Genomic DNA, 131,505 nt, shown 5'->3' on the forward strand with positions numbered 1-131,505 from the left:
ACAGTGTTCCAAGTTCTTCTTAATGTGCAAGCAAATGTTCAGTCTTGGGAAGACATGCTATGTATTACTTTTTATTATGCAAGGTTCTCTGTAGAGGGAACTGAGCAAGCAGCAGAAGACTTTGCTCTCTGCCTAGGTCTGACGGAAGTCAATTATTGAGGCAGAACTGCTTTCTGAGAACAGGGCTCTGGTGACAGGTTGAGATTTCTGAAAGAAAAGATTACCAGCATGTTGTTTGTAGCTACCGCTCTTCCAGGATTGGTGTATGTGTTTAAATAGAACAAGTCACATTTAGAATATACTCAGACTCCACATCAGTGGTTTCTCCTTCACTGGGATGCAGACCCAACAACAGCTTCCACAATAAGTAGTGGTATTCTCACAAGTACCACTCCTCATGGTGCCAGAATGAGATGTTATACACAGTAGATTGATAACACCATCCTTCCTCTACTCTCTTAGGTGCTTTATTCATCAGTGAACTAGTTAATGACATTTAAATTATCATTAGGCATTGGTGCTAACTTTCATTAAAACAAACAGGAACAGAGTCCCTTTTTTCAGAGCTATTGTTTCAGGCTCTCTACAAACTCCAGCATCACTACATTGGTTACACTTGGTTCATATTTTAAAGGTTTTCTTCACAACCACAAGGGCTAGAAATTTTTTTATTCAAGGTGCAAGCTTTAGATTGTAAGTTCTTTGAGGAACAGACCATCGTGTGGTTCATGTTTGTACAGCACCTCGCACAACGGGGTCCTTCTTCATGATTGGGGCTCCTAGGTGAACCACAGTATAAGCAATAATAAGATTACAGTTTAGATTCTAGGGCACAAGAAAGCATGTTGGGGGGAGTTGTGTATACTATACCTCCCCAACCTGAACCTTCAATGCAGTATCTAAAGTAAAACCCAAATATTAGGTTAGCTCTCTAGATGATGCTTACTACTGCATTTATTTAAAACTGATTTCAAGCTTTATTGAACAATATGAAAGTACTGTTTTTAAAATGTTGTATATTTTGTTGTTTTTACTCTAATGATAAAACACATTTTAATATACTATGCATCTGTGACTTTTTTGTAATCAAAATTAATTTGTCAACCTTAAACAACAATTTTAAAACCAAAACCACTTTACAAAGATTTTGCTATCACTGATTTTTATTATAGATACAAATATCTGAAAATCAGTGTCCTCTAATCAGAAAAATAAGACAACATTTTAATAAAATATTCTATAACAAAACGAAGTCTGAAAAACAAATCAAATATCAATTAAAGCTGAAATACCACCTCCGGCAAAACATTCTTTAACGTTACAGAAGCAATTCCAAGACTGCATCTTAAGTCCAATATTGACTGTATCACCATATGAAACTTCCGAGTCTTTCCCCAAAACAAGAAACACAACACTGTACATTCTTCAAATGGTAATGGCCTATTACAGAAATTCTGTTAAAAGTTCCCCTACACACACTAGTCTCCGGCCAAAACGCTGTCCAAGAGCAATATCACCAGTCAAGAGCAACACCCTGTGGCCAGATATATTCTTACAGGAATTATGTCTCTGGTCCTTTTTCTTTTCCATTGCTACTCCCTCCTTCCCATTTTGGTCTCCAAATATGCTACTGAATGAAAGAGTGACTCAGCAGTGGCTTCAATAAACATGCAGGTCAGGAGTGACTTCTTGCACCCCAGTAGTTATAAATAGACTTGTTCCAAATTTTGCATAATCCTTGGAGTTTTTATTCTTTTGTTCATTCAAACAACCCTCCCCTCCCCCCATGGTGAAAATCTGCAGTCTTCAAAATATATTTAGACAAACATTCAGAAATCTTATTTATGTTTGTCAGGGATCAAAACCTGAAAGATACTAAATGATTTCCTATAACCCCACCACCACCACCACCACCCCCACCCCACACACTTTTATAAACAGACAAGCAGGGTTTTCTTGCGATAACAAGGCATGGTATTTTATTTGGCCAGACAGGGGGCATGGTGGCACACGGCAAAGAGGAAACAGACACAGTATCCTTGGCCTTTTGCCAACTCAGTCAGAAGGGCTCAAACATACCTTGCTTGGACTCTGGGGAGGGAAAATAGGCTTGTTAGCTCTCTCCACTTAGTACATTCTGCTGACCAGTTCTCAAGGCACCACAGGTGGTTTTTGTCTTGGAGGCAGCTGCTGTTGGAATATCTGCCTGGCTATCTGACAAAACACATCACTGGCCACTCAGTAAGAGCAGCAGTCATCTATTTTACCAGGAACATCTTGGAAGGGAACAGAGCAAGAGCTGGGGAAAGAGGGAGAGGACAGCGGGCATGAAAAGGAGTCATGATTCCACACATCTGATCTCCTGGTATCTGGCTAACAGCTCTCCCACCAGTAAATAACATCTCCTTGAAAGGTCCTCAGAATGGTCAAAATGAAAAAGCAAAGCATTGACAAACTTAAGAGCATTTCTCCTTGCTACTGCCTCAATTAGCATCATCATGCTCTTAACTTCAAACAGTTCTTCAAACAGTTATTCAGAATCATACTTTTTTAAAAGAAATCCCAACGAAGGGACCACACCTGTAATTACACAAAAATGGTTATGCTTACCAAACCCTTTTATATTTTGAATATTTGAGCGTAGGACAACTACTTTCAGATCCCTTGTACGTTTTTCTTTTTTTTTAGAACTCAAACAAAATAAAAATAACTGAAGCAAATGGCTGGTGAGTCCTCTGGCCTACTGAGAAGGGTCTATCTCCTCATCGTCATCTGTCTTGTTGACAGAACTGATGATGTCCTCGCCTTTTTCCTCTGTCTTTTCACATTCAAGCTCTTCACCAGGTTCATTCTGTGGTGGAGCTGGGATCACATCAGGCAACAAGAAACACTCATCATTCAGCACTTGCTCAGCTGTCATTCTGTTACTGCAGATCAGATTCAAGAGTAGAGATTTAACCTTATCATCCTAAGAGAAAACAAAAGGGAAGAGGGAGGGGAAAGCGAGTGAAAAGAGTTTTACTTAGCAGGAGAAACACGCAGGCCTCCAACTCCATAAATGTCCATTAACAAGTCAAATATTTCCTCAATGCTTCTTCCAAGTATTGGAGCCCAGAAATATTACACATGCAAAAAAGAAGTGATGACCTAATATAATTCCAATACTGAGCACATTGAACAGAGGCGGTACTTGTTAACAACTTGACAAAAACAAGCACTGTTAATCTTTAAACGCTCGTGGATCTCACACTCAGGCAATTTCTTCAGTAACACGTCATGGTCCACAGTGCCAGTTCCCACAGCCATTATAAATGGATGACCAACTGTTTTTATTTGCCATCATCAGGGAAATCCTTAACATCAGTAGGACAATTAAAAGGTCAATTAAAACTGTCTTGTGCCCTCCACTACATTCATTTTAGTTACTGTAATTTTTGTAAGGCTCAAGATTTACTTTTCAACTTGTTAGTCCCAACTCTGACAGATAAAGAAAAAATGGAAAGTAAACCAACAGCGGCTAAATTCATCATCAGCCCTTCATTTATACCTTAGAATATTTGGACTCTACAGTCCAAAAGCTTAACACATTAAAAGTGCTGGAAAATAAAAAAAAAACAATACGTTGCTGAGGAATAGAAGAGAGTTCTCGGTTTGAGCAAGAGCTCTAAAAAACACAGATCCTTGTTAATTGATTTTGAGAACTAGATTCTGAAAATGCTCAGACACACTGTAAAAGAGAACCACTTCTATAAAGGGTAGTGTTTGACATTCTCCCCAAGTTAGCACCATCTTTAGCTAGCTTTAATAAAGGAGAGAATACTGAAACACTTGTGTCTCTCATTTCCCCCCACCTAGTACAGAGGACTTCTTTTTCTGTTGGATCTGCTTCACAGTTGCTGTGACAGATAGGAGCGCATGCCAGTGGTCAGACAAGGGGACTAAACCAAGGATCCTGGATTCAATTCCCATCTCTTCCACTGACTAGCAGGGTGAGATGGGAGAATTAACCTCTCTGTCTTACTTGTCAAATGGGCATAACAGTTGCTGACCTGAAAGGTTAAATAATGTTTACAAAGTGAGGTTAAATAATGTTTACAAAGTACTTGAAATCCTTGCATGAAAGTCTCTACAGAAGAGAAAAGTGTAAGTGCATTTATACATTTATTTGTTTTTCAATATGCTGCATGACTATGAAACTGTTTTTGTAAAATGAAAAATGAAAAAAAATAATATTAAAGGGTGATTTGACGATTAACTATTTAATAGCTTGGCGAATTATGTTTGGATATTTGAAATTCACAACACTAAGTGCCAATGAAGGAACACATGATCATTTTGAATTGGAAATGAAGGTTACTTACCTGTAACCAGAGTTCTTCGAGATGGCTCTGCATATTCACACTCATGGGTATTTGCCACCTTGTGGTGTCTTGCAGTAGAACCCTTTTCTAGCAGCTAGCAGTGTTTCTCAACCTAGGGACCAGCTTGCTGCCTTCCTAAGCTGTGTCAGAGAAATCTCAGGGACCAGCAAGGAGGCTGCCATGGACCAGTCGTTGAGAAACACTGAGCTAGAGCACTCTCGAACCCCGCCCCTCCCAACACACTGAGGGTGAGGCTCTGAAGGAGGCGGATTAATATGAAAATCAGATACCACCTTCCATAAGAACTGAGGATCAAGTCTAAGGACTACTTTACCCTCAGGAAAAGTAGTAAAACATGGATCACACCTGACATAATGGCTGTAACAAAGGCCATTTTGATATATAAATGATAAAATGAACACTTAGCCAATGGTTCAAACGGAGATTTTACCAATGTGATCAAAACCAAACTGAGGTTCCAAGAAAGGACAGGGTCTCTCTCTAACAAGAGGATACACATTTGATAAACCTTTCATAAACTTTTTAACTGAAGCATGAACAAACAATGATCTATCATCAACTAAAGCATGATATGGGGACATGGCTGCCAATGGACCTTTAAGGATGAGTTAGACAACCCTTGATTTTCTCCGTACAGTAAATATTCCAGGACACAAGGAATGGAAGCCAATATAGAATAATCAGCTACATCCATGTCTGAAACCTGGACCACTTTAGGCAGTAACAGTTTCCAGTGGATCATTTTCCAGCATTAACTAGTATGTTCTGTACACATGGGGAACACAACTGCTCAAGAGCAGACAGAGTCAAAGTCCAATTGCCCACACGATCAAGCGAAGGGACTGTGGGTCTCAGTGAAAAACCCTGCCCACTCCTGGGACAAGAGGTCTGGAGACAGAGGGAGGCATATGAAGACTCCAATGGACAGCTGAAGATGATCAGTCAACCACCACTGACATGGCCAAGCCAGGGCTAGGAGTATTATCTTTGCTTTCTCCTGACATATCTTCCTTATCAGCTAACCCTACACCTCGTCCCCCTTTACAGCCTTGCTCTCAGTGCATCGGGACGCTGACACTGCTAGAAGAGGGTTCTACAACAAGGTGGCACACTACCCATAAGTGAGAATATGTAAGGCCAGCTGAAGAAGAATATAGTGACACTCCTGGCAGCAAGGGAACTAAACATTAATCCCAGACAGATATTGCTTTAGGACACTCTTCAGACGCATTAAGCATTTTGTTTACAGTTTTAATATTTTTTCTAACTTGCTTGCCTATACTTTATTAAAAGTTTTTAGTGCTTATAAAACTGGAAGCTGAACTATATAAAATGGTTACTCACCTTTGTAACTGTTGTTCTTCTTCAAGATGTGTTGCTCAGATCCATTCCACTTTAGGTGTGCGCGTGCCATGTGCACGGCCGTCGGAGAATTTTTACCCTAGCAACACCCGGTGGGTTGGCTGTGGAGCCCCCTGGAGTGGCGCCTTCATGGCACTCAATATATACCCCAGCCGACCCAGCGCCTCCTCAGTTCATTCTTACCGCCCATGACGGTCGTTGGAACAGTGGAGTTCTGCTTCGCTGGTCTCCACTCTCCCTAGCACTTACAGTTTCGAGTTTATAATAGTTCATAGTTGATAGTTTATAGTAGTTCATAGTTAGTTAGTATTAGTGGGTTGGGGGGGTTTCCCCTCCTTCCCGATTTTCTATTGGGCTCATGCCCAAAGCTCCGGGATTCAAGCCCTGAGGTTCCTGCTCAAAGCCCATGCAAACGGGCGACCCCCACGACTTTTGCCTGTAGTGTCTGGGGGAGTCTCATCAAGCAGACGAGTGCAGGACCTGCAAGGGTTTTCGTCCCCGGACCAAGAAGGAGCGGGACTTTCATCTCAAACAGCTCCTTATGGAGGCGGCTCTTAGCCCTCAACCTCCTGCGGCGTGCCAAGATCCGGCACCGAGTGCCTCGGTGCGCAGCGCCCCAGCACCGCGGTTGGACTCTGACCGAGACCAGCAGCACCGACGCTCCCTGGCACCACAGCCGGCATCATTGACCTGGCACCGCTCCCACTCTCCTGGCCAGAAGTGGCACCGGAAGCCAGAAAAGGCTGGCCCACAGAGGCAAGCCTCCTTGGAACCGCCGCTGGAGGCAGGTCCCGCAGGGGAGCGCCTAGGGGCACAGTCTACGACCTTAGCACCATTGTCTCCAGCCCCGGGAGGAGAGCCGTTGAGTCCAGTGCCCCGAACTCCCCGGTACGCAGCGTGGTTGAGATCCAGTTGCCGTCCACTCCAGATACCATGACGGCATCGGCATCCCCTCAACCTCGTGCGGCACCTGCACGTGCGGCTCTGTCCCAAGGCAAGCTGGCCCTGATCTACCCGTCGGCACCGTCGGTCGAGCTACGGCACCGATCTCATTCTCGGCACCGCTCCCGCTCCCGACGCCACTCGCTGTCCCGGCATCGCTCTCCTTCGCAGCGGCGGTTGTACTCGCGGCACCGGTCCTGGTCGCGGCGCCGCTCTGCCCACCAGGCACCCTCAAGAAGCAGATTCCGGACCCGACGCCGCTCATCGTCTAGACCCAGGTCCAGATCCAGGCACCGTTCCAGGTCCCGGAACCACTCCCCAGCGTCACAGCACCGTTCACCATTGCCCCATCGGCGTGACCCAGTGCAGATCCACTCAGCACCTCCGTGGCCTTCCCATTCCGTTTCCCATTCTTTGGGATCGGAGGCAGAGTCGCGCTTCTCAGACCACCACTGTGTGGACCATAGCCACGTGCAGGAGCAGGGTCCCGCTCAAGGGCCCACCCAATGGCTGTTCTGGACACTCTGGGTGTACCAACAAGCCCAGGGTGCTCCGTCTGGGGCTTCTCGCTCAGCCCCATCCAAGCCATGAGTGCCAGAGGCTACCGCCACTCGGCCCACCCCGGGAGGCATGGAGACCGTGGTGGCTCCTCTTTCCACTACACAGCCTCCTCCAACACCGGTTCCTGCTTCGGGCCCTGAGGTCACTGGCACAGGACAGCTGGGCCCAGTTCAGCAAGAGGCCCTAGATAACCCTCTCCCCCCTGTGGCCTCCTCCTCCTCACCTGACGAGGTGGTGGCAGGCACTGCAGTCTCGGGTCCCCCTCCCATAGACCTCTGTGCCCACCAGGACCTCCTGCGCAGGGTGGCCCTCAATATGAACTTGCAAGTGGAGGAGGTGGTAGAGATGGAGGACCCAGTCATGGATATTCTGTCAGTGGAAGGATATCGGTTGAAGTCAAGTATAGTCAAATAAGTATCTATATAGTATCCCATCTCTAGCTTCTGCTTCCTTCTTATGGCCAGCTAAGAACATTCATCAATTACAATTTTTTTTATGGTAAGATAAGAAGTGATTTCACTCCTTTGGGTGAGACTGTGATGGTAAGGAAAGTATGAATCCTTCATGAGTCTGTGGATGGGCATATGAGACTATTCTGAATAAACTGATTATAGATAAGCCCTTAAAACCAAAATGGATTTTCCAGAGAACTGGGGCAAGGATTAACAACCAGAGGACTGAGAGAGTCTCCCAGAGTCAACCGACATACGAGAAATTTGTTTAAAAACGGATACTAACCTTCCATAACTGTTGTTCTTCAAGATGTGCTGCTCATGTCTAGTCCAATGTAGGTATGTGCGCGTCATCTCCACTGCTACTAGAAAGTTTTTCCCTCAGTGGTATCCGTCGAGTTGGCAATGGTGCCGCCTGGAGTCGCGCCCTCATAGCACCAGTATATAGAGTCCTGCTGCCCTCTCAGTTCTTTCTTGCCGGCCAACTCTGACAGAGGAGTAGGAGGGTGGGTTTTTTCCTTCTTCGAGTGCTTCTCGTGTCCATTCCTGTCAGGGTTCCCTCCCCACTCTGAACTTTAGGGTACAGACATGGGGACCCGTATGAAGACCCCCAAAGCTTATTTCTACCAGCTTAGGTTAAAAACTCCCCAAGGCACAAATCCTTCCTTGTACCTTGGATTAGGTAATGCTGCCACCACCAAGTGATTTAAACAAACATTTAGGGAAGGCCACTTGGAGCCCTACCTTCCCCAAATATCCCCCCAAGCCCCTACACCCCTTTTCCTGGGCAGGCTTGAGAATAATATCCTCGCCAATTGGTACAGGTGAACACAGACCCAAACCCTTGGATCTTAAAACAATGAAAAATCAATCAGGTTCTTAAAAGTAGAATTTTAATTAAAGAAAAGGTAAAAGAATTACCTCTGTAAAATCGGGATGTTAAGTACTTTACAAAATAACAAAAGACTCAAGAACACAGAGGATCTCCCCTCTAGGCAAAACCTTAAAGTTACAAAACCAGGTATAAACCTCCCTCTTAGACAAAGGAAATCACAAGCCAAAATAAAAGTAAGCTAACGCATTCCTTCGCTAGTACTTACTAATACTAATGGAGTTGGATTGCTTGCTTTCTTGATCTGACTCTGGCAAGCACACAGGACAGACAAAGGAAAGACAAAACAAAGCCTTTCCCCCCCCCCCAGATTTGAAAGTATTTTGGTCCCCTTATTGGTCCTTTTGGTCAGGTGCCAGCTAGGTTACCTGAGCTTCTTAACCCTTTACAGGTAAAAGGATTTTGTGCCTCTGGCCAGGAGGGATTTTATAGTACTATATACAGGAAGGTTGTTACCCTTCCCTTTATATTTATGACCATTACAATGTAGGTGACTCCCAAGCAGATGTAAAAGGAAGATTCGGAGTTCAACAACAAGCAGACTGTAGCACTGCTCTGTCGAATCCAGCATCGTCTCTGGCTTGCTGAGTGATGGCATAGTAAGCTGCAAAGGTGCAGACCAAAGACCATATTGTTACTCTACAGGTATCTTGGATGGGAACCTGTGCCACGAATGCAGCTGAAGACGCTTGGGACTTTGTGGAATGTGCCGTCAGGACCAGAGTAGGGACTTTCAGCAGGTCGTAGCACACGCAGATACAAGAAGTGATCCACAATTAAATTCTCTGGGTTGAGACTGGGAGGCCTTTCATCCCGTCTGCCTCCGCCATGAAAAATTGAGTAGTTTCCTAAATGATTTAGTCCTTTCTATGTAAAAGGCAAGTGCCACCTGACATCCAATGAATGGAGCCTCTGTTCCTGGCTGTTGGCATGCGGCTTTCGGTAGAAGACCGGGGAAAAAATGTCCTGATTGTTGTGGAATTGCAACACCACCTTTGGGAGAAGGGCTGGGTGAGGGCGCATTTGAACCTTACCCTTGATGGCTACCAGAGCACGTTGCCAAGGGCTCCAATGGGGATCATTGAGTCTTAACATCAGGTTAAGGTCCCAGGGCAGGATCAGCTGTCTCACCTGTGGGTACAACCTATCCAGCCCCTTGAGAAAGGAACTACCAGAGCGAGTTTGCAAAGATGGACCTGCTGTTCACCCATGGGTGAAAAGGCAAGATCGCTGCCAGGTGGACTCTATTGAAGATACCGATAGCCCTTGCTGCTTCAGGTGTAGCAAGTAGTCCAGAATACACAGTACTGATGATCGCATGGGCGAGACCTCTTTCTGAACTGACCAGACTGAGAACCTTTTCCACTTTACCAGGTATGTGACCCAAGGGGATGGTTTTCTGCTCCCTAGAAAAACTTCTTGAACTGGACCTGAGCATGCTACCTCCAAGGGGTTCAGCCATGGAGCTTCCAGGCCATGAGATGGAGGAACTCGAGGTTCGGATGATGTAAACATCCGTGATCCTGGGAGATGAGATCTGGAAAGAGATAGGCTGACTGGTGCTTCCACTGAAAGGTCCAGAAGGGTGGTAAACCAGTGCTGGTGAGGCTAGGCCGGGGCAATCAGGATCAGATTTGTGCCTTCCTCTCAGACCTTCAGTAGGCCCTTGTATATGAGAGGAAAGGGGAGGAATACATAGTAGAGATGGTCTCTCCAAGGGAGGAGAAACGCATCCATGAGAGGGCCCAAGCTGTGAAGCAGGTGAAGAGAGTGCTAAGCCACTGCCCTGGGGGCTGCTGTGGAGCCTGCAAGCTCGGAGTATGAACAGGGTGGAGATCGCTCTTCCCCTCCCCGCCTTAGCTGAGGGGCAGAGAGGATTCATGGTTCCAGCACTGTGTGGGGCTTTAGCACGTGCAGGGCTAGGCTCCTCCTGGCCAGTGCCCCAGGCCAGAGAGTCTTGGGCTTTCCTGGGGCACCGACCCAGCCAGAGGCAGTGGGGGGAGGAAGGAGCCTGCTGGCCAGGCTGCTGGTGAGCTGAGCGCTCTGACCGGAGGCTAGTTCTCCACACAGTGCTGGGAGCGAGACAGGTGAAGGGGCAAAGCAGGGAGAGGACAGCGAAAGAGGGAGCATATAAAGGGCCGATCGGTGGGCAGCAGAGGTGACACAGAACTGGCTGCCAGCTGGTGCCTGCCCGCACTCACCAGCCACCGCAGCTCACAGTGCACAGCAGCCAGTGCTGGCCAGAAACGGGACAGGGGCCAGGGCCCTGCTCGCCGAGAGCTGCACGCAGCAAGGGCTGCGCTGACGGACCGGCAGGAGGAACGGCCAGCCCTGCACACTGCATCTTCGCCCCGTCACCAGCCTTGCACACCCACCCCATCGTCAGCCACTGGACCCTCCACTTGCCACTGGTGGGTGGGCGGCTGGCAAGCAGGGATCCAGCCGGCAGCAAGACCCACCAGAACTGATGGAGGGTAGACAGAAAAATACAGGACAATTTGCCCGTTTTAATGAAAAAAATTGGGACACCCACAGGAGGGCTTAAATATGGGACTGTCCCTTTAAAAATGGGGTGTCTGGTCACCCAAAGCCTGCTTAGACCCCAACAATAGTCTGGCAGGGTCAGGCCCATGGGCCAACAAGGACTGAGAAGGAGGCCTCCTCTTATAGCTCCTACCCCGCCTCTTATGGAAATCCTGCCTCAATTGGGGCTGGTAGAAATAGGGCAATGGTTGGGGCTTAAAGTGTTTCCTCGATGGGGCCAGGGTGTGTAGTTCTAGAGACTTCAGTGTGGCCCTTGAATCCTTCCAAGTTATGAAGTTTAGAGAGTCAGCCTGTTTTGAAAAAAGAGAGACGTGTCTTGAAGATTGATGCCGGGCTCGGTACCGGGCCGTGGTTCCTGTACCAAGGGGAATGGCAGAGGGGCTGCACACTCTGACACAACAGAATATGATCTCCTCATCTGTGACCCCTGGACTGGTTGGAACACCCAGGGATTCCAGAAAGGTCACTGCACAGGCATCTGCCCCTGTGCTGGCCAGGCCACTAGCGGGAACCTTTGGCTCACGTTGGACCGGTGTCAGCTCACATGGAAAGTGTAAGATTCCACCTCAGAGTCCGACTGTGAGGAGTTGCTTCTTGGCAACCAGAATGCAATGGTATCAACTGGTGGTGGGAGGGAGGCGATCAGTGCTGTGTTATTACCAGTTTCCCCTTCGACAGCACCTGGGGCCTCGGCACCGTGGAGGTTCTCACCTCCGGTGCCCTATCACACTTGGTGGGGGAAAGCGATACTGGGAGAGATAATAGCTCCCTTGCTGCCTCGAACGCCTCTGGCATGGATGGAAGTGCCGGGGCTGTACTCTGATGGCTCTTCCTCGGTGGGGAGTCCAACAGTACCGGACTTGATGGGTCTCTTCCCTGGGCTGGAGTCAACGGTACTGAACTGGCAGCTGTTGAGTGCAAGTGGCCCGGCACAAGTTGCACTCTGCTGACTTCCCTGAGACTGGCGGACCTCAGAGTTGGGGAGCGCCCCTTTGTTCGTTTTCCTTTGCTTTTTCTTCCGCACCGGTGACTGGGAGTGGTGCCGGGCGTCCCCTTGAGGCATAAGCCTTTTCTGTGCTGGAGAACCCTGGTGGTGCCACAAGTCCCGGAACATGGATGAAGAGTTCTTCCTCGGTGCCGATAAGGCCAAGCTGTGCTACCTGTCTCTCAGAGAAACCAGTGCACTTGTCACCGAGGTAGAGGTGCTTAGTGCCAAGACGGCTTGGCTCAGCTCTGAGGGGTGGAGAACTGCCTCCATAATGAGGAATTTAAGTCTCTGGTCTTTGTCCTTTAAGATACGGGATTTGAACCCTTTACAAATCCTACAGCGCTCCCGTCGGTGGGCCTCTCCCAAGCACTTAGGGCAGCTAGAATGGGGATCACTAATGGGCATGGGCTTATGGTAAGATGCACATGGCTTAAACCCCAGGGACCGAGGCATGTCCCGGTACCGGGGTAACCATATTTACCAGGGTTCTAATCTAATAACTACCCTAAGTAACACTAAATTGTAAATTCTAGCTACTATAATTAACTATATACAGGGAGGGGAAAAAGGCAAAATCCACTGAGGAGAGTACTTGCGTGAATGCAAGGACAAGCAGAAGTTCCAGAGACCATCATGGGCGGTAAGAAGAAACTCGGGGGCAGAGGCTCGACAGGACGCTATATACCAGCACTATGAGAGTGCAACTCCAAGGGGCACCAGAGCCGACCCAATGGATACCACTGAGGGGAAAACTTTCCAGCAGCGGTGCACACGGTGAGAGAGGTGCACACCTTCATTGGAATGGACATGAGCAAGCACTCCAAGTTTTCTTACTGAAATTCTTGGAATCCAAGAGCAGCATGGATGGCTTTCCCCCTGGATTCAGACGCTTCATGTACAAAACATGGAAAGGATGAATCTCAAATTACCAATGATAATATACTGATTGGAACCATATTGCCTGGTGCATTCTAATTTATTCACTGATGAAAGGAAATCTTGCTCGCTAACAGCTAAAAAACTACAAAAGGAAATTATACATTACTATTCCCAACAAGGATTCTTCATTGTTTTTGGGTAGAAAAAGCATTTCTTCACAACTCCAAATGTATTTAAACTATTGGATCAGAGAAAACAAAGTTTGGCAAGCTGGAATCACCCATTTGAGTTTGGATGCAAGTAATTCAGAGTACTTTTGATAAAATTAGTATTTTAGTACAGCGGAAGTCATATGACAGCTACTGTTGACCCAGATGATGATGTTCATCTCCTGAGGATTTTGTTATTTCTGTTTTCCTGAAAAATTAAGGTTTTTCTGTATGCCTTAAGTAGCAAGGGGGAAGTTAATTTTTTTCAGTATTTAAGAATTAAACAATGTTACCTGTTTGAGAGGGGCTGGGATGATTCTCCACTGCCTTGCACTCTGGATAGTCATTTATATCTGTGCAAAGTGACTGCAGCATGATACAGAATCAGAATTCTCCACTCATACCTGTGACAGAGTTTTGCACACATGCAAGTGATTATGCAAGGTGCATGATAGTGGATAATCATGCCTGCTATGTGTTGAACTGCAGACAGATTTCTTTATCCTGCTATGTTAGCCTTCCTGACATTGGGTGTTAGGTGTTTCAGCAAACTCCCATCTGAGGCTATGGCTACACTGGCGCTTTACAGCGCTGCAACTTTCTCGCTCAGGGGTGTGAAAAAACACCTCCCTGAGCAGAGCAAGTTACAGCGCTGTAAAGCGCCAGTGTGAACAGTGCTGCAGCGCTGGGAACCGCACTCCCAGCGCTGTAAGCTAATCCCCTCGGGGAGGTAGAGCCCCTCTCCCAGCGCTGGCGCCGCAACCACACTCGCACTTCAAAGCGCTCCCGCGGCAGCTCTTTGGAGTTTTGAATGTAGCCATGCCCTCAAAGAGACTGTCTCCTCTAACATAACAATGTGCTGAAATATACACTGGGCAAATGGTCTGGGTAAACTTTGGGTTTTGTTTTGCTTTTTAACTCCTAGGGCAGTCAGAACTGATATTTTCATGTGAAATATTCAGTTTTGTTTTTGTCTTAAATATTGTTTTCACAACAGCCTAATCTTTAACTTTTAATAAATCTGCACAGCTTTCACACATGATATGCTAAACTTGTTAGTTTAAGGGATGGCTTCTCAGACAAAGTGAAGTTTTTATTATTATTACACGGTTAATGTTTCACATTTGTAATAAACGCTGTATTGCTAGATGATTGACACTTTTGTACATGTAATCATTGTATAAATACAGAGTGAATTTTTTTTTTTTTTTTTTTTTTTTACTTTTACTAAAGATGTGACAATGGCAAACAGGCTATTGTGAATTAGGCACAGGACTTTGCTGGGAGGTTGTTGAAGACTTCGGTAAAAACAAGTATATGGGGAAACAAATGCATAGGAAAGAGCGGAAACAGAGGGACAGAAGGAAGGAGATCAATAAAGCCTTAAATGGAACAGGGCCAGGCTATTTCATAGAACACCTCTTCAATTCTGGTTTGAAGTTTTTCAAATAGATAGTAACGGTTTGTTAAAATTGACATTACCAATAAAATAGTTGATTTCCTGTTTATGGCTAATATTAATGAAATATTAATTTAATATTAATATAAATTAGTGTGTGTTTGATAGTGACACCTAAATTACATGGTGAAGGGCACAGAATACATTTTTGTAATAGCAATGAACATTTGTAAAAGATTAGGCAGTTTCCATTAGAATTACGTGGTAATCTTTCAGCATTAACATGAGAACATAATTCTTAAAGCAGTCAGGAAGCACTAAGGCCAAAATTTTCAAATGTAGGTGTTCAGCACCTCTGAAAAAATCAGATCCTTATTTAGGTGCATAATTTAAGGCATCCACATTTGAAAGTTTTGCCCTAAACTTGTAAAATTGTATGCATGTAAACTAGCTTTATTAGATAAACACATTAGAGGCAAGTGGTTTATTTCTTGTGGAGAACAGGGTCAAATATTAAGAGAACTTCATCCTCTTCCACCTTTTCAATAATGATTCCATTTGTGTATGCTATTGAGAATTCTTACAGCCCAACTGTCAATTAAACATTTTATAAACATGGTATTTTAATCAAACATTTAATAAAACCAACTAAACAGCAATGGCCTATATTCTGTGTCTCTCACTTAGCTGCCAGATAAGGAAGTTCACATACCATATTAAGTTCATCCACTTCAGGGGTTCCATTTTCCTTAATTTTAAATTCTTGATCTCCAACAAACAGCTGCAAGTTAAAAATACAATCCCTGCATAACTTCAAATATGACTGTGTATGGTTCAGAGAAAAAAAATTAGAGTCTCATCTCTAAAGCATGCTAATATCTCACCTCTAGTTTTACAGAGGGGTAAAAACTGGTCAAGGAGATCTCTTTTTCCAAATGAAATGGGAATACTAGCTTTAGAATAAAAGTCTCCAAAAATCTTTAGTACAGACTCACAGTACTGGAAAACCCAAAAGGGGGCTTCCAGGCCACCTACATTATCCATACAGGTATAACCACCACTAGAAATTTTACTTTTAGTATCAAAAGTAGACAAAGCTATCAGAGGCTCCAAGGGAAGTGAGCAGAGCCTTTTAAAAATGAGATTCAAACTCCAGAGTCATGGATCTGGTTGTAGATGTACTACTAGAAGAAGCCCTACTAGTATATTGTAAGATGATTAGCCCTGTCTGCCACCCCTCAGTCACACCGTATCCTACCCATAAGAGCAATAAGGTTCTTGTTGTGACTGCCTTGCAAAAAATTCCTAACTATGACTAAAGGAAGCTTGTAGGAGAAACATCTTCAGACCAAGATGGAAACATATATATACCAGGCCTATGAGCCTTTATTGTATGGAACAGTGCTTGAGCCCACAACTCTAAAACCTCATGGACCAAACTGAGAATGGCAATGTCTCAGTTCTCAGTCATTGGCTGGTCCATGTCGCAAGAGGCCTAGAAATATTGACAATCTGACAATTTCTTTTAAAGTATGGAGTAAAGTGCACAATACTGACTAAACAGAGACTTACCTCACCTCTGATGGCAAATAGCAATCTACAGTACTGATCAATGAGAGATATTACATCTTTTCTGCAGAGTCTGGGACAAAACCGTGGCAGCTGTTTAATGCTGCACAGTATCACTGCATAAGAGTTTGTGCCAAACAATAAATACAACCTGTGATGCTGTATGATTGAATATGACCATTTATATAATTGATATAACCACTGGTTATACAACTGCAACAAAACTTGTACAAAGTGTGTCATGTAAGGTGTAAATGGAAAAGTTACAAGCTATCAAATATGATTATCCTGGTTAAATCCATGTATCATCTTTAGATCTAAAGTTCTGAATATTGGCTATTATTTAAATCTCAAATGTGTTTGTTCCTGGGTGACTCCTCTCAAATAGATTTACATCAAGGTTAGATACCTATGTGTTGATGGCCCATCAAGGACACTCAGGTCTCACAACGGGCTGTAGAAGAAACTCATCCCGCCCAGACAGCTCTCCCTGAAGATTCCTCAGATACCAAGGGGCCAATGACCAACCTCTGTGACTCAGCAAAACATGTGATATGCTCATGTTGCCCTGGAATCCATCTTGGGCCAGTAACTTTCCACAAAGGGGGCTATGGGCTTTGTTTGGGACAGTAAAAATTCCATGCACATGGCAGCGGATATAAAAGACCTCTGAAACATCTTAATTTTGTCTTCATTTCCTGCTTTATTTCTCTGCACTGGATTTCTAACAAGGAAGCTTTAAACAAGGACTGATGACCCCCAATCTGATTCTAGAGAGACTTCTGCAAGCCAGCAGTTTATTCCATTACTGCTGTGATCTTGATCTATGAACACTGAAAATCACTTTTATGTCTATAATCCTTTAACCATTCAATAACTCTTATTTTCCCTTTTTTATATTAAACCTTTAGTTTTAGCTACTAAAGGATTGGTATCAACGTGATTATTGAGTAAGATCGGAGTTATATATTGACCTGGCTATGTGGCTGATCCCTTGGGATTGGAAGGACTCTATATCTGATAAAATTGGTTTTCAGTAATCACTCATTGTAAAGTCCAGCGTCTGGGTGGTGAGCTAAGGGCTGGAATGCATAAGGAGATTGCATTTTTGACCTCTTGTGGTGTGACCAGTGTGGTGATACAGAAGTTCACTTTTGTTACTGGCTTGGTATAATCTAATGATAGAATAACCACCAGTTTGGAATGCGTCTGCCCTATTTCTCAGCAGTCTGTCCTGAATTTGACATTCTCAGCTGTGACCCAGTGAGGTACGGTGACGCCACTATACCAATTTGAATTACAAGGGGGCAATTATATGATTACATGTGTATTAATCAATCTGGAATTTGGGCTGGAAACAGACAGATGTACCTATGGAACTGATGAGATTTCAGAGGGCTGCGATTGTCACATCATATTACAAACCTTTCTTTAGGTAGAGCCAGCCTTCACCAGCCAATTCTGCACCTCTTTATTCACTTTTCCTCCTCCTCCCATATAGGCCACTTTTTCCTGCCTCTTTCCAGGACCACTGGTACAGCTGCAGCTGTTGACCATGTTCCAATCTGTGTGCCACTCCTCAGCCCCCTGCTTTCCCCCCCCCCCACACACACACATCTTTTTGCTTCACCCTGCCAGCCACCACTAACTCCCACACCCACTAGGAACTCCCTAGCTCATTTTTCCTACAGCTATGAACAACATTTTAAAGTGGTTAGGGAATAGAAGGGTTTCTTTTCTTGTGAAAAGTACCAGGCGATTTCCCTCTCCCATACACACTCCCAGTGGTTATGCAGGGCAACGACACAGAATTTTCAGTTTGCCAGGAAGAAACATCTCCAGTACCAAAGTGTTCTTTAGCAGCATTCCAGTGGCCACTGGCACTGCTTAGCAGTCAATGCTTGATAAAGGCACAGTAGATGTTACCACTCCATTCTTAACTCCATCAATGAACCTCTTTCCACAATACTGAGAAATAGGGGCAACACCTGCTTATGTCAGCACTGAATTTAGGATTGAACTTGTTTTGGCCTAAAGCTTGTGTTGCATTCTTTTTATTTCTTCTAAGAATGGTGTGTTTTGTATGTAAAATTCACATTACTCCCTACATGCAGGAATACATATACTTTAACCTATTTATTATGCCAAGCGCACCCGGCCCATGTATACTATGAAAACTCATTTTCAACCACCTTTAATGTGGCTTTAAACTACTGAAAACACACATGAGCCCTATTGCATTAATAAATTACAACTAGCTGCTATCATGCTGATTAAACATTTGTTTGTTTTGGATTTAAGAATTTCTTATTTTACTAGAAATAATCCCATTTACAAACACGGAGACTGCTTAATTTTTACCTGTCATTTCCTAAATAAATCATCAAGAAAATAAACAGCTAGCAACTATCTAATAACACATACATTAAATAAACCATCTAGTACATTTCCATAAACGCAACTACTTAGAGAGGAGAGGTTATCAGCACATCACTCTAGAGTGAGTCTTTACCACTCACTTTCCTCAAATACCCCTTCTTTGCACTTTAGCAAGTCTCTATGAGTCTTTCAGGACTTTAAAATCTGCCTCTGATTTTCTCTGTATCAGCCTTTCATTAGAGTCTGAAAAAAGAACAGGAGTACTTGTGGCACCTTAGAGACTCCTGTTCTTTTTGCGGATACAGACTAACACGGCTGCTACTCCGAAACCATTAGAGTCTGAGTCGTTCTCTTGCTGATTGCCAGTTTCTCCTTTATCTGTTGCTGATAAATGATCAGTAGGTTGGGAAATGCCAGAGTCCACATCTACTGTCCATGTTTTGGAACATTCTGGGATTACACTTAGATCCCTTTAATTACGCCAAAATGTGTCCCCTTGGTCTTTCTGGACTATGTAAAGCCTTGGATGCAGCTGTTCTTTCATGGTATCCCTTTGGCCCAAGTATTATAAGTGTGATTCCTCAGGCACACTATCACCTGGGTTAAGAGATAGGACATCATGGGTCCTTTTGCCAAAATAACATTTTTGCTTCCTCTTCTGATTTTCTTTCATCTTCTGCATGGTTTCATTGTTATGAGATTTCAGCAAGATATCAGTGCTTGTTAAATGAGATCTGATCATTCTTCCCATTCTCCAGAGGTGTACTTTGGTAAACCAATAAAGCTTTATACATATCATCCCCACTGTTAAAAGTCTTTCTTGTAAAGTTCTTTACCATCCATATACCTTTCCACAAGTCCACTCGACTGGAGGTAATTTGGATTTGATGTTTTGTGATGAAAATCCCAATCCATGGCAAATTGCCTAAAATCTGCACTGGAAAACTGCATCCCATTATCGCTAAAGACTTCATATGGAATTCCATGCCTGGAGAAGAGTCCCTTCATGGCAGCTATCACTGACTTACTATTAGTACTGAGCAGTGTGCAAATTTCTGGATACAGAAAATAACCTGTGACTATTAAATAATCCTTTGATTGCCAGCTGAATAAATCAGGGCCTACCTTCTCATAAGCCCTTAGTGAAATGGATTGAGGTCTTAGTGGCTCTGCCTGTTGGCATAACTTGTTTTTCAAGCATGAAAAGCTGTTTCCTACCACATTAGTAATGTTGTGATTGATCCACAGCCAACACATCACCTCTCTCGTGCTCATTGTTTACACTTCTCAATTCCTAAATGACCCTCAATGATCTTCTATAGCATTTCTTCCCAGAGGATCATTGGTATTGCAACCTTGCTGCTCTTGAAAATCACCCCATCTAATGTTTGCAGTTCCAATAGTCTCTTATACTTGGACAGCAACTTCTTATTTCTTCAGGCCAGGATGGATAAAAATCAATGATTTATTTTTATTTAAATCAGATTTTTTTGATAAAATACTTTTTGAGGAAAAAACCTATCTAAAGATAGTTTTAATTAAGATACATTATAGCTCAAAGATATCTCATCATGGAATAGGGATTATAAATTCTAATTCTATAGTATGAAAATATATGCATGTAATGTTTAAGAAAAATGTTGTAAACGAGCTCCAATAGTTCATGGATTAGGGACCCAATCTTATAGAGTTCCAGGGACTTCTGTATAGATTATTTAGGTTAATCTTTCTATGTACCCAATGGGACTCAGTGCTCAGTCTAGAAGATACCATCAAAGATGCTTAGTTTTGCAGTTCTCAAACTGTGGATTTGTGTCTCCAGAGATAACACGCTTCTTAACAGCAAAAATGTTTTATAAATAAATAAATAAATAGAAGTGAGAAATAACAGACCTCAACCCTACTGTCTCTCTGCAAATTTGTATACACAGAGTCAATCCCTTACCTCTCTCCAAAAGTGCAAAGTTTCAAAAAGTTCAATGAATAGAAGATTGTTGGGGGCGGAATAGATCTGGACAAGGAGAAGTCTGGAGATAAATGTGAGAAGGGAGGGACAGGCAGAAACAAAAGTGAAACTGTTTATGCAGCATATTCTTGAGGTCTTTCTGAGTGTAGCCTTCATTGATTTGAGATCTACCATACCATTCTCTCACTAGAAGGGAAAACCTATAATGGCAACAGGCCATAAAAAAGACCCAGTTTTGGAATATTTTAATGAAGTTCCTCTACCTGTGGGTAAGACAGGCATGCGTGCAAAATGCAAACAGTGCAACAAAGAAATGCAAGGCCTGGTTGCCTGAATGAAACAATATCATGAGAAGTGTTCCTTCTCAGGAGGAGGCTGTGTTGAAGATGATGAAAGGAACATGTCTGAACATTCAGGATCTTCAGGTTGGTAAACTTTTTTATTTCATACTTCTTTCTCAAGGACTGCCTGTCTTCCTTCTGGACTATTCTTGAATTCTCATGTTTGAGAAAAAATATATAGTTGTTACTCTATGGTACTATCATTTTAGATGCAGTTGTGATAAAAAATAAATAGCTGAAATAGACAGATCTTCCTTTTACAATTTCACCTTTAAAGTAGTACTGAGTGTCAGTGAATGCAATGAGTAATACTAAATGAGCAGTATGGTAATAATAATTAAATAACTGCATTGACTTATTTTGTTTAGGAGAATCCATCCTCAACATACAGGATTCTGAAGACTATCCACCTTCAAGATCATCATTTTCTGTAGTTTCAGAGGTATCTGCCAATGATAGTGTTTCAGTCACATCATGTATGTCACATAGCCACAGTATATCACCTGTAGCAAAAAGAAAAAAAATCTCCAACATCCAGAAACAACCATAGATAAGTTTGTGATAAGAACCAGTAGATTACAAAAAGAGGTAACTGATGAAAATATTGCCCGGTTTGTTTATGCAACAAACTCTCCTTTCCGTATGATTGAGAATCCACATTTCATTAACATGGTTCAGTCATTAAGACCAGGCTACAGTCCACCCAACAGAGCAGATGCTGAAGGCAAATTGCTGGATAAAGTGTATGAAAGAGAAATTGAGCAGTGTGCAAAAGGTCTAGAGGTTGAAATTGTTAACCTGAGTCTTGATGGGTGGAGCAATGTCCACAATGATCCTGTTGTATGTGCTTGTGTGACAACAGAAGAAGGGAATGTCTTCCTTACAGAAACAACTGATACATCAGGAAATCCACACACAGCAGAATACTTACAAGAAGTAGCAGTAAAAGCTATAACAAACTGTGACAAAAAATTCAAATGTCTAGTACGCAGCTTGGTCATAGACAATGCTGCAAATGTATCCAAGATGAGAAGAAATTATTTAGAAGAGTCCCAAGCTAATAATATATGGTTGCAGTGCTCATTTGATGCACCTCCTAGCCAAAGACTTCAGCGTTCCAGAAATAAAGGCTAATGTTGAAATTGCAAAATACTTCCCTAACAACCACTTTGCAGCAGCTGCTCTGAAAAAAGTCGGAGGAACCAAACTAACTCCCACAAGATGTGCGATGGAACTCAGTAGTGGACTGTTTTGAGCACTATATCAAGAACTGGCCTTATCTGATGACAGTTTGCGAACAAAATCGTGAAAAAATAGATGGCACTGTCACAGCCAAAGTTCTCAACATTGGGCTTAAGAGAAATGTTGAACACATGCCGAGTACCCTGAAGCCTACTTCTGTAGCCTTGAACAAAATGCAGGGAAATAGCTGTTTTATTACTGACGCTGTTGAAATTTGGAAGGAACTGAATGAGATCTTAAAAAGAGAAATGTGCAATGACAGAGTTAATTTACAAGCATTAAAAAAACCAATGGGACAAGCACTATCTCCAGCTCATTTTCTTGCAAATATTCTCAATACTCGGTACCAAGGTCAAACCTTAACTCCTGAAGAAGAGGAGTTGGCTATGACATGGACATCCAGCAATCATCCCTCCATAATGCCAACTATAATAAACTTTAGAGTTAAGGGTGAACCATTCAAGAAATATATGTTTGCTGATGATGTTTTAAGGAAAGTCACACCAGTGAACTGGTGGAAGTAATTTAAGCACTCAGATTCAGAGACTGTTGAAGTGATAATCTCACTTTTAACAGCAGTAGCTTCTTCTGCCGATGTAGAAAGAGTATTTTCTTCCTTTGGACTAATTCATTCCAAATTGAGAAATCGTTTGAGACCTGAAAAAGCAGGAAAGCTTGTGTTTCTTTTCCAGATTATGAACAAACAGGAAAATGAAGGTGAAGATGACTGAATTAGCTGCAGAAGCCAATATTTTAAGTTTCTCATGTTGACCTGGCTGACATAGTCGATTTAATTTTTCTTTTTTTTAAAAAAAATATTTCATTTAACTATTTTAGTTAAAAACAATTAACAAAAACAAACCTGATTTTAAAAAACTTGGATGTTTAACTTAACTCAAAAATTCATATGCTTGTTTTGTTAAAATATTATATGTTTGCTATTGAAGAAAAAAATCCAGAATACATAATATTATTGTTTTAGTTACATAAAACAATGTAAATGTCTGTCTGGTGATGTTCTCCTCCTAATACAGCATGGCAAGAAAATCCTCCAAATATTAATGATTAACCTGTTGAATTGGAAATAGTTCACCTCCCAACGACTTCATAAATATCTGCTTCAATTACCTTTGGTAAATGAAATAACCAATCATTCATTTTCTGATATAGCTGTAAAACTAATCTGAAAAGTTTTCAGAATAAATCACTTTAAAATGTATAGTGTGTACCTTCTAAAAATGAAACCTACATCTATCTCTGAGTTGTGAAGAATATGTATTAAGGTTATAACAACCAACAATAATGCACTTATGTAGAAATCCATTATTAAATCAAGTCTTCCTGACTAGTGATTTAAATCATGATTTAAATCAATTTGATTTAAATCAAATCCACCCTGCTTCAAGCCACCCTATAACTATGACTTTTTAAAGGATCCCCAATCAGGTTTGGGGGGAGGGATAGCTTAGTGGTTTGAGCATTGGCCTGCTAAACCCAGGGTTGTGAGTTCAATCCTTGAGGGGGCCATTTGGGGATTTAGTTGGGGATTGGTCCTGCTTTGAGCAGGGAGTTGGACTAGATGACCTCCTGAGGTCCCTTCCAACCCTGATATTCTATGACTTCTATGATTCATCTTTCTCCGTTTCCCCTCTTATCTGTTGCAGTTTCTTGTTACCTAAGGGAATTGACTTTACAAACCAAATCTACATAGGCTTGCATGTCTATCTCCAAGGCCCTCTCTGGTTTAGTAGTGGGAGTCACTGTCTGGAAAGTGCATCTGCAGTGAACATGAATTTACCAGGTGTGTAGGCTACAACCAAATCATACTTTTCGGCTTTATCATCGTTCTTTAAAACCTTAAGGTACAGCCATTTAGTCGTTTGCCAAATAATACTAATAGGGGTGAGTCCATTTCAACAACCACTGTCTAGCCATAAATATATTGATTGGCTCTTTCACAGGCAAACAATATTCCTAAAAGCTCCTTCTCAATCTGTACGTATCTTGTTTTTGCCTCAGTCAGTGATTTGGATGTCTATGCTACTGATTGCAAACAGTCCTCTTGTTTCTGTAAAATCATTGCATCTAACCCAGACTGTGAAGCATCTGCTGAAATTTTAATAGGCCTGCCTGGTGCATAGAATTTCATCACGGGCTCGTGCATCAGCTGTTGTTTCAAGCCTTCCCAGATTCCTCCTGTTCTGCACTCCAGTACCATTCTTGTTTTTCCAGGAGTTTCCTCAAAGCTGCTGCTTTTGTAGACAGATTAGGTATGAATTTTACAAGATAATTAATCATTCCCAGGAACTGTTGGACATCTTTCTTTGACTGGGGGATGAGGCATCCTTTCAATGGCTGAAATCTTATCAGGTTTTACACCTTCATTGGAAAAAATATCTACAACAAAAGTCAGTTCTGTAACTCCTAAACCCCTAAAACACATTTCTCCCTATTTAGTTTCAATTTAGCTGGTCTAGTTGCAACCAAGACTTCCTGAAGTCTACAATCATGATCCTCTTTAATTGAGTTCCAGATGATGACGCTATCTATTGAGGTGTCAACATCATTAATACATTCACAGATCATATGTATGGTTTTGTGGTACTCTTCTGGCACTGAAGCTATGCTGAAGAGTAAGTGTAAGAATCCGTATCTTCCAAATTGGGTATTAAATGTGCATAGCTTTGAGAGTTTTCTTCAGTTAATTTTAGTTGCCAAAATTCTGAGGATGCATCCAATTTATTGAAATATCATGCACTTGCAAACTGAAGCATAATCTCTTATCTGGTTGGTAGTTTGAAATCAGGGCCGTCCCTACCCATACACAAACTAGGCAGCTGCGTAAGGCACCAGGAAGTTTGGGGCACCAAATTGCCCCAAATTTCCTGGTGTCCTACGCAGCTGCTTGCTGCGTCCAGCTCCAGCGGCCAGCCCGATCCCCTGGACGACTGAGCCAGCCCCTCGTAGGCTGCACACAGCAGGGCCCAGGAAAGCTGCCCCCGCCCCTGCCCCACCCCTTCCCCTCAGCCCCCGCCCCTGCTCCTGTCCCGCCCCCACTTCGTCCCTTCCCCCTCAAACCCGATCCCCTGAGCTACGTGTCCTGGGGCACTGCAGCAGGGGTCAGGCCTGCCCAGCACTCACCGGGCGGTGGGAAGCAGAGCAACCCGGCCCCAGCCCGCTCCGATCCGTCGGCTCCCAGCAGTGCTGCTGGTGAGTGCTGGGGGGCGGTTCTCCCTCTTCCCCCAAACCTGGGAGCCAGGGGAGCAGAACGGAGCAGGCTGGGGCCGGGCCACTCCACTTCCCGTCGCCCCGTGAGTGCGGGGGCGGGCCCAACCCCTGCTGCCTTCCTGCACTGGCTGCTCCTGCCTCCCAAAGCCCTTGGGCGCAGTCTCCCCCCCCCCCCCCCCCCGCAGAGGCCTGGGGACACCCCCCTCGGAGGCCCGGGACAGGCCCCCACGCAGGGGGGCTGCGTAGGGCACCACAATCTCTAGGGATGGCCCTGTTTGAAATGTTCTCTTTTTATAGCTTTATTGAGGTCTCTTGAACTTAAGCATATGTGCAGCTTGCCATTATTTTTCTCCACAATAACTAAGGAGCTTACCCATTCCATTGGCTCCTCAATTTTTTGTATTACTTGCATTGCTTCCATCCTTGTGAGCTCAGCCCTGAGTTTATCACAGAGTGCAAATGGCACCTTTCCACATGGATGGAAAACTGGAGGGACCTGCTTGTTTATCTGGATTGAGTGTTCATCCTGCAATCAACCCAACCCTTGAAACAGATCATGATATTTCCAAATGAGTGCCTCATAGCCAGGTTCAGTATGATCTTGTAGTGAGAGCACCCATTATACCAGTTTGAGTTTTTCACAGGTGACAAGGCCTAAAATTGGTATCACCTCTTTTGGCACTGCAATGAACCGGAACCTGTATATGGGGTTTTTATAGTTGATACAGGTAGATTTGTTCCAGAATAACCAGTTACTTTTATTTTTGTTGATCCAAGTTTTAGTCTTATTTTCAGTCTCAATCTTGTTCAGATAGAATATTAACCTGAGCGCCTATGTCAAGTTTGAGTGGAATAATTGTTAAATTCACTTTCATAGGCAGTATCCAGTCTCTCTCATTAGGTCTGTTTGATCCCAGCACCTCTATGTAAAACTGCTCAACCAGGTTGTCATCAACTGAATGCACTTGACTTTTCTGCATTTGGGATGTGCAGCATTTTGCAAAATGATTATTTTTCCCACATTTATGAAAGTTTTCCCCAAAGGCAATACACTGTTTGGGGCCATGCTGTGATCCACACATTCCTCATAACCGTGTGTTCCAAGTCTCTCCCCAGCAGTGATTTTCATAGCGAGTGGTTCCACTTTTTGATTTGACCTTTTCTGGCTATATTCTTTTGTACTTAGTTTGTGGATAATCCCTTCTTGTGAATTCAGTTCTTTGGTTTGCATTTTCATAGTTTCTGCTACTCTACACATCTGGAGAGCTTTTCCTAAAGTTATATCTCCTTCACGGAGCTCTCGAGCTCTCTCTCAACACACTGTCTTGAATGCCACAAATTATTTTATCTCTGACCAGAAACTCCGTCAGCTCACCAAAGTCACAGGTCTTACTGAGTCTCCTTAATTCTGTCACATATTGCTCTATGATATTACCAGTTTTTTGCATGCATGTAAAAAATTCGTCTCTCTCAAAGATCTCATTCCTTTCTGGCATGCAATGTTCCTCAAATTTAGTCAAAATTTTACTTAATCTCATGCTTTCATCTTCTTCAAACTTAAAGTTGTTACAAATATCCAAAGCATCCTCACCAACATCATTAAAAAGACTGATGATTTTGCTTTATAATTTTTCTCCTCTGCCTCTATGGCTGCTTAAGCACAATTCAAATCTCTGTCGGAATTTTTTTCAGTTCTCTGAAGCATTGCCCATCAACTGCAGATTGGATGGAGGTTGCAACACATCCATTTTTGGCATTCTTCTCTTCTTAAGCTAGTCGAGCTACTTTTGTGCTCATAAAATACATAAAATAGCCTTTGTTCTTCTCTGTTTGCTGCTCTACGTGTTCCCCTTTCTGTTTCAAACACAAGAGTAAACCTCATAATTACTACAGTCTCCTTTTCATACGGCACTTCTGACACCATGTAATGATCTTGGGGTTCTTATTAAACAGCAAATCAGTGAAAGAGACAGGAATAATTTTTTTATTAAAAACAAACTAGAGAGCTTCTGTGGTGGACTGCTGGGCACAGCCACACTGTTCTCCACCCCTGCTTCCTGGGCATTTCTCCGAATTCCTATATTCATAATACTAACCCTTACGACGGAGCCTCTCTAAATTAGAATTTTGCACAAACATATGTCTGTGTAACGGGGATAAAAGGAGTGAGAGCAGCTGAGGGAGGCTGGCTGGGGAGCTGGCCACAGGTGGCCCTGATAAGAGGGCTGTGAGTAAGGAGCCGTGAGAGTCTTGCTCCAGCAGTGGAGCAAGAAGGACCTAGCTGCCTGGTAGAGACTCTTGCTCCAGCTGGAGAGCAAAGAGGACCAGGCTGCCCGGGAGAGCAAGCAGGGTACCTGAGGCAGAGAGGGCTGGGGAAAGAGGCAGGCAGAGCTGAGGAGCTCTGGCCTGCTGAGTCCCCAGGCTGAAGCCTTGCTAAAGGCCAGGGGAGGTACTAGGGCTTCAAGGAGGCAGCTGGGGCTAGAAAGGCAGTAGGTCCAACCCCCTTGCCAGTGATGAGTGGCCATTACAGACTGCAGTTTGCCCCTAAGAGAAGGGCAGTAGAAGTAGCCACTGAGGCAAGGTGGGTATAGGGGGGTTGGGATTCCCCTGAGGAGGGGAGACCCAGAGTGTGGGGACACTGCCGGGGAGGCAGTATCCCAAGGTAAGGGGCACCGTGGTCTGGGAGGGATGCAGAGCCTGAACTGGAGGAGATAAAGGGACTGCAGAGGAGCAGGTAAGGGCAGGGGAGAAACCGGCCAGAGGAGGGCGCTCCTGAGCTGGATGAGCTAATTCCCAGACTGACCAACAGGAGGTGCCGCGCCGGTGAGTTGGCGGCTTGCTACACTCTACAACAGCCATATTTATGTTCTTAGAATCCTCAGAACCCTAAGCAAAGGGGCACAGAAGTAAAGCAACAGAAAACCAGGATAAATGAGGGCAGCATGAGTTACGGCAGAGCATATTACCTAATATGATCCAGTAACTAACTGAAAATGGGGCATTTTCTCTTCCTTGACTTGATACCACAGGTGGAATGGAAATCCAAGTGATACTGCAGGAAAAAGAGCACCCAACAATCCCATTCTTGACTCAGATCACGGGAGGGATGGAAAATGAAGGCAACTATCTACTGACCTGCAGATGAAGCTAGAGAAAGCAGCTTACACAGAAAGGATAAGAAATATAGTAGTACTAACAAGCTGCAGTGTACAGAACAAAAGCCTCATTTTATTAAGTGCTGCTGTTTAGGGAGACAAGCCACACTGTAAATTGTATTGAAAAATGCATTCTTCTGCTCACAGACTTAATTCCCATTCCCTCTGCTCACAGCACTCAATATAAAATATGAGCATTCATTACAATAGGACAGGTTAAAACAGAAGAGGGACATAACATTTATTGCTATTTATAACGCGTATTATATATATTTTCATGATATTAACCAAACGTCATTTTCATAAGCAATAACATACCCAGAATAGAAGGCAGCCATAGGCGTACATGTCAGAGGATGGAGATGCCAGGTGTCCCATTCTTAATTCAGGGGAAATTAAGTTCAAGTTGCCCACTACCATAGAGTTCGCAGAGGCACGTTGATCCTAGAAGGGACAACATTACAATCAGCAATTTTAAGCCAAACTGGCAATACAGTAAAATGAGCATTCCTTCCCATTCCTCATGATCTCACATGAACAGCTTTGCCTTACATTTTTTCTTTCAATGACAGTCCAAACAGGGGATTGAAAAGGTCTCCTACCACCCAAAAATGGAGCACAGGGGGAATAAAGGCAATGAAGTATCACTCTTAAAACACAGGACTAGCTAGTTCTTGCTCACACATCATGAAAAATAACAATTCTAATACCAAACATTACACATGAAAAGATACTCCAGTACCAGGAGAAACACAGACTGCGATGTTATGGTTGAAATAAAAGAAATTTGAGAAGTTACTGTTCTCCAATGTTTCTCTAAGCCATTCTAGACACAGACAGAACTTTGATAGTAACATACAACTCTAGAACAAAGGGTAGGTAACCACAAAGCAGATTAACAGACTACAGCACACAGGACCCACTTATCAAACATGTAATCTGCAGATATTTGAAGAGGTATGTAAAGATATCCAGCTGGCTGCCTTATTGTACATAACTCTAGAGGGGAAGCATTCCTTCTCAGTCCAGAGAAGGAAGGTGGGCCTTGCAGTAAAGCACTGGACTAGGACTCAGAAGAACTAGGCTCTAGTCCAGTGGTGCAAGTAGAAATCTTTTCTTGCCGGTACTGCACTCATGGGAGGGACAGAAGGGAGGGCACGTGACCTCCCCATGTGACCCTCCATGTGACTCCTCCCTGCCCAGCCTGGGGCCCCCACACACTCCCTGTCCCCTCCGACATCACCCTTACCTGTCTAAAATTTTACAACTGCATCTGCTAAACAGATGCAGTTGTAAAATGATGCTTTGGGCCCCTGGTGTCACCTGTACTTCCAGGTATCATCGAGGATCTAGCAGCACCCCAAATTGAAAACATCTTAAATGAAAGAAGGCTAAGAAGGACAATCACTCCACTTTCCCTTAAGGGAGGCACTGATAGTGTGCTTTGTCCAAACTAAGCTTCTGCCAGCTTGCCTTTATCTAAGTATTGCTCTCTGCCAGGCACTAGGAAAGCGAAGATGCTGCGCCATCTGGGTTTGATAGAAAAGAGGCATAGACCTGTGTGTGCCATGTACATCTTGATAGAACTGCAGCCCAAATTATTTTATTATTTTCCTCAGCATGACATACAGGAGGGGCAATCAAAATCAGCCTGGCAGAACGTGCATGAGAACTGTCTCTAGACAGATAAGTAATTGATCAAAATCACTGATCTCTTGGGGCCAAATCCTGTTCCCTTTGAGATTAAAAGGAGTTTTGCTATTGAGTTCAATGGGAACAGGCTTTGACATTTGGAGAGGAAAGAACAAAACCACTCAAGCAAGGACTATGTTGCTTACACCACAGGTATCAAAGACTGCTGACTCATGTGAGAAAGTCAGCAGACATCTGATCTTTGTCCATTGCAAGGGAGAAATCAGCAATCAATGAGGCTAGAACAGTCTTTGTACCATATCCAACTCATAAGTCCATCTACAAAGGATCAAGGAAATATGAAGGCTCCAGATTACCTTAAAGTCCTCAGTCCCTTGGTTAGAATGCTCCCATTAGTATATGTTCAGAGTCCAGAGGCTGGAGCAGGAAAGAAGCAAAATTGATGTATGTTTCCAGACAGGGCCTTTTGAGCTTCTGCCAAGTGCCAAGTAAAGGGAAATCTGTTCTTACTGTGAAAGATGGTGTTTGGAGTCATATGGGCAAGTTACATATCTATCCCCCCCACCCATATTCTAGTTAGAACATTCACAAAAAGTCCATTAAGTGTAGACGGGCGTTTTCCTGGGGTCCATTGTGAATTAAATGTTCCTTAATGGGCCATTCAACTTGACTTGTCCCTTCATGTGTTGGCTAAATACCTTGTGGGCATTACCACAGGAGCAAGCATGTAGTAAACACAACTAATATTCACAACTTCAGATACCAAGATGAATATACGTGCATAGAAATAGCATAATCATAAGTACCAGCTATTTCACCTACATGACTATTCCCAAAAGAGATTCTGAAAAATCACACCACGTACCTGAGACCTTATGTGCCAGCACCATGCCCCACTGGAGCTTTGTTATCTGTTATGTAACAACAGAGATGGAGCCAGTGACATGACTCTGTTTAGCTTAAAAGGGTCAGGTTAATTTTTAGCTGTTCAGGTGTGACTGCACCTTTAGTCAGTGAGGGCATACTGGCTGACACACTTTCAGGTTAGCGGGCTTCAGTGTTCCTTTGCAGTTAACTTTTTAATGTTCATAAACCTGGTATGTGCTGAGGTGGTTTAAAGCATAACACGTTTTTAGGTTTGCAAATCTGTGAACTATGCCTCTGAGATTTTATTTATTTATTTATTTTGCTGGTCATAATGTGGGAGGGTATCCTCTCCACCCTCTGCTCATGAGGTTACATATGTATGTGTCTTGTAGCACCTTCTGAACACCAGTTGGAAGGGAAAAAAATTTCAGTAAGTATGGATTGATTCTTTTCTCTTAGGCCTGGTCTACACTAGGAGTTTATGTCGAATTTAGCGCCGTTACATCGAATTAACCCTGCACCCGTCCACACCACGAAGCTATTTAGTTCGACATAGAGCTCTCTTAAATTCGACTTCTGTACTCCTCGAAAACGAGAGGAGTAGCGCTAAATTCGAAATGGCAATATCGAATTAGGCTAGGTGTGGATGGAAATCGACGGTAATAGCTCCGGGAGCTATCCCACAGTGCACCACTCTGACGCTCTGGACAGCAGTTCGAGCTCGGATGCTCTGACCAGCCACACAGGAAAAGCCCCGGGAAAATTTGAATTCCTTTTCCTGTCTGGGCAGTTTGAATCTCATTTTCTGTTTGAAATAACAGGAGTACTTGTGGCACCTTAGAGACTAACAAATTTATTAGAGCATAAGCTTTCGTGGGCGCGTGGCGAGCTCAGCAGCACTGGCAACGATGCAGAGCTCTCCAGCAGAGATGGCCGTGCAATCCAATAGAAAGAGGGCCCCAGCATGGACTGATCGGGAAGTCTTGGATCTCATCGCTGTGTGGGGCGATGAGTCCGTGCTTTCAGAGCTGCGCTCCAAAAGAAGGAATGCAAAGATCTACGAGAAGATCTCTAAAGCCATGGCAGAGAGAGGATACAGCCGGGATGCAACGCAGTGCCGCGTGAAAATCAAGGAGCTGAGACAAGGCTACCAAAAAACCAAAGAGGCAAACGGACGCTCCGGATCCCAGCCCCACACATCCCGTTTCTACGAGGCACTGCATTCCATCCTAGGTGCGGCCGCCACCACTACCCCACCACTGACCGTGGACTCGGAGGATGGGATATTGTCCACGGCCGGTTCCTCGTCGGAAATGTTAGCGGACGGGGAAGATGAGGAAGGAGATGAGGAGGACGAGGCAGTCGACAGTGCTTGCACCGCTGATTTCCCCGACAGCCAGGAGCTCTTCATCACCCTTACCGAGATCCCCTACCAAACGTCCCCATCCGTTACCCCGGACACCGAATCAGGGGAAGGATCAAGCAGTGAGTGCTTTAAGCATCTAAACATTTATTTTTAACATAACTGGAATATTTATATTGTTAACAATGGGGTTTTCATTCACTCATTTAAACATAGAAACTTTTATTTATAAGACAACAGGAATATTAATAATATCAGCAATTGGGTGTTCATGATTTCTTTGCCTTAGGCAACTATTTAGTCCCAACTATGTAAAAAAAATCAAATAATGTCCGGATTTTCATGATTAGGCAACCACAGGACGCTCCACTCTGTAGTCCCTTCCAGTGCAGTTACACCAAAATATGGTCTATATGTCCGGGAATTGACACAAAGTCCTCCTGGAAGAGCTCAGCATAGCTCTCCTGGAGGTACTGCTCAAGCCTGCGCATCAGGTTCCTTGGCAGGGCGATCTTGTTAGGTCCACCGTGGTCGGACACGTTCCCACGCCATGACTCTATCAAGTAGTCCGGGATCATAGCACGGCAGAGCATGGCGGCATACGGCCCTGGCTTCTGCATGCTCTCCCGAAGCATCCGTCCCCTGTCGCTCTCCGAGATCCTCATCAGCGTGATGTCGCACATGACGCCCTGCTTTGAATTAGGGAGGGGAATGTTAGTATTGGGACTGCTTTACAGCCACGCGGTGGAGGCGGCAGAGGGGCAGCATACAGGGACCTTTCCCTGGGACAGCTGCGAGGTGGTGGGACAGGGGCAGAGCTCATGCTTCCCTGATTGCTGCCAGCAGAGAGTGGCATTGCTTTCAGTGCGAAAGGAGCCCAGTGCTACTATTAAAGTTTTAAGCTGCCACAAGTCTACGGCTTACCATGTTTTCCTGCTACAAAAGTACAGGTGTCCTGCCACGCTTCTCAGATCGCAACTGCAAGACCCCAGGCACTGAAGGCGAGGGCCGAAAATTCGACCTTGTCCTGAGTGCGCATGTGAAAGGTGCAGTGCATGGTGTTGTTCACAGAGAAAGACTATGTTCTTTGTTAGCAACTTCATTTATCTGTCTCAGGAATTCACTCCCTTTTTCCCATTCCCACAGACACATCTGCGACTGTCTCCCAACCCAGCCTGGCATCACACTCCCAGAGGCTAGCGCAGATTAGGAGGAGGAAGAAGAAGACGCGTGAGGACATGTTCTATGAACTTATGGACTGCTCACGAGCGCAGGCAGCCCAGACGACACAGTGGAGGGAGAACTTGTCACAAATGCACCGAGCAGTCATGGAACGGGAGGAGAGGTGGCGCCAGGAAGACCAGCAGGCTACTCAAATCCTGCTTTGACTAATGAGGGAGCAAACGGAGACGCTCCGGCGCCTTGTGGATGTTCTGCAAGACCGGAGGCAGGAGGACAGAGCCCCGCTGCAGTCTATCTCTAACCGCCCTCCCCCGCCACAAAGTCCCACACCCCCCTCACCAAAAGTCCAAAGAAGGAGGGGCGGCAAGGGCCGTTAAAACTTTCAGTCAACCCCTGCAGACTGCTGCAGCAATAGAAGGCTCTCGTTCCACAAAGTTTGAAAAGTCCTTTCCTACCCATCTCACACAAGCCCCCGTCCAAGTTTTCTCCCCCCCCTTTTCATGTGCGGTTCATAATAAAATATTTGTTTCTGTTAAGTACTGTTTCCAAGATTTTCTTTTAGAGGAGATTCTGTCTGAAGGGGGGGAAGGGGTTTGGTAATTGGACAGGACAGTCACCTTAAGGAGGCTACAGAGGCGGGGGCAGGTCCAGCATCAGGACACATACACAGTGCAGTCACCAGTTACCCTGGTGAGTCTGGGAGGTGGTTTTCATGTTCTGGGGGGCGGGGGGGTTGATCTGTGACTTTGTGGTGGGGGAGGGCAGTTAGAGAACTTATGCCACAGTCCTTATCCTGGATCACAGAGCCACGCAGCAGGGGGTCTGTAACCCTCCGCCCCCTGCCAGAAAGTCACTTGGCCGACACATACACGCAGTCCCGCCCAGGACTGCTGGCAGGCTCCGTTGAAACAACCAATCCACCACTGCGGAGCCTGTCATTCCCGGAGTTTAGAAGCATCATTTGCATCAGAACACTAAACCCGCCCCCCGCCACAGTCTGCGTCCCCGGTTTAAAACATTCCCGCGAAAACAGTAAGAAAGAGAACGTTGTTCATTAACAAAACGGAACAGATTTTATTTGTTGGGAAGGTGGTGAAGGGGGTATGTAACTTGGAAGGATAGTCAACAGTAACTGGGTAAAGAAACGGGGGCAGGTTCAGCATCTGTGTCCACAAACTAAACAGTCACTGGAGACCCTGCTCAGTCAGGAACCTAGCTTTCAAAGCCTCCCTGATGCACAGCGCGTCCCGCTGGGATCTTCTAATCGCCCGGCTGTCTGGCTGGGCGTAATCAGCAGCCAGGCTACTTGCCTCAACCTCCCACCCCGCCATAAAGGTCTCCCCCTTGCTCTCACACAGATTGTGGAGCACACAGCAAGCAGCTATCACAATGGGGATATTGGTTTCGCTGAGATCACAGCGAGTGAGTAAGCTTCTCCATCTCCCCTTGAGACGGCCAAAGGCACACTCCACCACCATTCTGCACTTGCTCAAACGGTAGTTGAAAAGTTCTTTTTCTGAGTCCAGGGCGCCAGTATAGGGCTTCATGAGCCAGGGCATTAGCGGGTATGCAGGGTCCCCGAGGATCACTGTAGGCATCTCCACATCCCCAAGACTTATTTTGTGCTCCGGGAAGTAAAGACCTTCCTGCAGCCGTCTAAACAGACCAGAGTTCCTGAAAACACGAGCGCCATGAACCTTGCCCGGCCATCCGACGTTGATGTTCGTAAAACGTCCCCTGTGGTCCACCAGTGCTTGCAGCACCATAGAAAAGTAGCCCTTTCTGTTAATGTACTGGCTGGCCTGGTGGTCCGGTCCCAGGATAGGGATGTGAGTCCCATCTATAGCCCCACCGCAGTTTGGGAATCCCATCTCGGCAAAGCCATCTATGATGAGCTCCACGTTTCCCAGGGTCACTACCTTTGATAGCAGTAGCTTGACGATTGCCTTGGCTACTTGCATGACAGCAACCCCCACGGTAGACTTGCCCACACCAAAGTGGTTCGCGACTGACCGGTAGCTGTCTGGCGTTGCAAGCTTCCAGAGGGCTATGGCCACTCGCTTCTGGACAGTCAGGGCTGCTCGCATCCGGGTGTCCTTTCGCTTCAGGGCAGGGGACAGCAACTCACACAGTTCGAGGAAAGTCCCCTTCCGCATGCGAAAGTTTCGCAGCCACTGGGATTCATCCCAGACCTGCAGCACTATGCGGTCCCACCAGTCCGTGCTTGTTTCCAGGGCCCAGAATCGCCGTTCCACAGTATCCACAAGACCCAGTGACACCGAGATGTCCTGGGCGCAGGGTCTCGTGGTTTCTGAGAGCTCTGAGCTACTCTCCGACTTCATGCCCTCACGGTGGTGCCGTAGCCTCCTCTCCTGATTTCTCTGCAGCTGCCTCTGGTAAAGGTGGATGAGAAACTGCGAGGCGTTGAGAACTGCCACAACTGCAGCGATGGTCGCAGCGGGATCCATGCTCGCACTGCTGTGGCGTCCGCGCTGTCACTGATCAGAAAAGTGCGCGAACTGATTTCCCGCCGGCGCTTTCAGGGAGGGAGGGAGGGAGGGCGGGAGTGACGGACGGATGACGACAGGCACCCAAAAGCACCCTCGACACATTTTTTTACCCAGAAGGCATTTGGGGCTCGACCCAGAATTCCAATGGGCAGCGGGGACTGCGGGAACTGTGGGATAGCTGCCCACAGTGCACCGCTTCCAATGTCGACGCTTGCCCCGTTAGTGTGGACTCACAAAGTCTCACAAAGTCGAATTACTGTCCTTAGTGTGGACACACACGTTCGACTTTGTAATATCGATTCCACATATTCGATTTAACTAAAATCGAACTACTCTCGTAGTGTAGACATACCCTCAGAAAACGTCATTTTTTCAGGTTCACACTGATTAACACAGAAAACAATTGGATCTATTCAACTTTCTTCAAATTCCATAGAAAATTAAGTTCAGCTATATTTTCCAGTACAGTGATGAAATGGGTGTTTGTATATACAAACATCAACATGCTTAACTACTCACTTTTCCCCAAAATATGTAGTATTTCAGTCTGTTTATATGGGAGTTGGGTGAGGAGCCATTTCAGCATATGTATGACTTATTAAAAGACAAATTTTAAGTAGAACTGTATCCTAAACTGCATTATGATATTGTACACAAACACTGCATTTCAATGGGAGATTCAACTTCCTTTATAGGAACAGAACAGACTCCTGAAACTCTTACCACAAAAGCGGTCCATAGACATGCAAATAGTCCCATTGTCTTCAATGGGATTGATCAAATGATTAAGGATTTACAGGATTAGGTTCCAAGTTTGTAAATTGTTCTAGATGAAACGACAATGCCTGAGCTGTCAGATCAGAAGGAGTGTCATTTGAATAAAGGTGGGCAGATGTTTGATAAGCCTTAGCTCCGTTGCTAAGATGAGGAACATATTTTCAGCAAAGTTCTTGGCAGATTCCTGAGGCAGCTGGTTTAAGTTCGTCAGTGTCTGGGCATTATAATCTTCACGTATAGTTCTCTCACCCACAAAGCTGGAAAATGAGGCATTTGTTTTCTTTGTTTTGCTGCTCCAGTTCCAATTAGCAAAATGCATATTAGACTACTTTGGCTACAAAGAAGAATTCTGTGTATACTGGGGACAACACCTGATTCCTGTCAGGCTGCAGAACTGGGCTGACATCAGAATCCAAACATCCTCTGGTCAGTGCAAGCAGAGGCATTCCTCTAATGATTTGGACTTGATGTGATGCACTATGAATGTCATGGATAATTCAGACCAATGGGGAGAAACAGAATCAAAAACACCGTTTAAACACCTTCCGGTCCGGCCCGCTCCCCGCCCCCTTCCCCTCCTGAGGGCTCCTGATCAATTTAACAGCCTTTGTTTAAGTTTGTTAGCATATGCATTGTGCTGTTAAAGCCATATAACGAATGAATGACCTCCCTAGCTGTGTTCTGCTCCTTTAAGGAGCAGATCAGGGGGGTGGAGGGGACTAGCCCCAAGTCTTTCCGGTACCCCATACCCCCTAAAAATCTCTTGCCGGTACTGCATACTGGAGAGTACCACCATGAAAAGATACTCCAGTACCAGGAGAAACACAGACTGAGATGTTATGGTTGAAATAAAGGAAATTTGAGAAGATACTGTTCTCCAATGTTTCTCTAAGCCATTCTAGACACAGACAGAACTCTGATAGCAACATACAACTCTAGAACAAAGGGTAGGTAACCACAAAGCAGATGAACAGACTACAGCACACAGGACCCACTTATCAAACATGTAATCTGCAGAAATTTGAAGAGATGTGTAAAGATATCCAGGTGGTTGCCTTATTGTACATAACTCTAGCGGGGCAGCATTCCTTCTCAGCCCAGAGAAGGAAGGTGGGCCTTGCAGTAAAGCACTGGACTGGGACTCAGAAGAACTAGGTTCTAGTCTCAATTCTGTCAGGCTTCCTACTTTTTCTGTCTCTAGTCCACACCTGAGTCAGCTGCATCTCTCCTCCTCCTGGCTGTCTGGACTCCAGGATTACCTAGAGCACAGCAGAGATACTTCCTGCTCTCAGTTCTTGTGCCCAGCGCAACAGCACTCCATGACTGCCAGGAGGAGCAACTGCAGGGAATGTCCTGACCAGCCCCTGCAGCCCATGAATGGAACATGCTCAGTGCAGACACAATCTTCAGAGAATTTAGCTGCCACTGTTGGAGACTGGATATTGGACTAGACAAACCTAGACCTGGACAAGGCTGACCCAATACAACAATACCCATGTTCTTTTGTTAACTGCTTTGCTGGACCAGGGCCATACTCAGTAAAGATCATATTTTTTTTCAGGTTATAGTGCCTACAGAAACTTATTCCACCAGTACTTATAACACTATCTTGGAATTATTCAGAATCATTGCATACACCAGGGGCGGGCAAACTTTTTGGCCTGAGGGCTACATTGGGTTTCTGAAATTGTATGGCAGGCCGGTTAGGGGAGGCTGTGCCTCCTCAAACAGACAGACATGGCCTGGCCCCTGCCCGCTATCTGACACCCCTCCCCCCCGCTTCTCGGCCCCCGACGGCCTCCCCAGGACTCCTGCCCCATCCAACCCCCTGTTCCCTGTCCCCTGATGGCCCCCCCGGTACCTCTGCCCCATCCACCCCTCCCTTTCCCCACACCTCCCGCCACTGACTGCCCCCCGCCACCCCATCCAACCCCTCCTCTCATTCCTGACCGTCCCCCCAGGACCCCTACCCCATCCAACCACCCCTTCTCCCTGACCACCCCCGGAACCCCTGCCCCTGACTGCCCCCTGCCACCCCATTCAACCCCCCCTCTCCTTCCTGACTGCCCCCCCGGGATACCTGCCCCCACTGAACCCCCCTGTTCCCCGCCCTCTGACCGCCCCAACCCCTATCCACACCCCCGCCCCCTGACCACCACCCCGAACTCCCCTGCCCTCTATCCAACCCCTGCTGCTCCCTGCACCCTTACCGCGCTTCCTGGAGCGCTGGTGGCGCTACAGCCGCACTGTCCAGAGCACCAGGACAGGCAGCCACGTTGCCCAGCTGGAGCCAGCCACGCCACCGCCCAGCACGGAGCACTGGGTCAGGCCGTGGCTCTGCAGCTGCACTGCCTGGCAAGAGCTTGCAGCCCCGCCGCCAAGAGCTGAGGCTGCAGGGGAGGGGGAACAGTAGGGGAGGGCTCCGGGCCAGGAGCTCAGGGGCCAGGCAGGAGGGTCCTGCAGGCCAGATGTGGCCCGCAGGCCGTAGTTTGCCCACCTCTGGCATGCTTTCACATTTGAAGTAGTATTCAAAATACACTAGCGAATGAAGAATTTGTCAATAAAACCTATCTTTATATTTTCACAATAAGGGGTACCAAAAAAAAATAGGAAAGGCATTCATGATATAACTCATAATGCAGAATTCTGAGTGAGATTAAGGAAACCCTTGAATATATTTTAAAAAAAATTTACCACTGATTTGGTGAAGTCAAAATCTCCAACAATTCCTTGTTTTCGATTCACAGCAAACACATTATTTGTATGCAGAGATCCATGAACTATATTAGCTTTGTGCAGCGTATGCAGACCACGTGACACTCCTTCCATCACTTTCAATATTTCCTGATGAAAATAAACAATTTTAAAAACTGAAGGAGCCAAGAGAACCATTGCAAGTATTCTGAATGGGAAACTACACAACACTTAGTAAGATTCTAAAGAGTTGCAGAGCCAGTCAAAAAAGAACCCAATCACACCTGGATTAATCATTTTGAAAACAAATGTAAATACCCGTTCGGATATGTGGATTCATAACTGGCTCTATCCTGACACGCAATGCAAGAGAAAAAGCCATTCACAAAACTTATGACCATTTATTTAAAAAGAAGGCTATGCAGCCAAATGGCTTGTTTATAGCTGAAAGTCATTTGGGGGAAGGACAGGTAGGAAAGAAAATGACAGGATGAAAACTCAGACAAGAGTAATCATGATCATAGTATTTTAAAATTTGTTTGCCAATATTTTGTAAAGGATAGCAGCAACAACAACAAAAGCTGGAATGTTCAAAGGAGCGTGAGTAAAGTCCCCACCTCCAGGAGTCGTTTGAAAGTCCCAGCCCCAGTGACTGGACATTAAATTGAGGTATTCATAAAAACAAAAACTGTCATATTCCTTTGCAGGGTTTTTATCACGCATCAACCGTGAATGCAAGTTATATTGCCACATCACTGGCCAGCAAAGAAAAAGGTGAAATAAGAGAAGAGAGGATCAAGTTGGTTTAAATATTTGTTAAAAAACCTTGCTGAAATTTTGAATAAATTACCCTATTACTTACTTCTGAAGTTAAAGGTGTACTAGCCTGCAGTGCTCCTAGACTTGCTCCTGGGTAATATGGGACCATCAGATATACCAAAGGATCAGACTTAAAAAACAAAAAAAAACCAAGGACAATAGACTGATAAAGAAGGGGATTCAAGTTAAAATATCTATTTACTGTGAAGTTAACTTTATTACACATTTAGCGCATATTAAGTCCTCATTAAACCAAATCAATTTAATTTGATTGTTTACGTAAGCTCTGCATGGAAGTTTTTCTATCCAAAGCTTTGGTTAAAAAACCAAAAAGCTTTAACAACAAATTACTATTTTTCATCTAGAAGATTCATAATCAAAAAAGGATGTCAATCTAGAACTTACCTTGCACAAAAAAAGGAACATCAACTGTAATAATCCAGATTTCTCCTTAAATTCACTCCAAGCTCTGTGATATTTGGCTGCTCTTTCTATCACTTTTGCCTCTGTGCTCACATCTACCGAATAGCCCTGAAAACAAAGAATTTTCAGCTGATTCCTAAATTAACGTTGTTAATGTGGAATTATTATATTTTATTTTTACGAACAATTACGTGACAAATTCTATTGAGTGACCTCCTGTTATATTGAATTATATGCTCAACCTGGGATCTGAGAGATCAGTCCCAAATTTTCTTTGTGAACGTTTAAATTGTTGGACTAGCAATGCAGGTCCAGTGTTCCCACTGACCGAACAGTATCATAGCCAAGTTAACAAGCAGTGTTTACACCAGTGGTGGGCAACCTGCGGCCCATCAGGGTAAGCCGCTGGCGGGCCACGAGACAGTTTGTTTATATTGACTGTCCACAGGCACGGCCGCCCGCAGCTCCCAGTGGCCGCGGTTCGCCATTCCCAGACAATGGGAGCTGTGGGAAGCAGTGGCCAGCACATCCTTGAGGCCCGCGCCGCTTCCCTCAGCTCCCATTGGCCGGGAACGGCAAACCACGGCGACTGGGAGCTGTGGGAAGCTGTGCCTGCGGACAATGTAAACAAACGGTCTCACAGCCTGCCAGCAGATTACCCTGACAGGCCACAGGTTGCCCACAACTGGTTTACACTGTTCCACCATTAACTTCATACTTCTTGATCTCCCGAACACTGGTGGGTAGGAGGGGAAGTGTGGCAGTGGAAAGCAAAGGAGACACCTGGGAATCAGTAGGGAAGGTGTCAGTATGAGTACGATGGAGACTGAATGCACCAGGAACAGGGAGTGATAGCCAGTAAGAGTAGGGCCCACTGACGCCCAGGAATGGCAGTCAGCAAAAGGAAGTGACACGCTTGCAGCTGACCCCAGAGAAGTGAAAGAGGAGAAGAGAGATGGAGACAAACAGCAAAAAAATAACATTGCTTTGATAGTGATCCAAGAGCCTAGCTGAATTATTAGCATTTACAAGGGTACTATTGAAAATAGTAAAGAAGCAATTACTGAGTTCAAGCAGATCAATATACTCAGTAAGTTACCAAGAGAGCTCCACATACAGCTACGAATTGAAAGTCAGTGACAGAAAATTACCTTTAAAAGAACCTTCTGTTCTTGAACTTCCGAACACACTAATGGGTGCTTCGTGCTCAATTCCTTAAGGGGTTCAGCATCAAGAAGATCCCGTTCTAAGCTGACTGTCAGAAGTCCACCAGAGTTCTGGAGTGCACACATGCAAACACAACCAAAATGCCACTAACTAGCTTAATAATCCAGACACTGCAAATTGCTGAATGCTTAATATTTATCAACCACCACTGATAATGCAGGACACTTACCATAATGTAAGGAAGGTCAAATTTAGGCTTAAATTAAGTAGTCTTTTTTAAAATAAAAAGAAAGTTTCCATTTGGTGATTCCCTTCTCTCCCCCCTCTCCCCACCCCGGTGTTAAACACGTTAACTTGACCTTCATTCCTTCAATACACATCATTTGGATTTAATCTCTCAGTGTCATATACATGAGCCACTGACCGCCCATCTACTTCATAGACGTTAAAAACCTGAGCTCCTGACATGCATAATACATGGGGTTTTGTTTTCTCCTCCCTTTCACCCTGCCCCAGACACAGCCAGTCTTAGCATTTCATGCTGGGCCAGCATTTAGCTGCTACTGTTGGTGAATGAAACCATAACATGACCAGTCAAGCTGCATGAGTAATTCTACTGAAGTCTGGATACCATATTTGAATTTATTTTCTAGTTATTGGCATGAGTGGGTGACATTGCAAGTGTGTGAGAGAGAGAAGTCTCTTTGGGATGTGAATAATGAAATCTCTCACTTGTTTAAAGTTTCATTTGGCCCATGACAATATTTTCAGTTGTTAAACTTGTAATCGGACTACTGCCCTTAAAGACTTCATCACTTACTAGAATCTTTGGCATTTCCTGCTTTATGGCATATTTAATGAAGCTACTTCCCCTACTCTCAAATACATACTCCCAGTTCCCTGCCCTTAGAAACACAGCAGGGGCTTCTTACCATATACTTCAGAATTCCTGCTTCCGGGTGAAGGAGTGGCAGCTCAGGGAACCATTTCTGCACCAGGCAACTAAGCCTCTCCTGAATTAGGGTTACATTCATCAATGCCGACCGCCTCCGCATGCAATACGTACAAGTATATACCAGAAAATACATTAACTGAAGTTTGGGCTGTATGCCCACAAAACGTCGATTTCTGAAAATATGAAGAGCGGAACCTACCCTCTTCCAGTTACATCACTCAGAATGCAACTGGCTTTCACTTTTTCACGGCAACAGTACTATAACAGCCCAATTGGATGCATTTTTAAAAACAGGGTTTGTGTGGTAATTTTAGGGACTTCTGGATATCCCCATCCCTTAGAAAAATATGATCCACCCCCTTCCTCATCAAAGTAGCCAGGGGAAGGCAGCTAGAGAGAGACCAGCTGCTGAAGAAAAGTTCCTACTTACTCTCCTCTCCTTCCCCAACCTGAAAGTAGTTCAAATGACAAAGAGAGGGGAACCCCAGTACCACCACCAGAGGAGTCCAACCTCAGCAGGAGCAAGCAGGGGAAATCAGAAGCAAGGTGGCCAAACCTTAGAGTTGGTGAAACAGGCCACAGCTCTTGCCACCTCCAGCCACCCCACAAACCTGTAACATTTAGGCGTTACTGTTACTCATGCCCAGCACTGCATTACCAGAAGTCCTGTTCCTGCCCTCCTCCTTCCTACTTCTAAGGAGGAGTGGCCATGGATTCTGGATTCCTCCCTCCACGCAGAGTATTTAGGAAGTGGGAGATCACTGGTGTCAGTCTTGCCTTCAACTTGGAGGACGGACCCTCCCTCTTCACTGCCCTGATCCTATCCCCCATATCACACAGATAAAGGCTTTCTTCAGCCACTGTGCTGCCTAATCATCTTCCTACTGCTCTGGTGAGGGGACTGGGGCTCACACTTCCAGATTTTCCTCTACCATTCATTTTGAAAAAAGCTGTATCAGGTGGAAAAGAGGAAAACTGATGATTATCTCCCTCCACCTCGGAGAGTACTATTTCATTTCAGAGGCTTTACTGAATATGAGCGTGTCTTTAGTCTTTCCTTTCAGTACTGTAACATTCATCCTTTAGATTTTACTGAGAATGAATGTATATAATAAAGAAACTGAAATGTAAAAGTGGTTCATACAAGTACATAGTTTAAGTTGCTTACATAAATTGATACTTACATATTCTTCTTGTTCATTGTATATTTCCTGAATGAGACTGTTTCTCAGTCCAGTGATTTCTTCTTTTATTTTTGTTATTTCATACTCACTGTAATCATCAGACTGCATGCAGAAACAATAAAATTACCATCGTATATGCCTCAAGAAATTATCATACTATATGATGTAACCTAGTACATAAGACCTAAAAAGCAGCTTCCATATTACATTATAATTTGAGAATGCAGTTTATTCTCAAAAATATTCTAGGATGAAGGTACGTTACTAATATCATTAGACCTTTTTTTTGCTTTTCTAAATTATCTATTTGCTGTAATTTTCTTCGTTCTCCTTTTTGGAAATCCTCTATAAAATAAAATCTAATGGTTAGAAAGGGCATTCAGTTCACCCAGGTGAGTGGCCTAAATTATTGTCACAATAAAATTAGGGGTTTGAATGACTGGACAAGATGCTACACCAGATTTAGATCTTATCTGAAGGTTCCTGGCCATTGGCTTCATTTTAGAAATAAAACTTTACAGAACCTGGACAGGAAGAGAAATGAAAAATCAGATTGGAGGGTATGTTCACTTCAGTAGTACACATTGGAGATCCATCTCTCTCTCTCTCTCTCTCTCTCTCTCTCTCTGAGGAGGAACTTTTTTTTTTTTCATAGGATTCCTATAATTTTTTTAAAACCACTCTCTATCAGATACATTACTGGAACTTTTGGGTCCAATTTTCAGACCCAGAGCCAGCACACTGGCCTAGAAAGACATGTGAGGGACACAAACACATTGAAACTTTTCTGTACATGGAAAACCACACATACGGCTGCAAATACACAAATCAATATTTGAGTATCTACACGGCTAAGTGTGCACTTATCAAGCTAGGCGGTAGTTGCTCAGTAGAAATGCAAACACTTGCCTGGCAACTGGAGATTAGGCCCTGTGAAATGTACTGGAATAGGAAATGTTTTAAATAGAGCTGGGGAAAGAAATGCAAATTCCATTTCACAGAGGAGTTTGAGATTTCAAAATCTCTTTGCATTCCAATTTGGAACAAAACCTGAACATTTCAAAATACTTTGTGAAAGAAAATTCGTTACATATTCATTTTGACATTTTAAAATTTTATATTATAATGCAGAATATAAAACAAAAAATAGAAACAAAAAGTCATTTCAAACGGACAAATCAATATTAGGGCTGCCAAGCGATTAAAAAAATTAATCGCACGATTATAAAAATTAATTGTGATTAATCGTACTGTTAAACAATAATAGAATACCATTTATTTAAATATTTTGGGTGTTTTCTACATTTTCAAATATATTAATTTCAATTACAACACAAAATACAAAGTATAAAGTGCTCACTTTATATTTATTACAAATATTTGCATTGTAAAAAACTAAAAATAGTATTTTTCAATTCACCTCATACAAGTACTGTACTGCAATCTCTATCATGAAAGTTGAACTTACAAATGTAGAATTATGTACAAAAAATAACTGCATTCAAAAATAAAACAATATAAAACTTTAGAACCTACAAATCCACTCAGTCCTACTTCAGACAATAGCTCAGACAAACAAGTTTGGTTACAATTTGCAGGAGATAATGCTGCCCATGTCTTGTTTACAATGTCACCTGAAAGTGAGAACAGGAGTTCGCATGGCACTGTTGTAGCCGGCATCGCAAGATATTTACGTGCCAGATGTGCTAAAGATTCATATGTCCCTTCATGCTTCAATCACCATTCCAAAAGACATGCATCCATGCTGATGACGGGTTCTGCTCGATAACAATCCAAAGCAGAGCGGACCAACCCATGCTCATTTTCATCATCTGAGTCAGATGCCACCAGCAGAAGGCTGATTTTCATTTTTAGTGGTTCGGGTTCTGTAGTTTCTGCATCGGAGTGTTGCTCTTTTAAGACATCTGAAAGCATTCTCCACACCTCGTCCCTCTCAGATTTTGGAAGGCACTTCAGATTCTTAAACCTTGGGTCGAGTGCTGTATCTATCCTTAGAAACCTCACATTAGTACCTTTTTTGCATTTTATCAAATCTGCTGTGACAGTGTTCTTAAAACAAACATGTGCTGGGTCATCATTCGAGACTGCTATAACGTGAAATATATGGCCGAATGTGGGTAAAACAGAACAGGACACATACAATTCTCCCCCAAGGAGTTCAGTCACAAATTTAATGAACACACTTTTTTTTTTTTTTTTTTTTTTTTTTTTTTTTAAAGAGCATCATCAGCATGGAAGCATGACCTCTGGAATGGTGGCCGAAGCACGAAGGGACATATGAATGTTCAGCATATCTGGCAAGTAAATACCTTGCAATGCTGGCTACAAAAGTGCCCTGCAAACACCTGTCCTCACTTTCAGGTGACATTGTAAATAAGAAGTCGTCATCAGTATCTACCGTAAATGTAAACAAACTTGTTTGTCTTAGCAATTGGCTGAACAAGAAGTAGGATTGAGTGGACTTGTAAGCTCTAAAGTTTTACATTGTTTTGTTTTTGAGTGCAGTTATGTATCAACAAAAATCTACAATTGTAAGTTACACTTTCATGATAAAGAGATTGCACTACAGTACTTGTATAGCGTGAATTGAAAAATATTATTTATTTTGTTTATCATTTTTACAGTGCAAATATTTGTAATAAAAAATAATTATATTAAGTGAGCACTGTACATTTGTATTCTGTGTTTTAATAGAAATCAATATATTTGAAAATGTAGAAAAACATCCAAAAATATTTAATAAATTTCAATTGGTATTCTATTGTTTAACAGTGTGATTAATCATGATTAATTTTTTTAATCACAGTTAATTTTTTTAAGTTAACTGCGATTAATCAACAGCCCTAATCAAAATGTTTAGTTCAGAAAGTGCAGAAACAGGATGTTTTGACACTGTAGAAAAAGAGAGAAAAATTCCATCAAACAAAATTTCAGTGAAATCTACACAATCTCAAGAAACCTTTTGGTTTTGACTAAACTGCATTTTCTGACCAACTAATTTTAAATCAGTTTGGTTTCCTCTCTCATTCTCCCAAAACTCGCTAGTACTTCTACACATTTAGAAGATCTGACCTGTCCTTGATATCCTGACAGTGAAAACATTCATCCATACCCTAACCATCTCTCATCTCAACTGTTACCTCTACCTCTTCCTCTCTGATCTCCACCCCATACACATCACCATCCAGTCCACCCAAAACGCAACAGCTAAAAGTATCTTCCTAGCCCAAATAAACGACATCACCCTTTGAATTTTTCCATTAGCCTCTACAGTAAGGCAAATGGAAAATTTGTTACCAGATTATTTCCTTTCTTGTACTGATCTCATATTCAAAAATATATGAGCCGCACCTCTCTTCCTGCAAATAACCGAGGCTAGAGAGTAAGACTTATCCTTGAGGTGCCAGTGCTTGGCTAAACCACTTCTGCCATCTCTCCAGATGATGTGGGTGAGATAATATCTTTTATTGGACCAATGTCTGTGGTGAGAGAGAAGTTTTTGAGCTACACAGAGCACTTCCTCTGAGACCGGAGGAAGAGTTTTTTGTAGCTCGAAAGTCTGTCTTTCTCACCAACAGACATTGGTCTAATACAAGATATTACCTCACCCACCTTGTCTCTCTCATATCCTGGGATGAACAACACTGCATACTCGTCCCAGATGACTATTTCCCAGCGTTGAGTGGAAACACTAAATTCTTATGAACAGATTAAATATAAGCTTAATGGTAAAGATTTGGTCCATTATATTACTGACATGCATGGAAGAGGCAATCACAAAGGATATTTGAAGGCCTTATCTTGAGTCGGACAAATCTGGGGGGAGAGGGCAGTAAGAGAAAGGTAATACGTTAACAACTGTCCATTCTGGATCTTACCCTCCCCTCCAAGACACGTGGGATGTAGCACGTTGTAAGGAAAAATTAGAAGGAAAGAGAAATGAGATTAGCCAAAGCATCTGTCCCCGGTGCTCTTGTACCTCCTTCCCCACTGACGACTCTTGCTCTTGTGCTTGGATTGGATATAAATAGGTAAACAGTGGGAAGGTACCCCAACTACTCGAGTATCAGCTGGAAAACTTCTTGGTTCAGTGACCATTTGAGTGGTTCATCTGTTGACTCCAGAGGTTGTCTGCTAGTGTGTTCATTAGAGAGATTCACATAAAAGTGATGCTGGAGACATTCTGCTCAGAGAAGTCTGTGTGTTACTTCAGTATTTAGACTTGACCTCCTTGTGCTCCCTTGCCATTTTATGTATGTCATAGTCATTGAGTTGTCTAACTGAGATAGCGTATGGTCCTCCTTCAGACAGTCCTGGAAGTCTCAAAGAATCAGCACCTCACTGATCTCTAGGAATTAGTTTCTCAGGAGCCTTTCTGACCTTGATGACTTTCCCTGTGCCCTGGGGTGTATCAAGTACCCTGCAACATCAATATCCATGGTCACAATTTTGGATTCTGGATTATGCAGGAAGGATGCTACCATCACATGGATTTGCTGTTTCCACCAACTTAGGGACCTGATCACTACATGGTATCCTCACATTCCTTTCCATCTCCTGTTGGAAACTGTTACAGGCCCTTAAGATCTATCCTTTAACCTTTCTAGCACAGCTTTACCCATGAAATAACCCCTACCGCAAAGAGATTGGAAATCCTAGGAGCTGGTACTGATGAATACACATGGTATTCCTCGACGCCCAGGAGATCAGCGCCTGAATCTTGTCAACCCTTTCCTGTGCTGTGAGCATGCTGGCTCTGCATCAAGCTTGGCAGATGGTTCTCTGAAAGGGAATCAGAGAGCTCTTCAAGTTTGACACAGACAAATGTGCCAACAGGATGCAGGTCTGGTTAAGTTGCTTCTTGCAAGATTGTACAAGGTGAGTATTTAGTTTAAGAAAAGATGCATCTGAGTCCCTAGACTCCTCGGACAGGACACTATCTCTATCAGTAGCTTTGTGAACATTGTGTGTGTGGAGGACAGACTGCATGGTAACACTTTGTACTGACAGTGGCTATTTTTATAAGCATCCTGAAGGAACTGCGGGTATCAGGCCCTTCCACAACTATGCAGATAAGCTCCTGCCAGGTCTATTATCAGCTCTTCTAGGGAGAGTGCAGCAAAAGGGAAGTGAAAGTCTGCATCCTCTATTCAGTCTTCTCTTCCAAACCACTCAGCCTCTTAAAGTCTAACTCCGCCTGGACTCCATCACTTCTTTTTCTTTCTGTGAAGAAAAGAGATTAGAGTCCTTGACTTTTTTGCTCTGAGGAACAGCCTCTGTCGCAAATAATTCTAGAAGGTGTGAAATTTCCTTGCGGGTGCTTGTCACTATCTATTGAGGCTGGAAAGAGGGGAAAAGAAAAGATGTGCAGGAGCCTGAAGCTCCAGAATGCAACGCAGATACTTTTTCTCTTATACTGTCCAGCATGGGACAACTTGAACCCCTGGGTGCTGGAGACCAGAGGGGGGCAATGCCCCCCACACTTTTTAAACAGGGGGCCAAGCTCTCAGCTTTTGAGAATCAGAACTAGGCAGAGACATACAACAAGAGGAGGCCCCCACCCCACCCCCAGTGGCCTCTGGCCAGAACTGGGTGGTGTAACAGAGGAGCCCCTTCCCTGCTGGCATAACGGAGGGGCAGCCAGACCATATCTGAGTGAGTGATATTGCAACCTAGCACACAGGGTCACAAGAGCACTCAAATTTGGTTGTAGTTTTCTGTGCTACTGCTTGAACCAGGAGTCTAAGAAGTAGGATGATCCTGCCTGACGGCCTGCATACTAGGTGGGGGTGGGCGCTCAGATGCAAACATACTGACTTTTTGGACTGGTAGGAGTTGGCACCTAGCCACTTAGTTTGTTCTCATAACTCTTGCTGCCAGCCTCACAGAACTGATGGCTCCATCCTCCATGAACATGTCATCAGGGATATTTTATCTAGTACTGATATGGTTCGGGAGGGGGAGGGGGTCAAAGCTCTTTAAAGGCATCCCATCAGGATACTGAGGCTGCACAAAGCACGTGATGACCAGTGAGACTCAAAGAGCTATGCTAACATTTCTAATTCTCTTCTAAAGGCGGCTTCCATCTTCCTGCCTGAAGGTATTGAAGGCGTCTCCCCTTGGCAGAAATTAATATGTCCTTTACAGGGACACCACAGCTGAGGAAGAATGAAGAGAGAATCTTGGAATTCTAGAACCTGGAAAGCTATCAGACTCAGCCTCTTCTCTTTGTTGGCCATTTTCCAGCCCTTCCTTGTGATTTTCTTGAAGGAGAAATAAGGAGATAGCAAATGGTTAGTTTTGAATTGAAGAAATATTCCCCTTTTCATACCCTCTCTCTCTGGCTAGATGTCAGTGGTGCCCAACCTTCATGCCAAGTTTCAAGCACATCCGTTCCTCAGTGTTGTCATGATCCAAAACTAACAGTTCCCCTACTTCAGCATCCCCCAAGGAGCTGGAGACACTGCTCTACAGCCAAAATGCTTCTGAAATAAATGTAGTCAAACTTTACTAATTCTGGGTCACTGAGAACGAAAATGATGCTTAAAATTGTTGATTGGCTCTAGTTTTCAAGATATGCTATTGGGTCAGTATATACGACCCTTGACTTGGGAATGGCGGAGGATAAGTGAGTTATAAAGGGAAGGGATCTCAATTTAAACCAGAAATGACTAAAATACATCTTTGACTGGATCTATGAATAAATCTATGACTGGGTTTGGACACTACTTGCTTTTTAGGCAAAACAATGAATGATGCAATCTGAAGCTGGTATTGCATCATACATGATATGAATTGCATCATGTTATTCCTAGAAGTCATGGATGATGCAATCATAACGAAGCTTACATCACTCTGCTGAACAAATTGCCCTATATCAGCTCTAGAAATCATACAGTGTCGTGCTCTCTTATTTGTCAGTGTTTGATTTTTGCAAAGGGACACATTTCTGTTTAGCCAAAGTGAGCAGAGATGCCTCGTACTTGTGTGAACAGTGCAGATAACTTCTGCTATGTTTGTGGTGAAGTGACTTTTGCATCACAAAAGCGCAGTATAACCAGTATGGTTAAGAAAGCCTATCACCTTTATTTTGGCTGCAAAATTGGAGATCAGGACAAGAGGTGGGCCCCACACATATGCTGCAACACTTGTGCAACAAATCTTCGCCAGTGGTTGAAGAGGAAAAGGAAATCTATGCCTTTTGCAGTGCCAATGATTTGGAGAGAGCCAACAGATCATACCAGCAATTGTTACTTCTGCATGGTGCCTCCAGTTGGGAAAGGTGTGTCAAAGAAGAAAAAGTGGACTGTGCATTATCCAAACATTCCATCAGCTATACGCCCAGTAACCCACGGAGAAGGACTGCCGGTTCCTGATGCACCAGAATCATTCTCACTTGAGTCAGACGAGGAAGAGGAAGAGGATGAAACTTCTGGTCCTGAACCATCAATGTCACAGGACCCACATTTTCTCCCATCCTCCTCCTCTGAACCACACCTCCTAACACAAGGTGAACTGAATGACCTTGTCAGGGATTTGGAACTACCCAAGAGTAAGGCAGAGCTGTTGGGCTCCAGACTACAGCAGTGGAATCTCCTGGCAGGTGATGTTAGGGGTTCCGTGTTCTGTGACCGTCAAAAGGATCTTGTCCCATTCTTCTTCATGGAAGGTGATCTTGTAGCCTGCAACAACATCCATGGTGTGATGGCAGCCCTCAACATCGTTCACAATCCAGATGAGTGGAGACGGTTCCTTGATTCATCGAAGACGAGTCTTAAAGCTGTTTTACTGCATAATGGCAATGTTTTGCCATCAATTCCAGTTGGTCATGCAGTCCATATGAAGGAAACCTATGACAACATGAAACAACTTTTGAGGTGCATAAACTATGACCAACATCAGTGGCAGCTTTGTGGCGATTTGAAGGTTGTTGCTCTCTTGCTTGGTCTGCAGACTGGATACACAAAGTACTGCTGTTTTCTCTGCGAATGGGATAGTCGTGCAAGAGATTCCCACTACATCAAGAAAGATTGGCCACTCCGACAGTCATTGGAGCCTGGGAGGAAAAGTGTTCAGCATCCACCACTTGTTGAATCAAGGAAGATTTTGTTACCACCCTTACACATCAAGCTGGGTCTGATGAAGAACTTTGTCAAGGCCATTGACAAAACACAAGCAGCTTTCAAGTACCTCCGTGGAAAATTTCCAAGGTTAAGTGAAGCTAAGATAAAGGAAGGTGTCTTTGTTGGTCCTCAGATTCGTGAACTTCTTCCAGATGATGCATTTGACCATGCACTGCGTGGCAAGGAAAAGACGGCCTGGAAAGCCTTCCAGTTAGTGGCAATAAATTTTCTCGGAAACAACAAGGCAGACAACTACAGGTTGCTGGTGGAAAACCTCCTCAAGGCATACAAAAGCCTTGGTTGCAACATGTCACTAAAGATACATTTTTTGCACTCTCATCTAGATTTTTTTCCACCGAACTGCGGAGCAGTGAGCGACGAGCACGGCGAGCGATTTCACCACGACATTGCAACAATGGAGAAACGCTATCAGGGCAAATGGAGCCCATCAATGCTTGCAGACTATTGCTGGACAGTGACAAGAGATGCTCCATTTAATGAATACAAGAGACAAGCCAAGAAGCGCCGAATAGACACTGAATAGGACTAAACTATGTACATAATAGTTTTTTGCCTTTTGTTTCATAATAAATTTTATTTATATAACCCTTTTGCTGATTTTTAAAGTGTTACATAAACAGGACAGGTGAAATATTATCATGTAAAGCAACCATAAACACATGAAAAGACCTAGGTTTCCAATTTATGATTAAAACTCTACTATCTACACAATATACATAGACATAAAATGTAAAAACTTAAATATCTTAGAAACAGTAGCCAATCAGTTGTTTTAATTGTCATATTTGAATTCAGCACATCAAAATACATAATAAATAGCACATTTTATCTCTGAAGCAGACAACTTCTCAAAAATTGTAGACCAGTGAGACCTGCTGTGCTTTTTTTCCTGTGTTATTTTAAGCCTTTTTTGGATTTCTAATGTATTTTGCAGAATCCCCAGAGGATCAGTCTCTCCTAGTCTAGTTCTCGTTGAAGTCTTAGCCTGGGCAAAGACAATTTGATTTGAGCCCTGTTGTGCCTCATCATGTAATCCAGAACTGGGGAGGAAGTGGCGGGGACTGCCCCTAAGAGATCCCAAATCCTCCTCTTGGGAAGAACAACTGTCTGAAAGGATGATGGATCCCTTGACTAACGGACTCAATTAACCCATTAAAAACCTTAGATGCACAACCAGATTTTTTTCTCCTTTTGAGGGAGACTGGACTGGGGGCAACTTAGTGCCTTACCCTTGAAGAACTCTTAATCAGTGACAGCACTGATATCTCCCAGACTCCCAAGAGCTGAGTAGGACCAAGCAATGGAGGTCTTTCTGGGGAAGTTTTGGCTGGTGTTGTGAGATGCAGAAGCCTCAACAAGTTGTCCATAAGGAGCCTTTCCCCCCTGACTCAGGGAGGGCTCTGGGCTGGGAGCAATCACCTCAGAACTTCTCTTCTGTGGCTCCACAGAATATCTTCTTGCAGACACAGGAGCAGGTTGCCCTTCAGCTCAATTCCTTTGGCCAGCTCTGCCATGCTGGAAGAAGGGAGAATTAACAGAAGAAAGGTGCATGGCAGGTGATGCTACTCAGAGAAATAAGGCCCTGAAATTTTGGCTCAATAAAGAAGAGAAGACAGTGATCTCAAAATCATCTTTAAATCCTGGGCTGTGATAGATCAGGTGGGAGTGTGAATCGCTGCTCTGGCTGCACAGTCCAAAGGCAGAGAATCTGGTGAGACGGTGGAAGGAATGTAGACAAAACCTTAGAGTCTTGTGGACAAGTCTGAACTGCCCCAGGTATCTGCAGGACTGGAGTTCTAAAAAACTTCTGTCCTCCTTTTCAAGGCCCTACATAACTCTTCCCTTCCAATTGCCAAACCTTCTGTCTCTTATAGCGTAACTGCTCCACCTTTCTCCGCCAATGACGCTAGTCTTCACAGTAGCCCATTCACCTGTTTCTCCCATAAGCATAAGCATTGCTAGGGGGTGGGGTTTATGTCATTCCCTATGTATGGAATCATCTTCCTTCTCTGGTCCATTAGCCTCTCTCATTTTAAATCTCTCTTCAAAGCTCATCCACTCTACAGTGCTCACAATCACTGAAGTGTGTGTGGTTTTAAAAAAAAAACCATCAAAATGTGCATATGCATAAACTGAATATATGCACGATGGGATTACTGTAACCTTCATCCGACCTACCCAATTACTTTTTGATGCATCACTCTTACCTGTGCTACATCTAAAACTCAAGATTGTAAACCCCTGGAGGTAAGGATGGGGTCTTCTGTAAATACACTCCTGGGAGTAATAAGACACAAATATCTAGAGTTCTTGTTCTTTTAGATAAGAACATAAGAACGGCCATACTGGGTCAGACCAATGATCCATGTAGCCCACTATCCTGTCTTCCAACAGTGGCCAATTCCAAGTGCTTCAGAGGGAATGAACACAACAAGACAATTATTGAGTGATCCATCACATCATCCACTTCCAGCTTCTGGCAGTCAGAAGCTTAGGGACACCTAGAGCATGGGGTTGCATCACTGGCCATCTTGATTGATGGAACGATCCTCCATGAACTTATCTAATTCTTTTTTGAACCCAGTTATACTTTGCCCTTCACACTATCCCCTGGCAACCAGTTCCACGGGTTGACTGTGCATTGTGTGAAGTAGTAATTCCTTTTGTTTGTTTTAAACTTGCTGCCTATTAATTTCATAGAGTGATCCCTGGTTCTTGTGTTACTTGGAAGGGTAAACAACACTTTCTTATTCACTTTCTCCACACCGTTCATGATTTTATAGACCTCTATCACATGCCCCCTTAGTTGTCTCTTTTCCAACATGAATAGTCTTTTTAATCTCTCCTCATAAGGAAGCTGTTCCATAGCCCATCTTTTTTGTTGCCATTCTCTGTCCCTTTTCCAATTCTAATATATCTTTTTTTGAGATGGGGCGACCAGAACTACATGTAGTATTCAATGTGTGGGCATACCATGGATTTATATAGTGGCATAGTGATATTTTCTGTCTCATTATCTATCCATTTCCTAATGGTTCTTAACATTCTGTTAGCTTTTTTGACTGCTGCTGCACACTGAGCGGATGTTTTCAGAGAACTATACACAATGATTTTAAGATCTCTTTCTTGAGTGGTAACAGCTCATTTAGAACCCATCATTTTGCATGTATAGTTGGGATTATGTTTTCCAATGTGCATTACTTTGCATTTGTCAGCATTGAATTACATTTGCCATTCTGTTGCCAAGTCAGCCAGTTTTGTGACATCCCTTTGTAACTCTTTGCAGTAAAAGTAAAATAAGTGGTTAGAGTCAAAAGGCATCCTTTAAAAATTGGAAGATAGGAGACAAAGGGTAGGAATAAATGGTCAGTTTTCAGAATGGAGAAAGGTAAACAGTGGTGTCACCCAGGGATCTGTACTGGTGCTGTTCAACATATTCATAAATGATCTGGAAACAGTGAGGTGGCAAAATTTGCAGACAATACATAATTACTCAAGATATTTAAGTCCAAAGCAGACAGCGAAGTATATATGAGGGTTCTGACATAAGGACCCTGATTTCTGAAAACCTTCCTGGTCAAGATAATTGCTACCAGAAAGGTGACCTTCCAGGAATGATATGACAGAGGGCATGATGCCAGTGGCTCCAAGGGAGGGCCCGTGAGTCTTGATAGGACCAGGTTTAGGTCCCACGGGGGAATGAGTTTGCAAATTTGAGGGTAAAGTCTCTCTAATCCCTTGAGGAAGTGAATGGACATTTTCTGTGAGAACACCAATCTACCGTCCAGCAGAGGATAGAAGGCTGAAATTGCCCCTAGATGCACCTTGATTGATGAAATGGCTAGGCCTTGTTGTTTCAAATGGAGCAGATATTCCAGCACGGACTGGAGAGGTAACCGAGTTGGTGAGAGGACTCATTGGGATGACCACACTGAGAAATGCTTCCACTTGGTGAGGTAAGTCATTCTACCAGACGGTTTCTTACTATCTAGCAAGACCAGGTCGACTTGTTCTGAACAGTCCAGCTCTACCAGATTCAACCATGGATCCTCCATGTGGCCAGGTGGAAGGCCTTGAGATTCAGTTGGAGCAAACAGCCGTGATCTTGCGAGATCAAGGCAGGAGGGAGCGGCAACAGGGTTGATACTGACAGATCCAGTAGCGTGCCACAAGTGTTGGTACAGCCACGCAGGGACTATAAGAACAACCTTTGTTTTGTCTTGCTTGACTTTCAGAAGGACCTTATGTACCAGAGGAATGAGGGGAAATGTGTAGAACAGGAGTTTTGTCCACACGAGTAGGAAGACATCTGTGAACAAGCCTGGGCTGTAACCACACAGCGTGCAAAACTGCTGACATTTCCTGTTCTGCTTGGTTGCAAACAGATCTAAAACAGGAAACCCCCACCTCTGGAAGATGGATCTAGCTAGATTGGGGTGAAGGGACCATTCATGGTGAGAAGAGAAAGACCTGTTGAGGTGATCTGCCAAAGTGTTCCGGACTTCCTGAAAGTGAGAAGCTTCGACGTGGATGGAGTGCTTTGCGCAGAAGTCCCACAGGCGAATGGCCTCTTGACACAGGGTGGATGAGTACACTACTCCCTGCTTGTTGGTGTAAAACATAGCTGCGGTGTTGTCCACAAGCACTCTCACGATTTTGCCCAAGGTCTGGCGTAAAAACACCTAGCACGCGAGGCGGACCACTCTGAGCTCTCTGCCATTTATATGCAAGGAGAGCTCCTCCTGGGACCACAGGCCCTGAGGTGCTTGAGATGAGCCCCCCCAACCTAGATAGGACACATCCACAATTAGGGATACTGATGGCTGAGGAGTGAAAAGGGAATGCCTGCACCCACCAATCGGGGATCCCTCCACAAGTGGAGGGAGGTGAGGACCGGGGCAGGAATTGTAAGCACCGAGACCAAGTGCTGATGGCTCGGCGAGTACACCAAGGCCAGCCAAGCCTGAAGGTGTCTGGGGCCTAGTCTTGCATGCTGTACCACATAAGTGCACACAGCCATGTGACCCAAAAGTTTGAGGCAGAAATGGTCTGTTGTGACGGGCTGGGTCTTGACCTCCGATATCAGAGCTGACATTGTCTGGGAGTGAGCCACTGGGAGGAAGGCTCTGAACCGGGTAGAATTGAGCAATGCATCAATAAACTCTATACTCTGGGCGGGGATGAGAGTTGACTTTTGCTCGTTTATCAATAGGCCCAGGGCTCTGAAGATAGCTTGGACCAGAGTGATGCTGGCTCTCACGTGAGCCTCAAACCAGCCCTTGATCAGCCAGTTATTGAGGTAAGGGTAGACTAACACCTCTCCTTCTGAGGAAGGCTGCCACCACTGCTATGCATTTTGTGAAAACCCAAGGGGCTGCCGACAGGCCAAAGGGGAGGACAATGAATTGGTAGTGGGTCTGGTGTATGATGAATCTGAGGAACCCTCTGTGGTCCCGGAAAATGGAGATGTGGAAATAAGCTTCTTTCAAGTCAAGGGTAGCATACCAGTCCCCTGGATCCAGGAAGGAAATAATGGAGGCCAGGGAGACCATGTGGAACCTCAGTTTCTTGAGACAAATCTTGATGCGACACAGGTCTAGGATGGGTAGAAGACCCCCCTTTGGCCTGCGGGATTAGGAAATAGTGGAGTAAAACCCTTTCCCTCTCAAGTTCTGAGGCACCTTCTTCACCACCCTTACCCAAAGGAGGGCTTGCACTTCCTGGACTAGAAGTTGCTCATAAGAAGGGTCCCTGAAGAGGAACGGGGATGGAAGAGAGGGGTGGAAGAAAACTGAAGAGTGTAACCTTCCTCCATCATACACATCACCCAACAGTCCGACGTGATGAGGGACCATGCTCGGCTGAAGTAGGAGAGTTGGTCTGAAAACAAAGGGGGGGCAGGATCCGGTATGGAAACTGATATAACACCCTCAGGTGCCCCTTCAGAAGTTGTGCTTGGGGCCTCCTGGATATCTGTGAGAGCCCAGTAATGAGGCTGAGGGTGGCCCTGGAATCTTTCAGGCCATGAAGTTTTGCATACGTCTGTTCGAAGAAGAGGGAAGTTCCCTCAAATGGAAGGTCCTGAATGGACTGCAGAACCTCTGGCGGCAGTCCCGAGGATTGGAGCCAAGAGCACCTTCTCATCCCCATCGCGGATGCCATTGTTCTGGCAGCCATGTCAGATGCATCTAGGGCAGCCTGGACAAAGGCCCTGGCTACGGTCTTCCCTTCCTCCAGCAAAGCGAAGAATTCTTGTCTGGACTCCTTAGGCAGCAAGTCCTTGAATTCTGACATGGAGTCCCAAACGTTATAGTCATACCTCCCTAGCAAGGCCTGCTGGTTGGAGATGCAGAGCTGTAACCCACCAGTAGAATAAATCTTTCTACCAAACAGGTAGACTTCTTTGAGTCCTTTGGCTTGGGGGTCACAGCTTGCAGCTTTTGCCTGTCTCTTTCGTTGGCCACTGCAATCACAAGGGACCCAGGAGTGGGACAGGAATATAGGTATTCATACCCTTTGGTGGGAACATAGTACTTTTTCTCTGCTCTTTTTGAAGTGGGAGGCAGAAAGGGGACCTGACCAGACCCGTAACAGCCTCGTTGAGGGGTAGGGTCACCTTTGACAGGGCCACTGCAGCCAAGATGTCAATCAGGCAAAGTTAGGACTCTTTAAGCACCGCCACTTCCATCCCTAGGTTAAAAGCTACCCTTTTCAATAGCTCCTAGTGAGCTCTGAAGTCGTCCTGAGGTACCGAGCCTCTTGGCCCCACCACAGTTTTGTCTGGGAAGGAGGAGGCCTGTATTGGTAGGAGGCCTTCCTCCTCTTCTTCTGCACTGACCACATCATGCAGCCCAGGCTTGGTACCAGAATCCGGGTCAGGTGCCGGATGGTGCAACAGGGGGGCCCTTTTCTCTCACACCACCGAATGCAAACGGCTGTAAGGCAATCCCAGTACTGGGGAAAAACCCCACAAATTCCAAAAGGGCCACTGGACCTGCATAGGCTTCTGCCCACTGGGCCAAGGACTTGGGATGGCACCCACACTGGGATCCAATGGGACCTATGCCAGATACTGGTAATAGCTCCTTGGTTGGGTGCACGGTCCTCGGACTCGTCAGCTTGGGGGGGGGGGGGGGAAGGCACAATAGGGGGCAGTACCTCTCGCTTCCGCCACCTTCTGCCGAGGGTCTGGGGAATGGTGACAGAGTGGGAAAGTCTTCACTGACATCAACAGAGATGGTTTCCCTCTGGTCGGTACCAGAGGACCCAGTGCCAGATAGGCGCTCAGGGGAACATGCTCCCTTCTGCTTGGTGATCTCGCCGGTGATCTTGGAAGTTGCCCCACAGGGGTCGGCGGTACCGGGACAGCCATCAGGTCCCTGGCCGCTGCAAACGCCTCTAGGGTGGACAGCACCACGATCTCACTGGCACCACAATGTCCCCCCGGTGTCAGTGGATTGTCCTGCACCAGACTCAACTGCACCTGCAAGCAGGGCAGAGCTGAGAGTGCTGCTTGCAGAGTGGGGGTAGAGGAGTGGCCCAATGCAGGTCGTACTTCGCTGCCCTCCCTGTGTTTGTCCTTACTCACCTTCAGGGAATGCCCCCTCTCAGAACACTGCTTTTTGTGCTTCTTTCCTCAGCACCAGTGAAGGGGAACAGTGCCGAGAAACCCATGCTGCCGGACGAGCACTCCACACCGATGTCAGGTATTCGGTGCCAAGTATCACCGGCCTGGCTATGATGCCAGTCTAAATGTGGCTTCCATCAGAATGGACCTTAGCCTAGCCTCCCTGTCCTTTTTCATATGAGGCTTGAACTTGCAGCATATCTGGCAACACTCTCGCGTGTGAGCCTCCTCCAGACAGTTCAGAAAGCTGGAGTGCAGGTCAATCACCACAGGAGGCACAGAGTTTGAAGCCCAGAGTCCGGGGCATGCCCAGCCCTGGGGGCAGAGGATGTCCCTCTACACAAATGTGGGGTTGAACTATATACTATTACTAAAAGAAATAACCTGAAGGTAACTAAACTTGCGAAGAAAGGAGAGAATAATGGAACCGCTAGAAGAAAGCCTTGCTGAGGCAAGAGGAGTTGTTGCAGTGACCGTCATGGATGGTAAGGAGGAACTGAGAGGGTGCGGAACCAGCCAGTCCCCATATACCGGCGCATGAGCACGCAGCACCAGAGGGCACTAGAGCCAGCCCAATGGATACCACTGTGAGAAAAAACTTCCGGCGACTGTGCATGCAGCGCAAGCACATCTAACATGGAATGGACATGAGCAAGCACTCAAAGAAGAACTGGAAGCATTTCAGAGAATGCTACCATGCTGGTCCTGGACTTCAATCTCTTACCTAGCAGCCTAAATTTGGCCTCCAGGCCCTCCCTATCTTTCCCTATGTCACTAGTACCTACATATACCACCAGCTCTTCCCCAGCACGACACAAATATCCTAGATGTCTTGAGAGATCTGCAACCTTCAAACCCAGCAAGACAGTCACCGTGTGGTTCTACCAGTCATCACAAACCCAGCTATCTATATTTCCAACGAATCAATGATCAAATCCCGTTACTATTACCTGTCTCTTCCTAACAATTGGGATTCCCTCCCCTGAAGAGATATCCTCAGTGCAAGAGGATACCATGACACCATCTGAAAGGACGGTGCTAATTGAGATCATTTCCCCCTGCTCCAGTTTGATGTTCTCCTTCCCAAGACTTTCATCCTCAACAGCACAGAGGTTGTCAGACCAGGGGTGGGTCTGCTCTACTGTGTCCTGGAAAGTTTCCTCTGTCTCCCTTACTCCTTCAGTTCAGCCATTCTGGTCTCAAGAGCCCATAGTCAGTCTATGAGGGCCATAAGCTCCTTGCACATATGCCACTTGCCCACAAGGCAGGTAATCAAACAAGCTACATTCAGTGCAATAAACTGGATGGTCCCCATTCTGCTGCTGGACTTCTGCCTGCATTATTTTTACTCCTGCAGATTTTTTTTGTTTTTTGCTGGAGGTTATTTTCTTTGTTTGGGAGGGGGATTTTGGGGGGTGGGTTATTGGCCTAAGTTTAGAGAATGTTAATTAAGTGTATCTGGCTCTCATGCTCCCTCTCTAAATTCCCTCGCAAAACTCCACTGTTTGTACAGCAAAGATGTAAACTTATCTGCTCTTACTCCCTGCTAGAGCTGGGGGAATACTTACATTTTGTAGGACTTATTTAGTTGAAAAAGAACTGAAAGCTGTGGCAAACAATGACCCTTATGCACCATCAGTGAGTAGGTGTACACACTGTCAGTGAGGTGGCTAGGAGTTCAAAACTAGAAATATGACAATATAAGTGCATTTAACTTCTTTGGCTTTTTTGGTTTCTCACATTTAAATAGGGGAGAAACAAAATATTCACATAAAAAGCTGAAGTGATCGATGAACACCAAAGTATAACCCACAGGGAGGTGAACAAAAATGGAGCCTGAGAGACCAAGTAAGGTGAAAGGGATCACACAATGAACACTGGAAAGTAAGATAGATATTCTTGCTTAGTATGACATGAAATATGACTAGGTCACTACACAAAATTCTCCCCCTTCCCAAAAAGAGCTGACTTCAGAGCTACCCAGGCCCGGACTATGGAATATATTTGAAAAGCTTCTGCACGGCTTTTTTAGTCAAAACGGCTTAACTTGAAATTGGTCTTCAAATAAATGCCTGTTTAGTCAGAACTTAAAGGAAACTTCTTCAATCTAGCAAACTATAACCACTGGTTACCACTTAGCTGGGATAAGCAATTTAATTTCTCTGTAGTATGTTTAAAAAAAAACCGGAACATTTCCATACTTCTTCCAAGTTGCTCTTTTCAACCAACTTCCATCTGAGTCGTGCCTTTACATTTTTCAAAGTCTTCTTAATTGATAACAAATTGTCAATGTTGGGACTTTTATTCAACCATTCCACAATCTGCTTTTTAAACTAAGTTTAAAAAAAGGAAACAGTTAGTGACTGTATTTACATACATGTCCTAATACATTTAGAAACGACTGGCTGAAGCCTACTATTTAATTTAGTTTTTGTAGGACAGATTACTACTTGCCTATAGGAGCAGGCTTCTTTACAAGTACAATCTTAAAATCATCTTTCAGGAAAAAGTCATCTACTAACAGTCTCCTTAAAGTTACACTTCATGAATTTTTAAAAAGAGTTTGTAGACTCAAATCTTAAGTTACTTATTTATAAAAAGCATTTCTAAATTTGAAGTTAAGAAGAGGAGACCAGCAGTTCTCACATTTCCAAAATAAAAAGCAAATTACCACCAGAACCAGACACACAATCTTCAATATAAAAAGAAAAGTTAAAGAACACCCTAAAAAAGAAATGAGTTCAGACAATATTGAACGGTGTGATAGACAAGCAGGTAAAGGGGTAAACTGACCTCAACACTGGCCAAATACTTGCTCTGTACTACAGTGATTAGATGTTGCTCCTGACGGATCTTCCGTATAACTTTATTGTAAGCATTTAAGATTATTTCCTTATCTGCCTCATCTTGCTCCTGGGTTGAATTACACATAAGAAGTAGATAAAAGGCTTGCAGTTATTCTCAATTTGTAAGTGTCAACATCTAAGATATAAAATTCTACTGAAAATATCAATGTTAATGGAATGGCTCTAATGTCAGATTTTTATCTCTTTTCTTGAGGAGACTGGAAATGGAAAGTTCACAAGTCTTAAGAGTTCACCAAAGAGTCGCAGTAAAATAAAGATTTGATCGGCATTTCCATACAAAAGCTTCATTTTTGTCATGTTATATTTTGTACTGTATAAAAGAGCTTAACAGCTTAGGTTTCTTTTTTAAATGGATACTAAATGTCAAGATGTGCATCATCTTCACCTCTAAAAAGCAAGTCACCTGCTCTGTTGCAGATTGCAGTCAAAATAAGTGTTGACTGAACTGATGTTCTAGTAGCAATATATTATCAAGAGACTGATTCAATTTCTGTTCCTGGCTGTTTCTCTCTGGCAGAGCAGGGACTTGTACTGTTGAGACAGTGCAAGGAGTTCAGAGAAGAATTATCAAAATGAAGAGAATGGAGCAATCCTCTTTATCATGAAAGATAAATAACTGAAGAAATAAAACTAGACTGAACATCAGAAAACATTTCCTAATCAGAGCAGAATGGAGTAAGTCTTAAAGGAGAGGCAGTGGAAACCATTTAAGACTGGACAAAGCACTGGAGAATATACTGTAGTAAGAACTGGCATGGAAACAGGCTAAATTATCTAATACTGCTATAATACTTTACGCACTTAACATTTTCAGAGCACACTTACATTAAACTTCACAATAGCACTCTGAAGTATTATTCCCATTATATAGATGGGGCACTCATTTGCCCAAGGCAATGCAGCAAACTAGTGATAGAGCTGAGATTACAACTCAGGAATTCCTAGTTCCCAGTCCTATGCTCAGGCCACTGTACAATGCTGGCACTTACATCACCAGGGGACAATCTATGTAAAACTTTATACACCTTCTCCGTCTCATTTCTGTGACAAAGACGCTGCCTAAGTTGCAATGTTCAATAGCAACCCATCCATAAATTAAAAGTTGTAACTGGGATCAGAGTTGTGTAAAACTTTCAGAAGTATGAACAAGTTAGAGATCACAGGAACTTACAACTAGAGAAATATCCAGCTCTTTGCAGGTATCTGACTCAACCTTCTCAAGAACTTCATCCACGTTGCCAACTACTTCTTCTGACTTCAAAGATACTTCTGATGTCAGGTCAAAAAACTTGAGGGGAAAGAGAACTGAATGCTATAATCACAAGTTAATGCAAAATACCAGCAAAAAATCAGTACTTCCTATTAAAACAGGGCTTTGGCACAAATGCCAAGCGCTTCTGGAAATCAGGCCATCAGAGTCTAATGCCAAGTTCTTATTGTTTGATTGAGACTTGCAGGTGATACAACTCCTAGAGAACATACAGCATAGACTGTGCCTCGTCACTAGAAAAGAAATGTAAACTGAATCCTGCCTTCCTCCGGTTCTTTTTTCCAAACCTCACCTTGATTTTATCTAAATTAAAACTAAAACTAATGTAAGTGGCAGAGGAATCACAAATCCATCACCTGTTGAGTCTCTAATGTTGAAAAACAACATATTTTTTCACTCACACAATGAAACAGAAAATGACCAAGACAAAACTGGTAGGTTAATCCACTGGTTCTCAACCAGGGGTATGGAGAGGTCTTCCAGGGGGTACATCAATTCATCTAGATATTTGCCTAGTTTTACAACAGGCTACATGAAAAGCACAAGGGAAGTCAGTACAAACTAAAATTTCATACAGACTCGTTATTTATACTGCCCTATATACTATATCAGATTTTCTCGACCTGGGGGGGTCACAATTTATTTTATAATTATATGTAAAAATGAGAAAGTAAGCAATATTTCAGTGCTAGTGTGCTGTGACACTTGTATTTTTATATCTGATTTTGTAAGCAAGTGGTTTTTAAGTGCGGTGAAACTTGGGGGTACAAAAGGCAAATCAGTCTCCTGAAAGGGGTACAGTAGTCTGGAAAACCACTGGGTTAACTAACCCTTTAGTTTCTCTGACAGAGCCTCTCATTTTGTGTTTTTAATCATCTTTCCAGAGAAAAATAAAGGAGATGTCTTCAGTTAAACCCATTCCCTTCCCCATCTTCGTGTTTCTACACAGGCACTTTTAGGTTTCATTATTGAGAAACCTTTTGACAACATCTACTGATGCTAAAACAGCTTCTCCCTCTGTAAAAATCCAAAAAAGAGCTAAAGCAACATCAAAGCTAAATTAAGCAATTTTAGCTACATGTGAAAAAAGGATAGTGGAGATATATTTGCAGGGGAGAGAGAGAGAGAGATAAAAAAATTATTTCTCAAGCTGTTAATTGCTCTAAGTTGCTGTAAGATTATTTTTTTTAAAAATACTCCAACAGCAAAAAGCCACTTCAGAACCTTTGGTGCAAAGTGGTCAAAGATGCTTGTTTCTATCTCATGCTTCAACACAAGATTTGTACCAATAGCCCCAGAATGCACACCTTGCTCTTGCATAGTGCTTAATTGTAAGTGAAATGGACACATGGATAGCTGATGTATCCTATTACCCGGACCTTTCATTATAGAAACAAAGGCTGTAATCAGAGCTTGCTTGGTTACTGAGCTCAGTGTGGTGAAACTGTGTTTAGCTCAGCTTTTTCCATGTACTATCATCATAGGATTAAAATGTTTTCGCTAACAAATTAGCCCAGTGGTTCTCAATCAGGAGTAAACATACCCGTGGGGGTACACAGAGATCTTTCAGGGGGTACATCAATCATTTAGCTATTTGCCTAGTTTTAACAACAGGAAACATAAAAAGCACTAGCGAAGACAGTACAAACTAAAATTTAATACAGACAAAATGAGAAAGTAAGCAATTCCAGTAATAGTGTGCTGTGACACTTTTATATTTTTAATGTCTGATTTTGTAAGCAAGTAGTTTTTAAGGAAGATGAACTAAGCAGCTGAACCATTTTAAAGAAAAATAAGAAGTAGATTGTGCACAAATGTATTTTGGGGTCCATGTTACATTTTAACAGCTGGTGGATGGGGGGGTGGAGGAACAAAAAGAGCTGCATACTTCCAAAATTAAAACGTTGCAGTGAGCCCTGAGGTAAAGGCGCTCAGGGTGTTATTCTGAAATAGGAGGAATTCTGTCCTTCCTACACTGAAGGCTGTTTCAGAGATCACAGTAAAGGAGCATACAAGTGATTGGTTTGTTGTGTTATATGAGATCATAGATGTGGCCAACATGAAGCACAGGCTTTTCCTGCAAAGAAAACAATTTAACTTTCCCCTGTTCATGAAGTTTAGGATGCCACAGAGCAGAGAATAAATCAATGGAGCAAGATTAGCCTGTGGCTACACCAAATGTTAATTGCAATGCAAAATGTTTTAGATAAATAGCTTTCTCTCTCATTGTGCATGTAGGAGTATTAAATTAATCGCGGCAACCACACTAACATGGGAATCTGATCCCTGTAATTAATACACAGCATATGCACCAGAGATATGGAGCTATACTACATACTTGCCCTATTCAGATTCATTCAATCAACCATTTAATAAGCGTGTATATTCAGTAGAACTGCAGATCTTGAAAATGTGTTATTGCTTTAATTTTAAGAAGTTCACAAAACAAAAAGCTAAAATTATAGTAGGTATGTAACAATGCAGGCCTGAACACCACATTGGCTCAAAAAGTCTGGAGTAGTACATTTGAAAATGACCACCCAACCACTGAAAACGATAGCCACGTCTCTGCTGTGGACTGCCGTTTCCATTGTAAGTTTCATGGAAACAGACACGGATTCATGTTAAGAATGGATTTGCAGTGACAGTAGTAAACATTTAAAGGAACTTAAAAAAAAAAAAAGAAAAAAGAAAAAACCTAAAATAGTGAGTTTAAAATAGTTTCTCTGTCCAGTCTGGTCACCCTTTTTTCACAAAAACAGGAACTGTAATGTCCAGCCAATTGCAATGGAGTAATCTTAGAATCACAACTGAAGCTGATGAAAGGTCTAGGGGCCAAAAAGCTCCCTCCCCCATCCTCACCCATCCAAAACCACAGCTGCATAAATCTGGAACTTCCCCAGCTCCCTGGACTATTTTCAAAGTTTAGATTTGAATGAATGCATCAGCTTGAGCAATCATACTAGCACACACAGAAAGTACCCCTGGGTAATACTGCTATTTTGGATTATCCATAAAATCAGTCATGTAACTAAAACTGCTTTAACTGTAATTGTGTTTCTAAGGTCTGGTACACTTGAACTGCAACTCAACACAGTTGTGAATAATTATGTTAACTGACATCATGCTGAATGCAGCCCACTCCAGTCTATACTGACTACCAAAAAGCATTCATCATGTCAGGTAACCCAACTGTTCACAGCAGTACTTAGGCATAGTAAAATATTGGTGTGTGGAGTAGGCCTAAGTGGCTGAAACTATTTACTGTTAATAAATGGCTAACCCAGATAATAATATCCTTCCTCATCCAAGTAGACTGCGTTTTTCACTTTTAAATCATCCCTGGAAGTTCAGGTCATTTTTATTGTCTTAGTTTTACCTTTCCCTGGCCCCCAAAACATTGTCCAACTGCTCCTAAGAAGCAGTTGTCTTCAGGTAGCCACTTCCAGACTAACGGAGTATATCTACCGCTATCCCTAGGGCCCCTGGGCTGGGACCCGGAGTAGAGGGCGGGCCCGGGTCCCTCCCTCTCCACTCCCCTTCTCTGGGATACTAGTGGGACAAGTAATACCCCAGATCAGGGGCAAGAAATGGTGCCCTGAACACCCCCACAAAAAAGAGAAAGCGCGGGACCCATCATAGTAGTGCCGGCAATTTGACACAGTCTACACAGCAATTACACACTCACAGCTGACCCGAGTCAGCGGGCTCGCAGGGATCAGGTGGCGGGGCCGTATAATTGTGATGTACATGTTCCAACTCAAGCTGGAGCCCAGGCTCTGGGATCCTTCCCTCTCATGGGGTCCAGAACTCAGGTTCCAGTTCGAGCCTGAATGTCTACACAGCAATTTTACAGCCCAGCAGACTGAGTCCTGCGAGCCGGGCCAGCCATGGGCGTTTAATGGCTGTGTAGACATATCCAAAAGGCTGCTCCACAATATTATTGACTAGTTCCCATAGAGCTTAAAAGAAAATGCTGCAACAGCACCATTCAGGAGCATCTTCTAAACCTCTATGGCACCCACTTCCACAATTTAACAAGGAAAATAAAAGTGACTGCCAGTAAAACAAAATAGCCCTCTATTTCTGGTATGCACTTAAAGCACATCATCTTGTATCAGTGGTGCAAGGGTCAGTATTCTGATCTGGCAAAGTTCTAAAGAGGATTCTCCAATTTCTTGGGGGCGGTGGAGAAGGAAGGCGAGGTAACTTAACCCTACCCAATGTACAGTGGGGAAACTGCTGGATGTAGACTAAGCACTGTTGTAAGCTATAAGACAGCATTACAACAGCACATCAGCTTAGGAACAATACTAAGTAAAAATATAATACTAGACAACCTCGCAATTTGCATTAATTCCTCCACATAACATTTCAAGGCAAGGAAAAGGTAATCTGTACCTAGAGCATTTTAAAATCAGAAACAGCCTGTTCATTCATTTGGCAATCCTTGTTTTTCTTTCTCTCTCCTCAGACTATTTCAGCATCAATGTTTGATTAGATTCCTTTAATTTACCCTCAAGTCTTTAGTTCAAAAGTAGTATGAAAGGAGCAATGAGGATGTTTTTGTTTAATCATTGGAAAAGTCTGAACAGATTATTTTAATGCACTGAGCAGTCCTTTCTCTCCCCATGATATGCTTATATTAGGTCAGACCAGGAAAACACTTAACTGAACCACGAAATATGTCCTCTAAACCAAGAGCATGCATTTATATTTTGTACCAGCTGACTCCAATATGTATTAGGTACTGAGGTAAGAGAGTAATCTGGTCCTCACTGAACGCTGTCCTCTTTGCACTGAAACACTGGCACCAAGTCGCACTCTTCATAAGTACAACTATGGAAACATGTATTTAGCTCTCCCATAATGCCTGCCTATCAGGCACTAACATCTATTGCACAAGATTACTGTCTGCATGCAGAACTGTGTCTTTTTCACATACATTACAGGATAGAAGTAAAGTCTGTTCTACCTTTATCATGCCACTGAACCATGTTGCAAGAATCTGTAGGGAAGCATTTGTACCACTTCTGACACGACTGAATTCCTCCAGTTTAGTTTGCTTCCACTCAAAAAACTGCTGAAATGCCTCCTCAGAGTCATCTGCTTCACTAACTTGACCATATATTGCCTCCAGAGAACCAGACAGTTCCTGTACAGGGTAAGCAAAAAAAAAAATAGCAGGTATGCAAACAGAAAGGAACTTGATGAATGTCCTATAAATAGGCAGTTAAAAGTCATTTAATGTGTGATCACAAATGAAAGAATTAAGCGTGTGTGCTGACTCACTACAGCACTTTTCACTTCTGAAAATCTAGACCCACATCCTATTCAAGTCACAAATTATACGATTATTTACTGGTAAATGTGTAGTCTCCTCCTTTCCTCTCAGAACTGGCTATGCTATGTCTCTCACCTGCCAGAGGTAAGATGGCAAAAAGTCTGTGAATCATGGTGGCATCTACATAACCAGGCTCCTGCCTTTCCAGTCAAGCACTTCCAGACATATCTAATAGCATACAAGACAGGTAGGAGGAAAGCAGGATTCAGAAGGTGGGGGGTTGAGGGAGAGAGAAGAGATTACAAAAAAGTAATTTTCCCCTTTTCAAATCTCTTCTTCCCTGTGACCAAGAACTGGGTGTGGATGTGACCAATAGTACTAAGAACAAAAGGAGCTCACCTTAGATTGCTCCCTACACAGCAGTCCAAATGCAGCAAACAAGTGGGTCGTGAGATGTGTCAACAACGTAACAGCTCTGACATTCTAAACTGATGTCAGGAGACACAGGTCTCTAGTCAAATCTCTCCTGAGCTCTTTTGGTCATAATCTAAGAGATAACAATCCCACACAGAAACTGCAGTATCTGAAGCGCCTACCCTTGTGCATTTTCAAGACCCTAATAAATAGGGCTTTTCCAATCCTGAAACTTCTAGTTCAATCTAAATACAACATAAATACTTGAAGCGTGGAGTTTCCCTCCATATATGGAACTTGAGGGGGGGAAAACTAAGTCAGCATGAAAGAGAGATGGTTTTCAGGCCAAAGCTTAGGGAGCAAACCCACACTTTTAAAGAAAAAAGGTCTGCCAAATGAATTGAAGAAAATGCTAGGTCAATTCTCTGCTGACACATCCTGGCAAAAAGCTATTTTCTGAACCCAGGGTTGTGCACCTGGATAAGAAATTCCATGCTGGGGAATATTTGTGCATTCCTTTTTGATGGTGGCATTTGATTTTCTGTGACCAAAAGATAAAGTTCTCCACAAAAAAAGGGATTTAAATGGCTAACAGTATTTTTTGTGCTAAACACCTTCCCATCAGCTTGCGAGCTCCTACCATGAGCTCTAAAGGTGGTGAACTGCTGATTTTACTTGTCTAGATTGTTCCCTGCATCAAAAGGACTTAATGTAACCCTGAGAGAATGAGGCTGAAAGGCTTGCTTGATGCAGGGTGTTTTGGAAACTGAGACATGGAGTTTTCTTTGGCCTCAGAATGCTCAGGTTATATTACCAAGACCTTCTCCAAAAAGAGTTCAGCTCCTTTAAAGAGAGTTTGGCAGAAAGCTTCATCTTTGCAGGTAGGTCATCCTTCTAGTCCCAGAGCTAAACTTGCCTGCAGCCAAGCTTAGAGACACCAAGAGAGCTGAGAGCCAACTGGGCACTACCAAAAATGACATTACACAAGAACTTTGTCACTTGTCTGGAGTCTTCCAATGACCACTTGATCACTTTTGTGGCCCTGACAGCTACTGGGTCACAGAGCTGACCAAGACCAGACTGCAGCACTCAAGCGATCAATGCTAAATGGTGGCAACTAGGACAGCAAGGAGAGTAACTGCAAATCTGGCCCAGATTCTCTATGGATGAATAGCATCATTGGTGTGGTGAGAAAGTAGGCAGAGCAGTCGGTGACCAAAGTAGGTGACACCCACTACTTTGACCTTAACCTCAGAGAAATCACTTATCGGCCACTTGGGGAGAAGTAAGACACTTACCAACAGTGACAACCTTGCAAAAGGGGAACGCTGAGGAGAACCGTGCAGGCTTTTCTCCTGAAAACACCTCTCTTAGCGATTGCTGTTTCCCCCCAAAGACGCTAATATCCTAGCAATAAGAGCTTCTGCTTGATCAGAGGTATAGTACTTCACACTGCCACCCCAACTCTCCCACTAACACGGCTCCGGCAAGCTGTCCTCTTCCAGGGTTCAAAGAGGCAGGCCAACAGGTCTCCACAAGAATCAGGGAACAAGAGGGACTGGAGCATCAGGAGGGTGGGAAAGGGAAAAATGATGAGGGAGCACAGATAGGAGTCTTAAAACTAGGACTGAGGAAAGAGGGCTGAAGCACTGAGCTCAGAAAGCTGTTGGATGCTGAAGAAGGTTCCCTTAGCTGACTGATGATCTGTCCCATACAATGTAAACCGACTAGTCAGAACAACCTCCCCCCACATTACCGTGGATGCAAACAATGGAGAAAGCAGGCAAAGAACCTATTGTGGATGAAGAGGAGAATGGATCTATACAGAGCCAGAAGAGGCTGGCTCTGCACCTGCTCAATAAAGGGGTGGGGTACCCTTGGCAGAAGCCCAGGCTGTCACAACAAAGGGCCCAATGGCACAACAGGAACCACAGGGAAGGGCAACCTGTATAAGGTTTCCTGCTGTAGCAGAGAACTTAGGCAGCTGCTTGCCATTATATATTTCCAAGTGGCAGAAGTCACTAAGAGGTTCCCCTAGCTCAGTGGTTGCCAAACTGTGTGGCATGCCCCCTTAGGGGGAATGGAGGAACTTTCAAGGTCAATACGCCCAACCCAGCTCTGCCCCCAGCCACAGCTCCACTCCGCCCCCAATTGCAGTTCCATTCCACCCCCTGCTCTGCCTCCACCCCAGCTGTCCCCAGCCACAGTTCCACTCCACCCCCAACTGCAGCTCCATTCCACCCCCTGCTCTGCTCCAGCCCAGCTCCGCCCCCAGCCACAGCTCCACTCCGCCCCTGCACCTCCCACAGCTCCACTCCGCCCCCAGCCACAGCTCCAGCCCAGCTACACTCCGCCCCATTCCTCCCCCAGCCCAGCTCTGCCCCCAGCCACAGCTCCACTCTGCCTACTCCGCCCCCATCTGCAGCTCCATTCCACCCCCTGCTCTGCCTCCACCCCAGCTGTCCCCAGCCACAGCTCCACTCTGCCCCCAGCTGCAGCTCCATTGCACCCCCTGCCCCGCTCCAGCGCAGGTCCGCCCCCAGTCACAGCTCCACTCCGCCCCTGCACCTCCCACAGCCCAGCTCTGCCCTCAGCCACAGCTCTGCTCCACCCGCAGCTGCAACTCCACCCTCTGCTCTGCCTCCACCTCAGCTCTGTACCCAGCCACAGCTCTACTCCGCCCCAGCTCCGACCCTAGACACAGCTCCACACCACCCCCTGCTCCACTATCAGCCCAGGTCTGCCCTCATTCCCTCTCCACACCCAGGCCAGCTCCGCCTCTAGCCCCAGCTACTTCCCCAGCCCCAGTTCAACTGAGCCAACTGTGCAGTAATGGAGGAGGGATGCGGACAGATTCCATTACTGCTAAGAAGGGGGTGTGACAAGAAAAGTTTGGTACCACTGCCCTCACTGCTGATAGAGCAGGCTGGAGAGAAACCAGGGTAGAGGCATGTACGTACCTGATCCAGGCCTCCCTCTTAGGACAAGCTGCTACATGAGATGGGGGTGGAAAGGAGCCCTAGATCACCAGAAGCTATAGAGAACAGAGGAGCCTATAGCTAAAGTTCTCCCGTCGCACCAGTGATAACTGAGGACAGGCAGAGGAGAAGTCTGAGCTTTTACACACACACAGGATGGCAACATTAGAGGTCTTACCCAAATGTAGCGGAAGTGTTCCATGCCACTGGTGAATGGAAAGAGGCAGCAGCATGGGAAGAAGATTATTCCTAGGGGGAGTCTCAGCCAGTGCCTCCGACCTGTATTTAACTATAGGCAGACAAACTCTCCCCTCCAACTATCTTTCATAAAATAGCTGTCTCTTAACTTTCCTTCATAGCTCAGAAGGCTGAAGCATCACCTATACATTCAGGAGGTGAAAAAAAGACTGAAGAGGAAGGAGACTAGCTGGGTACCCTTCCCTGAATGACAGCCTTTTTTGATCCTTACCTTCTTGTAGGTATAGCTCTATCACACAATTCTGATTGGTTGATCATGTACATTTCCCCAATGATTTTGGAAGCAATAATATATACTAACATTGCTACAACATAACTTACAAGATTAATGTACCAGATGTAAACCTTTGTTGAATGTACAAGATACGATACCATATCTGCAAACACTTGGAAGGTGGTAAGGTGATAGGGAACAGCCAGCATGGATTTGTAAAGAACAAATCATGTCAAACCAATCTGATAGCTTTCTTTGATAGGATAACGAGTCTTGTGGATAAGGGAGAAGCGGTGGATGTGGTATACCTAGACTTTAGTAAGGCATTTGATACGGTCTCGCATGATATTCTTATCGACAAACTAGGCAAATACAATTTAGGTGGGGCTACTATAAGGTGGGTGCATAACTGGCTGGATAACCGTACTCAGAGAGTTGTTATTAATGGTTCCCAATCCTGCTGCAAAGGCATAACGAGTGGGGTTCCGCAGGGGTCTGTTTTGGGACCGGCTCTGTTCAATATCTTCATTAAAGACTTAGATATTGGCATAGAAAGTACGCTTATTAAGTTTGCGGATGATACCAAACTGGGAGGGATTGCAACTGCTTTGGAGGACAGGGTCATAATTCAAAATGATCTGGACAAATTGGAGAAATGGTCTGAGTAAAACAGGATGAAGTTTAACAAAGACAAATGAATCTATATAATACTGTAATATAAAAAAAATAATGCAACGGAATGGCTGAGAATTTAGATATACAAGAGACAGAAAATACTTATTCCAACAACTAAAATAGCCTCATTACATGTACCTAGCATTGTATAGGATTATATATTGTTACAATTAGACCCTTATACTGTAAATGTGCAGCATAGCAGATTTCGAGTTGTGGGACGGACCGTAAATGAACTTCCCAACATTAAAACACACAACACTGCAACAGTTTGGGACACTGAATTTATTCAGTTATTTAAGTGTGTGCCTGAACACTGTAATAGTAGTGAATAAGATTCACGCAAGCATAGTAGATGTTTTTCTACTACTTCATTCTAAACCAGACATCTTCAAATATGCAAAATATGCTTTTCTTAACTAGGGGGTAGGTCTATGACAAGTTTATAGCAGCCATTTGAATTATCGGAATACACTAAAGTCATCTGAAAAATTTCTGCCTGATGAAAACTCTTTTACACTTTCTCAAGAACAGTTGGACAAGAATTTACCACAATTTATTTTGTGCATGGGGATTGGTGAAGAGATTGGAGAAGTAACCTCTGGGTTGAGAACAAACAAAAACAAAACAGACATTTCATCTGAAGAAAAAAAAAATGAATTCAGAGTGCTACTTAGCACCTGAAAACAGGTCTGTGTAACAACATACCTTCTGAACTGTAATAGTTTTATTCCAATATTATTCCCAAATCTGTAATAAATACAGCTGGAACTAGTCACATTGAAAAACTAGTTAGAAGAAATAATCTGTATGAGGAATCAGGCTATCAAGGAAAACTTTCCTGTTAAAATCCTGTAAATTGAATCCTGTTTCTTCATAATTGTTCTTACTGAGTAAACACAGTAACTGAAAACTCAAGTAACTATATTATAGATTAGTCCATAACCAAGGCAGTGTTAGCATTTGGAAGTATTATTTTAGTCTTTTACCCTCCATTTTCAAATACTAGTTGAGTCTGTTAGCAGAATTATATTAAAGAACAAGAAAAAAAATTATTTTGTTGAACACAACTAATAGGAGAAGGTCTGAATGCACTCAACATTCAAGATACTATTAACTATCTGAAAAATCTTGCTGCAATTCTATTCTGATACAGCATCTAAAAAATGTTTAAAGACTACCACCTAGTGGAGCTAAAGCAGCACAATCTTGTAATGCAGCTAGGAAAAAAATCAGTTTTATTCTATTTGAAACTATTAGGTCCAGACATTTCATTCTTTCCAATGATGCCAGACCCATATAATCTATTTATATCAATTCTTTTTCTAGTGACTCAAAAACATCCAAGTTCTGCAGCATAGCAGCAGAATCAGAAAAACAAATATTTTTAGATATAATCTAACTGTACTTCTGAATGCACTATTTAAAAATACTCCCAATTCAAGTGTTTTCAATAATGCTAATTTTTACTGACACACTGTTGATCAGATCCATGCCACACTTGAACAGGTTGGCCGAAGTTCAGGTTCTCATTTGTTTGCATGTACTCAGATGACTCGTTACTATGATCCTGAGTGGTACAGCTTAATGAAGAATGTATATTTGCTTGTTGTTATTCACTACAATAAAGCTTCTCCATTAAAAATCCCTCAAACACACTGAAATTTTGGTTATAAAAGTATTTATTTGCAAATGTAAAACTTTTCACATCTTCAAGTGAGTGTATCACAATAGAGTAAAAAAGGAAAAAATAGAATATTGCAGATGTGCACTAGGTGGCCATGAGCTAATGGTACAATACTAGCACTCACTTTCACAGGCCAGATTTCAAAGCCATCTTGTGTTACAGCAGAACTGAGCTTGATTATCACAACTTATTCCTTATTGACTGATATTCATTCACACGTGATGTGAAAAGCAGCATGTACATTAGGGTTTGTCTGCCCCAGAAAAGACAACCCATTGCTAACCACTCTTCCCCACTTCAAATCACGTTGAGAACATTTGAGCTGCTAACAGAGATCAGACAAAATTGATACAGAAAGCATGACTTAGACCCAGCAAAACTTGGTTTCAATCATGCTTTCTGTGAATGTGCTGAATACTGGCTTGCTCTGCCTAAACTAGCATCTAACCCCTTTTCAACACCAAATGAAGAGTTCCTGGGGTTACAGGGACACATTGCTTACAATCAATCAGGAACTGGTCATTTTCCTAATGGTTTAAGGATCAGAACAGTAAACTGTTACAGGCTGGGGCTTAATACAGAGATGAAAAGTGTTTAATAATTTTGGATTATGACAATTCTTAGTTTTCACATTCTTTTGCCTTCAAATGAAAGGACTCCACAAACAGGAACACAGGCTTGACACCATTTTTCAGTGCTGAACTGTTTTTGAATATTTTAAAACAAGGGTCGGCATCCTTTGGGAAGTGGTGTGCCAAGTCTTCATTAATTTAAGTTTTCGCATGCCAGACCAGCAGCATGGGCAGCAGACAGAACCCCAGACCGGCAGCGGGCTGAGCCGCTCAGCCCGCTGCCGGTCTGGGGTTCCATCCACCGGCCCCTGCCAGCCCAGGTTCCGTCCATGCAGGCCGGCAGCGGGCTGAGCGGGGCCAGCGGCCAGGACCCTGGCTGGCAAGGGGCCGGCGGCCGGAACCCCAGACCAGCAGCAGGCTGAGCGGCTCATCCCGCTGCTGGTCTGGGGTTCTGTAATCCAGGCCGGTAGCAGGCTGAGCAGGGCCGACGGCCGGGACCCCGGCTGGCAGCAGCGTGCCACTAAAAATCAGCCCCTGTGCTGCCTTTGGCATGCGTGCCGCAGGTTGCTGACCCCTGTTTTAAAACGTGTCTGTATATGGTTTTAAGTAATTTCCCACTACTTTCTCATTTTCCATGTGGGAGGAAAAACATACTACAGGGAACCTCAGCGTCTACACTGTAAAAGTATATGACTAATTACATATTCTGAACAAAAATGACTAGGATGTTTAAAAAGCGTATTGCAAGTTGCTGTGCTTACTGAGTAAATCAAACTACAGAGATAACTTAGCAGAAAGGTGTAGAAAAAGTTATACTGCCTAGTCATGTAATACACTAAATTCAATTTATTGCTGTTGAAACCTTCAATTCTAACACACTGACCTTCAAAAAAATTGAAGAGCAGATTAGAAGTGTTTAATAATAATAGTAATAAGAAGTTTCTTTCCAACCTGCAAAATAGTTGAACGTTCAGAGAGAGGTAGCTCATCCACTTCCAGAATGAATTCTTCCATTGCAGAGTACAAATTCTTTTGCACTTCATTTCTCTCGAGAATCAAGATATCACTTTCATTCTATATAGAAGGAACAGCAGTCAGAGATCATATCTAAACTCCTTGCAAGCACTACATAACAAAAAATGCTATTGTGACATTGCACTCCATATGCTTTATGGAAATATGCTTATGAATATGACATAACTGGAATATGCTTTACGCTAAATACCCCTTGCATGGTGTCGCTAGAAAGCTTGTAATCTACTAAGTGTGTTAATCCTATTTGTTTGCATGTGTTATTTCTATATCTGGAGTTAGGAGAATAAGATATAAACTTGTATCACTGATGTAAACATATTAAGTGGAGGCCATTAAGGGTGCTCCAGAAACAATCAGTTGTATATGGCCTTAGTTACTTGAAAGCCTTCCTGTGTACCTATGGGCCAGCCCATGGGGAATGGAGACTAGGGATCTTACAGTGACATGTCACCAGATAATGAAATCCATCTTAAATCTGGTACTTTTCCATTTAGAAGGAGGGGTGGGGACCCAGAGAGACAAAAGATTCCCGCCTTCTGCCAAAGCTATAAAAGGGGGTGGAGCAGGTCAAAATACGCTGCCAGTCATGAGAAAACCCCTGCTTACCACTTGAGATGGCTGCTGGAACTAACAAGGACTGTACCAGGGGAAAGGATTGGACCCAGACTAGGAAGGAGTCTAGTCTGTGAAAGAAGCTTATTGGAACATCTCTGAGGGTGAGATATTACCTGTAACCAGTTTCTTCATGTATTAGACTTAGACTTGCGTGTTTTTGCTTTATTTTGCTTGGTGACTTACTTTGTTCTGTCTGGTATTACTTGAAACCACTTGAATCCCACTTTTTATACTTAACACCACTTTTGTTTATTAATAAACCCAGAGTAAGTGATTAATGCCTGGGGGAGCAAACAGCTGTGCATATCTCTCTCATTGTTATAGAGGTCAGACAATTTATGAATTTACCCTGTATACGCTTTATACAGAGTAAAATGGATATATTTGGAGTTTGGATCCCATTGGGAACTGGGTTTCTGGGTGCTGGAGACGGGGGGGGGGGGAGGGATAGCTCAGTGGTTTGAGCCCTGGCCTGCTAAACCCAGGGTTGTGAGTTCAATCCTTGAGGGGGCCACTTAGGGATCTGGGGCAAAATCAGTACTTGATCCTGCTAATGAAGGCAAGGGTCTGGACTCGATGACCTTTCAGGGTCCCTTCTAGTTCTATGAGATAGCTCAGCAGGTTAATATATGGAGATATACCTATTGTGACGGGTTGGATCACAGAAACCCCCTTGGGAGCTGCCACCCAATGTGCAAAGACTACCTCTGCTTCGGTTTTCCCTGCCAGCTTAGGACTCCAGCACCCTGTCTTGCTGAATCAGACACTCCCGTCTGGCTCCAACACAGACCCAGGGTCTGAATCACTTGTCCCAAGGCTGCAAATTTACCTGAAAACAGCTCTCAGTAGTGTGCTTGTCTTTAGCACTCAGATGCCCAACTCCCAATGGGGTCTAAACCCAGATAAATCCGTTTTACCCTGCATAAAGTTTATGCAGGGCAAACTCATAAATTGTTCGCCCTCTATAACACTGATAGAGAGATATGCACAGTTGTTTGCTCCCCCAGGTATTAATACATACTCTGAGTAAATTACTAAATAAAAAGTGATTTTATTAAATACAGACAGTAGGATTTAAGTGGTTCAAAGTAGTAACAGACAGAACAAAGTAAGTCACCAAGCAAAATAAAATAAAATGCGCAAATCTATGTCTAATCAAGCTGAATACAGATAATCTCACCCTCAGAGATGCTTCAGTAAGTTTTTCTCAGACTGGACACCTTCCAGGCCTGGGCACAATTCTTTCCCCTGGTACAGCTCTTGTTCCAGCTCAGGTGATAGCTAGGGGATTCTTCATGATGGCTTCCCCCCCTCTCTCTTCTGTTCCACCCCTTTATATATCTTTTGCATAAGGCGGGAACCCTTTGTCCCTCTGGGTTTCCACCCCCCCTCACTGGAAAAGCACCAGGTTAAAGATGGATTCCAGTTCAGGTGACATGATCACATGTCACTGCAAGACTTCATTACTCACTTGCCAGCACACACATATACAGGGAGACTCACAGGTAAACAGCCATCTGCAGACAATGGGAGTCATCAAGATTCCAAACCATCATTAATGGCCCACACTTTACATAATTACAATAGGCCCTCAGAGTTACATTTTATATTTCTAGTTTTAGATACAAGAGTGGTACATTTATACAAATCAGATGATCATACTCAGTAGATTATAAGCTTTGTAATGATACCTTACAAGAGACCTTTTGCATGAAGCATATCCCAGTTACGTTACATTCACTTATTACCGTATTTTCTCTAAAACTATCCCAGTTACATTATATTGACTTATTATCAAGTTTTTATAAAACCACATAGACTGCACAACGTCACACCTATCTTCAGTTAAGTCTGCAGCTTTGGAGGCGTGGACCAGACCCTGGGTCGGTGCTGCAGCAGGCTAGTGTGTCTGGCTCAAGAAGGCAGGGTTCTGGAGTCCCAAGCTGACAGGTAAAATGGGCTCAGAGGTAATTTCAGCACATCAGGTGACAGTCCCAAGGGGGTCTCGGTGACCAAACCCGTCACAGATATCAAGATATTTTCCTTCAGATTCCTTATGTAGTAAAATTGCTTTCTATTTATAAAAGGTGAGTTTAACTAGTTAGGTTACAATGCATCACACTTGAATAGGAATGAGTGACAAATTAAATTACAGGCTTTTGACACTATTCCAGGTGATCGATATTCCTCTTATATTCATTGTTAGAAATGCCGTATCCATCATATCTAAGCATACCTACAATACAAGCTAGTAGAGTACAAACACAGTGGTTGATATCCATATGACTGAGTTCATGCCTGGTGGATTTGACTGCTATTGCGAACATCTAACATGTACAAGTTTTCTTTTGGATTACTGAGAGATCCCTTTCAAGGATTAGGGGTTCCATTTGACTAGATGTAGTACACACATTTTCTCTGTCAGTCCTTGCTCCAAAAAATTTACAACATAGGAATATTTAGAAACCATCTTGTGACTGTGTAATGTAGAGTACTGCATTTCCACAAAGTTACCTCAGTTTTCTCTGACCCACCTTTCTAATAGAAAGAGAAGAAAAAACAGTTACTAACCTTTCCATAACTGTTGTTCTTCAAGATGTGTTGCTCATGTCCGTTCCATGTTAGGTGTGTGTGCGACGCATGCACCATTGCCAGAGAGTTTTCCCTCAGTGGTATCCGTCATGCCAGCTCTAGTACCCTCTGGAGCCGCATGCTCATGCGCCAGTATAAAAGGTGCTGCCGGCCACTCACCACCCTCTCAGTTCCTTCTTGCCGTTAACTCCGACAGAGGAGTAGGAGGATTGGTTGTGGTATGGACATGAGCAACACATATTGAAGAACATCAGTTACAAAAAGGTTAGTAACCGTTTTTTCTTCTTTAAGTGCTTGCTCATGTTCATTCCATGTTAGGACAGTACCCCAAAAGGTGGGCTCAGAGTTCGTGGACACGCTGACAGCAACACCACTCTCCCGAAACTGGCATCGTCCTGGGCCTGTTGGGTGTTAGCGTAGTGAGATGCGAAGGTATGCACAGATGACCAGGTTGTGGCCCTGAAGATGTCCTGGATTGGGACCTGTGCGAGGAACGCTACTGATGAAGCCTGGGCTCTTGTGGAGTGAGTGTTTAAGATGGATGGAGGTGGGACATTCGCCTGCTTGTAGCAGGCCCGAATACATGTGGTTATTCAGGACAAGATCACAGGGAGCCCTCTCATTCTTTTCGCTATTGCGACAAAGAGTTGTGTTGATTTGCGGAAGGGTTTAGTCCTCTCAATATAAAAGGCGAGGGCACGCCTAACATCCAGTGAGTGAAGCCACCATTCCTCAGAGGTCTTGTGAGGCTTCACTCACTGGACGTTAGGCGTGCCCTCGCCTAACCAAGGCAACCAAGAGGTCTAGTTGCTATGGAATTGTGACACCACCTTTCTCAGGCAGGCCAAGGGGGGCGCAGTTGGACCTTGTCCTTGAAGAATATCATGTAAGGCGGTTCTGATGTCAGGGCCTTGATTTCAGAGACCCTTCTGGCCGAGGTGATCGCCACCAAGAAGGCGACTTTCCAAAGGGAGAAACAGCAGGGGACACAATGCTAGCAGCTCGAAGGAAGGACCCATGAATCTCAACAGAACCAGGTTTAAGTCCCATGGGGGAGTATCGGCTCATGGATCTGAGATTAGAGCCTCTCCTGCCCCTTGAGAAACCGTACTGTCACCTCATGGAAGTACAGTGACTGGAAGGCTGAGATGGCTGCTAAGTGCACTTTGATAAGCAGCAGGACTTGGACCTCGCATCTTAAGTGGAGCAAGTAGTCCAAGACAGACTGAACGGAAGATCGAGACGGAGAGAGAGCTTTTGAGAAGCCCATGTCAGGAAGCGTTTCTAATTGGTCAGGTAGGAAGCCCTGGTGTACAGCTTTCTACTACCTACCAACATCTGCCGGACCTGTTCCGAGTAAGCCTATTCTTCTGTGTTCAGCCATGCAGCATCCATGCAATTAGGTGCAGGAAGGCAAGGTTCGGGTGAAGCAACCAGCCCTGGTCTTATGAGATTAGGTCCAGACAGCATGGGAGATGGACCTGTCAATAGCAGCTCCACTCTAAGGCTTGGTCTACACTTACCCCCCAATTCGAACTAAGGTACGCAACTTCAGCTACGTGAATAACGTAGCTGAAGTTCGAAGTACCTTAGTTCGAACTTACCTCGGTCCACACGCGGCAGGCAGGCTCCCCCGTCGACGCCGCGGTTCCCCCGTCGACGCCGCGGTACTCCTCTCGTCTAGCTGGAGTACCGCAGTCGACGGCGATCACTTCCTGGTTCGACTTATCGCGTCCAGACAAGACGCGATAAGTCGAACCCAGAACTTCGATTCCCAGCCGACGAACTAGCGGCTGGGTGTAGACATACCCTAAGAGTGTGTCGAACCAGTGCTGGCGTGGCCACACCGGGGCTATCAGAGTAACTCTTGCCTTGTCTCATTTGACTTTTAGGAGGACCTTGTGGACCAGAGAGATTGGAGGAAAGACGTAGAATAGAAGATCTGTCCAGGGGAGCAGGAAAGCGTCGGAGAGGAAACCCGGGCTGTCCCCATGTACTAAGCAAAACTGATGGCATTTCCTATTCTCTCTGATAGAAAACAGGTCCACCTGGGGAGGCCCCCACCTTTGGAAGATGAACCTGGTGACCTCCAGATGAAGGGACCACTCATGGCGAGAGGAAAAGGATCTGCTGAGGTGATCTGCCAGTACATTCCGGGCTCCCAGGAGATGTGACACCTTGAGATGAATGGAGTGCTTCATGCAGAAGTCCCATAGACGGATGGCCTCTTGACACAGGGCTGAAGACCAAGCCCCTCCCTACTTGTTGATACAGAACATGGCCATGGTATTGTCTGTGAGGACTTGTACCGCCTCGCCTGAAATCTGGGGAAGGAACACTTGGCAAGCTAAGCGTGCCGCCCCAAGCTCCCTGATGTTTATGTGCAGGCAGAGTTCTTCTTGCGACCAGAGGCCCTGAGTCCTGAGGTTGTAGAGGTAGGCTCCCCAAACTAGGTCTGACGCGTCCAAGATCAAAGCTACCAACAGTCAAGGGGTAACAAAGGGCACCCCCCATCATTACCAATCATGGGTCTTTTCCACCATTCCAGAGAGGCGAGGACTAGGGGAGGAACTGTGAGCATGGAGTCCAAGTGGTGTCTGCTTGGGGAATATACTAATGCTAGCAACATCTACAGGGGCCTGAGGCACAGTCTTCCATATTGAACCACATAAGTACATGCCGCCATGTGCCCCAGTAGCTTGAGGCAAACCTGTCTTAACTGAGCTGTCTTAATTAGGTGGACTATTACATTGGATATCATAGTCCGGAATCAGGCCTCTGGCAAGAAAGTCCTGGCTTCGGTCAAGTCGAGCACCACCCAATAAATTCTATTCTCTGAGACGGAACAAGAGTTGACTTTTGTTAGTTTATCAGCAGGCCCAGAGCTCGGAAGGTGGCTTCGACCGTGCTGATGCTGTTCTGAACATGAGCCTGTGACCGACCCTTGATCAGCCAGTCATCGAGCCTCGAGGTACGAGCAGACCTGGACGCCTCGCCATCTGAGGAAAGCTGCTACTACCACTGCCTTACACTTCGTGAGGACCTGGGAGGCCACCGATAGGCCAAAGGGAAGAGCAGTGAATTGATAGTGGTGCTAACCCACAACAAACCTGTGAAATTTTCTGTGGCCACAGAAGAGAGAAATGTGAAAGCATGCATCATGTAAGTAGAGGGCAGCATACCAGTCTCCTAGATCCAGGGAGGGAATGATGGAAGTCAGGGAGATCATGTGGAACCTCAGTTTCTTGAGATATTTCTTGAGGCGACACAGGTCCAGAATAGGCCAGAGGCCCCCTTTGGCCTTTGGGATTAGTAAATATTGGGAGTAAAACTTCTTTCCTCTTGCAGAACCTCCTCCACAGCCCCCATTTTTAGGAGGGATTGCAACTCCTGGACAAGGAGTTGCTCGTAAGAAGGGTCCCTGAAGAGGGATGGTGAAGGGATCTGAAGTGGTGACTGGTATATCGCCCACAGGCGCATCTTCAAAAGGCCTGCTTGGGCCCACCAAAGTACCTCCGAGACACTAGCTAGGAGGTTGAGGTGGACGGGAGTGTTTGGCGCCGCTTTTAACCTCTCCCTTTTCTTTTGTAGGCGCCAAGAAACGAAGAGGCTGTTGAGGCCTGAAGTGCTTCCTGGAACCTGACGGAGCATACAGCCTAAGGATCGTAGGGTGGCCCTTAAGGCCCTGAAGTCGTGTCTGTCTGCTCCAAGAATACAGAGGAGCCTTTGAAGGGGAGGTCCTGGATGGGCTGTTGGACCTCGTGAGGAAGCCCCGAGGACTGGAGTCACGAACAAGGCCTTATGGTGACAGCAGAGGCCATTGTCCTGGCTGCCAAGTCAGCTGCATCCAGAGCTGCCTGGAGAGAGGTCCTGGCCATGTTCTTTCCGCCTTCCAAGAGGGCAGCGAACTCCTGCCTTGAATCTTGAGGCAGGGAGTCTTTAAATATAGCCAGGGAGTCTTACAGATTACACTGGTCTACAATTTTTGAGAAGTTGTCTGCTTCAGAGATAAAATGTGCTATTTATTATGTATTTTGATGTGCTGAATTCAAATATGACAATTAAAACAACTGATTGGCTACTGTTTCTAAGATATTTAAGTTTTTACATTTTATGTCTATGTATATTGTGTAGATAGTAGAGTTTTAATCATAAATTGGAAACCTAGGTCTTTTCATGTGTTTATGGTTGCTTTACATGATAATATTTCACCTGTCCTGTTTATGTAACACTTTAAAAATCAGCAAAAGGGTTATATAAATAAAATTTATTATGAAACAAAAGGCAAAAAACTATTATGTACATAGTTTAGTCCTATTCAGTGTCTATTCGGCGCTTCTTGGCTTGTCTCTTGTATTCATTCAATGGAGCATCTCTTGTCACTGTCCAGCAATAGTCTGCAAGCATTGATGGGCTCCATTTGCCCTGATAGCGTTTCTCCATTGTTGCAATGTCCTGGTGAAATCGCTCGCCGTGCTCGTCGCTCACTGCTCCGCAGTTTGGTGGAAAAAAATCTAGATGAGAGTGCAAAAAATGTATCTTTAGTGACGTGTTGCAACCAAGGCTTTTGTATGCCTTGAGGAGGTTTTCCACCAGCAACCTGTAGTTGTCTGCCTTGTTGTTTCCGAGAAAATTTATTGCCACTAACTGGAAGGCTTTCCAGGCCGTCTTTTCCTTGCCACGCAGTGCATGGTCAAATGCATCATCTGGAAGAAGTTCACGAATCTGAGGACCAACAAAGACACCTTCCTTTATCTTAGCTTCACTTAACCTTGGAAATTTTCCACGGAGGTACTTGAAAGCTGCTTGTGTTTTGTCAATGGCCTTGACAAAGTTCTTCATCAGACCCAGCTTGATGTGTAAGGGTGGTAACAAAATCTTCCTTGATTCAACAAGTGGTGGATGCTGAACACTTTTCCTCCCAGGCTCCAATGACTGTCGGAGTGGCCAATCTTTCTTGATGTAGTGGGAATCTCTTGCACGACTATCCCATTCGCAGAGAAAACAGCAGTACTTTGTGTATCCAGTCTGCAGACCAAGCAAGAGAGCAAAAACCTTCAAATCGCCACAAAGCTGCCACTGATGTTGGTCATAGTTTATGCACCTCAAAAGTTGTTTCATGTTGTCATAGGTTTCCTTCATATGGACTGCATGACCAACTGGAATTGATGGCAAAACATTGCCATTATGCAGTAAAACAGCTTTAAGACTCGTCTTCGATGAATCAATGAACAGTCTCCACTCATCTGGATCGTGAACGATGTTGAGGGCTGCCATCACACCATGGATGTTGTTGCAGGCTACAAGATCACCTTCCATGAAGAAGAATGGGACAAGATCCTTTTGACGGTCACAGAACACGGAACACGGAAACCCTAACATCACCTGCCAGGAGATTCCACTGCTGTAGTCTGGAGCCCAACAGCTCTGCCTTACTCTTGGGTAGTTCCAAATCCCTGACAAGGTCATTCAGTTCAACTTGTGTTATGAGGTGTGGTTCAGAGGAGGAGGATGGGAGAAAATGTGGGTCCTGTGGCATTGATGGTTCAGGACCAGAAGTTTCATCCTCTTCCTCGTCTGACTCAAGTGAGAATGATTCTGGTGCATCAGGAACTGGCAGTCCTTCTCCGTGGGGTACTGGGCGTATAGCTGATGGAATGTTTGGATAATGCACAGTCCACTTTTTCTTCTTTGACACACCTTTCCCAACTGGAGGCACCATGCAGAAGTAACAATTGCTGGTATGATCTGTTGGCTCTCTCCAAATCATTGGCACTGCAAAAGGCATAGATTTCCTTTTCCTGTTCAACCCCTGGCGAAGCTTTGTTGCACAAGTGTTGCAGCATATGTGTGGGGCCCACCTCTTGTCCTGATCTCCAATTTTGCAGCCAAAATAAAGGTGATAGGCTTTCTTAACCATACTGGTTATACTGCGCTTTTGTGATGCAAAAGTCACTTCACCACAAACATAGCAGAAGTTATCTGCACTGTTCACACAAGTACGAGGCATCTCTGCTCACTTTGGCTAAACAGAAATGTGTCCCTTTGCAAAATCAAACACTGACAAATAAGAGAGCACGACACTGTATGATTTCTAGAGCTGATATAGGGCAATTTGTTCAGCAGAGTGATGTAAGCTTCATTATGATTGCATCATCCATGACTTCTAGGAATAACATGATGCAATTCATATCATGTATGATGCAATACCAGCTTCAGATTGCATCATTCATTGTTTTGCCTAAAAAGCAAGTAGTGTTCAAACCCAGTCATAGATTTATTCATAGATCCAGTCAAAGATGTATTTTAGTCATTTCTGGTTTAAATTGAGATCCCTTCCCTTTATAACTCACTTATCCTCCGCCATTCCCAAGTCAAGGGTCGTATATACTGACCCAATAGCATATCTTGAAAACTAGAGCCAATCAACAATTTTAAGCATCATTTTCGTTCTCAGTGACCCAGAATTAGTAAAGTTTGACTACATTTATTTCAGAAGCATTTTGGCTGAAGAGCAGTGTTATAATTATATCTCCCTAGAAAAGCTTGCTGGTTAGAGATACATAGTTGAAGGCTACCTGTCGAATAAACCTTTCTTCCAAAAAGGTCCAGTTTCTTGGTGTCTTTTTGTTTAGTGGTAGTGCTTGACTGGCCCTACCTATCCTTTTCATTTGCTGCAAACACAACCAGGCATGCTGGAAGGGGATGTGAGTACAAATATTCATATCCATTCGCTGGGACATAATATTTCTTCTCTGCCCTCTTTGAGGTTGGGGGGGCAGAGAAGAAGGAATTTGCCACACAGCCTTGACCAGTCCCATCACAGCCTCATTGATGGGTAAGGCCACCCTGGAGGGAACTGCTGCAGCCAGGATATCAATAAGGCTGTGTGATGTCTCTTTAAGCTCCTCTATTTCCAGACCCAGGTTCACAGCTACCCAATTCAAAAGGTCCTGATGGGCCCTGAAATCGTCCTTCAGAAGCAGACTACTTGGGTCCCGTTGACAGCCTCATCTGGAGAAAATGAGGAGGCTTGCACTGGAGGAGAAGCTCCTTTTTCTTCCTCAGCCTCAACAATGTCCACCTGAGCCATCTCCTGAACATCAGTACTGGAGTCGGGGTCTGGTGCTGAGCAAGAAGGAGCAGTAGTCCGCTTCTCAGAAGCCACTGAGTAGGAACGATGGGAGGGAGCACCTGGTGCCACTGGAAACCCCCAGGGGTTCCAGTAAGGCCACTACCAGGTGGGGGGGGGGGGAGAGACACACTGGTATCAAAGTCTGGTGCTGCATAGGCTGGGTACTGGTGCTGAGTCTTAGATTGCACATAAGGTTCCCCTTCGGATTCAGAAGAGTCCTCTCTCTTAGACCACGGCGGAGAGGTACCAATTCTGCCAATGCGGTGCCGGGGTCCGTGCACTGACAGCAGACTGGAGATGGTCGGGACACTGGGATCAGGGTCGGCTTTCTTCTAGAGGGTGCCAGGAAAGAACCCAACACCCCTTGTTCCTTCCTGCTTCCGGACATTGGAGCTGGAGATTGTCCCAATGGAGTTGGGGGGACTGGAAGAAAAAGTAGGTCCCTCGCCACTTGGAAAGCCTCCAGCATCAATGGAACAATCACACCGCTGATGCCACGGTGGCTTCCAGGTATCTGCAGAGGGTCCCACACCGGACTCAACGCTCTAGGCAGAGCTGACAGTGCCATCCTGGGCCCAGGAGTGGAAGAGTGGCCCAGCACGGGTCTCACTGTGCTGCCTTTCCCCTGCTTCTCTTTCTTCTGCACGGAGAAGTGCCCTGTCAATGTGCTGCTTTTTGTGCTTCTTCCTTGGTACCCAAGTGAACAGTGCCAGGAAGAGCTCAGTGCCAAGGAGCACTTCGCACCAACGCCAAAGTGCTCGGCGCTGAGTCGGAGCAGCTCAACTCTGAGAGTGGCTTCCCTGAGGATAGTCTTCAGCCTAATGTCTCTGTCTTTTTTAGCACGGGGTCTGAAGTCACAGCAGTTCTGGCACTTGTCCTTCATGTGAGTTTCCCCAAAGCACTTCAAGCAGCTGGAGTGTGGGTCACTCATTAGCACAGCTTCGCCACAGGAGGCACAAGGTTTTAAGTCCTGAGACTGGGATATGCCTGGCTCCTGGTGCGAAAGAGTCCCTCAAATAACAAGAACTATCTATTTTCATTAACTATGTACACTAATACTAATTATAAAAACTATATTCACTAAACTAAGATAACTAAGAACAATGAATTAGAGTCCGAAAACCACTGAGAAGAAAACCTTACCGAAGCAAGAAGGGTTGGCTGTTCCATCAACTGTCATGGGCGGTAAAAAGGAATTGAGAGGGTGCGTGGTCAGCAACATCCCTTACACCGGCGTATGAGTGTGTGGCTCCAGAGGGCACACAGCATGCACACACCTAACATGGAATGGACATGAGCAAGCACTCCAAGAAGAATGAAACAGAAGGCAGGGGCGGAAAAGGTAGTCTAAGTAATAGCATCCATGATATGGTTTAGATCACAAGGAGTTACTCTGAATTTCCTGATTAGAGATGCTGGTCTCAAGTAGCATTTGACATGTGCATGAGATTAATCTAATCATGACTTCTTATCTCTGAGAAAAATCAAGATTGTTGAAATGTTTCAAGAGCACATTTGCTATAAGGCATAGAGCCAGCCCCTCCTGTAAATATTCTCAGACCAGAAAGAATTTAGTTGATCTCTGCTAGATGCATTTTTCCCAAGCACCATGAACTGAGCTTTGACCAGATCTTGTTATACTCAGAATTTGTAAAAAAATTCCCCTTGAAGCAATCAAGGTACCAATCTCCCTCTTTTTAAATTGCTTCTGTTCAGTATTTATACTTTTGAACCACAGTCTCCTTGGACATTGATATCTTAGAGGACCTTTCAGTTAGATCTTCACAAACAGGAAGATTTGTAGATTCCAAGGCCAGAAGGGACAACTGTGATCATCTAGTCCAGGGGTGGCCAACCTGTGGCTCCAGAGCCACATGCGGCCCTTCAGAAGTTAATATGCGGCTCCTTGTATAGGCACCGACTCCGGGGCTGGAGCTACAGGAGTAAACTTTCCAATGTGCCGGGGGGTGCTCACTGCTCAACCTCTGGCTCTGCAACAGGCCCTGCCTCCACTCCACTCCTTCCCGCCTCCTCCCCTGCAGTGCCCTCGCTCCTCCCCCCTCCCTCCCAGAGCCTCCTGCATGCCATGAAACAGCTGATCAGGAGGTGCGGGGAGGGAGCAGGAGGCGCTGATCGGCGGGGCTGCCGGTGGGTGGGAGGCGCTGGGAGCGGGGGGGCGGGGGAGCTGATGGTGGGCTGCTGAAGTATTACTGTGGCTCTTTGGCAATGTACATTGGTAAATTCTGGCTCCTTCTCAGGCTCAGGTTGGCCACCCCTGATCTAGTCTGACCTCCTGTATAAAACAGTCCATAGAAATTCCCCCAAGTAATTCCTAGAGCATAACTTTTAGAAAAACATCCAATCTTCAATTAAAATTTGTCAATGATGGAAAATCCACCATGACCCTTGATAAGTTGTTCCAATGTTAATTACTCTCATCTTTAAAAATGTATGCCTTATTTCCAGTCTGAATTTGTCTAGCTTCAACTTCAAGCCATTCAATCATGTAATACTTTTCTCTACTAGACTGAAGAACCCATTATTAAATATTTGCTCCCAATGTACATACTTATAGACTATCATCAAGCCACCCCTTAACCTTTTCTTTGGTAAGCTAAACAGATTGAGCTTCTTGAGTCTCTCACTATAAGGCATGTTTTCTAATCCTTTAGTTATTCTCGTGGCTCTTCGCTGAACCCTCTCAAATTTATCAACATCATTCTTCAATTGTGGACACCAGAACTGGACAAGTATTCCAGCAGCACTCATACATTTGACAAATACAGATGTAAAATAACATCTCTACTCCTACTCAAGATGCCCATTGATGCATCCAAGGATTGCATGAGCCCTTTTGGCCACATCGCCGCACTGGGAGCTCATGTTTATCTGATTACTCACAGGGACCCCCCCATTTTTTTTCTTCAGAGTCACTGCTTCCCAGCATAGAGTCTCCCATTTGTTCCTAGAGGTATACATTTAGCTATATTAAAATGCATATTTTCTGCTTTCTCTCTGCTTACCACGTGATCCGGATCAGTGTGTGTTAGTAACCAGCCCTCTTCATTATTTACCACTCCCCCAGTTTTTTGGTCATCTGCAAACTTCATCAGTGATGATTTTGTTTTCTTCTAGAGCACTAATAAAAATGTTAAATAGCACAGGGCCCAGAACCGATCCCTGCTAGACCCCACTAGAAACACCCGTTCGATGAGGATTCCCTGTTTGTAATGACATTTTGAGACGCATCAGCTAGACAGTTTTTAATCCATTTAATGTGTGCCATATTAATTTTATCTCCTTATAGTTTTTTAATCAAAATATCACACGGTACCAAATCAAATGCCTTACAGAAGTCTAAGTATATTACACCAACACTATTGTTTTTATCAACCAAACTTATTGAACCAATCTCATAAAAAAAAGATATCAAGTTAGTTTGACAGGATCTATTTTCCATAAACCCATGTTGATTGGCATTAATCGTAGTACCCTCCTTTAATTCTCTGCTAGTTAACAGAGACCGTTATCAGCTGCTCCATTATCTTGTCCAGGATCAATGTCTGACTGACAGGAGTATAATTACCTGGGTCACCTCCTTTGCCCTTTTTAAATATTGGCACAAGAAGACCTTTCTTCCAGTCTCCTGAAACTTGCCCAGTGTTCCAAGACTTATTGAAAATCAACATTAACAATCCAGTGAACTCCTCAGCCAGCTCTTTAAAAACTCTTGGATGCAAGTTATTCAGACTGCCTCATTTAAAAATGTCTAAATGTAGTAATTGCTGTTTAATATCCTCCTGAGATACTAGTGGAATGGAGAGAGTGTTATTATGTAATACAGTGGTCCCCAACCTTTTTGTGGCCAGTAGCACATTCATGTTTTCAGAAGAGTGTGGTGGGTGCCAACGATTTTTCAAGGCTTATTTTGTATTTGTACATTAAATAATACGAAAAACATCATATTTAATATTACATAATATATGAATCCATAAGATAAAAAAGGTAATTTTACATGTAAAAGGTATTAATTAAATTATTCAGCAATTACTCTTTCACCTTACCATGTGAATTTGCTCTTTTTTATCTACCTCTAAGAAAAATTAAGGAGTTTTTACAAAATAAATATCAAACCGTTTTCATCTTATTTATTTTAAAAAAGTAAAACATTGTTGAACTGCTGGTCCAAATATATTTATTATTCTTACTTTAACATAGATAGCCAGTTATGGTTAATTCTTTGTATTGTTACTTGTATCTGGATTTCAATAAACAAACAAACAAACAAACATGAAAAAAAGTTAAACACAAGTTAATCATACGCGCTCATCAGCACTTAATGGAAAATAGGTATCATTAATTCACATGGTTTTTCTAATAAAGTCAGTGTGATTTTTGGCACTGCATTTCTTCAGCCAATTTTTCATAGTTGGGAGAGTAGGACGATATTCCCGTTCGTAAGCAATTGTCAAGATGGGCATCTGTAAGCCGAGATCTGTATTTTGATTTTATGATGTTCATTGTTGAAAACAGAACTTCGCATAGATAAGTGGAACCAAAATAAGATTTTATTTTGTATGCTACATTTTTTAAGGCAGGAAACTTTTTTCGGTCAACCAGATTCCAAAAGTTTTCGTCTGTTGCGCAGGATTTTAGAACAATATCATTCTGAAGGTCCAAAATCTCCAGTTCCATGTCTTCTGTTCTTACTTGAATGAGATTCGCAATTGATGTAGCCATTTCTGTTACCGCTATTTGGCAAGTAAAAGGATTCACAAGAAAGGCAACTACAGGCTCAATGATGGTGAACTGTTGAAATCTCTTTTCAAATTGTTCCAGAAGTGTTTGAATGTGGATAACAAATGGTGATGGGTTAAAATCAATGCCACATACCATTTTCTTCATACTTGGGAAATGTACGAGAAACTTCGTCTTCATATGTGACATCCACAGGATCAGTTTTGCTTTGAATGATTTTACAGAACCTATCATTTGAGCCACATGTTTGTCTTTGCCCTGGAACTCAAGATTTAAAATGTTCAATCTGCCAGTGATGTCGGCAAGAAAAGCCAAGTCCATTAACCAGCTGGAGTCTTCTAGATGCTCGAAGTTCTGATTTGTGGACTTCAGAAATTCTTTGATCTCTTCAATTCGGCTTAAAAAACGTGCAAGAACTTTACCTTTGCTCAGCCATCGTACTTCTGTGTGCAAGATAAGATCAGATTGTTTATCATCAACATCTTCCAACAGGGCCTTAAAAAGTCGGTGTTGCAAAGGTTTCGCTCGAATAGAGTTAATTATTTTAATAACGACATTCATGACGTGTTGAAAAGAAAGAACTTCGACGCACAAAGCTTCTTGGTGGATAATGCAATGATAAGACAAAGTTCGGAAAGGATTGATTCTTCTTACAGAGTGCAATGAATCCATTGGCGCTGCCCATCATTGCTGGTGCCCCATCAGTGGTGATCGCAGACAGCTTGTGTAGTGGCATACTAATTGATGTTGCATATGATTTGAATAAATTATAGATGTCCTCACCCTTTGTTCGCCCTTTCATAAGCAATACTTTTAGTAACTCTTCTTTTACGGTGAAGTTACTAAATACCATCCTCACCATAACTGCCAACTGCGCTGTATCAGATATATCTGTCGACGCATCGAATTGCAGTGAAAACCAGTCACATATTTCCAACTCATCCTTTAGCTGAGTTTGCATGTCACTTGAAATTGCATGTATCCTCCTCATAACTGTGTTGTCTGATAACTGCAAGTCTTGTATTGCCGACAAAATCTCACCCTTGTTAGGAAATCCTTGAAACAGGCAATCAGCACCAGTCAAAAATGCTTCCTTCAACAATTCACCATCTTGAAAGGGTTTTTTCTTCTTTGCGAGCAGATGAGCAATTTTAAAGGAAGCAATGTAGCACCCTTAGACTTTACCACTTGTCTAGTGAAAACAGATTGCTGGGCAGATAGGTTTGATTTGAGTTGATTAATTTTCTTCTCTCTCAACTCAGATTTAAGTGGATGGCTAATGTAAAAAGAGCCGTGATTAGTTTGGACATGGCGTTCGACATTATGTTTTTTCGGCACTGCAACAGCACCCCCGCACAATAAGCAAACACATTTCTCTTTATTTTCAATAAAACAATAGGATTCTTCCCACTCTGCGTTGAAATAATACGTACGTTGTCTTTTATTTGAACCATTCAATTTGGGGCAAACTGTTAAAAAAATAATAAATCGCAAAGCACAAGAAAACAGCAGTATCAGTGCAGCGGAAGAATACTCACATACAGGCTAGGCACCAGGCACCAGTGGAGCAAGCACGTGCCTGGAGCAGCACATGCTACGGAGCGGCATTCTGTTCATTCTTGGGACGGCAGAGTCAGAGCGGGTTTTTTTTGTTTGTTTGTTTTTGGCGGCAGTTCTGGGCAGCGCAGAGAGAAGCCGCGAGGACAGAGAACACCGGCGCCTGCAGCCCCGAAGTACTCTGTCCCCAGCAGGCGCGGGGCTCTGGCTTCTCTCCCCTGCTGGGCACTAGGCAGGCCCCGCGCCTGCCGGGGACAGAGAACACCGGCGCCTGGAGTCCCGGAGTTCTCTGTCCCCGGCAGGCGTGGGGCCACGGCTTCTCTCCAGCTTAAGCCGTGGCCCCGCGCCTGCCGGGGACCGAGAACACGGGCGCCCGCAGCCTGCAGCCCCGGAGTTCTCTGTCCCCGGCAGGTGCGGGGCCGCGGTTTCTCTCCCCTGCTGGGCACTAGGCGGGTGCACATAAATGCCCCGGCGGGCGCCATGGCACCCGTGGGCACCGCGTTGGGGACCACTGCCCCACGTGGTAACTAACAGGACTGGTTCTGCCAACAAAAACTGTAGGCAAGAGAGAAACCTCACTGTAGAAACAGATACAGTAGATGACAGAAAGAAACACAGATAAGAAAGAATATGAGTATTAAATGGGGAAATTCCGTGTGTAACTCAATGGTACATTTGTAGCATTCCCTCAAAGTAATAAACTTGCATACTTGTCAAAAAATTAAGAATTAGGATTAAAATAATTCCATCAAGTGCCACATCAGCAGAAGTGTAAAAGACTTTTCCATTGGGCTAGTAGACATATGAATGTAAAACCAAATTACAGCTTTCCAAATCTGCTGTAAAAAACACATTACCAATCTGTACAAAAGGTGCTGAAGCCAATATTTTAAAAAAGATAACTGGTATGCTATGCGTAATTATAGGTTGGATAGTGTGACATCAATCCTGGGCAAAATCATGGAAAGGTGGATATGGGACACAATCAATTAAGAATTAAAGGACGGTAACATAATTAATGTCAATCAACATGGTTTCATGGAAAATAGGCCTTGTCAAACAAACTTGCTATCACTTTTTGAAAAGACTGAAAGTTTGGTTGATAAAAATAATAGTTACATAATACACTGAAAACGTCTATAAGGTATTTGACAATGTTTAAGTTGAGGAATACTGACTCAAAGTAGAGAGGTGGTATTGCCACTTCATACAGCATTAATGAGGCCATTACTGCAATACAATGTGCAAGTTCTGGAGCCCGTATTTTAAAAAAAGCTATTGACAAAATAGAAAGAGTTCAGAAAATAGCTCCAAGAAGAACAAAATCTGGAAAACCTATATTACGGTAAGAAACTAAAGAGCTCAATGGCTGGAAGCTGAAGGTAGACAAAAAACAGACAAAAAAATTAACGATGGTTACCACTGGGGAACAACTTACATAGGAATGGGGTACATTCTCCATCACCTGAAGTCTTTAAATCATGATAGCATGTCTTTCTATGGCTCATGTTATACAGGTCAGACTAGGTGATCATAATGGTCTCTTCTGGCCTTCTATTTACAAGCTTTAACCCCAGGGAGCACTGCTGTCCCTAATCATTACAAGCATCACTGATATCCAACTGGATATGAAATATTGTATAGGCTTTATATTGTTTTGCCCCTCAAAACAAATGAGCTCATTCTTAAGAACACTTACATAATAATGCAAAACGTCAGGTAAATTTACAAACAGATAAACACTCCTTGCCTTGAAGAACTTGCAATGCAAAACAGACAATTCTAACAAAACACAAAATAATTCCTCAAAACATCAAGACTGCAGAGCAAAAGGTGCATCTAAATTGAGGATAAAACCAGGTTAAGAAAAGCATCAGATGGTACTCTGGACTAGTGCCGACCGATCGAAGAACACAAGAGCTGCCACATTGGGTTAGACCATGGTCCATCTTGCCCAGTATCCTGTCTCCAACAGTGGCCAAAACGAGAGCTTCAGAGGGAAGTGTACAGACAATCAGAGTGATCCACTCTTGGCTTCTGATAGTCAGAGGTTTAGGGTCGCCCTGAGCATTGGGTGGCATCCCTAACTTGGCTCACAGCCATTGATGGATCTTTCCTCCATAAACTTATCCAGTTCATTTTTGAACCCAGTTATACTTTTTGGCTTTCACAACATCACCTAGTAACAAGTTCCAAAGGTTAGCTGTGCATTGTGTGAAAAAGTACCTCTTCTTGTTTGCACTAAACCTGCTGCCTATTAATTTCTTCCGATCACCCCTGGTTTTTGGATTGTGGGAAAGGGTAAATAACACTTTTTCTATTCACTTTTTCCACATTATTCATGATTTTATAGACCACTACCATATCATCCCTTACTTGTCTCTTTTTGAAGTTGAACAACCCTAAACTTTTTAGTCTCCCCTTCCTTGATCATAAATTCGCTTCCCTTCTCTAAACCTTTGCCAGTTCCAATATATATTTTTTGAGTTGGGGCAAACAGAACTGGACACATTCAGTATGGGTGTACCATGGATTATGATATATTTGGTTTTATTGTCTATCCCTTTCCTAATAATTCCTAATATACTGTTAGGCTTTTTGACCTCTGGGGCGCATTGAGCACAAGTTTTCAGAGAACTATCCAGGACAACTCCAAGATCTACTTTTTAGGTGGTAAAAGGTAATTTAGAACCTATCATTAAAGATAAGATTTTGTCATGGATTCCATGACTTTTAAAGACTGCTGTGACATTTTCTGCTTCAGCCCCAGGCCTAGAGCTCTCAGCCGCTGGGGGTGTGTGGAAGGGAGCCTGGAGCACTCAGGCTCCGCCACAGGGACCCTGGAGCTCTCAAGCTCCATTGCGGGGGCCCCAGAGCTCTGAGCTGCCAGCTACCGCAGGAGTCCCGCAACTGTCAGTCCCCACCCCCTGGCAGTCAGCTCCCCACCCTGTTCGTTTTAGTAAAAGTCACAAGCGGGTCACGGGTTTCTGTGAATTTTTGTTTAGTGCCTGCAACCTGTGACTTTTACTAACAATAATCGTGACAAAATCTTAACTTTACCTATCATTGTATATGTATAGTTCGGATTATTTTTTCCAATACGCATTACTTTGCACTTATCTACGTTGAATTTATTCTGCTATTGTGCTGGCCGGTCACCCAGTTTTGTGAGCTCCCTCTGTAACTCATCAGTCTGCGTTGGACTTAACCATCTTGAATGATTTTGTATCATCTGCAAACTTGCCACTTCACTGTTCACCTCCTTTTCCAGGTCATTAATTAAAATGTTGAACAGCACAGGTCCCGGTACAGATGCTTGGAGGACCCTGCTGTTCAGCTCTCTCCATTGTGAAAACCGACTATTGTTCCTAACCTTTGTAGTTACTGATCCATGAGAGAACTTTAATTTTTTTATCCCAGGGCTACTTTGTTTCCTAAAGAGCCTTTGGTGAGAAACCTTGTCAAAGGCTTTCTGAAAATCCAAGTATGTAATATCGACTGGAACACCCTTATCCACATGCTTGTTGACTCCTTCAAAGAATTCGACTAAAGTGGTGAGGCTGGTGAGGCATGACTTTCCTTTCCAAAAGCCATGATGACTTTTCCCTCATAAATTGTGTTTATGTGTCTGCTAATTCTGTTCTTTATAATAGTTTCTACCAATTTGCCCAGTACTGATGCTACGTTCACTGGCTTGTAATTGCCAGGATCTCCTCTAGAGCCCTTTTTAGAAATTGGCATTACATTAGCTACCTTCCAGTCATCTAGTACACAAGCTGATTTTCGTGATACGTTACATACTAGAGTTAGTAATTCCGCAATTTCATGTGCACCCAGTTCCTTCAGAACTCTTGGGTAAATGTCTCTGGTCCTGGTGACTTATTACCATTAAGTTAATCAATTTGCTCCAAAATCTCTGCTAGTGACACATTAATTTGGGACAGTACTTCAGAACTTTTGCCCAAAAAGAATAGCTCTGATGTGGATCTCTCTCACACATCCTCTGCAGTGAAGACAGATTAAAAGAATTCATTTAGCATCTCTGCAATGGCCTCATGTTCCCTGAGTGCTCCTTTAACACCTTTGTTGTCTAATGGCCCCATTGCCTGTTGGGCAAATTTACTGTTAGTTTTTGCATCTTTAGCAAGTTGCTTCTCAAATTTGTTCTTGGCCTGCCTTATTATACTTTTATATTTTACTTGCCAGAGTTTGTGCTCCTTCGTATTTTCCTCATTGGAATTCGACTTCCAAATTTTAAAGGATTCCTTTTTTGCCTCTAACAACCTCCAGTGCTCTACTGTTTAGCCATTCTTTTTGGTCCTCCTCCTCTCTTTTTTGTTTTGGGGTGTATATTTACTCTGAGCCTCTATTATGGTATTTTTAAGTAGTCCTCATGCTGCTTGCAGGCATGTTACCCTTGTGACTGTTCTTTTTAATATTCCATTTAACTGGCATCCTCATTCTTGTGTAGCTCCTATTTTTAAAAGTTAAATGTTACTGTGATGCAGGGGGGTTTTTATATCCCCTCCCCCACCATAATGAGTAAGTCTGGGAAACCAACAAACGGCTCAAGATCAACAGTGTTAGTATCCCCAAAATGTCTACCATTTAATTGGTCGCTTGTGCCTGTTCACTTGTGCCAGAGGCAAAAACCACCAAATTAGAGACTTTCCACATGGAGCACTAAGCGCAGAGATGCAACTCTCAAGTCCCATTAGGAAAGGGCAGACCTTCATAGTGTACATAAACCCAGTCTGGATAAAAAACAGGGTCAACAACTTGCCAAACTGCATCTAGATGCGTGTCTCATTATTCCATATCAGGTCTGCTTTACCTTACACTTACTATACAGGCTCAAAAGCCACCCACTGCAAGCTGTACACATAAAAATCGGAAGAATCTAGTTAAACCAGTCTAAGAAAACTGGGGAAAGTAAAGATGCTGAAAATTAAGATCATATTATGTCATTTGCCCTGCATCTAGTACTATATTCCTCATGCAAACCAGTGCTGTATTGGGTTTACTTGTTCATGTGTTATTTACACTGTTACGTGCCTGCCCAAAAAAAAAAAGATCCTTGCCTCAAAGATCTTACAAACGAATTAGAGATGTGACAAGATAAAATACCAACATAGCAGAGAGGGTAGAGAAGGAAGAATTGAGGAAATATCAATAATGTTCCTAAGGCTAGTGCATAGCATGAAGGAGCTAATAAAAACGGTTTTAATGAGTTAAATGGACAGAATGAGCAAGCAGACATAATCAACACATTTTCTGTCCATTGCCTATTTGGGCTCACTGGGTTTTTACACACTTCATTTCAAACTGCATATGGAACTAAAACCATCAGAGAATTTTGCAGACAACAAATATTTCTCAAACTTTGAGATCTGTTCAACTGTAGTTAGATTAAAAGTCAACATTTAGATCAACATTATTTAGATGTATGTAATGATGATTAGGTGCATATTAATCAACCTTTGAGGTGCATGCCTTGTATTTTCATCAACCCAATACATGTGCTTATTAACTAACACTCTATGGAGTGTGTTATTCCACTTACACATGGATTTTAAATTTAGGTAATTCATTAGAAAAGGTCTTAATACCACTATGTCCTTTAAAAACAGGACAGCTTTTGTTAAAAACAAAAAAATTATTTTTTATTTAAGAAAAGTGGTTTTGGTATTGAGTCACTACAACTCAAATTCTTTCTTCTACACTTCCCAAAGACTTCAGGGGTACTTGCCACAAATTCCACTGGAGCGGCAAAATATTCTGCCTCTAGCTGCTGCCACTTCACCTGGGGAGTTGGTGTCTAAATTAATTCTTCAGGCTGCTCCAAGCCTGAACACACTTCCCCATTTGTATGTCCTCTGCTCCTCTCAGGCCTGCCTGTCCCCTGACAGTATTACCTGTCTATTCAACTTTTCCTCTTCATGCTACTTGTAACACTGCCTCGGCAACTCTTGTTCTCCTTAATGCACAGTCAGAGCGCTCAAACAAGATTTGAAAGAAGATGATAGCTAGATTCTATGTAACTGGAGACACATCAGGTCAAACATGACAAAGTACAGTTTTGTAAAAAGAAACTTTTTACTGGCATGTAGCATTTGTCATACTGTTAGCCATCCACAACAAGCAGGGAGCGGAACCCCAATGCTATGCCACACCAATTACAGCAAATCAGGATTAACAAAAATTTGCCACGTGAAGAGATCTTCTCTTCATGATGTTTATCATGTAACAATTCTATGTGCTGTAATAGACTACTACAAAATCTCTTCACAGAAAGCTACAGGCTGGTTGCAGATGGTTCCAATCTTATCCAATTATCTCACAGAGTACAAAAATGTTGAGACTAGAAAGATTCTCTTCACGCATCAGGTCACTTCATCACTTCTAGCATTTGCTCAGCTTATTTTTCTAAGTGATTTTTCCATAAATGAGTTGTAGCAAATCAGGAGTGGTAAGAGAGGGAGACCTTAAAATGAATTCTGGAGATCACTCAAGTGCTGGTTTCACTCTTAGCCTGGATCTTTGTTTTATATGTCCTCTGCTGCTCAAATTTGATTAACCCATGTGTCTCAAAAAGTTTCCTGCTGCTGCTGCTTCATCTGGGATGAAGGATGTTCCAAAGGAAAAGTCATTAAAATGAATCCTTAAGACTGTTCTAGCCCTGTAAGCTCCTTCTCTCTCTTTATTCTTTGCTGCTACAGTACTTAAACAATTTTGGATATCAAAGCCCTGGCAACCTGCCTATTTCTCTTCCTTACTGACCACCTCTCCATAAACAAATTATAGCAAGCTCATTTGTTTTACTGTTAAACTATGTGTTCATAGTGGGTGTTACTCATGCAGAGCGAAGTTAAATATTTTTAAAAACAAATCTCTTTATGTTGTTTACAATTAACCTACTGGATCATTAAAAACTGAAAATTTAAAAATATCAGTTTCTTTTTTACTATTGTTTAGTGTTAATATTTCTCATGCATGGTGAGGAAAATAGACTTGTTTCACTTCTATTAACAGTAATTTTTCTAGTCCATTTCATGAGCTAATGCATCAGTATAATTTCGCAGTGCTTGGGAAGTAAACAGTCTTACTTCAAATGTTTATTCTTAAATTTAGGAGAAAATTCATGACTCATTATCTATTGGTCTCACATTTCATAAGATAGAATTATATTTTCTAGCAATGATAAATCCTCAGGGTTCACTTTATCTGCAGAACTACTGAACTCGGCCTCAGTGACAGTCCAAGGTAGGAAGGTTATACAGAAAGGGATAAATATATTAATAACAAAAGCTACTTTGCACTTATGATACTCTTAACTTGCTCTGTAAAGTCCTTTGAGATCGATGGATAAAGCTATATTACAGCATTCTCCATATAAAAAACTCAAGACTCCTAGCAAACATTATTTTAGCCTCTACAGTAGAATTATGAGTAGGTAAACATTACAGAACATGCAGCAGCACAAGCCAGCACCAAAGAGGGATGTGGTGCACAGGAAGCCTGTAAGAGAAGCCTACAGAAGCCACCACTCGGGAGCGCAAGCAGGGAAAAATAGCACGTGCGTGCACATTGGAAGGGAGAGGGGTGTTGTGGGGATAACGGTTCCTTCCCCGGTTCCCTGGGGTAGCTTTGGAGAAGTACCTGAGGTAGAAGCAGCTTCCTGCTAGCGGAAGTATAATCCCCTCATCTGTGTCCCCAAAACACATACACACCATTGATTTCTCTTGCTGGTCCCAAGGACTCCACAGGACACTGGTTTCAACCACTCCCCTCTTTGATTGCTCTCAATGCTGGAGCCATACATGGGGGACATGGAGAGGGGGATCCCCCTTTCCCAGAGGCTGAGACCTTGCCCTGTCTATCAATCACCCGTAAAGCACATAACTTGAACCCTCCCTGACTCGGGCCGGCTCCAATCAAGTTAACTGACGTAAAGAGGCTGCCAATGGCTATGCTGGGTGGCATGCTCTCTCCTACACTAGACCACCACACCCATTTCTGTATCGTTAACACTTTTGTTTTCTCCCTACCACAGGGAGGGAGCATAGACTTTTTCTGTATTTAGCATACTGTCTCAAAGACCACTTGTGGTGTGTGACAGAGAAAGACAATCTCCAACATTAAAGTTGAAACTAGTTTCCTATTATAACTCAAAAGAGCCCTGAGTCTAGGAAGGGGTGCGTTTTGATGGTGCAACCAAAGAGGGCAAACAGCACAGAGTGGATCCCATAAGACTGCCAGACCCCTCAGAACTTCCAGGGTGGGCTTAAGGTTTCGTGGGATTTGGAGCCATAAGGTCTCATGGAATTTGGCACAAGATTTGCAGCCATGATAGGATCCCCATGCTCAGGGCCACTTCTGTTTGCTGGCTTCCAGCAGTCAACCCACGTTCCCTCCCTTATCTAGGTTGCTGCGGGCTGTGCTCGTCACCACTTTGGGGCTGGGAAGGAATGTTTCTACATACCACAAACTGGCCAAGGCTGGTGAGGTTTTCTCACCTTCCTCACAATGAAATCCAGGGGTTGAGTTTTGGGCAACCATAGGGCTGGGATTCTCCCTGTCCCGGAGGACACAGTTTGGAACTATTGAAGAGACATTTACTTGCCACAACTTTTGGCAGATAACCAGTGCAGGAACTTGCTGATTTAGGCTCCAGATCCAAAAAGGTAACATAGGGGCCTCCCAAGGCCATCTCCTTATGAGATGGGGCATGTGTCTAACCCCCATGGGGGAAGTGCAAACCATAAGCTGGGATACTACCCCAGGGGGACTGCCCCATCAATGTGCTTGAGAGCAATGTTGGCTGAGGGGCGGAGGGGTGCCCAGGTCCCTTCTCGCCTCAACCACCAAAGGGGGCACGCTAGAGGGCAAGTGGAGGCACACAGAGAACCTCTTAGTTTGATGATTGGCTCCTTCTGTAGTGGGACCCCCCAAAACAGGCAAAAGACCAATGAGGTGCAAGTGACTGCACTGGACTGTCCCCTGATGAGAACCTTGGATGTAATGTGACTAATAAAGTTGCAGTTTCGTTAAAACCCATACCACGTGTCCTCGCCTTCTGAGCAGGGAGCATACCAATAACCCTCACTTGCCATTTTCTGATGGCTCTGAATGCCCCAATCGCCTCATTTAAATCAGGAGTGTCAAAAGTTTAATCTTCTTTAAAATGAAGCGAACAATCCAAATTTATCATTACTGGAAAATACTGCAGTTACCCAAGGCAAGGTAGATTTTTCCATTCTCTATTCATGATAACAGAGTTCACTTTATAAGACTAATGTACTCTATCAACAGCCTATAAATTACAGCTCTGAGAAAAAACCCACCACATTTTTGCACAACTGAATCATCTCTTGAGCCAAGTTATATTCTGCCCAAATCTTCTCCAACTTTCCCAAGGAAGACGGAGCAATGAGACATCTTTCAGTAACCTCCTTTACAGCTCCGAAGAGGTCATCTCCAAAATGAACATTCATATTTGAACGCCTGAGTGGTGAGGAGAGAAAGAATTAAACAAGAATATTTAGCTAGAAAACACTTTTCTTCATAGCTTGAAACAATATTACTCAATAGTGGTGCACATAATTGTTTTTTAAAACCTGCCACATTAACCTAATTTCATATCCAATAACAATGAGTCAAGTGAAATTTCTGCTGTCCCTGCAGGTATTCTTACCCACTCCCATCTCAAAAAAGAAGATAATTAAACGGTATGACATCTGCCAGCAAGTAACACAATACTGCAGGAAGTAACAGGTATATATGAATATTCAATAGCATAAAAGGCTACACTTGTGTTGTCTCTCTTACTTTGAACTTTCTCATTCCCACCCTTTATATTTTGTCTATTCATTTTTCTTAGATTTGTTTATTCTCTACCCCAGGGCACCTCTCTCTTTGAAAAGCTCATCCATTTTCTCTCTTAAACACACTAGAGCAACTTCCTTCTCACTAGAATTGATGGTCACTTCTATCTTAGACTTCTCCCAACACAGCCCCTTTCCACAGCTGCCCTGTACTGCTTCATTTTGTTTCACTTTGCAACCCACAACACAACAAAAAGACAACACAGAGAGGGAACCACAGGAAAGACTTGTGTCTACACAGCAATCAAAGGTGTGACCGCAGCACACACAGCCATACCTGAGCTAGCTCTGATCTAGCTAGGTTGAATAACAATAGCAGCATGCGCTCTACAAGCCCACCCCGGACAGGGGAGGTGTAATTTGAATGGCTAGCCAATGATCAGCAGTGAAAGTATTTCACTGTGCCCATACTTTTTAACAACTTTTATCAGGAACTACCTGCCTCAGGACACTAAATAGGAATTTCAAGCTGTTTGCTACGATGGTTAGAAAGAAATACAAAGATCTAAACTAAACTCTTCAGATCTATCCAACCAACATTGGAAGGCAGGAACTAGCCTACCACCTTGACAGCTGGACATAAAAGCTGCAGATTTCAGTCAAGGATTGTAGTAGCAAGTCAAAAAGACTTCTCTGTCTTTTCATGTTAGTTTTGTTAAAAGGAAAATAGCAGAATAAAATAATGACTACAAAAATTAAAATTGAATGAGAGAACAAATAGCATGCACTCATTTTAAAAGTAAAAAATACAGCAGTGGTAATTTGGTACAGTTAAAAAACTTGTACATACCTAACATCTTTCAGTACCTCAACCTGGGCAGCCAAACTTCTCATTTTAGTTCCTACATACGTATGCAGAATTTTCCCCAAATGTTTAAGAGTTTCCTTAGATGTTTCCTTTTCTTCCTGCATTATTGATTTTTGGCGGGGGGGGAGGGGTGGTGACAAAGGACACAAACAATGGTTAAATTGTTAGCCTAGATTACTAAAACACGGTATTATTGGGATTTTTAACTAGAAATGAAATACAGACAAGCCTGTGCCCAGCACAGACAAAATGGCTATATATGGTCATGCAACCATGGTGGATGAAAATCATGATTTTAAAAAATTATATTTTTGTATTTAAATATTGCTAGTTCTTTACTTCCTTCCCCTTTTAGTCTTAAATTGTTGAAGGGGATGCTTTGTACTTCTTCCGCTTCCTAATTGTTAGCAGAGTTTCAGATTTTATTGAGATTTTCCTTCCACTAAGAAATTTTACACTTAAAATGCTCATCAATACTGAAAAAAATAAGTCCAGGGCCCAATTAGCATCTTTACTGTCAGAACACCACAAATGCAAACACCAATTGATAAGCAAATACCCTGTGCTGTATTTGCAATCAACACCACTCTTCCAATATACTGCACTTCCACAAATCAATCAAAATGAAAAACTCATACCAGGCTACACTCCTCGATCAGGATTTGCAGTCAACTGGACTTGTGCTCATAAATCACTTAGGTGCTTTTAAAAATCCCACTCAGGCTCCTAAATCCATCTTTTGGCACCTAATTTTAGCCTATTTTTGAAAACATTGGTGCGTGTGTATTTAAAGAGTTCAAAATAACTTTTCATGGTTAACACAGACATTTTGTTTTGAAGGGTCAAAGGCTGTCTGTAAGAGTACAGTTTTTAATAGAAGTAATTTAGCCTTGGACGCTGCAAATACTTATGCTCATTAAACCTAAAGTCAACAGGAACATTTGTGAGTAAATTACATACCTGCTTAACTATTAGCAGGATCAGGTCCTTTAGATTCAGTATTTATTTATTTATTTTGCTTATACCAGTTTTGTAAAACTCAAATAAGATACCCTACTAGGAGTGCCATTTAGAATAACAGCATCTGTAGTTGAGTTCATATTAAATTTTAATCTAAAGTTGCAATAATAATCATTTTCCAATTAGTTTTAGAAAGCCTCAAACTGATATAAATCAAGAGGATTTTTTAAAATCAATTATCTAAATTGCTCCACGCAGCATGCAGCCATGGGAAGGGAAGCGGGGGGAAGACCTGTCTTTTAAGTACTATGTCACAACCTTTTCATTTAAACATGGTTATGCATGATTAATATAAAAAGACACTCAACCTTTCAGCTTAGGAAGTGAGAAGAAAACCAGTAGAACTCTCAGAAGGCAGAGATTCTATCTCCTTTAAAAGGGCTTGTCTGTACTTCAGGCATTCAAACAACTCCACTTACATGCCAGTGGCTGCCACCTTGTTTGTTAAGGGGTATGTGTACAGTGCAATTAGACACTCCCGGCTGGCCCACGCTAGCTGACTCAGGCTTCCAGGGCTCAGGTTCAGAGGCTGTTTAATTTTGGTGTAGACATTGGGCTTGGGCCAAACATCTACACCACAATTAAACCCCTTATCCCAAGCCAGGGTCAGCTGGCACCGTGGGTTCTTAACTGCAGTGTAGACATACCCAAGGTTACTCCGACTTACCTGGAATTACAACGATTTGATAGTATCTTCAGAGGACAGAAGTGCTGGTGACGACTTTTGCATACTGATCAGTCATGGAGAGACGAGGCAAGAACAGCTGCCCTCCTAAAGAGGGGCAATTCACCACAGGACATGGCAGTGCTACTGGGTAGCAAAGCTGGTTCTGAACATTCCTGCTCCCTCTCACTTGCACTCCCAGTCCTGAGTTCTCCTCCCTGTCTGTTTCAGTTTGATCTGCTGTCCAGCAGGAACGGGAGAGGAGACAGGCACCTGTGTGCAGGTTACTCTACCAACACCCCAAAACCTGTATTCACAGTGGAAGATTGGCCTCCACAAGTGCACATCTCTGGAAGAATGGGACGGAGACACCCACCCACATCAACTGCCCAACCTCAAGGAATCAGATCAAAGGTAACCTGCTCTTTCAACAGTTCTGAAATGTATATATCTCATGCTCTTCAAACCTGAGCTAACACAAGATACTTTTAACATATGAGACACGCTCTCATTTTGATAATTTGGGTCAAGCATTTTCTTTCACACCGTATTCCACATATCCATTTTCAAAATCAAACAGTAAATCTGGTACTAAGTACTATGTTTCTCAATTAGAATAAACATCTTTCACCGTGGAGTATCACACACACACACGCTTGTGTTTTATTTGGCACCACAGTTAGGGAAGCAATCCTCTCCTCTGTACAAAAGTTGTTTCAGTCTATATGCCAGAAGCAAGATTCAGTCTATTGTGGAAGACAGATTTCCATAGAAATTAATCAGATGAGTCTATTAGACAGGTGAGTCTAATAGAGGAGAATCTCCCTCGCTTTTTCACGTACCTGCATTTGATGGTTCAGCTGTGCAATTGTCGATTCTAGTTCTTTAGAATTTTGGAGGAGAATTTGATTTTCCTCTTGGAGAATCTCTTTCTCGTTTCTGAGCTTTTCATTCTCTTCAAACAGTTTCTGATCCTGTTTTATTTTTGCCAAACTGATGTTTGACCCCATATTAAAGTCACAAGCCATCAATTTTTCCCTATTAAAAATAAATGAATATTAACAGAATCAAGATACTTATTTTATAATGGTACGACAATTCTTTAATCATGACTGTCAAGAACATCTTAGTCATACAGATCAAGAATAGAAATCTATTGTATAAGCAATTATACATGATGAAATTATGCCACATTTCTTTAGAAGTGTGACCTTCCCACGCTGGTCTTCAAACAGATTTGTATACAACCTCTTTGTGCCTCAGTTTCCTTCATCGGCATATGTACACAAAACTTCACTCAATAAAGGTTGTGATATGCAGAGAATTATTAAAAACAGCCATGGGAATGGGTGGAAGTAGAAAGCTAGGATCTCCTTGCTGCCAGGAGGTGCACATTTCCCTAGGCCAGTCTGAACATTATGGAGGACAATGCTGCTGCAGCAGGATGGAAGAAAGAATGAATTGTTTACCAGACCCTGAACTTCTCTAAAATTCAGGAAACAGTCCTGGCTACTTCAAAGCAATTCAGGGATGAGGCAGTTTACTATCAAGCTAATTGAGCTGCATTCCAAATTATGGTCCCAACAAACATCAGTGTGAACAAACATCCTAGTGATCCAGAATGTGATCTTGCAAAACATAACATGGGGGAAGTCATGCCCTCAGATGCTTCAGTGATGGGCTCTCTATAAAATTCCTAAATAGACAGAAGAGATCAGGAAAATATGAACAGCCAGTGAAGTTTAAATATATATATTTTTAGAAGACGTTTACTTATTCTGCTGCCTAACGTTTCCGGTTGCGGAGCAGCATCTTTATCACCCACATTCCCCTTCTTCAGCAACTTGTAGCCCTGGAAACTCTAGATACCATGAATGTCTTTTTAAAGATTTATGACCACCATCACCACCTCTTGTCACTGTAAGCACAAGTGGTACAGGACACATACTTACTTCCAGTTGTAAGACTTGGCTTTATTTCATCTGAGCATAGCTCTTGTACTCCCTTCCCCAACAGACAAAAGATACAAAGGGTAGGAATTAATGGTAAATTCTCAGAATGGAGAGGGGTAACTAGTGGTGTTCCCCAAGGGTCAGTCCTAGGACCTATCCTATTCAATTTATTCATAAATGATCTGGAGAAAGGGGTAAACAGTGAGGTGGCAAAGTTTGCAGATGATACTAAACTACTCAAGATAGTTAAGACCAAAGCAGATTGTGAAGAACTTCAAAAAGATCTCACAAAACTAAGTGATTGGGCAACAAAATGGCAAATGAAATTTAATGTGGATAAATGTAAAGTAATGCACATTGGAAAAAATAACCCCAACTATACATACAACATGATGGGGGCAAATTTAGCTACAACGAGTCAGGAAAAAGATCTTGGCGTCATCGTGGATAGTTCTCTAAAGATGTCCACGCAGTGTGCAGAGGCGGTCAAAAAAGCAAACAGGATGTTAGGAATCATTAAAAAGGGGATAGAGAATAAGACTGAGAATATATTATTGCCCTTATATAAATCCATGGTTCGCCCACATCTCGAATACTGTGTACAGATGTGGTCTCCTCACCTCAAAAAAGATATTCTAGCACTAGAAAAGGTTCAGAAAAGAGCAACTAAAATGATTAAGGGTTTAGAGAGGGTCCCATATGAGGAAAGATTAAAGAGGCTAGGACTCTTCAGTTTGGAAAAGAGAAGACTAAGGGGGGACATGATAGAGGTATATAAAATCATGAGTGATGTTGAGAAAGTGGATAAGGAAAAGTTATTTACTTATTCCCATAATACAAGAACTAGGGGTCACCAAAAGAAATTAATAGGCAGCAGGTTTAAAACAAATAAAAGGAAGTTCTTCTTCACGCAGCGCACAGTCAACTTGTGGAACTCCTTACCTGAGGAGGTTGTGAAGGCTAGGACTATAACAATGTTTAAAAGGGGACTGGATAAATTCATGGTGGCTAAGTCCATAAATGGCTATTAGCCAGGATAGGTAAGAATGGTGTCCCTAGCCTCTGTTCGTCAGAGGATGGAGATGGATGGCAGGAGAGAGATCACTTGATCATTGCCTGTTAGGTTCACTCCCTCTGGGGCACCTGGCATTGGCCACTGTCGGTAGACAGATACTGGGCTAGATGGACCTTTGGTCTGACCCAGTACGGCCTTTCTTATGTTCTTATGTTCTTATACACTTTTATACTCCGCATTTTTGGACAGTGAATTTTTTTTTTTTTTAATATTGAGGTAAATTAACATGGACTGACTGAATCAGGTAAGCTCCAGCACAAGTAACCAATATACTCTATTGCAAAATTATTGCAGGGACCAATGCCTTGCAACTTCAATCCTCGACTAAACCTTCCACATCATCTTCTCCCTTACCTTGGAACCAATGTCCCAACTTCCATCAATTTTTCTAGACTCTCCCACACCTCTTAACAGCCAGGCCCCAAGCTCTTCCAAGAGCAGGGGGGAGGGGGAAACATTCTTCAGAAAGTTAATATCTAGAGAATTAGCTGTGCTCTCACTGCATGACCCTCTCTCTCTCTCTGCTACACAAGTGTGAAGATGAATAAAATAGTAAAGACAAGAGTAATAACACTAAGGAGAATAAAAGCTCAAATTAAATGAGTCAGAGCAGAAACCATCTTTAATAAGAAAGACAAGTTTCAGCTAGAAAAAAAAACAATAATTAAGAGCGTCGGGCAAAGATTTCAAAAGTGTCCAGTGATTTTGGATGACCAACTTGAACGGGGCTGGAGTTTCCTACACTGTGCACTAAGCACTTTCTCAAGAAGGATGGAGTCTCTCTTTTTTAATACATAAAAGTAAAGGAGGAAAGAAAATGAAGACACGAAAGAGGAGTGAATTAGGAGATGGAGGAGAACAATTTACCATGCCTTCTATATTTGGTTCTATTAGATGCCAAAAAAATTCTGTCTCCCAACCTGATTCTGATTGTGTAAAGTCTTTTAGCCTGATTTTCATACCAGGCTTCCTTTTTGGAGGGCCAGTTTTGTACCCATGCCCACAGGTCATTCATAAATTTCCCTTGCAATTCACGGCAATAGTAATATACAGTGGGAGAAAGACACACCATGTGTACATAAGCACAGCCCAGTTTCAAAAAGCCAGTCCTTTGAGTGCAAACTCCAATTCATTAATCATTTAGAACAGGCTATCTTTATAACTTATTATGTTGCTAGAAAGTCCAAGAGACAAGTGCAGCATTTTTAAAACTAATAATATTTTTGTACCAATTATAGTTTGTTGTATGATGCCAGTAACATCTCTTGCTTTGTAGTATATGCAGAACAAATGGCTTTTGGGACTAAGCAAAGACAAGGCACATAAATGGCTTAATCTCTGCAGCTATTTATTGTTTTGTGCAATATAATATAATAAAAGTTATCCCTTAACTAACCATTGGACATATAATCCACACAAAAAATCCAAAATATTTTCTTCAGTAAAGGAAGCTTTTAGGAGACAAAACATCCACTTAGCAAGGGCTGAAATTTATTGTCTTTAATTGCTCACTTTTTGCTTTTCCCACCTTCCTCTCCTACATACACACTCAGTAATGAGTCTATATCAAAACAGTGACACTCACTATCAGACCCCACCCCGTCTTACTTCGCAAAAGGCATATGGTTCCCAGTATGATTGTCATTCCTCATGTTGGTACCTATCTGGTCACCAAAACGCCCTTTCAGTCGGTTGGATACTGAAGGGTTGGGTCTGTTCTCCCATGCTGGAGCTGAAACTTTTGCATTCCAGGGTTGGTACTGAACAACATCTGTTTTTTTCTCTTCGCAGTTGTTAGCATTTATAGGGGATTTGCATTTTTCAGCAAACCCCTTCTTAGCCACTTCTTCCCCAATATCCACTTTTCCATACTCAGCCTGGGCAACAATGGTACCATCCTGGTATGTGGCTTTGTGTCGCATTTTTATTTCTTTTTCAAAAATTAAACTGCATAAAAACTTTCTCCCCTGTAAAATAAATGTACAGAAGTTATAAAACTGCCCACAGTGAATAGTTTCTCTTTGCTTAACTCAACTAACTTTCCATCAGCAAACAGACCTGTTAAAGACTTCAGTGGAGCCTAGAGGAGTTAGACTTTCAATGAAAGTTGGGCACCAAACTACATTAGGCCACTTTGAAAATCCCAGGCCAAATATTTAACAGCATTATACAAAGGTTAACCTTTCAGTAATACAGGAAAAGATTGTATTATAAATAATAATGTGATTTGTGCCATTCCTCTAACCCCTTACCCCCGTCATTTTAGCTGTCAACATTTTATCCACATTGGTCATAGTCACTTAAATGAAATGGCTAAAGCTTAACCGCAGCACTAAATATTTCCCATTTAAATAAGTCCTCACTACTACAGAGCAAATGATATAAAAATGTGTGATCAGCTACATATCTACCACTTGAAATGGAATGCAAATGTCATTACATTATTACATATAAACATCTACATTGTGAATATCAACACTGAAATGTCAAGACTGAAAAATCAAGCATTCAAAAGTTAGGAATGCTAGAACTGCAGTTATTAGTTTGATTGCTAGTGTCAGACACTGGCAGGTTTGAAGGCTGAGAGGAATGGGATGTGATGCAGCCCTTCAAAGAAGTGGCTGAAAACAACTTAACAGAGAAAAAAAAACACCCTTAACTCAGCCATTTCTTTGAATAAGCTGTTTTTGCTGATGTTCCCCCCCAAAAAAAGAAAGAAGTTCAGCCTGAGGCAGAGAGCAAATATGGAAAAATTTAGCCCTAACAGTTAAAGTTTGGCACAGTTATAAGTAACTGGAAACAGTGGGTTACAATGGAATTTGTTAGGCAGCCTTTACTAGAGGCTTTACTACCTCCAACTATAAGATTAACAACGATCTCCCGATTCTCCTCTAAACCACCAGTTGAATGCAGAAGTGCCAAAGAGGAAGCAAATTCACACTCACTGATGACAAGAGGGCAGGTATTTTTCTAGCTCCATCCATCAACCCAGCATTCTTTCCAATGAATTTAATTTATTTATTTTCTGTGGCACTCATCATCATCATCCCTGAGCAACTCACAACCATCAATGGATTCATGTTCCATTCCAACAGGGAATACTTCCCTGTTGATTTAGGGAAGTATTATTTCCTGTTAAAGATGGACACTGAAACAGAGAGAGCGCCATGTCACTTGGTCTAGTGAGAGAGTTTGTGACAGAGCCAGGAACAGAACCTAGAGCTCCCAAGACCATCCTCCACCTACTACTGGCTATCTAGATAGCATCTCCACTCATTTTTTAAGATGGCCATTTTGGCTTTTAAAGTTCATTAATGGTGAGAGATTTGACTATCTTACAGATATCCCCCATGAGTCTCAGCTTGATGGGTAAAGACATTCTCACCATTCATCTTTTATGGATTTCTAAGGATGAAAAATCGTTCGGATGAAAAAGGATGTAGATAGTTTGGCTTTATTTGTTACACAGTTCATCATCCACGCATTTAGAAGTCTATAACTTACCTGGTCAAATTGATTTAAATCTTGATCAGGAGGAATCTGTAGTCCCCAGAGTCTATACTTTTTAGCAATGTTGGGAAATTGCAAGTTCTCTGGAATCTCAACTATTTCTGATCGATTTAGAATCTCAGAATTTCCATAATCAATGTATAATACCTGACACTGTGGCAATAATATCAAATATAAATAAGCATAGCTGCTACAAGTCTACTACAGTAGTATGTATTAAAATATACAGTACTTAGAGGACTATATATCACTTGTGATCCTAGTGTGCAAGTCCTAAAGGGAGTTCTACATCTGATCAAGGACAATATACAGAAAAGATAGCTAAGCCCTTATAGAAGCAAACCTACTAGGTAGGAGAAGTCACAGCTCAAACTACACCATCAAAACTGAAAATTAAAAATAAAATCTTAATTTACAAATATAAAATTTGTTGTCCTAAGTTACTGTGCCATTTTTATGGTCAGCATAATGTGTTTTCAAGGTCAAAGCTTTTCCATTTTCTGTTTAAAAATCCTGAACATTTCTTACCCTCATCTCTTCCAGTGTAAATCTATTCTGTATAGAATAATCATTGTTCATAGCATCCCTTACCATAAGCTGGGAACAATGATGTCATTTAGTGGAAGCAATTGCCACCTCTCCTCAAGTACAAAACTATCAATTTCAGTGCAACAAGCTCCCAATTGACGGGTGCCAAAAGACCTTGACAAACAACTAATAAGTATCTTACAGTTTCGATATCTGAAGAAAAAATGCTATCAGATATATTTAAAAAAAAAACAAACAGTAAGATGGTGATACAAAAGGCAATAAGTGTGCCTGAAATTACAAGAGGCTTCTCAAAGGAAATCTTCAGCAGTTTTGTTCTAATACCTTGCATAAACAGCTAAATATTTACTAAGTAAGTATACAGTTTTAAAAAAATTCAGAACAATCTTTAGAAATATCCATTCATTGTTTCATTAGTCCACTTCAGCCCATTCAAGTCTCACAGTGCACGCTACAGTTTTTATGGTATTTCCAGAAAGGAGATATATTTGATGATTAAAAGTAGGTCTGAAAAGCAGGACATTTCAAAGGTTAAGCAAGTTCTAAGGTGTTTTTACAATTTGCTTATGTTAATTCAACAGTTTGTGTACCAATGTTTTTTAAATGAAAAACCACATTCAGTCTTACTTTTCCTCTAATAGTTAAAGTGTTGGCTTGCTAGCAGCTTGAGTTTTTGGGAAGTATGTACATGTATTTGTATATATATTCATATTACATTTGGAGATCTCTTTTAATAAAGGGGATAAGTTAGGGCAGTGGTTTTCAAACTTTTTTCTGGGGACCCAGTTGAAGAAAATTGTTGATGCCCGTGACCCAATGGAGCTGGGGATGAGGGGTTTGGAAGAGGCTCAGGGCTGGGGCAGGGGGTTGGGGTGCGGGCTGCAGCCAGGAATGAGGGGTTCAGGGTGTGGGAGGGCACTCTGGGGTGGGGCATGGGGTTGGGGTGTGGGATGCAGGAGGGGCTCCGGGTTTGGGGGGGATGGCTCTGGGCTGGGGGTGCAGGCTCTGGGGTGGGGCTGGGGATGAGGGGTCTGGGATGCAGGAGGGGCTCCGAGTTTAGGAGGGGGGCTCAGGACTGGGTCAGGGGGTTGGGGTACAGGAGGGGATCAGGGCTCTGGGCTGGGGGTGCAGGCTCTGGGGTGGGGCCGGGGATGAGGGGTCTGGGATGCAGGAGGGGCTCCGATTTGGGGGGGGGGGCTCAGGCTCTAGGGTGGGGCCGGGGATGAGGGTTTTGGGGTGCAGGAGGGACTCCAGGTTTGGGAGGCGGGCTCAGGGCTGGGTCGGGGGTTGGGGTGCGGGAGGGGCTCTGGGGTGGGGCAGAGGATGAGGGACTTGGGGTGCAGGAAGGGGTTCCGGGTTTGGGGGGGCTCAGGGCTGGGGCAGGGGATTGAGGAGCGGGGTTAGGGCATGGGGTTACCTCCGGCGGCTCCCGGTCAGCGGCGCAGCCAGGTGCAGAGGCAGGCTTCCCATCTGTCCTGGCACCGTGGACCGCACTGTGCCCCGGAAGCAGCAGGTCCAGCTCCTAGGCAGAGGCACGCAAGCAGCTCGGGGTGGGGGCAGCATGCGGAGCCCCGTGGCCCCCCTGCCTAAAAGCCGGACCTGCTGCTGGCCACTTCCGGGGTGCAGCGCGGTGTCAGAACAGGTAGGCACTAGCCTGCCTTAGCTGGGCAGCACCGCTGATGGGACTTTTTAATGTCACGGTCTGCAGTGCTGACCAGAGCGACCCACTGCTTTACATGCCGTAACTTTGAAAAACACTGAGTTAGGGAAAAATCCCAAATTTAGCACCTCACTCTAAATTTAATCTTTAGTTTCAAGAACAAAACAGCTTTTCACTGATAATTTTTCCAGTTTTAAATCTGGCTATGAAATGACATAGGAAAAGTTGTGAAATCAGGCTGTCTTCAAGGGCAGAGGTGAAATTAAAGGAAGCTCCCAAATCATTAGGGCATGAGCCAGAGTGGATATCACCAGTTCTAGTGAGGGTAATAAACCTCTTGTGTTTGGACATCAACATTACCAAACAACCCTAGCCTGGGAGCTTCAAACAAAAAAACAAAAACAAAAACAAAAAAAAGTCACCTGAAAGCCATAAGTATCAGCTCTAATATTATTTCGGTGAATGTTATCAGCCAGATCCCAACTCCCATTTTCTCTTCTCAGACGTTTTGAAGTGAAATGGTGCTGCTTGATAACACTGGCAACTGTTACTCTAGGGGGTGTGTGTGTGTGTGTGTGTGTGTGTGTGTGTGTGTGTGTGTGTGTGTGTGTGTGTGTGTGTGTGTGTGTGTGTGTGTGTGTGTGTGTGTGTGTGTGTGTGTGTGTGTGTGTGTGTGTGTGTGTGTGTCACTTCAAAGGGATACACACACTGTACCAATCTTCCCATCAACTTCAAGCTTCCAAAAGAACTTATCACTTTAACGCATACGTGGTCAAACTTTTTGGCCTGAGGGTCACATCTGGGTATGGAAATTGTATGGCGGGCCATGAATGCTCATGAAATTGGGGGTTGGAGTGCGGGAGGGGGTGAGGACACCGGCTGAGGGTGCAGGCTCTGGAGTAGGGCCAGAAATGAGGAATTCAGGGTGTGGGAGGGGGCTCCAGGCTGGGGGAGGGGGTTTCGGTGTTGGGGGGGGGCTTGAGGGCTTTGGGGTGGAACTGGGGGTGAGGGGTTTGGGGTGCAGGAGGGTGCTCCAGGCTGGGATTGAGGGGTTCAGAAGGCTGGAAGGGGATCAGGTCTGGGGCAGGGGGGTGAGGGCTCTGGGGTGGGGCTAGGGTGACCAGACAGCAAGTGTGAAAAATCGGCACAGGGGGTGGGGGATAATGGAAGCCTATATAAGAAAAAGACCCAAAAATCGAGACATCTGGTCACCCTAGGTGGGGCTGGGGTTGAGAGGTTTGCGGGGCAGGAGGGTGCTCTGGGCTGGGACCGAGGGGTTCAGAGGGCAGGAGGGGGATCAGTGCTGGGGTAGGGAGCTGGGGAGGAGGTCAGGGGTGCAGGCTTCAGGCAGTGCTTACCTCAAGCAGCTCCTGGAAGCAGCGGCATGCCCCCTCTCCGGCTCCTACGCGGAGCCACAGTCAGGCAGCTCAGCGTGCTGCCCCGTCTGCAGGCACCACCCTGCTGCTCCCATTAGCCGGGAACTGCTGCCAATGGGAGCTACAGAGCCAGCGCTTGGGGTGGCGGAAGTGTAGGGAGCCCCCTGGCTGCCCCTACACGTAGGAGCCGGAGGGAGGACATGCTGCTACTTCCGGGAGCTGCGCAGAGTGAGGCAAGCCCCCGACCCCGCTACCCGGCGGGAGCTCGAGGGCCAGATTAAAAGGTCTGACGGGCCGGATGCGGCCCACGGGCCGTAGTTTGCCCACCCCTGCTTTAACGTATGCCCCAGGCAAGTAACAACAGATTTAGATTTTTTTAGGCAACGATAAGCCTCAGAAGTATATTATTTTTTGTTTCCATATATTTGCTTTTAAAAGTGATTCAGCAGTAAAGAACAATAATATCCTAAAATATATTTCCTACCTTTTCATCACTGATCACTTGCTGTACTTTGCATCTATACCAGCATTTATCTTCAGAAAAACATCCACCGTAGATCTGTAGATCAGAAGAGAAAGTGGCATTCTGTAAGCATAAGTGCACCTCAAAATTATATACCACAGTCCATTAGAACACTTATTTTTCAACAGTTTGTAATCTGGATATTTGCACAATATTGAAACAGAGTGGCAGTCCACCTAACCCAGTATCCTGTCTCCTACGCCAGCATACGCTGGAGGCTTCAAAATATATAATCCTCAATACATCTAGTTATACAATACTATACTTTGAAGAAATGTTTTATCATGCTGCAAAACATGTTATGCATTGGATTCGTGGAGCTTTTGCTATATGTGCCATTGTCAAGGCTGTATCCCCACTTTGAACTTTAGGGTACAAATGTAGGGGCCTGCATGAAAACTGCTAAGCTTATCTACCAGCTTAGCTCTGGTCCGCTGCCACCATCTTAAGAATTCCCTCCCTGGGAAGCCTTGAGAAACCTTTCACCAATTCCCTGTTGAATACAGATCCAAACTGCTTGGATCTTAAACAAGGAGAAATTGACCCTTCCCCCCTCCTTCCTTTCACCAGCTCCTGGTGAATACAGATCCAAACCCCCTTTGGATCTTAAAACAAGGAGAAATCAATCAGGTTCTTAAAAAGAAGGCTTTTAATTAAAGCAAAAGGTAAAAATCATCTCTGCAAAATCAGTATGGAAAATAACTTTACAGGGTAATCAAACTTAAAGAGCTCAGCGGAATCCCCTCTGTCTTAGGTTCAAAGTATAGCAAACAAGATAAGCACTTTAGTAAAAGGTACATTTACAAGTTGAGAAAACAAAGTAAATCTAAGACGCCTTGCCTGGCTTTTACTTACAATTTTGAAATAAGAGAGACTTGTTTAGAAAGATGGGGAGAACCTGGATTGATGTCTGGTCCCTCTCAGTCCCAAGAGCGAACAACCCCTTAAACAAAGGACACACACAAAAGCCTTTCCCCCCCCAAGATTTGAAAGTATCTTGTCCCCTTATTGGTCCTTGGGGTCAGGTGTCAGCCAGGTTACCCGAGCTTCTTAACCCTTTACAGGTATAAGGATTTGGAGTCTCTGGCTAGGAGGGATTCCATAGCACTGTACACAGGAGAGCTGTCACCCTTCCCTTTATAGTTATGACAGCCATGCTACACAGTTTTACTGACAATAATAAATAACAATAATAATAGCTATGAAGAAGGTAAATGCCAACCACAATATCGTAGAGATTTCTGGATTTTATTTTTTTAATGAAATCAAAAAGGTGATCATAAGAATAATCTAATTTACCTGTACACATATGCAGTTCAGGAGATGAGGTAGTCTACTATGAAGCAAGTTATAGGTAAATCTAAGTAGCATATAAGTTTGTGCATGAATATAAACATATACATAAACACACGCCCTAGAAAATTTTCACTAGTACTCTATTTTACATTTTTTCCCCTGAATATCTGGGGTTTATTTTTTAGTTGAGAGAATAAAAGTCATATTACAATAAAAGAATCAATCAAGAAAACATCTAAGAAATCAGTTGTGTAGAATAAAGATTTTTACATATGTGTAAAAAAAAAAAAAAAAAAAAAATCACACTCCACACACACACACACACACACACCTACCTTTACCTTAGTAAAATCAGGATTGCCAAAAACTGAGTTGGCCTGAGGACAAACTTCAGCCAGTGCATGACTTAATTTCAAGATGTCATTATTTCTACTCATGTTCTAAGAAGTAGGAGGGGAGAGTGAAAAGTGTTAGCTATCATTTGAAAGCCTTTAAACGTCTGTTGCAAAAGCCAATAAATAAGTCAAAACATCTACTAATCCTGACACCACTGCACTGCCCTGACAACTTTCACCTTCCAAATTTTGAACTGTATATACAAGCTTGTTTGCAATTTCTTTCCAACACTGGAAAGCGACTTTCAGGGGTTAGGGAACATACACCTCTACCTCGATATAACGCTGTCCTCGGGAGCCAAAAAATCTTACCACGTTATAGGTGAAACCGCGTTATATTGAACTTGCTTTGATCCACCGGAGTGCGCAGCCCCGCCCCCCCGGAGCACTGCTTTACCGCATTATATCCGAATTCGTGTTATATCGGGTCGTATTATATCGAGGTACTATGGTGAGATGTCATTCTAGCAGAAAATTGGTCTGAAAAAAATATTTACTTTAACAGCTTAACTTTTTTAGAGATTTTGTGAAAACTACAGTCATAAGAGATCTTGCAAAAAATGTGATTTAAAAACTCATATAATGTGAGCATTCATATATTTTTGGGAATATGTATGTAACACTCCTCTTCCAACATTATGGGAAAAGGCAACAACTTTTTTAATCTCTTGTTTTCTTACTTGTAAGAATAATTGTTTGGTTTGACTGATGTTAACAAGACCTTTTAATTGTATTTCAGTTTACCAAGTTGTAAAAACCTATATCAACTACAGAAGATGAGACAACTATTATATTTTATTTTAAGTTCAAAGTGTAGAAAATCCAGAGTGTGGAGAGGGAGAGAAAAAAATTAGTGTAATAAAAATGACTCGCATAAAAGAATAGTAGGGTACAGAATACTAGAAAAATTCTAGGAGTTTGTTGCAGAATGCATAAATTCAAATTCTAAAGAAAGAAATTATTACTAGTGATAGCTCGAATGATCTTACAAATTTATGCATTGACTGTTTTCTTATAAGTAGTTTAAATAAACTCATGTATCATAATGAGTCTGTGACTACATATACAATTAAGCCAATACTTGAAAAGACTTCCAAGTAATTAAGAATACTGTAATTAAAAAGGACACCATCAACATGATATCTAGTGAATTAAAAAAAAAAGTTAAAAGCAGTTTCAGGTACTGTATCTGCCACTGAGTCCCCCTACCAATTTTGGATTTTACAATAATTTACTCTATTTTAAGTGTTGCTTTTCCTGCCACTGTGTGCCCACATGAGGAATTAGGGATATTGGCTATATAAAGGAAAGTGAAACTAACTATAAACAAAGTCCTGTCAAATGCACAAAGTAAAAATAAGACAATCTGAATTTTTCCCCTAATTTTTCAGTTATCTTAAGTTTTACTTGTAACACCACACACCTGACAAAACACAGGCATCGCCTACACCCCCAAAAGATAGCATGTCCATTGTTTAAAGTTATACAGTATATGTACCTGGGGATGAGCAACAAAGACCAAATTCTCATTAAAAGCCACAAAAAGTTACAGAAACCTCCAACCTGGTGTGCTGTTTCCCATTCTAACTTGAGAATCACAATAGATTTTTCCATTATTTTTGTTTTGTTAGAATGTTAAAGTTAGTCATGTTAAAATTTTAAAGGCCCCAAGGTCAACTTTCCATACTATTCCTGATCCAACATCGATAGTTCTAACATTCAAGCTTTTATGTAGGACCTACTGTACACTGAATAGAATAAGTCCATGCAAAATTTGAGTTGGCTGATGGTCAATAGTTTTCTAATCCAATTCAGAAGGCAATATGTGACTCCTGTTTATGTCAGTATTAAGCAACTGAACAGTTGGATGGAATATTTTAACCACATTGTTGGATGTTCAACTTTGGAACCTAAGGTAGTTTCTTTTTTACCCCAAGTCCCATTCATATACCCATCAGGCATTTTAAATTTTGTGTAAGTACATCCCTGCCATTTTTGTGTGAAACTAGATTAAACAAACACCTTATTAGAGTATCTTATTCAAGAAGGTTTTTTTACATCACCTGTGCCCAAAATGTCACAGCATCTTCAACATGACAACCAACCGCATCTTCAACTGGGAGGGAAAAAAAATATTTTATATCAATTCTGAATTTCAGTGTTAACAAAGGAAACAATCTATTTTCCTTCAGTACCTTTATTGTATCCTGTGTTTTCATCCATTACGACAAATCCTGAAACATTACAAAACATCTGGAGTTAAACCTAATAGTAGACATTAAGGAACGTAATAATTTACTGAGTTGGGTCCTGGTCCTGTACTGAGCTCTGCATATTGTGGCCTTGATTTGAATCTGCAGACACCCATAAAATATTTCAAAACTTCTATGAAAACTGCTTCAGTATATGTGTAGATTAAAAGCAAAGCCTTGTTACCTTTAATGACATTGAATTCTGAAACTATGCACTATTATCAAATGTTTCATTAACTGTTATTTTTGCTACCCCACTTCTCCCACCTTCACCAACCCTCCCCTCCCCCCCCCCTTTTTTGGTCTCATCCATTGGGTAGATCTTGTTTTTGAGACTGTAAGGAATTTGGGGAAGGGGCAGTCATTTAATATGTCTGTACAGCATCTAGCACAATGGAGCTCTGACTTGGTGGAGGCCTCCAGGCACGATCACAATACAAATATGGTAAGATTTTGCACCAATTTCAAAAGATGTGAAAAATGTGACTTTAACGCTCTTTTAAAACCCTGATTTAAATACTTTTATCCTCCTTATATTGAATGTGATTCCTCTGTATATTCAGGAATTGGTGAGGACTTCTTTCCTAACAGTCTCATACTTTGCACTGGAGAAACATGGTTTCTCTTATTTTTTTGAATGGAGCTGAAATTAATACAATTTTTTTTTGTTAAAGCCTTAACTGAGATGGCAATCTTATTAAATCTTTTTCACCTGCACCAGCAATTAAAAGTGTCATTATGCCAAGAAAAATGACAATGTAACAGTAGTATTCTTGCTCAACAGATCTACTACCTGTGTACATTCACAATCATATCTGCTTACCCAGCCAAAAATTAAGTCCTATGTATTGGATCTATATTACTGGTGATGCAGGAACCAGAAAGAGCCAGACTTAGTTTTCAGATTCTAGTTTAAGTTTGCAGAGTTTCAAGTTTAGACAAATAACCACTTTACTAGTAAAATCAATCTGGAATTCAGAGACATGCATGGAGCCACACAATGCCATTTTCCAGTCTCTTTTCAAGTTATAAATGCAATTTAATTACACTGTAGATCTGGAAATAGAATCTGTCCACTAAATAATGCGATCAAAACCAACAAAGGAAGGAGAGGACATTTTTCCTAAAGACATCAAAATTAATAGTGGTGCCATTCTCCTCCCCTCCCCCCAATATATATGGGAAAGCAGAGGGCTTCTTTAGAAGAACTGTATTTAATAACCTGGAGGATTTTTCCCTGATTAGAATTGTATGAATACAGTTTAGGATAGCCTAATAGCATCTAAATGTTACCATCAAATCTACAACTGTGTGTAAAGAGGGCATACGTATTTTAAGCATAGACATATGGAAACAACAGCTTTGTACTGTACTTCTAATCTAGATGGCAAAATAGCAGCTTCCCCAGAGACAATCCTGCTTTACCTAAACCGTTGCTAGTATAGGTACAACCGTAGCATAGAAAAAGTATAATACAATCTTCAAGAGATCCCATCAGTAAAGAATTGTCTGTTCATTTTAATAGTCCTAAACCACTGCCTCAACTGCCAACTTCCAGAAAATATGTTAAAGTGTCTGATCATTAATCCGCATTTCAACTTTTTCCTGTTGGGCCTTCATCTGACTATGGCAGCTGCACCAATACAAGCTCCTAGCTTACTTAGCATGGTTTACAGCAATGCAGTTTACCATGATTTGAAACCAACTGGTTTTTACATGGAGTTCCTCTAGCTGCCCTTACTGGAAAGGGCCCCTGTAACCTGGTTTTTAAGCTGTGAACCCAAGCTGCTGTGAGCATTTAGTGGGAGTGGATCCTGGCGATCCGTGGCCTCTTGCAGGTAGGGTGACCGAACAGCAAATGTGAAAAATCAGGATGGGGATGGGGGGTAATAGGCGCCTATATAAGAAAAAGACCCCAAAATCGGGACATCTGGTCACCCTACTTGCAGGGGGCCTGACTCCCAGTACTCATGCAAGAGGAATTGCAAAAAGCCGTCCCCGCTGCTGCCCTTCACACCAATCCCTGGGGCGCACCAAACCAAGCGGGAGCAGGCCAACGGGAGGAAGCATAAGCTGGCCTTAGACCACGCCTGCCCCGCCACATATTGCACCCGATCCCCGGCGACAGCGGCCAGGATTAACCCCGGGAGCGCAGCACCGGTCGCGGCAACAGGTCTCGAATCGGGGAGGGGGTGATGGTTACCCGCAGCGAGTGCGAGTCCCCCTCCCCCGCGCACGTGCTGCAACCTCCAGAGGCAGCAGGGCCGAGAGACGCACACGCGCCCGCCTACCCGGCAAGTTAGGGAGGGACCGCGCCACTCCCCGCCCTGCGCATGCGCACGGAAACCAGACCGCGCTGGTGCCCGCTCTCACGAGGCGCGTGAAGCGGCGCGCGCCGGGCCTGAGATGCTGACAGGCCTCGTGCGGCTGCGAGGCAGGCGGGGAGTTCGGCTCGCTGCCGTCAGCTGCTCGGCGCCTCTGCCTCCGGCCTCAGCGAGGGCTGCGCTAGCAGGGGCGAGGGGCAGAGATCAGGGGGCGGCTTCACGCCCCGTCAACACATGAATTCAATTCAGAAACAGAACAAATATCTAGCAGGAGGCCATGCCTGGTGGTTATTCCCCGCCCCCCCCCCCCCCAACGCTGCTGCCCTGCATCACCTTGGCCAGGGCCGGCTCTAGGCACCAGTGCTCCAAGCATGTGCTTGGGGCAGCACTTTCCAAGGGGCGGCACTCCGCCCCTCCCCCCCCCCCTTTTTTTTTTGTGCTTGGAGCAGCAAAAAACGGGGAGCCAACCCTGGCCAGAGCCCTGCTGCTGGAGAGCCAGAGCATCCTCCCCTGGAGCTGAGCCCGGGCTGCGGCAGCGAGAGGGGCTCCTGGAGTGTGTGAGGAGCCGGGGAGGAGGGGTCCTGCTGCCGCCACCGCTGCTGCTCTGAGTCTCCCTAGGGCAGCGTGGCGTTTCCCCGCCCGAGTGGGCTGGGCAGGGGGCGCAGATCTCGTCTCGCATGCTGATTGGGCAAGTGGCTGGGCAGCCCAAGCTGCCGGGGAGCTGCCCCTGGACCCAGCCCACCGCGCACCTCCCCCACCTCAGCCCTGCGCTGCTTGCCCTGGGCCCCCACAGCGCCAGGGGCAGGGAGAGGCAGAGCCCGGCTCCGAGCAGGGCAGTGGGGACCCCTGCGGCTTGGGCACCTGGAGGTCAGTGTCCGTCCTCTCGGCCCTGCCTGCACGGGGCTGGGGAAGCAGCTGTCAGTGCCTGCCCCTCTCAGCCCTTGCACCTCCCATCCTGCTCGCAGCCTCTTCACTTTTACCTCCCCCCATCGCTCCTTCACCGCACCCCTTCCCTTTGTACTCTCCCTTCACCTGCTCCTCTCCCCTTGTACCCTCCCCCAGCCCTCTCCTCCTGCACCTCCCCCTTCCCCTGCACCTCTTCTCCCGCAACCCTCCTGATACCCCCCTCCTCCTCCGTGAGTACATCACACCCCGCTTCTCTGCCAGTGTAGAGCCCCCAAGCACCCCCACACCCACTCCTCTGCCTGAACCCTTTTTACTAGATCCCCATCCCTTTCCGGGTACAGGGTTTGAGGGTTAGTCCCTATGCCTTCCATGTGCATTTGGAGCACTAAAGATGGGGTGACGGGAGGGGGCGAGATTTATACTGCCTTGCGCTCATGATCATGAGAGATCAAATGTAACTGCCATGTTTACGTTGTGGAGGTTTTTGTGAAAAATACAGCAGTTTTTTACTGGACCAGAAGAACAACTGCTGCTAGTAGACAGAAACGTTATCTCCTCTTAAGGGAGACATCAGGCTTTTTCTTTTCTCTTTTGGTCCTTCCCCCACTCCCTGCTTCTACCACCATAAACCAAAACTGTGCTTCATGTAACTACCACAGCTGTGGCAATTATTCACCATATTAATTTGCTGGTACATTGTATCCAGCTCCACTTCCCTTTGATTGCAAGCCCTTCAGGAAAGGGATTGTTTCTTTTCTATGTTTGTACAGCACTCAGCACAAGAGAGCACAACCATAACATAAATATTAACTGCAACTACCCTATTAAAAGTTCCCACCACCGCCTATGTTCTCATACAATTAACTTTTATTTTAAAAGACAAATATTAAGACTCACACCTCAGAAACTCATCACTATCTTAACATGTCTCATCCAGATTGCATACAGGAAAAGAACCCCTGGACAGTACTGTAACAGAAGAGCATGGAAATCTCTAATCATGTAAAAACTCAGATGACCAGACAACAGGACCTAATACAGGCTGATGATTTGGTTCCCATTTTTGGAATATGAATAAAATAACAGAAGCAGTCAGACTCCTAGATAAATAAAAGTTTCTTGTACATTCTTGTCCAGATAACATATTAATGTGTGTTGCTCCTATCTCTGATTTCTCTTGTACTAGCTGTGAAATAATTATTTTATACACTTAGTTGATTTACAATTGTGCTGCTTTGTTATCGTCTACCATTTTTTTAAATAATTAACATTAAAAAAAGGATGGACAGGCACTAGTAAGTCTGAAATCAGTTAGTGCAGAATATGGGAGGCTCTGTGGTTCCTGAATTCTGACGATGGCTTTTTAAGTTGTGGCTATATGCTAGAAGATGACCTACCTAAAATAGGTTGTCCTGTTCCACAGCCAGTGTCTGCATACAGCTATCCAGCACATGTTCTTTGGCAGGCTATGGATATTTTTTAGTGGAAAAGACCCCATTGTTAGCATGGCTGTACTGATTTGTTTAAAAATGGGTCCCTTAGTCACACTTTAGATCAGGGGTCGGCAACCTTTCAGAAGTGGTGTGCCGAGTCTTCATTTATTCACTCTAATTTAAGGTTTCGTGTGCCAGTAATACATTTTAACTTTTTTTGGTCTCTTTCTATAAGTCTATAATATATAATTAAACTATTATTGTATGTAAAGTAAATAAGGTTTTTAAAATGTTTCAGAAACTTCATTTAAAATTAAATTAAAATGCAGAGCCCCCCAGACCAGTGGCCAGAACCCGGGCAGTGTGAGTGCCACTGAAAATCAGCTCGTGTGCTGCCTTTGGCATGCATGCCATAGGTTGCCTACCCCTGCTTTATATATATAGATACATTATAAGGTCTTTGAAATTAAACTACTGGAATTCAGTCTTGTATTGAACAATGTTCTAGCAACGATGTAAAATTTAGAACTCTATTTCTATCCTACCAAACAATCTCTTCCAAGCAACCAGAGTTATTTTTCAGATGAGACATTCCAGGAACTCTAAACACACATAGACCCCAATTCCCCAGACAATTACACATGCACAACTTGCCTTTACAAATGGACAGTGTAAATTAAAAAAAAAAATTATGACTAGATATCTCTACTTGAGGTGAGATTGCATACTTATTCATCCTACATTTTAAAAAAATCCCTGAGATAAGAGCTTTTGGAGTGTGAATAGTTACATATATTGGTTAAAAGTCATCAAAGCAGTGGTGATTTTAACCTATTTATAGCATAATAAAGGCAAAAGTTTTTATTTTATTAACAAGAACACTATTTGAAAAGTATTCTTCAGGGCTGATTAAGGGCTGTGAAATGTATTGAATAGCACCACTCCAGGATAGCAAGTCACCTCTCCCACTCCAGATTCCTTTGAATTAGTCACGAACTTTTAAGAAGTCCAGCTGAATAACAGAGGAATTCACAATAGTACACGAATTAGTACATTAAAATGCCTATAAAGAACTCATGTAACTGGTCTGGCAACTTCGCAGTGTGCTGGGTGAGTTCCAATGAGACTAAGGGCATGTCTACACAACAAATTTAAGTCAACTTAAGTTATGTTGACGTGAAGCCACCAATATAATTAAACCACTGGTGCATGTGCACACTATGCTCCTTGTGTCGGTGAACCACATCCACATTAGCTGCACTTAAGAACATAAGAACAGCCATACTGGGTCAGACCAAAGGTCCATCTTGCCCAGTATCCTGTCTTCCAACAGTGGCCAATGCCAGGTGCCCCAGAGAGAATGAACAGAACAGGTAATCATCAAGTGATCCATCCTCTGTTGCCCATTGCCAGCTTCTGGCAAACAGAGGCTAGGGACACCATCCCTGACCATCCTGGCTATTAGCCATTGATAGACCTATCTTCCATGAACTTATCTAGTTCTTTTTTGAACCCTGTTATAGTTTTGTCCTTTGCAACATCCTCTGGCAAGGAGTTCTACAGGTTGACTCTGCGTTGTGTGAAAAAATATTTCCTTTTGTTTGTTTTAAACCTGCTGCCTATTAATTTCATTGGTGACCCCTAGTTCTTGTGTTATGAGAAGGAGTAAATAACACTTCCTTATTTACTTTCTCCACACCAGTTATGATTTTATAGACCTCTATCATATCCAGGGCCGGCTCCAGGCACCAGCCCAGCAAGCAGGTGCTTGGGGCGGCCAACGGAGAGGGGTGGCATGTCCGGCTCTTCTACGGCAATTCGGCAGCGGGTCCCTCACTCCCTCTGGGAGCGAAGGACCCATCGCCGAATTGCCGCCGAAGACTGAAGCGGCGGTGGTAGAGCAGATCGCGATCGCGGCTTTTTTTTTTTTTTTTTCCCCACTATTTTTCTTTTTGCTGCTTGGGGCGGCAAAAATCCTGGAACCAGCCCTGATCATATCCCCCCTTAGTCGTCTCTTTTCCAAGCTCAAAAGTCTTATTAATCTTTCCTCATATGGAAGCCATTCCATACCCCTAATCATTTTTGTTGCCTTTTTCTGAACCTTTTCCAAGTCCAATATATCTTTTTTGAGATGGGGCGACCACATCTGCACGCAGTAATCAAGATGTGGGTGTACCATGGATTTATATAGAGGCAATATGATATTTTCTATTTTATTTTCTCTCTCTTTCTTAATGATTCCCAACATTCTGTTCACTTTTTTGACTGACCCTGCACATTGAGTGGATGTTTTCACAGAACTATCCACAATGACTCCAAGATCTCTTTCTTGAGTGGTAACAGCTAATTTAGACCCCATAATTTTATATGTATAGTTGAGATTATGTTTTCCAATGTGCATTCCTTTGCATTTATCAACATTGAATTTCATCTGCCATTTTGTTGCCCAGTCACCCAGTTTTGAGAGATCCTTTTATAGCTCTTCACAGTCTGCTTGGGACTTAACTATCTTGAGTAGTTTTGTATTATCTGCAAATTTTGCCACCTCACTGTTTACCCCTTTTTTTCAGATCATTTATGAATATGTTAAATAGGACTGGGCCCAGTATTGACCCCTAACAGTCACCACTATTTACCTCTCTCATTTCTGAAAACTGACCATTTATTCCTACTCTTTGTTCCCTATCTTTTAACCAGTTACCAATCCATGAGAGAACCTCCCCTCTTATCCCATGACAGCTTACTTTGCTTAAGAGTCTTTGGTGAGGGACCTTGTTAAAGGCTTTCTGAAAATCTAAGTATACTATATCCACAGGATCCCCCTTGTCAACATGCTTGTTGCCCCCTCACATAATTCTGTTAGATTGGTGAGGCATTATTTCCCTTTACAAAAATCATGTTGACTCTTTCCCAACAAGTTATGTTCATATATGTGTCTGACAATTTTGTTCTTTACTATAGTTTCAACCAGTTTACCCAATACTGAAGTCAGGCTTACCAGCCTGTAATTTCTGGGATCACCTCTGGGGCCCTTTTTAAAAATTGGCGTCACATTAGCTATGCTCCATAACGTAACTTGATTCAACACAGAGAACAGTGCACCATGGGTAGCTATCCCACTGTGCAACTGGCCATCATCTGTTGCAGGGTGTTCTGGGCAGGGTTTGCAATGCCTCATGGGAGCAGGCTCAGTGTCCCCTGATGCAGCTTTCGCCATCCCATCATTCCATGGGCTTCCTAGTACATTTCACATCGCTTTTCAACAGCCCCGGTAAACTGCCCACCCGCCATCTCTGTCAGAAAGCATGGATCCTGCACTGCTCTCCAGTATTGTGTTGAGCATTACAAACACAACACACCTGATCCTGCAGTATTTCATGATCTGAAACTGTAATAATGATAACACCATGATGTCCTGCTGTGTGCCATGAACAGAAACAATTCAAGATTGCTGTTGGCATTCACGGAGCAGCTGCACACAGTGGACCTCAGTACTGGGCTTGAGAAACAAGCACTGAGTGGTGGGATCGCATCGTTATGCAAGTATGGGATGACTAGCAGTGGCTACAGAACTTTTGTATGCGGAAAGCCACCTTCCTGGAACCGTGTGTGGCACTCACCCCAGCCCTCCGGCACTGGGACACCAAAATGAGAGCAGCACTAACAGTGGAGAAGCGAGTGGCGATCGCTGTGTGGAAGCTGGCAACACCAGACTGCTACTGATCAGTTGTGAATCAGTTTGGAGTAAGGAAATCCACTGTTGATGTTGCAATGATGCAAGTGTGCAGGGCCATTAATCTTCTCTTGCTATGAAGGACTGACTCTGGGCAATATGCGTGAAATAGTGGATGGTTTTGCAGCGATGGGATTCCCTAACTGCGGTGGGGCGATAGATGGCATACATATCCCCATCAATGAAGGGGGATATGTTGCAACAGAATGCATCAACAGAAAGGGCTACTTTTCTATGGTTTTCCAAGCACTAGTGGATCATCGGGGTCATTTCACCGACATCAACGCAGGGAAGGTGCAATCTTTAGGAACACAGGTCTGTACAGAAAGCTGCAAGCAGGGACTTTCTTTCCAGACCAGAGGATTACCACTGGGGATGTGGAAATTCCAATAGTGATCCTGGGAGACACAGCCTATCCCTTGCTCCCATGGCTCCTAAAGCCTTACACCAGCCACCTTCACAGCAGCAAGGAGCGGTTCAACACTAGGCTCAGCAGGTGCAGAATTGCTGTTGAATGTGCCTTTGGCCGCTTAAAGGGGTGCTGGTGCTGTCTCCTCAGCAAGTTAGACCTCAGCGAGGAAAATATCCCCATGGTTATAGCTGCCTGCTGTGCCCTTCAAAATATATACGAATCAAAGGGGGAGAAGTTTCCTTAGGAGTGGAGCTTGGGAGTGGAGTGGCTGTCTGCTGCTTTGGAGAAGCCAGATACGAGGGCTGTAAGAGGGGCTCTATGGAGAGCTATTCAGATCAGGGAGGCTTTGAAGGAACATTTTAACAGAGAGCCACAGTAACGTGTACTGCGGTAATGTGTTTACCCTTTTTTTTTTTTAACCTTGGTATGAACCTTGTAACGATTACTGTGTGTGCATCAGGTGCCGCGAGTTGTATGGTCCTGTGGTGCCCATGCTCCACCAATATGAGAGCACGAGGGCCCAACTCCACCAAAGTTTGGGGCCAGGTCTCTCACCTGGCCCCGCCTGCTGCCCCTGCATACCTCCCCCGGAGCATCCCCCCAACCCCGCCTGCTGCCCCCAGGAGATTTAAAATAGCTCGGGGCTCCTGCTACCACCACCAGCAGCGCAGCGGGGCTAAAGCAGCTTCCTGCCCGCCCACTCCGCTTCTGGAAGCGGCTGGCACGTCCCTGCAGCCCCTGCGGGGCGGGGGGCAGTTTCTCTGCACACTGTCCCTGCCCCCAGTGCCGACTCTGCCAACTGTGCCCAATGGGAGCTGCAGGGGCGGTGCCTGCAGGCAGCAGCGTGCAGACTCCCCTCCATCCCTCCGCCTAGGAGCTGGTACCAGAGTGGGGTGCGGGTCACTTTCGGGAGTTGCCTGAGGTAAGCACTGCACCCTTCATCTTCTCCTGCACTCCAAACCCTTGCCCCAGCCCAGACCCCACACCCAAACTCCTTCCCAGAGCCTGTCCCCCGCACTCCCTCCCGCACCCCAACTGCCTGCCCCAGCCCAGAGCCCGCACCCTGCACCCTAACTCCCTCCCAGAGCCCGCACCCTCTCCTGAACCCCAGTCCCCACCCCAGCCCAGCCCAGAGCCCACACCCCCAACTCCCTCCAAGAGCCCATCCCCTGCACCCGCTCCTGCATCCCAACTCTCTGCCTCAGCCCAGAGCCCGCACCCAACGTAACTTGTGTCAATCAAAGTTTGTAGTATAGACAGGGCCTTACAAAGAGCTCTTCTTCAGGTCTGTGAAAGGTACTCAGAATGTCAAAGCTAGATACAAAGTGGAACAGATTGTTTAGCCTAAGTAGGTAACACATATTATAAGAAACCATTCAAGGTGAAGTGGCCAGTTAATGCCTCTGCAGCCATAGGACAAAAAAAGGGTGTGTTGGGGGAGTTAGTGGCTTACAGTGTTGTAATAAGTCATAAATCCAGTGTTTTTATTAAATCTATGATTTTTAGTGTCTAGTAGAATTATTAATTTAAGCTTCCAGAGTCATCTTTTGAAGGTACACTCATCCTTTTTTTATTCTATGACTGCAGGGGTGTTAACAAGACACTTTGAATGGTCTCTTACAGTATCCATTAATTAACTTGCTAAACAGTCTATTCCACTTTGTATTTAACTCTGACACTGAGTACCTTTCCCAGACCTGAAGAGCTCTCTGTAAGGTCGAAAACTTGTCTCTTTCACCACCAGAAGTTGGTTCAATAAAAGATATTACCTCACGCCCTTGTGTCTCTAATATCCTGGGACCCACACAGCTAAAACATTGCAAAGGATAAGAAAGATGTTTAAAAATGGCAACAAAAAACCCACTTAGGCCTTGTCTACACTTGTTTTTTCACACCCCTGAGCAAGAAAGTTTCAGCGCTGTAAAATGGCAGTGTAGACAGTACAC

General features: G+C 43.7%; 1 protein-coding gene across 1 annotated transcript; it reads right to left on the bottom strand.

The window, feature by feature from the left end:
• Positions 1 to 2,740: 2,740 nt before the first annotated feature.
• Positions 2,741 to 120,731, bottom strand: STK31 (serine/threonine kinase 31). The gene is made up of 23 exons (XM_065400074.1): positions 120,695 to 120,731; positions 120,563 to 120,615; positions 118,446 to 118,544; positions 116,770 to 116,844; positions 112,695 to 112,853; positions 110,799 to 111,157; positions 107,006 to 107,201; positions 104,462 to 104,577; positions 103,132 to 103,291; positions 77,047 to 77,169; positions 68,989 to 69,168; positions 63,915 to 64,031; positions 62,670 to 62,789; positions 62,078 to 62,209; positions 44,085 to 44,186; positions 42,878 to 42,958; positions 41,930 to 42,055; positions 40,761 to 40,886; positions 40,399 to 40,485; positions 39,537 to 39,686; positions 28,809 to 28,934; positions 15,323 to 15,391; positions 2,741 to 2,968 (listed from the first exon to the last, which is right to left on the bottom strand). The coding sequence occupies exons 1-23, from the start codon at positions 120,720 to 120,722 to the stop codon at positions 2,741 to 2,743; spliced, it is 3,012 nt and encodes a 1,003-aa protein (XP_065256146.1). The 5' UTR covers positions 120,723 to 120,731.
• Positions 120,732 to 131,505: the final 10,774 nt, after the last annotated feature.

Source organism: Emys orbicularis, chromosome 2, assembly GCF_028017835.1.
Source record: "Emys orbicularis isolate rEmyOrb1 chromosome 2, rEmyOrb1.hap1, whole genome shotgun sequence".
NCBI classification, from domain to species: Eukaryota; Metazoa; Chordata; order Testudines; family Emydidae; genus Emys; species Emys orbicularis.

Coding starts and splice junctions, on each gene's coding strand:
- STK31 (XM_065400074.1), bottom strand. CDS start 120,722: ATGGATGAAAACACAGGATACAATAAAG. Junction 42,959..44,084: donor ACAATGAACAAGAAGAATAT/GTAAGTATCAAT, acceptor ACCCTAATTCAG/GAGAGGCTTAGTTGCCTGGT. Junction 42,056..42,877: donor CAGGAATTCTGAAGTATATG/GTAAGAAGCCCC, acceptor TGTGCACTCCAG/AACTCTGGTGGACTTCTGAC.